At 36.0% G+C, this 118078-nt stretch overlaps 5 protein-coding genes, 4 non-coding genes and 2 pseudogenes across 11 annotated transcripts; 4 read left to right on the top strand and 7 right to left on the bottom strand.

Moving 5' to 3' along the window:
• Positions 1-21747: 21747 nt before the first annotated feature.
• Positions 21748-26438, top strand: LOC143549100 (small COPII coat GTPase SAR1A-like). The gene is made up of 3 exons (XM_077040094.1): positions 21748-21876; positions 21983-22114; positions 26060-26438. Exons 1-3 carry the CDS (start codon positions 21748-21750, stop codon positions 26378-26380), a joined length of 582 nt encoding a protein of 193 aa, XP_076896209.1. The 3' UTR covers positions 26381-26438.
• Positions 26439-35792: 9354 nt separating this feature from the next.
• LOC143549115 (uncharacterized) lies at positions 35793-40731 on the top strand. Its single transcript, XM_077040104.1, has 7 exons — positions 35793-35936; positions 36044-36115; positions 37401-37468; positions 38552-38699; positions 40221-40301; positions 40376-40471; positions 40652-40731. The coding sequence occupies exons 1-7, from the start codon at positions 35793-35795 to the stop codon at positions 40673-40675; spliced, it is 633 nt and encodes a 210-aa protein (XP_076896219.1). The 3' UTR covers positions 40676-40731.
• A 610-nt stretch (positions 40732-41341) lies between these two features.
• Positions 41342-49979, bottom strand: LOC143549127 (DNA mismatch repair protein MSH6-like). Of its 2 annotated transcripts, XM_077040115.1 has the most exons (21): positions 49238-49979; positions 48661-48757; positions 48326-48428; positions 48184-48237; positions 48022-48096; positions 47815-47883; positions 47625-47708; positions 47349-47537; positions 46384-46910; positions 46006-46135; positions 45830-45921; positions 45560-45738; positions 45273-45475; positions 45046-45147; positions 44800-44962; positions 44441-44730; positions 44240-44377; positions 44050-44129; positions 43512-43611; positions 43237-43366; positions 41342-41704 (listed from the first exon to the last, which is right to left on the bottom strand). In XM_077040115.1, the coding sequence occupies exons 1-21, from the start codon at positions 49977-49979 to the stop codon at positions 41511-41513; spliced, it is 3741 nt and encodes a 1246-aa protein (XP_076896230.1). In that variant the 3' UTR covers positions 41342-41510. The 2 variants fall into 2 exon arrangements, with proteins under 2 accessions (XP_076896230.1, XP_076896229.1); XM_077040114.1 differs by lacking the exons at positions 41342-41704; positions 43237-43366 and having other exon boundaries at positions 43549-44129; positions 48661-48763.
• Positions 49980-51860: 1881 nt separating this feature from the next.
• Positions 51861-60025, bottom strand: LOC143549126 (vacuolar protein sorting-associated protein 51 homolog). Its single transcript, XM_077040113.1, has 20 exons — positions 59789-60025; positions 57804-57943; positions 57625-57679; positions 57406-57513; positions 57153-57251; positions 56949-57026; positions 56764-56841; positions 54956-55105; positions 54692-54792; positions 54519-54586; positions 54085-54158; positions 53914-53980; positions 53689-53798; positions 53359-53589; positions 53166-53276; positions 53018-53089; positions 52859-52909; positions 52502-52723; positions 52221-52397; positions 51861-52039 (listed from the first exon to the last, which is right to left on the bottom strand). The coding sequence occupies exons 1-20, from the start codon at positions 59966-59968 to the stop codon at positions 51920-51922; spliced, it is 2292 nt and encodes a 763-aa protein (XP_076896228.1). The 5' UTR covers positions 59969-60025; the 3' UTR covers positions 51861-51919.
• A 12549-nt stretch (positions 60026-72574) lies between these two features.
• On the top strand, positions 72575-73045 carry LOC143549099 (bZIP transcription factor 53 pseudogene; annotated as a pseudogene).
• A 6058-nt stretch (positions 73046-79103) lies between these two features.
• LOC143549131 (small nucleolar RNA snoR97) lies at positions 79104-79213 on the bottom strand. Its single transcript, XR_013138089.1, has one exon. It is a non-coding gene; the product is annotated as a small nucleolar RNA snoR97 (small nucleolar RNA).
• A 56-nt stretch (positions 79214-79269) lies between these two features.
• Positions 79270-79386, bottom strand: LOC143549130 (small nucleolar RNA Z278). Its single transcript, XR_013138088.1, has one exon. It is a non-coding gene; the product is annotated as a small nucleolar RNA Z278 (small nucleolar RNA).
• A 56-nt stretch (positions 79387-79442) lies between these two features.
• Positions 79443-79559, bottom strand: LOC143549129 (small nucleolar RNA Z278). Its single transcript, XR_013138087.1, has one exon. It is a non-coding gene; the product is annotated as a small nucleolar RNA Z278 (small nucleolar RNA).
• Positions 79560-79599: 40 nt separating this feature from the next.
• LOC143549128 (small nucleolar RNA Z223) lies at positions 79600-79691 on the bottom strand. Its single transcript, XR_013138086.1, has one exon. It is a non-coding gene; the product is annotated as a small nucleolar RNA Z223 (small nucleolar RNA).
• Positions 79692-81087: 1396 nt separating this feature from the next.
• On the bottom strand, positions 81088-81610 carry LOC143549098 (calvin cycle protein CP12-1, chloroplastic-like). Its single transcript, XM_077040093.1, has one exon. It carries the CDS (start codon positions 81584-81586, stop codon positions 81212-81214), a length of 375 nt encoding a protein of 124 aa, XP_076896208.1. The 5' UTR covers positions 81587-81610; the 3' UTR covers positions 81088-81211.
• A 10680-nt stretch (positions 81611-92290) lies between these two features.
• On the top strand, positions 92291-105273 carry LOC143549125 (putative glutamyl endopeptidase, chloroplastic; annotated as a pseudogene). The gene is made up of 16 exons (XR_013138085.1): positions 92291-92588; positions 94627-94834; positions 94921-95031; positions 95168-95213; positions 95348-95451; positions 95836-96339; positions 96426-96554; positions 96620-96916; positions 96990-97448; positions 97567-97632; positions 97705-97765; positions 98594-98742; positions 98815-98951; position 99839; positions 104005-104326; positions 105105-105273. The product of XR_013138085.1 is annotated as a putative glutamyl endopeptidase, chloroplastic (transcript).
• The last annotated feature ends 12805 nt before the right edge of the window (positions 105274-118078 follow it).

Raw genomic sequence — 118078 nt, 5'->3', positions numbered from 1 at the left:
TCTTTAATACATTACTCAGTTTTCTTGTTTAAAAGTTTACACTTATATAGACTAAATTTGAGTGTCATTTGATGATGTATCAGACTCTTGTGCATGGAAAGCATTCATATATATAAGGCATTCTTATCCATTAAGAAATCTTCTCCATTAAGAAAACTTTGTCAAGAAGATACGAGCTGACATCATTTTCTTACCCTATAAGATTTCTATTATAATACAGATATTATGGATATACATGGCATCCAATTCAAATACTTACTCATTAAGGTTTTCTACAATCTTATATTTTCCATTTTAATATTATAATACAGATATTATGGATATGCATGACATCCAATTCAAAGACTTACTCGTTAAGGTTTCTACAATCTTATCCTCTCAATTTTAATATTATAATATAGATATTATGGATATGCATGACATTCAATTCAAAGACTTACTCGTTAAGTTTTTCTACAATCTTATCCTCTCCATTTTAATATTATAATACAGATATTATGGATATGCATAACATCCAATTCAAAGACTTACTCATTTAATAATATTTGAATACAAGTTTCAAATATTTTATTTTTATCCACTAAACAGGATGTTACATCTGTACTATCAATAGGATCAATTATAACAAGTCACACACTCATATTCCAGAAATATGGAAACAAAGAAATTTCACGACTTGAAACAATTTTGTCTTCTCCATATTACTATATCTCCAGAGTCAATAATTTTATATGAGGACCTACTGAACTCAATCACTTGCTGCCGTTACTCTTCAGTTTTCTATTGAGATCTATCCTATAGAGGTACTCAAATTGGATCGGTGATCGATTTCTAGGTTTCGTCGTAAACCTAATTGGTTACTTCCAATTACGTAAATCAATAGTTCAAACCGCACTCAAAGGTAGGGCATTTCCCATTTTTATAGGAACTTCTGTACCAGAAACAATGGTATCTCCAATTATAGCCCCCCTGGGATGTAAAATATATCTCTTCTCACCATCCCTATAGTGTATGAGACAAATGTATGCATTTCGATTCGGATCGTATTCTATGGTTACGATTCTACCATATAGGTCTTTTTCATTCCGTCGAAAATCTATTTTACGCTATAGACGCTTATGACCTCCCCCTTTATGCCCTGCAGTAATGATTCCTCTGGCATTACGACCTTTACCACAATGATGCTGTCCATAGATCAAATTATTTCGTGGATTGGATTTCACTTGACTATCTACGGTTCCATTGCGTGTGCTCAGGGTAGAAGTTTTGTATAAATGTATCGCCATGCTATTAAGTATTTTGATTTAAGTTCTTTTCTTTCTAAGAGGTGGAATAGAATAACCCGATTAAAGTGTAATGATCATACGTCTGTAATGCATTGTCTGTCCCATAATAGGTCCCATTCTTCTAGCCATTCCCCGAAGTCGATGACTATTCATCGCGATTACCTTGACACCAAAGAAGAGTTCGACCCAATGCTTTATTTCTGTCCTAGTTGATCCTGATTCGACACTAGAAGTATATTGATTTTTCCCCAATAACCGAATACTTTTGTCTGTAAATACTGCATACCTGATTCCATCCATAAATCGATTTGATTCCCTATGAGTTCTAGTCTCAATAAGACTACTAATTCTTACTGTTCATATAGTATGATATGAATATACCACATCAATTCGTTATGTATGGATGATGATATTTCATTGATACAGAGCTAATTCCAATAGACTTATTGGAGGGTCCCATTGGCGTGTATCCAGTAGGAATTGAACCTACGAATTCACCAATTATGAGTTGGGTGCTTTAACCATTCAGCCATGGAATATATAATAATTTAAAAGTTTTCGTGGATCTCCGGTGGTTATATATATATATATATTTTTGAAAAGTCGAATATATGAAAGAAAGAAAGGAACGCCTGAATAAAACACAAGAGGTCAAAAATATAATAGGGAATGAAAAAAACAAACACAAATTTGGGTAACTTAAAAAGAAACCTCACCTCAAACAATACAAATTAGTTACCATGATAGAAGACGAATTACCTGACAACAGGAAAAAAATATGGTTTTCTAAAATTCTACTAATGATATGTTGAAAACCAGTGGCGGAGCTACACCTAAGGTGTAGGTGTCGGCCGACCTCTATGAAAAAATAATTTTAAAGGTATATATATGTTAAAATCCCGGTCGACCCTATGAAATTTGGACACCGAACCTTTTCCGACCCCTGTGAATTTTTTCCTGAATTCGCCACTGTTGAAAACACTACATATGTCCGACAAAAGATCAAAAACATGGAAAAAGAAATGAAAGGAAACCAAAATTTGGTAGTGCTAGTCACCATCTTTTGACAATTATCTACCATCAATAATTAGCAAGTTAATTTGTATGTTATAATCTTATTTGTAGATTGTAACTAGTGAACTAAGTCATTAACATCATAATTTTTAATTAAAAGTAAGGCCTTTATCTTTTTTTTTTTCCTTTTAATGAATGGTAGCAATGGTGTAGAGGGCAAAATGGTGAATATAGATGAGCACATCTTTAAGGCAAGAAAAAAAGCAAGGCTTATCTTGCAAGGCACAGGAATCACACCCTTATTCATGTCTTTAGTAGATGGTAATATAGCAAGTATTCAATTCTTTACGCTTTGGCCTTTGCTTTCTATCTCCACATCATAATTCATATTCACCAACCCTTTCATTATTTAATTAGCCACCTCCTATTACATTCTAACAAGTAGACCATTTGTATATGCACATGTTAGTACACATCTTGGATTGGTTATGGACTTATGGTATATATGGTGTTATATGTTGTTATAATGCACATCTTGGATTTGTTATGATACACACACACACATATATATAGGGGAGATTTCAATTAAAAACCCCTTTGAGTTTTAAGAACTCGAAAGAACTCAGTGTAACAATTTTTTTTCGAATTTTTTTTACAAATGCATAATATATGTAAGTTACATACACGTAAAAAAATTACACAATTTTTTACGCACCGAGTCGACTTTTTACACATGTGTAACGGACGTAAAAGTTAGTGTAACCACTTACATATTTATTCTCTCTCCTATTTTGACTTTTTTGCTAGATTTAATCTCAAACACATATTCCAACCCATTTAATTAAATGTGTGGCCTAGAATTGAAGTTTTTAAAACTCAACATGGTTATCAAAATATCCCTCCCATATATATATATATATATATATATATATATATATATATATATGAGATATTAATGATAAATCATGGTTACATTACATGCTTAGTGGAACTTTTATAACATGCGTTCATAATTATTACTTTATTTACGGGTTTTAAACAAAATCACAAAGTAGATATCTTTTAGGATGTTGCATACCCCGTATAGCGAATGTGAGAAACAAATCAATTTTATATTCACCCATGTGTTTATTTTAATATGTTAATAAAAAAATTGATATTGTTTATTTTAAACTAGTCATTCTTGTTTTATTTAGATATATAAAATCGTTAGGGTAAATTTATAAGAATAATTATATTTATATTAAAAGTTTAATATAAAACAAAGAAGATGAGCTTGAGAAAAGGAAAGGAATCAATGAGAAAACAGGAAATAAAGAGGCTTCATACAATCTCGTGAGAGATGGCCCACATACCCATGCCACATCAGTAAATGCAACCCTGTCACCATGTCACTATCTTGCCATGTGGAACCATGCCCCCATCGAGAGACTTTTGCCCAATTATTTGTTTTAAAATTTTAATTTATTTGAACAATTATGATTTATGAATGTAGTTGTGGAGCATTTGTGCCCCACTTTGTATGCAGCTTGCTGATGATGACCTGGTGTGGTGACTTCAACTACATCCATTGAATCACAATTTTTGTGTTCTCATGACATAACCAAAGGGTTCCATTATTATACTTGATTTTTAATTTTGAATTTTTAAAAAGTAGACATTTGTTTGTCTAGAAGATAAACGTTACCCTCTAAAAATATAGAAGTATCTATAAACCGTAAATAGATCAACAATACGATGCGTGACAGACGTGGCCACGTCAGATGAAGGGCCCACTCCCGGAGTTCGGACCACTCCTTGCTTCCCCTCTCTTGTCCTTGCATGCAGTGGCGGAACTTGACCATTTAAATTGGGGGGGCCAAAATACATTCTAATAAATATGATAAATCATATATGTTTCTTTTAACCCCGGGGAAAAAGTGGGGGGGGGGGGGTACCTTCAACATTATGTCATAATTATCTTTTTTTTATCCAATCAATGTAAACACAAGAATGACTTAATGATGTAAACCTTAACTACTTCGTTGTTTTTTTGTTAGCCTACTGCCTTGTTAGTTTGCCTGATTTAATAAAATTTTGCGTTTCAGAAAAAAAAACATAAAATGATAAATAAATAGAAGTATAAAACTACTAATTAAAAAACAAAATCTCTTAATTTAGAAAAGATTCACCTATGGAAAAAGTTTGAAACTTTTGCAAGTGTAATAGCAATAAAACTAAAAGTTTAAAATAATAGATATTAGCCGCTAGCTGATTAGCCAGACTTTTATAATATATATGTACGTATAATTACTTAAATGCCCCTATCCATCTACCATCTTCTTCACTACCTTTACAAGTACTGTATGGCTTTCATTTTCATCTATGGCTGATGACCATAAAAAACATTGTTCGACTATCCTTTCTTCAGTTTAACTGCTCTAAGAGCATTCCCAGTGGCTTCTCTAAAATTTGTGAGGGAGTTCTCAATTTTTTAGAGATAGTTAAAAGTGATTGTAAGAGGAGGAGAGAGAAAATGTTATTGTTCATGGTTAAATTTAGAGAAACACACTGTTCACCTCTATAATTTTTTAATGTTTTTTAAAATGGTTGTGAGTGAATGACATAGAAAATGTAATGATAAAAATATTAAAAAAATATTATTTAATTGAAAATGAAAGAGAAAAGATGGTGTTTTTAGTGTAATTATAGAGATGGAGATAGAGAATGAACTGAGAATGCTCTAATACTCTATAATGTATGCTACCTAGCCCAAAAGCTGGAGGGGCCACGACCCCTCCCCGCCCCAACAAAGGTCCGCCCTTGCTTGCTTGCCCATCTACACATCATAAAAACCAGTGTCATCCTTCCCCTGTCTTATCCAGCGCCACCTAAGCGACGACCCTGCATTATAGAATCTCTAACAAAGTCTGGGACCCAAATCTATTTGATCTTGACCGTCCATACATATTAACAAAGCCATTTGATACACTAGAAATTAAGGTGGTGGAATTGATAAGGAGGTTGCAACATAGATGAATTAAATGTTTAAAACAAAACATATATAACAAAAGGATCATATACAACAAGGCTCAAGAGCTTATTGCTGGCAGAATATGAAGTGCATTATCATAGTGTTAGGACCACACAGGGAGGTCTAAAACCTTGTACCTAGCCGAAGCAGGTGCCATATTTTATGACAGCCAAAGCCTATTGTATGGACAATTGTGGAGCCTACACGGATAAAGACTGGAACCGCCCATTTTCTTGATTTGGATTGCCGTGTATTGTAACTATTAGGTCATGGTTACTATTTTGGATTGTACAAGACAAAAAAGTCTCTTCCATAGAAAATAATCATTATCTATGAGTGTGTGATGGCTAGCCATAGGATATCGTAAACAAATAGCTCATTTATCCTTTCTGCTATGCACTAAGGCTATGTGTTATGGTTTAATTAGCACGTGCTAGTTAAAGTATCACATCAATCCCATGTAGACGGTGAGGCTTTAACTAGCTCACCCATTAACCAGGGTGTCGTGGTTAACAAACTTTAATTAGTTAGTTATCAATAGTGGAACCTACACTACTTTATCGAGAGGTCATTATAAGATTATCTTCTCTAATGATTACAACTAAAGGGTCCAAACTATGTTTTCGTATAGAAAAATATCAGTTTTATGTATAAAAACGCCATCAAATCCCCCCCCCCCCCCCCGCTCTTTTGATTCAGGCGCTACTAGTTATAGATGGTGGAAGAAATATAGAAAAAAGAAGTTTTGATTGGTTGTTAGTTTGATGGTTCCAACTTTTCCATGTTGAACACTTGTTAGTGTGTTAACACATATACACCCCTTAATGCTACCCCCGTACTGTCGTGTTGCGGTGCAGCTGGCGTTAAAGGTACGCCACATCAGCCATGACGCAGCGCTGGGGTTATCCCCTCCACAACGAGCAGCCTAAGCCTAAGGGCAACCATAGGAAGCCATGCCAAAGTGGAAAATGCTCTGCCATGTCACTGCTATGCGGGTGAAAAACTCCCCGCAAAAATATATGCAATGATTACTCATGAAGACTAACTAAAGAAAAAACCACAAATTAATATTTTCATCCCACACCTTCAATACATTTGTGGCGTATTGATGTTCCACGCATAATTTGATTACGTGGAGGGCGGGGGGCGTGAGCCCTCTACGCAATTCTAAAGCATGAGTTCGGCACCTGATAGGTGAGTAAATAATTGGCTCCTTTAGTTCACGAACCCCCTTGGGTTTGATAAGTGAAGCTCGGCCCGAGCTCATTTATCAAACGAGCTTATATGCTCTAGCTCGTTTAAGCTTGGCTCAAATCGAACTTCTAACAAATCTATTTCAAATAGCTAACGAGTGATCTGGCTCGTTCACACCTCTAGATACTAGATATGCCAGTAATCCGTCATTTAAAAGGCACCAACCATCTATCTTATTTAAAACAAAACTATTACAGTTTAAAGTACATGGAATAACTTTCCCAGTAATTTTGGAAACATAAAGTTTGTTGTTCAGTTTTGTGGGTCATAATCTTTATACTTAGGGTATCTTTAGGCCATGGAAAGCTAAAGAACAGTTGGTGAGCACATGCAAAAGGAGTTAACTTATTATTTAGGTATTGGATCTTATAAATCATTAGCATCCTACTTGAAATGGGTGTCATTCCACATTCCATATTATTGACATATGAAAAACATTTTAAAAGTCATTTCAAACCTCATAACCCTATCTTTCTTATACACTAAACACATGTCATGTTTTGGCTTCTTTTTCACATGATTTAGCACCAATAATGTGCAATGTTTGGGTGTTTGAGACCCTGTTGCTTGATTTGGAATACCCATCTTAAAGGGTTGATTAAGTGCAAAGTGCATTTTGGAGGGAACAATTCTTTATGGGGTATATAACCATCATTAACACACATAAATACCATTTAATGATGTTTAAATAAGTTTATTTAATAATTAGTAAATAGTAGTATATTCTAGCATCATAGGATTCCATGGAGTTGACTCTAAATATGTTAGTTGCCCTTCATTATGAAATTAGTTATTTTATCATTATTAGAGGGCCACTCATACAACCATTTTTATTTTTATTTTTATTTTGTGGATCTTATATTATTATTATTATTATTATTATTATTATTATGTAATAATAGAGTAAGATGGGACACGCAAAATTTATATTATAAATATAAAAAATGGACAGAATTATGTTGTTTCTAGACACGTTTCGGTTGATCCTCACATCACCAAAAAAGGTAATCTAAAACATGATTTGTTTAGAATGAGTTGGATCAAATATAGGACCAAAAATAATTATTAACATAAGAGTTTATTATAGGAACCTTTGCATCTTTTAAAGTCTACATCCATGAAGATATTTTAAAATAATTAATATGGAGTTCAAGGAATTCTCATGTAAAAAAACAATGTTTCAAAAACCGGATAAGATAAATCAGGAACCATCATAAATATTAGTTTGGTTACGAGTTAATAGACTGGACAGTCAGACATAAATGAATCGGTTGACTTTAATTAAAACTTGAAAACAATGGTAAAATGGAGCAAAACGATCCATGTTTGCTTCTTTTTTAAGATGGGTCAGCCACTCGAACTTTATCAACCTAAATTTTGAAAAGAAAATAGTAGAATCTACAAAGTAAAATTTTTTTTTTCATGTATTGTATTTATGATAGCAAAACGAAATGTGTTTTTTACAAGATTGTGTATATTTTTTTCGTTTACGTTTAAAGTGGAAGTTCTTTTCGGGTGGAATTGGTAGTTTCAATATTTTTTTATTGATGCTGTGGTTGTAGCTTGAGTTAGAAGCTAGCCAATCAAAATATCAAAATATTGTAAGCATCCATTATCATGTAATGGAATCGGATGCAAACTCAAATACTTAAAATGTTAGTTAAGGTTCGATAGCATTATTATCGTTATAATGGAGAGAAGGGATTGATTTAATTGGATAAACATTCTTAAACCTTTTGTTCTTAAAGAAGATCTCTTCCGATAGGATATAAACGAGCAAGCTCGTTTAAAATTGAGGTTGACTCGTTTAATTTAATGGAGCTTGGACTCTACTTATTTCAAGCTATATTTATAGAACTTGAGTTCAACTTGTTTCAAGCTCTACCCGCTTGAACTCAAGTTACTAGCGGTTTCGATTATACCCGCTTTGACCGCTACCCCTTTCGTTCCCATATTGATGCTGATTCGCTTGATAACCTGCTTTTTGGGAATTACCTTGAAAATTCGGGTTTTGTTGCGTGTTCGGGTTTCCGTAACTGAAGTTGGGATGGTTTCGGAGGCCCGGGTGATAGGTGTTTGAATTTATATTATTATTGTACTTCTTCTCACCCTGAACAAAATTCACCTCCTCTTCTTCTTCCTCTTCGTCTTCCAACACGACCCCACAAGTAGCCACTACGTGGCCTATTCCACCACAACCTTGGCAAACTGGATACGCTTTTCCTGATTTGCCTTTTTCTTTCACTCCCACACCCATCAACTGATCCAATTTTCTCTCTAACCTGGCCATACGATCATCCGACTCACCACTATCCACGGCCTTCACAACCGCCCTTTTTAACATGCAATTCGACTGAGCTTGCTTTGTTGAATTCATTGCATGCCTCTCTAAGTGTTGCCAATCTTCATTCTCATCATTAGTCAAAAAGGACCAATTTGTGGTCGACTGAAGATCACGCACATCGTCACTTGACAACCCGTCATGAAACGCCTTAATCAACTCCCACAGCGCAATCCCGTGATGCGGACAAGTTCTCAACAACCTCTTGAACCTCGTAAATGCTTCATGAAAAGTCTCACCCGAACCTTGCTGAAAGTTTCTGATGGAGGTTCAGGCCTCGGATGTTCTCTGTGGTGTGTAGTACTCGTCCAAAAACTGTTGCGCCAGATCTTGCCACATGTAAATGCTCGCTGACGGTAGAGATAAGAACCACTGCTTCGCTAGATCTTTAAGATTGAACTGAAAAACCACTAGCTTGACTTCATCAGCAGTGAAACCTTGACTTGAGATAGTGGCACAAATTGCATTAAACTCGCTCAGATGCAAGTATGGTTCTTCTGATGCTTTCCCATGAAAAGTAGGCATCCCGGTCAAGTTACTTTGCCTTACTGAAAACGTTCTTCCTTCTCTCATCGGGATCACAATGGGAAGCGGGTTCGTGGCCACTTGTGGAATGAAGTGGCTTTGAACCCCCCGAACGGGCGGTGAAACAAGTGCCCTTGGAACCCCATCATCAAACTCATATTCGGGACACTACGGCTCGAGAATCTCTTGTTGTCTTTGGGCTCGGCGGTTTCTTGGTGGTTGAGCGGGCTCGGGTGTTTGGTTTCTGGGAGGTTGTTGTTGTTTTCTTTTATAATACCAATCCCCTTGCACGTCTTCCATCTCCTCTTCATCCTCGAACTCATCAAAATCGTCAAATCCCCTCCGCCGATCATACTCGAACTCGACTCTATTGTGCGGTGGTTCAGACCTGATTGAACGATCATCTCTCATTTGATATCTTCTTTGAGCTCTCGGGTTTCGGTTTTGGTGAATGGGTGGGTTGAATGGTGGTAGGTCATGGATTGTTGGGTTTTGTGGAATATTTTGTGGGATATTTGGTGGAATGGGTTGTTCTCGATTGTGCGGTGGGTTAAGGTCATCGGGTTGAAACATCGGGTTGAAACACCGGTTGTTTAAATGACACAAGAGCTCAAACCCTAAATGTTGATGAACACAACCAAACAAATAATGCATCAACTAATAATCTCAAACACAAGTTGTTTAAATAATCAGTCAATAATTAAGCAAGACCAAAGCAATAACTCAATCAAGCTCATAAACCTTAAGAATTAGAATCTGGTCAGAAGTTAAAATACACAAAAACCTAGCCTAGAATGAACAAAGAACTTAGCCAAGCATCGACATATCGATTATATCACTTATCTTAATGAATGCAAACCCGAGATGAACCGGAAGCCTTGGAATGGTGGAAGATCGTCCTAAGCAGCATCTTTTGCCTCTGGAGGTCGTAATTAGCTGAATGGGGAGGTTAAGGGGTTTAAATAGGGAAAACCTAAATTTTAGGCCGACTTAAGCATCTTCGCGTATCGCGAAGATGTCCCATCATGCTTCTTCTCGTATCGCGAAGGACAAAATAGTCACGACCGACATCCTGTACGCGAACGCGAAGTTGCCCTTCTTTGCATCTTTGCGTATCGCGAAGATGTAAAACTTCATATTTTTCATTTTTCTTTTCTTGAATGCCTCGTGATGCGTGCACGTCCAATCTTTCACTTGTCGATCTTCGTTCCAAGCCCGTAAATATCCTCGTTAAGCTCCATAACTTCCAATATCCTGAAAACACGTAAACAATGCTTGAAGTACCAATGTTCATTCGATTATTTACCTAAATATAACTAATTAATATATAATAATAACTAACTTTTACCCAACCATCACTGCCACAAGCCCACTACACAAACCAGAACTCAAACCGTAACCAAAACAATCGACAAGGCAATGGTCGGGGACGTGGCGGTCACAACAGCTATAACAAGTGTAACAAAACGGGAGGTAATCGAAATCAATTTAATTGGGCGTCTAATCAAAATATTGTTTATGGCACATGGAACAGGTGTGACATCGGTCATGTACTGTCCGAATGCCCTAATCGTGACCCTGCCACTTTCTGCTCAAAACAACAACCATCTGCCAACTATGCGGAACATAGCTCACGAACTTTTAACAATTGGCTCCCGGACACCGGCTCAAATAACCACATTGTAGTGGATCTCTCTAGCCTCGATAACTCTGAAGCCTACCATGGTGATGACAGTCTTCATGTTGGCAACGGTAAGGGTCTTGTAACATCTCGGATTTTTCGAAACCGTATTCGTTTGCGTATAACCCGACCTGGAAATATTTTGGATCATTAATATTAATCAAAACCAAGTAGCTATATGTGATTAAGTTTCCAAAGTTTACTTTAAAACCCTCATAGTTTATATCAAGTTCATTTCTTATTTATTTCATAAACAAAGTTCAATAATTAACCAATATACAAACTTGAAAGACCAATTATGTCAAAAACTAAAACATTCCCTCCATGGACCCAGGGCGCCGCGCGTTGGGCCACATTTCCACGGCCACGCAGCGCGGTGGCCTAGCTGGTCAAATCGTTTAACTTTGGTTCGTTTCCTAGTTTGTTTATGGTATAAAATCGTTTATTTTAAGCATAATCGAGAGAATTAAGGACCAAGTAATCATAATATAATGAAAATAAAATTCCTAAGTCGTTTATTACAGCACAAGATCAGATCTTTATGAATCTTTCGATGATTATTTCTTTAAATACATATTTACTTGCTTAAACGGGCCAAAAAGCCATAAATGGTTCGATTTAGCTTTTCTTATATTAAACAAACCTTAAACCTCTGCCATAAAACATTAGACAAACCCTAAAGAACATACTCCAGCCGTACTACCTTCTTCCCAGCTCGAATCCTCTCGGTTTTTGGTGTTTTGTTGAAGAACCGTTCATATCCGTTTGACTTTGCAAGTTCAAGAACCTTTGACTTCCGTTTCTCGTCAATCATTTCACTTTCCGTGTAAGTTGTAAACTGTAAAATCGTTCAAACATATTCCCTAGTCAATAACCTTCAATCAATTTCGGTGATTGAAGGGTGTTGACTGCTCAATTTCTTTAAAACCCGTTAAAGGGCAAAATAGTCAACAAGTTTGACTTTGCGTTTTCTCATGCTTCTAGTCGGATTCAACGTTCGGTCCAGAAGACTTTTATTCTTGAAACGTAATTTTAAGGCTACTGTCCAAAACCCGACTTCCGAATCGCTGTTCGGATTCTGGTCAGTACCAGCTCGCTTAAACGTTTAATTCAACATAACTAGAGTTCTACTCATCCGTTTGGATTGATTCCAACAGCATTAAGTTACTTTTTATTTATAGTTTCATATCACAAAGTTTCAGGTTCTAATCAATTATCTCGTTTGACGCGTATTGGACGACTCGCTTATCCGTTGACTCGTTTACTCTTAATTGTACTCACCTGCCTTTGATCTAAGGTGAGTTTGATCATTCCCCTTTTTATACACTATTTTCTAATGTTTTGGGGACATATGCGTACTTACTCATATTTTCTATTATATATATATATATACACAAAATCGCAAACATAATCATTGTGTGAATATCAGTTGAATGCTATTTGCTAATTGCTACATGTTTAATTGTTTATTTGACAACGTTTCGGAGAGATCCAACATATCCCCTTGTAGAGGGTTCTCATTAGTATGATCATACGACCGTCTTAATAACTGAGCCCGATTCGCTTGGCGAAGGTAAAACGACAATTAGTCATTATAATCAATGCCCGATTCGCTTGGCAACGATTCATTGGCACACGAGTACAACTTGGTTTTGGTTTGTTAAGGTTTGATTGATTATTACCACATAGATTGGTTTGCACATTTAACACTTATCATTTATTATATAACTATTTGTTGTGTCAAAATTGGTGATCAACTCACTCAACATGTTTGTTGACAAAACTCCATTTTCTACACATATGCAGGTTGCCTGAGTTGAAGAATGGATACTTAGAAAGACCTTAGGATTATAATAAAGATATACATGGATTTAGACTTGTTGTATTTATTTATTTGAATTGTTTGGTTGTATTTGATCATTGTGTGGATTATTTAAACAAAATAATTAATTAGATATTGTCATTTATATTTATGATAGTATCTTCGAGCTGTGAGCAATCAGATCACGCCCCGGTATTTCCGCCTTAGGTTGGGGTGTGACAGATTGGTATCAGAGCCGAAGGTTATAGGATATGTCGTTAGAATTTGTTTTAGACATATGTTAGGAACCCTATACATGCTTATCTGAACTGCCTTATGTGCTATTTAATAAATTGTTTACAGCTTGCTTAGATTAATTATTTAAATTGTATTTATCTTGTTTATTTGTTGCACACACACACGAATTCCGAGGTTATGCCTCAACGTTCAAAATATTTTTAAATCCTCTTAATTTTTGATAGATTATCTTTTATTGTGGGAAATTCCTTAAGAATTCCCGTGTTTTGTTCTGTTTTTTCACCTTGAAGCGTGGGGGTATGACGAATTCCGTACAACCATAACTTTAAGTGGGACCCGTAATCGGCTAAACGGTTGCGTGGTAAACATAACCATCTAAACGGTTATACTTCCAAATTGTGTTTTTTTTAAATTATTTTAAATACTTAGTTGGGTGAAAATCCATTAAAATTCATGGGCACTCCAACTATCCATTTCTTAAATTATTTTTCGATTTGATTTTTGGGTTGGAACGTATCGTCCGGGGTGGTTCCCGAGATACACCAACTACTTATATTTGATTCGTTGGTTCGATATTTAGTTGAGTCAGCTAAATGCCATGTAACGCTCATAGTCCGAACAACTCCATTGATTCGATAATTCGTTAATTAGTTGGGTCAGTTAAATGGCATGTAGACGCTCATGGGCTGACCAACTCAATTGTTTATTACTCGTTATTTGAATTGGGCCAAAAAATTGCCATGAAATGCTCGTGGGAGGTCAATTCACAAACTTTATGTTGTTTTATTTAGTTGGGCCATTCAAATTGCCATGGGAGGCCAACTCATTGAACATGTTTCATTATCTTATTTGGGATCTCGAGCTACCATGGGAAGCCCATGGAAAGCCCAGCTCATGGCTGAAGAATACTCGGCGTTGATGAGAAATCATACATGGTCATTGGTGCCTCGAGCTCCGGACTCTAATATTGTTGATTGTAAATGGGTTTTTTAAACTCAAACGAGACCAAACGGGAGCTATTACACGTCACAAAGCTCATTTAGTTGCTGACGTGTATATATAAATTTGGATAAAAGTTCCACACAAATCGGGTTTTAAAAATGGTTTTCACCAACAACCAAACCATACACGAAAGGCAAGTGTACCTATCGTTTGTAGCAAAGTATCGGTAAGAACCGAGTGTCAATCCATGGACATGGCTAACTTTTGATACTAAATCTTTTTAATTAATTTAACCAAACAAACAATCCAAGTAATTTTTCAAGTAACTAAACTAGCATTTAACAATAACAAAACAAGTAAAATACAACTAACAATCAATCCAAACAAGGCTACTTAGACTATGCATCCACTCAAACTAAGTGACAAAATAGCAATGATAATGACAAACATCATGTATTAAGCACCAACATCAAATTCCAATCAAGGCAACCTAATACTAGCAACAAAACAAAATGATGGGTTTTCAACAAGTTAATAACCATAGATTAGTAAGTTTGTCAAAACTACCTAATCTCATAATGAAAGGAAAGCTAGAATGAAAACAACAAACTAACCACCTAAAATCGTGTAAAATAGACAAGTTCAAGAACACTAGTTAAACACATGAAACTTTTAATTAGCAAAATATGAACCGAGAATTATGGCCTTAATCCCTAGCAAATATTAACCAACTCAAACAACCATATTATCACCATACAATTTTCCAATATCAAGTGATAGGTTTCATGCTTGTTAAAATTCATAACCAAGTTAATTTCCACTAGTCATTCCAAACTTAATGATATAAACAAAGTATGCATACACAAACTAAGTTCATAAACAAATGCTCAACACATAGTTTTCCAACATATTATGGTTAAACATCTATCAAACTAACAAGACTAGGAATTAAAACAAGCATTCAACCATCAAACTCTATTCAAGAACATGTCATAAACTTGAAGAACACCAACTTGTCAAAATCATGCATAGATAAATATCACATAAGCAAAAGCTTCAACATAATCTAAGTAACAAGAGTATTTAGCCCATAAGGCTTGATACAACAAACAAAATCAAAGTAGTTTTACAAAGCATTGTTAAGAACAAGAAATTGCAAACTAAGATGAATGATGAATGCTACTTGCAAGCGTGATCATACAAGACGGAAGCCTTGAATTCTCTCTAGCAAACACAATAATTTTCCAGCAATTTTAGAGAATTCTCCTAAGGCTCCACACTTGAAATGGGAGTAGTGGAGGTGTATTTAAGCTTTCTGGACGTTTGGCACGGGCCCATGCACGGGCATGCACGGTCGTGCATATAAGTGGAAAGTCAACACCCTGCTTTAGTCTGACCAAAAGGTCAGACTTCTCTATTCTGGCACGGTCACCGGCACGGGCCCGCACGGCCGTGCAGGTCATGCACGGGCATCCGCACGACCATGCACGGTCGTGCACTTTTGAATTTTTGCGGCACTGGCTTGCATCTCCGGGAAGCACGGTCGTGCAAGATTTTGCACGGTCGTGCGGGGTCGGCAGATTGCTGATTTTGTCCACGAAACACCCTCTTTTCTTGTTTTCTTTGTCGGGCGGGCGCCCGGACCTGCAAATTCACAAATAACTCAAATAAGAACCAATAAAAATGAATTTGCATGGAGTTCGGCTAAAATATGAGGAAAATTTGGTGTAATAAGATGTACACTTTGTGTTACATCAGTTGCAAAAGGTTTTCGACAACAACTGGGCATTGACTATCAGGAGACTTTTAGCCCGGTTGTCAAGTCTACCACCATTCGTGTGGTCCTTTCTTTAGCAGTTGAACAAAAATGGCACCCACGACAACTTGATGTTCAGATCGCATTTTTACATGGTGAATTAAACGAGACAGTGTATTTACAACAACTACCTGGCTTTGTTGACCCACAAAGACCTGATCTTGTTTGTCTATTACATAAGTCTCTGTATGGGTTAAAACAGGCCCTTCGCGCCTGGTTTCAGCGGTTGTCTACAGCTCTTCACGGGCTTGGTTTTCGAGGTTCTAGGACGGATCCTTCCATACTCATTCATTCATCCGGAGGCACTCTTTTGTATCTACTTGTCTACGTTGATGATATTATTTTGACAGGTAACAACCCCCAGGCGATTGATAAAATGGTACATAATCTTAGCAGGTCCTTTGCGGTTCAGGACATGGGTCGACTCTCCTATTTTTTAGGTATTGAGATTATTTACCAAGGCTCGGACATTATAATGTCTCAAAAGAAATATGTTCTGGAACTATTACAACGTGCAAACTTATCACATGCTCAACCAGTTGACTCACCTATTACAACAACTGCCAACTTGGCGTTGGGTGACAGCCTCTCGTGTGAGAACCCGGTAAAATATAGACAGATTGTTGGTGCTCTTCAGTACGTAACACTTTCTCGTCCTGATATCACTTATGTAGTCAACAAGGTCTGTCAATTCATACACTCGCCAACCAAAAATCAATGGTCGGTTGTTAAGCGCATTTTGCGCTATCTGAAAGGTACTGCCACACATGGCCTTCTCTTCAAACCACAGTCATCCTCGGTTCTTCATGCTTTCACAGATGCCACTTACAACACTTTGAGTGCCTTCTCTGATGCTGACTGGGCTGGATGTCCAGATGACCGTCGTTCCACCTGGGGACATGCTATATATCTTGGGTCGAACCTTGTATCTTGGGCTGCGTGGAAACAAAAGATTGTCTCACGGTCATCCACAGAATCTGAGTATAAAGCTCTAGCTGATACGGTTCTCGAACTAACATGGTTACAAGCACTCTTGCGTGAGCTACGTGTTCCAGTCAAATCAGCCCCAACACTGTGGTGCGATAATCTTGGCGCGACATACTTGTCAGCAAATCCTGTCTTCCATGCACGTACAAAAATATTGAAGTGGACTTTCATTTTGTTCGAGAACTGGTTGCTCAAGGAAAACTCTCAGTGTAGTTCATCTCTGCAGAGGATCAGATTGCAGATGTTTTTACAAAGCCTCTACCCTCTCAGCGATTTATCTACTTACGGTCCAAGCTAAGGATAAATCCCCGGCCTTAGCTTGCGGGGGAATATTAGACATAATTTATTATTATATTATATTAGAGGGTTTAGAGTGTAATATTGTATTCTATTATATACTCTTTTAATGTACAGATTACAATCACAATAATATACAATTCTGTTTTACAAGTTTAATTACATGCTAGACATGTAAAGTTACTTATAGGCAAACTCGATATGGGCACAAATAATATAAGTTGTGGAATCATTAGATTTTCCAATTAAATTGATCGGTTCAAAGTTTCACAAAAAGTTAGTACAAGCGATATTCGTGGCAAAGTTTTGGTTCACTTAAAAAGCACCAAATGATAATAGTTACAACACAACTACACCGGGATCATATAGTTTTGTATATTGAGGCGAATTTTTCCTATAATAAAAAATAGAGCGGAATTACAAGTTCTACATTGAAATTTCTAGTATATGTTCACTTTCTAATACAGTCCTATATGTTTTTCATCTAGTGGCTTTCTAGTTTTTCTTGAATAATATGCTATTCACAGTTAAAAAAAACTTAAGGCAAACAAATGATCTACTTAAAGGATGGATCAGTTATGTTAAATAAGTAATTAGAGACTAATTTTGAAATTTGAGAATAGACCCCTCGGATGGACAGTATCTTTTAAACCCTAATACAAGATTTTGATCCTATAATAATATCTTTCTAATACATGGACAAAATGATATTTCAAAAGATATGTCATGCAATATTTTGCTTATTTAGTAAATTTTGAGATTAATTTGATGAAGATATTAAGTGAATTAAAAATACTAATATTTGGAGGGTTGTAAAATATATTGTATTTGATTTGTGATGATAAATTAAAAATAAAAAAATATTCCCAATAAGCAGGGATATGATGGTAGGGAAGGGAGCATTGGGTTCTCTGTAGATTCTGTTATCTAAAAACAAACCCTCTGTCACTGCACTTCTGCCTCTATGTAGATAAGCTTCTCTTCTCCACAGCCAACACTTGCAATAAAATGATCTCCATTTAACCATTATCTAAAACAACAGATTTATTTTAAGTATTAAGAGAGTTTAATGATCACTAAACAGAATAAAAATATATTGTTTAGTGGAAGTCAAAACCAGCAAGTTTTAAGTAAATCACACGTTGAGTGGCTCCGTTCACATGAAAGATATTGGGGTATAAATATTGCGAATGCGTTAGATAAGATGTGTTTTTAGATAAGAAGTGTGAATGTACTGTCTTAAATATTGCCAATGCGTTATAAACATAGAGGCTACTTAAGAGGGCGTGAAATAAAGTGATGTCTTTGAGCTTCACTTTCTTTATGACCCCCAAATTCTAAAAAGTAACAAATTATATGGGTAATTTTAATTTCTTTTTAGATATGAAAAGAGCTTCAGTTTTATTATGCGTTTTCAGCACTCAAAAAGAATAAAACGACCCTCTACAGATATATTTGATGCAAATGATTCTATAACTCCACACTTGGACCTCGCCTTTTTGAGTCGAATCGAGTGGGATGATGATGACTAAGTGCAGGCAATCATGATCAATGACCTTCCCAGAAGTTTTCACTTGGACAACAAAAACAAATCCGTAAGAGCTTGTTAAACCGCCTCAAACCCATCACCTAAGGGCTAAATCAATTAGTGTTGATTATAGGAAGTAAGTTGCTAATAGTAAAGAAACCAATCAAGTTTAATATTATTCAATTGTTATGATTTCTATAACTAAAAGCATATGTGTGACTTTCGATGAAAAGAAAATATTAAATAAATGTTAGTTATTATTTAATTAATTTCATTAAGTTTTTAAGATCGTGAGCTTTATTTGTTAGGGCTATTCATCTACATTCTATGTATCGTTCCTGCAAAACTGTTTGAAATACAATATAAAATAAAATAAAATAAAAGCAGTAATATTGTAGATTAAAAAAGGTAGTGAATTTGATAATGTGGGCATGTGACGTGAGTTGTTGATAAACGGATATGAAGATGACTTTGGTATACTAAAACCCAAGGGCAGGCACGTGCTTTGTGGATGAGGGGTTCACGTGCCTCGACAGTGCTGTCCATGTGGCATTTTTTCTTTCGTCTCGTTGTTTTCCCATCTCTTATTATTATGCAGCAAACCCATCACTTTGGTTTTGGTTTTGGTTTGTATGCGGTTTTCGATATCTGTTCAAATGATTAATATCAACCCTGATTGTATATTTTATGCATATCAAGTTATAAACTACATATTAACTAGAGTATGTATCACTATATTCAGTTCAGTTATGAAGTTATGAGTTATAAAGACAAAATAATCATGTTTCAAGTTTTAGATTTTTCTTATAAGGTCGTTTTAGTTATAAACGGTTCGGTTTTATTAGTTATCGAAGAAAGAGTTAGATTAATTCAGTTCATCGGTGGTTATTGATGTGGGCCAATTTAATCTTACATTGGTTAATAAATTCGTTAAGATTTTATTAGAAGTTGTGAAAAAGCTTGTTTGATGTAAAAGTGTAGGTTTTTTGGTTTCTTAGATTCCGAGGCTTAGGGATGGCAATGGGTCGGGTTTGGGTCGGCTTTAGGTATTCCCAAACCCATACCTGGTTATAAAAGTCCATCCCAAACCCGTCGGGTTTTAATCGGGTAATTACCCGTCGGGTTTCGGGTTTCCCGTCGGGTTTCGGGTTTCCTATCGGGTTTTGACAAAATACTCGTCGGGTATACTCGGCTCAAAACACGTAGGGTTTCTACTGGGGTTTTGAAAAAATATAACTAATCGATTACAAAGATGGTTACCATAAAGGTAAAATATCTCAAATAATTGATATAAACAAGTTTCGACAAATAATATATTTGGAATATAGTATATATATATATAATATAATAAGCTATATCGGGTACATAGGGTATATAATCGGGTAAATAGGTCTATGTTATCGGGTATATTAAAAATCCCAAACCCGCGAAAAAATTCAAAACTATCCCAAACCCTAACGGGTCGGATATTACCCGTCCCATTTATGTCGGGTTTCGGGTTTTCCCATTGGGTTCGGGTTTCATTGCCATCCCTACCGAGGCTGTGGAGCTACTTAATACAGGTCATGAATAATAATGCTATGAAATCACGATCCACGAATGTTATTTTTAAACGACTTAGTATTGCTATTCAAAAATAGTTAGTAGCGGCTCAATGCAACTTGTTTGTGCTTCGATGTAAACAGTACTCTTTGGAATGGTTGTAAAAATCCCGAGTAGGTGCCAATTGGTTAATCCTAATCAATGCTGGTTAATTCTCGATTAATCGCCAGTCTTCACTGCATCGCCCGACTAGCGACTGGCAATTATGACAACACTGCTCTTTAGTTAATGAAATATAAAAAAATAAAATTAAATATCCGGTTTTTGTTACCGTTCAATATTAACTATAAACGGACCATAAACTCAATTATAAAGAAAAATCAAACGTTAACACTCGGTTTCTCACATAGTTTAGCGATGTCGGTTCAAGATCAAATATTCATGTTTAAGATACAACGTTTCAACCGATCTAGAGTTTTTAGCAATGTTTTAAAAATCAGTATTTTACTTATACCGGATTTAGTTCGAAAACGGTACAACTGGTTGGACCGGAATGCATCGGGAGGTTCAACTGGGTTGAATTATTTACCTTGTAATTCCATATAAATACAGTTTCAAGTTAAAAACAACCCAAAAGTACATTAATATGCATCATACATGAACTAAATATCACAAATGAACAATGGTCGAGTGAGATAGAAACTTTGTACTTTGTAAACGAAATCGTCAATTAGAAAATATGTAAATAAACTATCATTAGATTTGCATGATACAAAATTGGTTGTTTAATGACTTGTCGTTTATCCTGTTTACTCGTTTCAATTTTATCCGCCATATTAAAAGTCATTTTTAAATATACGGGCCGCAAAAAATATCAAAAATCTCTTGTATTTAAAACAGGCTTTTTTTTAAAGATGCGATACGATGTTCTAGCAAATCGCCCAAAAATCCCGACCTCTAAATACCGATTATTCTAAGAAAATCCGGTATAACCGGTTGGTACGTACCGGTTTTTAAAACATTGGTTTTTAGTGATACCAAACGATCACAACTCTACAAGTTAGTTAAAACCATAACCAACACGCTAAAAACCAAAAACGACCCACTCTGTTAATATGCCGGAGATGGACTCGATGGAAATCACCATCAAGGTTCCAGCCCAGATAAAGTAAAGTAAAGTAAAGTAGACCCCATTCAGCCCATATTCATTGACATTAAATCCATTGGGCCCTATTAACGACCCAATTAACAACTAGGGTTTTAACTTACTGTAACAAAGGGTCCAAACCAAACCAAATCCATTGCGGTTGCAGTTTTAGTTTTGAACCGGGAAATAAGGCGAAGCACGTGACGTGAACCAATCGAAATTTGTCCCATTAGCCAAAGCCAAAGCCAAAGCCAAAGCCAAAGCCAATCTGTTGTACCTAGGGTCAGAAATAATTAGGGCAGATAGATCCACAATATGTTTCTGTTCGACTGGTTCTACGGCATCCTTGCGTCACTCGGATTATGGCAGAAGGAAGCCAAGATCTTGTTCCTTGGCCTCGATAACGCCGGTAAAACTACCTTGCTTCACATGCTTAAAGACGAGGTCTGTTATTGTGTTTGATTGATTTTAAATTGATATGCTTATAGTATGAGTTTGACCTAATTTTGTGTGATTGGATCTGAATTGAATTTGAATATGATTTGTATAGAGATTAGTTCAGCATCAGCCGACGCAGCATCCGACGTCGGAGGAATTGAGTATAGGGAAGATTAAGTTCAAAGCGTTTGATTTAGGAGGTCATCAGATCGCTCGTAGAGTCTGGAAGGATTATTACGCTAAGGTATATTTCTTAATTATTTGCCTTTTGATCTTATTTAAATGTGATATGCTATCAATGGATGCTTATGTTAGATTTATTTGCATATAGATAGCTATGTGTGTGTCTGTTTTGTTGTGATTTTAAATCTATTTTTGCTCTGAAAGTTGTTCGGTTATAATTTTCGATACGTTTGTTGTATGATATAGTGTTGCTTTTGTTTTGTGACACTTTGTGTGTATATAGATCTAGGAGTAAAGAGTGAGTTTATATCGAACGTTACTGAATGATTTGGGCAGTGAATCAGCTAAGTATAATAGCACATATAAGTAGATAGCCTGAGGTATTTTTATTAATTCACTATTTTGTATGCGGTATCATTTTTTCAACTGCTTGTTGAATGTTGATATTGATTTGCATTTGCTCACAAGTTTGGTTGCTGTAGGAAATACATGTGAAATTAATACATGTCATTAGTCATTACATATGCTGATGTTGTTTAGTTCTTGGTGTTGGATAACTTTCTAGCTGTAGACTGACAACAAGACTAACTGATAAGTGAACTTTCTAGTGAATCAGCAAAGGCTTACTACACATCCAAGTAGTTAGTCTGAGATATTTTTTTAATTTACTATCTATATGTGGTATCATGTTTTCAGTTGCTTGTCAACATTGATTTGCATTTGCTCACTAGTAAGATTGCTGAAGGAAATACATGCCATTAGTCATTACAGTATTACATGTATTGGTGTTGTTTAGTTCATGGATTGACAACAAGAGTAACTGAATAGCCTAGAATATGCATTCGAGACAACTCTAAAACTTTCTTTAAGGTTTCAACCGGGTCTGTCATAAGTTGGTTTGCTGTGAATTAAGCCTGACAATTGAAAAGCTCTGGAAATAAATAACAAGGCTTGATATTAGCAGTTTTATCAATTATCAAAATTAATATTCTAATTTGGCGCTTTATTGATAAAAAACAAGCGGCATGGTAAGTACCAAGCTTAACTTGAAAACGATTTGAATATTCTAAAAACGGATTCAAGTTGAATATTCTAAAAACGGATTCAAGAATTCAAACGCAAAACCTTTTTGAATTTGAATATTCGAACTCATATCAATTTTTTCTCGGATTCAGTTTACACTAAATTAAGCTACATGATATTAATTTATAAAAGAAAGAAGCCAAAGTGAACTCGAATGACAAACCAAAGAAGCCAAATCCAATCCGAGATTGTTTTTTTCTTTTTGTAAACTATTCAACTGAAAAATGGTAGTTAGATATGAAAGCTACACTCATGAGTCATGAATGATACTATCATTAGTTGCTTATCAACTACCAGATCAGATGGTCAATTGATCATATAGTGATTACACTAATCCAAAATGTTAAATGTTTAATTCTTCAAATTTCAAATGACCAAATACAACCACCATACCCAGTAAATCCCACAAATAGCTAGCTATGGGTAAGGTCTAGGGAGGGTTGTATGTAGGCAAGCCATACCTCTTATCTCTGAGGATAGGGTGGCTGCTCCCACAGAGACCCTCAGCTTCAAAACTCACAACAGACAAATAAACAGAACTAAATATATCCAAGCAAAAGGCTACCAATGACAAAAGAAGTGATGAAAGAGTAGCATGGTAAAAATAGACAGAAATAACATCAGAAAACAATATATAGGCTTAAAAACAAGAAGCCGATCACATGTAAAGTCCACGTAAAGTGTAGGAGAATCTAAGCCTCTAAGTCATAGCTAACACATATATGTAACTTCCCTTAGAAGCCGTTAACCTCAACTCTAAGCCTCTAAGTCAAAAACAAGGCATTTGTTTGGGCCCAAAACCGATTTGAAAACTGAAAAAGCCATTCAGTTGCATCCATTAAAATGTGATTTTGTTTGCAATCTGGGTTCTTCAGGTTTTACTTGAGCTGTTTTGTTGGGTAATTCTTTTTGAATGCATAAAACCTTAGACATCATTGAGAAACTTCCACTCATTTTAACCCAACATCAAAATAATCAAGTTTTCATGTTCTTTGACAGTTATCTGTCATGTGCGCTAGTGAAACCTTTTGTACTGGCCACCCTTAGAAGCTGAATGACCAAGGCCTGACTTCATGTAGAAATTACTTCCAAAATAAGTCTTTATATTCATCAAGTAACTTTATTTGGAAGGATTGAGCGGTGGCATACTGTGTGGACATGACTATATGTGATGGATATCAAACGACAAGATGTTAGGTTTTAATTTGTGATTGTTAAATCGACACTGTTTGTATTGTCACATTTCCAATTTACAAACAAGTGACCGCACGATGTAAGATATGACAATCAGTATGCCCAAAGAACTTTACAGATGTCATGATATTAGAAAAGTAATGTAAATCTTACAGGGCATGATAGTATAGTATGGCAGTGTCCTTAAACATTAAACTATAGAATGTCATGATATGATTAAAATGATATTCATCATGCTTGCTCAGTTGTTCATACTGTTTTAATGTTCATTTGAAACCAACACATCTTTGTGAATTCATATTAGTATATAGTCTTAAAGAAAAAGACAATATAGAATAGACTTAGTAAATAGCTACACAATTTAAAACATTAATTTGGTCATCCTTTTGTTTTTTTAACTTGAATAATGTTCATACATTAAACAGTGTTTGGAGGTTTGGCAGTAGTGGTCGTATACAACACAAATGTTAAATAGCTTTACTGTTTGGATACATGTAGCATAAAATTTTAAAAAGAAGAAAATAGAAACATTATATATATATATATTTATGTGTGTGTGTGTGTATATATATTTGCAATTTTCATCACACTAAAGCTTACATATTTGAGTAATAAAACCTATTTGCCAAATGCAAGAGCTTTCCTCTTTAAGACTAACCTTCTCACCATTTCTGGAGCTAAGGAAGTCTTGGTGCAAAAGGGTCCCTTTTAATTGATTGCATGCTTTTGAGAATAATTTTAGGTGTTGCGTCAAGCAACTTGCTAATGTCGAAAAAATGTCAGCATACAACCACATTACTATCACAGAAGATAACCAGTTAAAGTATTAGGAAACTAAATCATGCGTGCGTAGTCTAGTGTTCTACAAAGCCTCACATGGGTAAATGTGAAATTTAGTCATGGCTATTTTACCTTTCTAATATATTTGTTGTGGTTATTATACTTTTCAAAGTTGTTCATTTTGTTCAGAATACGTTTCTAAAATGTTCAGTTTGGTAATTGTACTTTTCTTTGCTCATTTTGGTTAGTATATGTTCTTAAAATGTTCATTTTGTTTAGTATACACTTTTAAAATGTTCAGTTGGTAACTGTACTTTTATTTGTTCATCTAGGTTTCCTTACCATTTTAAACTGTTAAATTGGTTACTAAAACGGTTGCTTATGTTGTTTAGGTCAATGTATTTTCTAAGGTCTAAACACTCTCCAAAGAAATGCTTATTTTTCTGTGTTTTTAGATCTCCTTTTGGGTTTATTAGACAGAGTGCTTAAGATATAGTTAGTGGTTTAAGTCTGTGTCTGTTTTAGATCTGGTTTCGCCATTTAGGGTTTATTATTGTTTTTTATATGTGTAATAGCTTTGGAAGTTAGGTTTATAAATCTTGATTCGCAAATCAATAAGGTTTTGTTTCACGGCGGTGTTTGACGTTGGTGTTGTTGTCCACATTTGCACATTTTTAGTATTATGTAGTTCTCATTGTTGATTTGGTGATATTGGGTGGCGGCGGTTGGGTGTCTGTGATGAAAAAGGTTTGATGAGCATCAACATTTGAAAGGGACTTAGAAGACCGTTTATTGCTATTGAGCACCTGGGTTTAGTTTTTACCAAGTAATTAGACATAATACGTGGATATGCATGAATTTATATTAATAAAATTAATTAAACTTTAGATGATATACATGTTTATGGTTAATTTGTATATGATAATGACTTGAGATGCATGTATTCCAGGTGGATGCAGTGGTGTATCTAGTAGATGCGTATGACAAAGAACGGTTTGCAGAATCAAAGAAGGAACTAGATGCACTTCTTTCTGATGAGAATCTGTCTGCAGTTCCCTTTCTGATTTTGGGAAACAAGATTGACATACCTTATGCAGCCTCAGAAGATGAACTGCGCTACCACCTCGGATTGACAGGTGTCACCACTGGCAAAGGGAAGGTTAATCTTCAGGATTCAAGTGTCCGTCCTTTAGAGGTATTTATGTGCAGCATTGTACGCAAAATGGGTTATGGTGATGGTTTCAAATGGGTCTCTCAATACATCAAATAGTCCCTTGCGATGATCATATCTGGGAAATAAAAAAGGTAAGGAAGAAGAACATGCATGCTGTTTTCTTGAATTTGATTTTGGATTCATTTTGTAAGTGAGATTTTATGTTTGTGGAAGAAAGTAGTTTCTATTTGTTGATGTGTAAAAGGTTTTAAGCTGTAGACCAATATGCTAGTCTGTTTGACATGTTTTGATGCGTATGCTGTTTTTGTAGATGGTGAGAACTATTATGGTGAGTATGAGAACAATCTCTGAACTTATGAGTTATGTATGGCTCTGATTTCTTGGAAACTTATTGTTGATCAACTTGGTTAAGAATCATGGCTTAGGAGCTTGTTTTTAGTGTTTTGTTTTCTGCTGGCTGCGAATTTGTAGACCCACCATAGCGGGTACAAAAGCAAGTGAAAAAAGAATGTTGTTTGTTTGTTATGCTTTGCTTTGAGGTTGACCGGCTTTTCTATGAAGTCTTTTTTACTTTAATCAATCAAGTTTGGTGTATGAAAGTAGTTTCAACGATATGCTTATATAAAAGAGCTGACAATAATACCTCAAGTATTGTCAAATAAGATGTAAATTGTACTTCTCCTGAACTAAGAAGACTAAGAGATGCTTGGGATTTTTAGACGTGTTAATGCATGGTTTAAACTTTCATTTCAAACGCCCACCAAAGCATCCTCATTTCCTTAACCGTAGTTGAGCATTTGCTATTTTAAGTAAAAGTAAGAGAAAAGAAAATAAACATCAAGAAAAAAATTTATTTATCTAAATATAGATAGATTTAAATTGTTTTTAATAGAATATAGCCCTAGCTTTTAGCTAAATTCGAGCATCCGTATAGATTAATAGTAATTTCTTTATTCTCATCCTTATAATTTAATTAAAATATATATGATTAAATTTAATCCTCTTAAACATTTTACATCTCATTCTTTGTATCCATCTTCATTCACTTAAGGAGAATTTTCTTATTATCGGTATTGCTTACCTATCTTTCACTCAAAATATAGTCTGTGTAACACCAACATGAGTTGAATACAGAGTTCCTAAATGAAAAATTAAATTACGTGAAACTGTAAGTTTTTTTCTCAAATTATAGGAATGAGTTCAATAGGGATGGAATAAAGATAAGAATCCATTGATGTTATTAGTGCTCAAAGAATCCCAACGCATTTAAGGATGAAGATTGGCATGCCACCCAATACAACATGTAGCACACATTAGAAGAAGAATAATAATAAATCACATGTTGTGAGGATCAGGATGCTGATGTGGGAACATCAAGTTATTCATTACATAATAGACAAGATGTGAAGACAAAGTGATGTCCGGAACTGAAAATCTTAGTAGTCAGTTTAAAGCAACCCTCCCTCATAGGCCATGCAGAGGTCCAATTGTTCCAAAAATGGACGATAGTTGACCTTAACTTTTCCAAGCCGCCTTTGTGATGATGGGCCCAGGTCCACCTATCCCATTTGACCCTGATCTTAGCAGCCTAACCCGTTTATCATTAAAAGATTTAATAAATAGTGTGTTGAAATTGTTAGAAAGTTAATGAAAGAATAACCAAAAGTGTAGTTTAGTATTTGATATTTTAGGTCGGTTTTGTGGCTGATTTTAAGATAGGTTTCAGACTTTCAGGTGGTAATGAGAATCCCAATGGGTAGATTTTATCCACGTAACATTGTAGACGCCAATAACTTGTTCATGCATATTGACTTGTGAACCTGAAAGGTAATGAGTAGTGTGTACCAAATATGTGTTGAAACAAATATGACTACATGAAACACGACTTCATAATCAAATGTATATAGACTAAAATTACTAAAAATAACCTTTACACGCTATACAAGAATACTATGTCTTAAAAGGAAAGGTCGGCGTAAACCGTGTGGAGAAAAGTATATATATTTTTTAAGTTGCAATTCTTTCCTTACACTTTAAATTATGTGTTTTAAGCCATTTAATTTTCAATCATTTTTATTTTTCATTAATAACTTACATTCGTTAATCTTTGTGTTTAATTTTGTTTCTCAACATTTGAGCATAAATTTTACTGACAACATAGATGTATCCAAATTAGAGTATTTCTTTAGACATCATAAACTATATGAATGCCGGTAACGTGCTTGTATCGTAATGTACCGAGCTGATTCCAACCGAACAACATTTATACTGGTGGTATTATTGGAACGGTACCGATACTTGGTTTTATGGCTTTCGATCGATGTAAAACACATATCAATGCCTTTTTAGTCATATAACAATTTTACTTTTAAAGTTTTACTTTAGGTTGCTATAACAAACGGTGGTACAATAACAAGGCAAACCGATATCGACCAAATTCCCACCATACCACGCCGAGGAATTTCACTTGTTCATGTTAACATTCTATCTTTTTTTTTAATATGCATTTACAGGGAGGCAAACATTAATTTAGTAGTAAGGCCTAAGGGGTAAGATAAATCAACCTTCGACAAATAAAAGTCACCCTTCTTCTAGATGTAAGTTAAGAAGGAAATGACAAATGACAAACAATTTTATGACAGGTTAGCAATGTAAATAGGTGTAGACTATTGACAAAAGTCACATAAAGTGACCTTGAAAGTTATTTGTAAAACTCATTTATAAACAGTTCTAATTAAAAACAACCATAAAACGTTTTCTTGGCTCATGTAATCGTACATAGTACATTCCACTCATAAGTCGTTTAGATTATTGCATGTACCGATGATAAGGTTAAACTTAGGGAAAGGTAAAGTTGTGCTTTTAAGTTTAGAAGAAAGATTACCATCCAATTAGGTTAGGAAATGAACGGTACGTTTAATGAATAGTTTGTGAACCATTTGGCAGGAAGTTCATTTATATAATAAACGAACGAACATGAACACAATATCGTTCGTTCATTTAAATTTGATTACGTTCATTTGTTTACGTTCATTTATGTTCGTTAGTTTATTTTGTTTAAGTTTGTTAATTTACGTTCGTTAGTATATTCATTTAAACTTTTAGTCCCAACAAATTGTTTTTTCACATTACTTTTAACTAATTTTAGTTTGCTCGTGTTAATTCATCTATAGTCAGTTATGTTTGTTCGTTTACGTTCGTGGGCCATTCGTTCATACTATTAACAAACGAACTTAAACGAGCACGAACACAGTAATTTTCTTAACGAACGTACATAAACAAACATACCCCGTTCATTTAGCTGTCCTTGTTCTACCGTTTGTTCGGTTAATATCAAATGAACAAACATGAGCATGCTTTGTTAGATTCGTTTACAAACCTAAATCCAATTACATGAATGTTTGGAAAATTTACCCATAGCAAATCCTTTGATTTGGTGTCATGCATCTGTTTATGATAGTTCCAATTCTTTTAAATAATACAAAAGGATAATTGAATAATAATCCAAAGGAAGCATGCAGCGGTATGGCAATGGCTATGGCTATGGCTATGGTCATTGGTCCCATATCTCGGAATAACTTTTACTCGACTTTATTTATGTACCAATTCGTGATATTGATCCCGCAACTTCTGTTAACGGTTATCCTACCCAATTTCCATTTATATTTTTTATATAATTAAATTACTGATTTTAATTTTATTTTATTTTTTTAATAAAAATTACGGTGTTTGCTTTATAGGTCCAATTTTTATATTTTTTTTATTTTTATGGAGTCGGCCAGCCGGGAGCCTTGGTGGAATCAGTCTCTCTATCTTTTGATATAGAGGCCAAGGGAGGGCTAGGAGGGCGACGCACCTAGGCCCACTCTCTCAAGGGGCCCATAATTGTTAAGAAAATAAAATTTATATTTTATATATAGTTTTATTTTAATACAAAAGCCTACAAAATGGAAACAAAGCTTATGGATTCAATTCCCACAATTAGTATTCTTTTTTTAATAGAAAAAAACTTTCATTTCTTTCATATGAGTTATTTTAGTAACATGTTTATTATTATTTGTTTGTTTTGGGGTTTTGAACGACAATCCTATTGGTAAAATTGCCAAGTTATCTATTATATAATTAAGATGTCGATTTTATAAGCCCGCTTTTTTACTTGTCTCATGCCCCAAAATTTTACGGGGTTCTCGGATACGGCCCCGTTCCTAAAACTCTACCAATAACTTATCTATGGATGAATTTTACTAGATATGATTATGGTTATTTTATAGTAAGTTTATCGGTCTAATTGAAGAAAGAAATGTATCATGTATAATAGTTTGAAATGATAGATGATAAATATGCTATTGGCCGTCCAAATTTAATGGGACCTAATGATATTTTGACTAATGTTGGCCAAGTATACACACATTAATTAGGGGTGTTCGATGTTTGAACATCACCCCAAGTGTTTAAAAACGGTGCTTGTTGTTTGAACATCATCCAATTGTTTTAAAACGGATTAGCCTACGCAAACTGAATACTAATTTTATTTCTTTAGTTACTTTATATTTTTATATATAAAGTTGACTAATTTTTCTAATGAAAATTTACCTTAAATTTGACTAGTTTTATTTAATTTATATTTTTACATGTACTTTCTTTTAACGATTAGGCATGTCACCATTGAGATCCAAGGATAATGTTGAAGAACAATAACTTTGAATACAAAGAGATATATGACTATGAGATCTAGAATTAATAATTATCCTACATAGATTATTTGTTTATACTTACGAAAATTATAAGACTGGAAATACGTTTAAAAAGCTAGAAAGAACTCTCACATTTTGTTACATTTCATATAACTGTTACCATAAACCCTAATCCATATCATTCATTTCATAAGTTAATCAAACAAATAAAAACTAGCTGCTAAGACTCTTTAAGTTTATCTCCATGTACCAATCCTACTTCGCTTGCATCATCGAAATTAACATTCACTTAAGTAGAGGTACGAAATCTGCTTTAAAAGAGTAAAATAAATAATCATTCAAACATGTGTTTGCATTTTATGATAATCTATGTATACAAGTATATCGTTTGTTACTAAATGAATATCAATATATTACTATATATTGTTCATAACTTAGATCAAGATAAGATGAAACAAGGAAAGACATCAAATGAAACACTCAAACTACATTAACTAATAATTTTAAAAATATCCAAATATCCATATGTTTTTCCTTGAGAAAGAAACTAACGGTAACATGCTTAATATTGATAAGAAGCTAAGAAATTGCCATGTGTTTATACAAAGAGTTTGAATATGATTTTGGGTGTGTAGACGTGGCAGTAACGTAGGCGTTGCTGGCAAATTCGAAGCGCGTCGATTTTGTCAACTCACCACAGACTAGAGGTGCACAAATCGGTTTTTTTAAAAAAACTGGTTCGGTTAATAACCGGACCGGTTTTTCTTGGCCTGGAAAAAAACCGGTTTTTAAATAACCGGACCGGTTTATTAACCGGTTTTTTTGGTGCAAAACTCGGACCGGTCTAACCGGTTAGGACCGGTTTAGAAACCGGTTAGAACCGGTTAATAACCGGTTAACCGGTTTTTTTTTAAAATAACCGGTTAATAACCGGTTTTTTTCATAATAACCGGTTTTTCCATTAACCGGTTCGTTAACCGGTTTTGGATCTAGAACTTGTAACCGAAAGACGAACCGGCCGTTTGTAAACCGGTCAAACCGGTTTTTAAAAAACCGGTTTTCGTAAAAACCGGTTTCCGGTTTAAACCGGTAAACCGGTTCCCTAACCGGTTTTTTTGGCCATCTCTACCACAGACCATTACACCTTAACTCCAAGTGGACGCCCTTCACTAATTTATTGATATTATTTTTAACTATTAAATATTACTAAATCTTAAATATATTATTTTAAATAGTTCCATGCTCCATTTTAAATTCACACCCCCTCGGTATCCGCCTTTGTTTATTCCGTAAGTTTTTAACTTTTGATTTTATTGTTAGGTAAGATATATTTAGCATCTTTCTTTAGTGAAAATGGGAGTACAAATTGTATGTGCAAAAGAAGTATTAATATTGTATCACTTTATCAATAATGAGTTAATGAATATTAATAACAAGAGAGTCTATTGAATACGTTATATTGATCTTATCTGAATTCGGTATCAATCCCTTGTTGAGTCACTTCACCAACCAATACATGTCTATATCCTTTCTTTCCAAAACTAAAATATCTATTTGAGGGTAAAACTATTATGTTGAAAACTTATATGTCATTTAATAAATATTCAATTATTCATGTTATAAGTCATCTTTTGAAGATCACCATTTACTAGTTTTATATAATTTACTATAAAACGATTACAATAAAGTGGCAGGCAAACGGGGGCAACAAGCTGCGCCGCAACCCCCTTTTGAACAGCAAAGCCAATCCTGCTAAAAACGAAGCTTTGGGACCTAGAAGCTGAAGAGGTTCCGTGTACGACGCGCTGAACCCTACTCAAAAATTTCACAGCCTCTGGAGCCAAACATCTTTATTACAGCAAAACATAAAAATATACAAACTTTACAACTCATGTCATCAAAAAATGACACTACAAAATATCAATCTTATATCATCGTTGTCAAGAGAAGATAAGTCGTCATTGTCAGTTTCATGGTGATGATGTTAAAGAAGACATGACTATCAAGATGAAGTATTTTGTGAGGAAAAAAACGAGTTATTTGTTGAGAGAGAGAGAGATTTTACGAAACTTAAGGTTAATTTATGTTTTATGATATATTTGTAATTACTTCTTAGAATTAAATTAAAGTTAGATTGCCATGTGGTAATAGTTTATAATTCTTCCCCTTGCTCAATTTCTATGCACGTAGCGACGTGGGAAATGAATATCAAACCAATGTATACGAGGTATCACTTTTATAGTTCTACGTTTTTTACTTTTATATTAACTTTTAAGGTTTTTTCAATTGCATATTCAAATAAAAAAATCATAAGTTATGTCATGTTTTACAAATATGTTATATGTACGTAATCTTTTGTTTTTTATAATTTGTTCTTAATTGATAGTTTAACTGAATGTATGTTGTCTCTTAGGGGGTGTTTGGCCTAGCTTTTATTTTTAGGCTTATGCTTTTATTTTGAATCTGTTTATAGCTTATTTTCTATTGTTTGATAAGCTGTTTTTAAGTGTTTGGATTAGTTTATATTCTACAAGTTGATAATAAATTGTTAAATCCACCCTTTTTTAATTTGTTAGTAATAAGTTGCTTCAATAATTATTAATCCACCACCATTTGAGGGTAATTGAGTAATTTACACCCTTACACAAATAAGCTAAAAAATCATCTTCAAATAAGCTTATTCAAATTAGCTTATATAAGCTTATAAGTATAAGCTTAAAAAGCTAAACCAAACACCAAATTAAGCTTATTTTGTAAAAAAAAGCTAAAAAAACTATAAGCTTTGATAAAAAAAGCTAGGCCAAACACCCCCTTAGTGTATGTTCTGCATGTATATTTGTGAGATTAGGTCTGATGAGCTATATCTCTACACACATCAATATCAATAGTACACTTACATAATTTATAATACACTAAATACAAGTAGGTACAAGAAACTATATTGGTCACTAATTTTTTTTTAATTTTCTTTACATATTTTTACTTAATTGTAAAATTGTATTAGTTTACATCATCTAGTTTTTGTTTTTTAGTTATCCCCCACTTGTGGTCTAGTGGTAAGAGGCTTGGGTTTTCCAATGGAGACTAAATTCAAATCCCACTTGTGTCATATTTGGATGGATATTGACAATGATGGATTTGAGCTAGGCTTTGTGCAAAGGTTGTCAGTTCGAATCCTGAGTCCACCGGGGTTTTCGTCCCATCGTGTGTTAGGCCAGAGAGTTCTGCTCTTGTGGTGACACAACGGATGTCAAGTGGCAGTCGGCGGTATGGTTTCCCGGGAAAACGCCCAAGCCAAACTCTGAAGCCAGCGTGGGCCCGGTTAAGACAACATAATCTGGCCATAGTAGGGCATCGGGGCTCTCCAAATTTGGAGAGTGCGGCAGCCTAAATGTAAAAAAGTCGCCATTCTAAAAAAAATCTAGTTTTTAGTTTTAACAAACTAGAATTCAAGAATAATATAATTGGTCGGATAGAAGACGAGTGTCATTCATTTCAATTTCAATCTCGATTATAAAGTAATGTATCATATTTGGTCTATACATATCGGATACATATATTACTCGTCAAGTGTCCGTTACTTGTTCATGAGTATTAGATATACATATACCTTTTATGTTTTTATATGATTAAACATTATTCATTTGTTTTCCCCAATACCCAATCTTAACTCGCTTAAAGAACGATTTCAAGCATCAAATATTTTGCCACACTCCGAACAATTATGCAATTTTAATAAATTTAATGTTCTAAAAACTTCAACATGCTATAATGTACCCCCCTCACGTTGTTTTTACATAATGTCTCTTTTTCCTCTACTAAATCAACCACATTATCTTTCTGTTTTACGCACGATAGGGTGCATTTAACACATAAAGGAGACATTTGCTCACCTTTTATAAAATAATATATTATATTAATTTCTTCCATTCCGATATGGGTAAAAAGGTTCGGATAACCAAAGGAGTATCATATAATACGATACTCATCTCACATTCACAAACTTTTTTAAAAGTATTTTTTACCTGTATATGTTTCTATTTTTAAGTTTTGGTTTTATTCATCGTCACACATTAAATTGTCTATCCAAACATTTTTCTATATACAACTAATATAATAGAATATCCAACCACACATAAGGGGAAAAAGATGGAATGCGAGATGATTCAAGCGATTGCATTCGTTACTTGTTGGTTGATATGGTTAACGAGAAACACCATGTAATTCAATAATGAGGCATTCTCGAGAGCGAAATTAGTAGATGATATTAAGGCCATGTCATTTCGTTGGGCAAGTAATCGAAACAAGAGATTGGGCCTAGAGTGGTAACAGTGATGTCGTTTCAATTTCATGAACTTTCCTTTGTAGTTTTTTAGTTAGTTGTTTGATATTCGTCTCTTTTGTTTTCTTTGTACTTTGAGATCCTTGCTTCTTGTAACTGGTCATTTTATTTTCCAAAAAAAAAAAAAAGAACTAATGTTAGTTAATCATCATTATTATTATTATTACTAACCATTTTACCAGAACACCTAAACTACTTATAACGACTACTCACATATTTAGGTTCCACCCCCTAATTAAATCAAAATTAAAAATTAAAAAAAAAATATATATATATATATAATAATATAATAAATCCGAATATTAATTAGTTTCAGACGGGGCGATTAGTAATGTATCTAGAAGGGCATAATTGGAATTTTAACCAACTTTCCTTCCTTAAATCCCCAAAACTCACAACAAAACAGAGACACAATTACAAAGAAAGAAACACACAGCAAACAAAAATATATATCACAACACAACACAATACCATGACAACAGAAGTCAGATTAAACATCGACGATCAATATTTATATTCGGCATCTGAGACCATATGCTGCAGAATATGTCACGAAGCCGAGTTCGAAAGCTCTAAATCATTAGAAGCTCCTTGTTCATGTTCAGGAACCGTCAAAGTATGTTTGTTGCTTTCTCCTTTCTTAATCTTAAATTTATAATCATGAATTTATTCTTCTTCTTGTTCTTTAATTAATCGAAAACGTTTTCTTTAATCAATCATCAGTTTGCACACCGAGACTGCGTTCAGAGATGGTGTGATGAAAAAGGAAACACCGTTTGCGAAATCTGTCTTCAGGTTCGTTCGGTTAATCAATTACTTTTCGTTGTTTTTTCACATCAAACTGACAACAAACTGCGTCGCTCTGGATATTTTTTTTTCTTTTAACATTTGTTGATTGATCATTAATATATGAATTTGAACACGGTTTGTTGATTTTTTACGGCAAACTGCCAACAAACTGCGTCTGCTAGCAAATTTTTTTTTCTTTTAGCATTTGTTGATTAATCATTAATATTTGAATTTGAACACGGTTTGTTGTCGTTTAGGTTAACATTTGTGTCTGACATCTGTTGTATTAATCGTGACCAATTGGTGTTTAATTTGTCCTGTTTGCTGCCGTACTGGCTGAAATATGAGCCAATGCTATTTGTTAACCTTTTGAATTATTCAAGAAAAAAAAAAGTCTATTATTATGGACGAACATTGAATTGTGTTTGTACATGTGTTCGTTCCGGAGTCAGTTTTGGTTATCAAATTCGGAATTGTTTTTTTTTTTTTCTAATTTAAAACATTGTTTGCACGGAAAATTAAATTTCGTTTTTTTAAAATGGGTTTTTAATGTGTTTGTGATATGATAACTTTTTTATTTGGAAGTTAAAGTTTTATAATTTTTTTGATTAAAATAAAGAAAGGATAATAATTGCTTTGAAACATAAAAGGTACTTTAGTTTATGTGACCTTTTAGATCAAGAAATCAAATATGTATATTCATATTCTTTGTCAACTATTTAAGCCATGTAATACTACTCTTATCTTCTATTCTTTTCTTCCTTTCCAATCTAATAATTTGATTGCATTGTACACTATAGCGTGTAGGGATGAACATTTGGTATCGAGTACTGGTAATAGATTCGGTACCCACTATTTCAAAAGTACATTATCGGTATTTTCGGTACCAATACCACTATATAGAAATGAGTATTTAGTAACGAGTACCGTACCGTTCCAACAGACTCGGGATGGTATTCGGTACCCATTTTTCAGAAATTCAGTATCGGTGTTTTCAACACTTGTGCCAGTACCATCTCATCCCTATGTTAAACGATCGTGTAATGCATGTAAACTGATATCAAATGTGAAATGCGATATTTGTTTTCATATGTGAAATTAAATTAAACTGTTGCTACTAAAATCATGTTATATGCTTAAAATCAAAAGTAGAATGAATTATTAATTGTAATAAAATGTTGTTGCTTTGAAAACAATTTTGTTTTGGAAATGACAAACATGTACCAGAAAAATGAAAAAGAAAAAAGCCAAACACCAACTGAAAAGGACATGTACTTGTTTAACGTTGCAGAATTTTGAACCGGGATATTCAGCCCCGCCACCCAAAAAGCCTTCACAAGACACCCATGTCACTATTCGGTAATTACTCTTTCTCCCTTATTTTTACTCTGTTAAACTTAGGAATGAGCACCAAGTACAGGTACCGTACCAATATATTCGGTATGGTATTCGGTGCTAGTACCGATACCATATAGAGATGAGCGTTTTGTAATGAGTACTGGTACCGCACATATAGATTAGGCCCGGTATTCGGTACCTATATTTTCAAAATTCAATATTGGTAGTGGGTGAAGCTTGGACGAAAACGAGTGTGTGTGGTGGTGGGGGGGGAATCAAATTATATGAAAAGGACATATAAATTTACACCGCGTATACAAATTTACAGACGAAAAACGAGTTAATTTACACTTATTCGCAAAAAAACAGGGAGGATCGGGCCCACCCTTGGCCTTCACCATGCTTCGTCCCGGGTATCGGTACGGTACCGATCTTATCCTTAGTTAAACCCTAAATGATTCTATTGTATAAACAAATTGAAATATATATGCAAATCTATATCCGGGTTTGATGTATCACATTAGCTTTAAGTAGATTAGAAATTTAAAATAATGTTTATTTAATAGCATATACATATAAGTTAGTTGTGAAATGTGATTTTCTCTAATGCTTTTTCATGATAATAATAGATTAGAAATTTAAAATAATGTTTATTTAATAGTTTCGATTAGAAGCAAGTAATATTATTATGTGTGACGAAAATATAAATCCACAATAGCTGTTTACATTTTAATTGACAGCTCATAATTTCGTTCAAGTCTCAAATTTCTTATACGTTTGGCAAATTATGAGTTGGATACCTTAAACGACGTGTGATAACAAGTCTATGCTATCTTTATGAATCCATCTCCAAATAGAATATAAGTTATTTTTTAAAATTCACCGCAAATATTCTAATATTCCTTAATTGCAATCAACCAGACATGTTTGCCTTTTTCTTTTCTTTTTTCTTTTTTAATTTAGACCAAAAAAAGTTTTAAAAAAAATTATTATTCAAGGTGCAGCCCCCTTCTAGGAAGCAACATATCTAGGCTAGGGACAAGATAGTATTAATTAATTTTATTTGATTTTTGGTTAATTGAATTAATTAATTTTCAATTATAGGGACAGTTTAGAAGCTTCAAGAAGAGATGAAAATCTGGTAATAGTTGCCATTGTTGATGAAGAAGAAAGCTTGCTTGTAAGAGAATACACGGAGTGTTCATCGACTGCTAATGCAACCGCTTCTATGTGTAGAACTTTGGCTCTCATCGTAAGTTTTCACTTAAATTGGCTCTACTTTTGAGAAATAACTAACAACTTTAAGCTATCTTGAAACACACTCATATATAGAAAAATACTAGTTTCCGTTCAATACATGACCATTTTTAAGTAGAGACAGGTGAAAACCGTTCAATTAACTTATAGGTAGTGTTCGCCATGTATAAATGGGTAAGCATTTATAATTTACATTATGTCATATATCACACTTAAAACAATAAGTACAAATATATATATGTTATTCTCACAGTTTTTACTTAAAATTTGATTAATTTAATGTTTTTCTAGCTATATATAAATACAAAAGTTCTACGTGGTGCTTATAAAACTAATATTTATATTCTTTTAACTATTTTTTTTAACAATTATTGGACTAGGTTTTGTAGTTATCCGGACACAATATGTAAGATTGGATATTTCACTATAAATAAATACACGTCTCATACTCTACTTATATGTTTATATTGAGCAGAATATCATACAAAAAAGTTTATTATTTTCGTTTATAAGCAAATAGAATAAAATAAAATAAAATAAAATAAATGATGTTCAAAGTCAAAGTTTGCGTTCATCTTAAATATTTTTTTGTCTAAAGTAACATGCACGTTGAGTCACTTGAGGTTTTAGTCCTTAATTTCTTGAAAAGTCTAGAAGGGCCCTTTAATGTTCACGCGGTATCAAGATAGCCAACTTTAAACCATAATGTTAACTACAAAACACTAATGCTTGATTCCCACACCTTGATGTGACCACATTTGAACTTTGAACATAAAAATAATTTATGGAGTTTTGTGTATGGGTTCCAGTCGTGTCGAATTAGCACTTAGCAGGTTAACGGGTTGAAATGTGCACACAAATAAATTTGTGTCAACCCAAACACAATCCGTACGCATTTATCAAACTCTTAAAAAACAAAATTGATATAATTTAAAGTCTGTAGTATAAATGAGTAATATGAATATTCATTTTGAAAGTTATTAAAAATATTGAAAATGAATTTGAAATTGCAAGTGGATCTTTATAAAATTGGAAAACAAATATGACATAAATGAAAATATGATTAAAAAAGTTTTTTTAAATACTTAAACAGGTTAGCGGGTCAACCTTTTTTATACGGGCCAACCTAAAGTCCAAACCCGACATGCTTTTTAAACGGGCCAACCCGGCCCATTTTTTAATGGGTTGTGGCGTCGTGTTAGTAGACCCAAAATCTGTTTTCTTTTTTCGTTTCGGGTTTGTGTCGTGGCAACAATTGGCGCCTCTAGTTTTTCGTGAGATGTTTGAAACTCGATGGGGGCAAAATGAAACATTTACATTTGTTGTATTGAATACTAATAAATTGGTAACAACCCAACTAAACTAAAGACTGTGTATACCCGGGCTTGGAGGTTTGTTAAGTATTCCTAAATGAGGCAAAGTTATAATGTGACATTTAATTAGATGTACGCGCTCATAAAGTTACAATTATTATCTTATTTATTATAAACATCGAGTTGCATAACCAAACGTGCAGTTCACGGTACTTCTACTAGCCAGACATTTTGTTGAGGTGCTAATTGGCGAAACAGGAAATTACCCGTTTACCCTTTTAACGGTAAGTACTGTTAATCATTACACTGTTACTTTCTTATACCTTTGTGCATTTGATCTGATGTCATTTGTTTTCAGTTACTACTAATAAAGGCTTGTGGAATATTGCTTCCAATGTACATAATAATGCGGATGATCGACATGGTTCATCATAGCATCACACGTCCATATCAGGTTTGCCCCCATACTTCTTAATCAGTAGTTTTGGTTAAAGATAAGTCTATCGAAATAGATGGGTTAGTGAGTTGTTTAATGACGTTCTTATTGTGAAAATTCGTTTGAAAACGAATACTTATAGCTTGAGGCATTGTAAGTTTGTAACCTGAACTAAGATCTTGTATTGTTTGTATGCAGGATTCTGAACGCGGCAACATATAAACTTGACATACCTGACCAACAAGTGTCTAGATTGATTATTCAAGAGTTTTATTTTATTTTTTTATTCTACAGGCTCTTAAGTAAAAAGAAAAAAGATGATTGTACTTAGTTGATAACTGTATATTAATGATCTTCCTCTTTCTTTGTGGAAGATGAGAACCAGTGAATATTTTTTAAAAGAAAAAAGGATAAATTTTTTTATTAGTTGACTGGCTTTCACTGTTAGTTTTAGCTTTTGAATTATAGCTAAAGTAAACTAAAAGCATTCATCTTTACTGTTTAATTGAACAATGTACTTTAGAGTTTAAAATGAATGGTTTCTTAAAATAAAACAAAATATATTTTACAGGTGATAAGAACCAATTGAAGTTGGTTCATTTTAAATGATTTCAACTAATAATAACAAATCAAAGTTGGACCATTTTCAATTATTTAAAGTAACTAATAACCATCAGTTGAAGTTGGTCCATTTTCAATGAGTTCATTTTTCAAGTATCTACAAATCATGCTCATTACCGAACATAATCACCTAATAATTCAAATTGGTGACAACTTTGAGAGGTCACCTTTTGAACCATAACCTTTTGTCATTTGCAACACGTAGTAGACAACTAATATCGCCTAAAGCACCACAACTTTGAAAGAAGCTACCCGTACCTTTGCGAGTCTTTGAACCACCCGAAGTGTTGTGAACCAATTCTATGTAACCCAAAAATACACATTTTCATCATTCTGAAAAAATTCCCAACACTCATTACTATGATACAAAATTTGGGATTCAGACATTTCAATTAGTTAACTTAAAGAATTTAACACGTGGACAACGCAGGTAGTTCTACTTTTGCTCCAAAAGCGTCTTTGCCCTATGTTGTAGCTCATATATGCCTTCGGGTGAAGAATCCATAAGACAATTTCTTAAAGTCTGAAAGAAGACCATGGTGGGATTGAATTGGTTTCTTTTGTTACCATACACCGTCTCAAATTCTTCTGACTTGATTGCAGCCTTTTTAAGCACATCATCGGGAAGTCCTGAACCCACAGTTAGAAACCGTGTTATGTTATGTTAATTTTGACCCATTTATATACAACTAAGGTCAAATGCGTAGAAGCTAAATGATTAAACGAGTCAATGAGTTGAAATGATCTAATTATGTATGCAGAACTGCAAATGCATAAAACCTTCTAATTTGTTTTATTTAAAGAGTTGACTGCCAATGTAAATTTTGGCCCATTTATATACAACTAAGATCAAATACGTAGAAGCTAAAAGATTAAACTAGTCAATGAGTTGAAATGATCTGATTACGTATGCAGAACTGCAAATGCATAAAACTTTCTAATTTGTTTTATCTAAAAAGTTGACTGCCAATGTAATGAAGTAGTTTTGTAACTACCATGCTTAACATACTAATTAGCTAAAAACTTGAAAAATGAGAATGAAGTTATATATATATATATATATCATCATCATCATCATCATCATCGTACTCAGTATATCCCACCAATAGCAATGCTATGGTAGGGTCTGAGGAGGGTAAGATGTAGACAGCCTTACCTCTATCCCATAGGGATAGAGAGGCTGCTTCCGGTGAGACCCCCGGCTCGATAGTAGTTTTGAATCAAGCCTTGGACATAAGACACATAACACTCAATCATCGGGACACCGGCTGATTGGTGCATGTGCCCTTGTCTTTCGGCTATCAACGCCACCACATGATGCCTGATTAACCTTCCGCCACTTTTAACGTTATTTTCACGTGATTAGTAAAATAACGTCAAAATTAGTGCAATTTTACTTTTGCCCACCCAAGGGTTCACACATATATACATTATATGTGCGCACCGCAAGCAGGGCGTATATATATATATAGAACTCAAAAAAAATTAAGAACTTCTAGGAACTCATAAGAACCAAATATTTTTTTAATTTTTTCATATATTAACATTGTTTAGACTAGTTTTACCATATTTTATATATAAAGTTTTGATTATATATATAAATCACAAGTTTACATGTGTAAAATTTATGTAATAACAAATTTACATATATCCAAAAAAAATTAGATGTTTAAAAACTATTTTTCATAATTAGATATTAAAAGTTATAAAACTACACTCAAATAACATTAACATACAAATTTTTTTTTTAAAAACGTTACTTATTAAGAGTTCTTTCAAGTTCTTAAATAATTTAAGAGTTCTGTAGTGAAACTCATCCTATATATATATATGTATATATATATACATATATCAACTATAAGAAAAAAATGTAAAACAAGCTTCTGAAATGAATCTAAATTCATAAAACCTAATGATCATTCACCTAAAAGCATGTATGTATGGCTTTGGACATTCTCCTCATCTTCTCCTTTGATTTTTCCATGTGTCTTAATCTTATAGTAAGGCATACTTTTACAACACCTCAAATTTTATAAAATTAAAAGTCGGATCTGATTCGAGTCTCCAACAACCTCTCTAGACCCATTACCTAACCGCCCCACCACACTACTTAACATAGCTTATTTTACATGCACACAATTCAAAGTGAGAAAGGAACTTGCCTGCTAGTCGTGCAACATTGACACCATAGCTTTTAGGGCATGCACCACTTGTCAATTTGTACAGAAATGTAACCTCCTCTAGACCTCCCAACTCCATTCCAACTTTGCATGCCATGTGACACAATGAAACCTATTACACAAGGGGAATTAACATATATCGTTACAAGATTGTTTTACATTGGATTCACTAAAATCATAATAGCGAAACACCTGTCAAAACAAATTCTGATTATACAGATTGAAATCAAATATAGCATCATACACACTTTACATACCTTGGGAACTTGCTGATAGTCCAAAGCTAAGTGGTGATAGTGAGTAGAAAATAACCCCCTACACTGGACCTTGTTGACAAGATGTTCAAGAACCGACGCACCGCAACCAATGTGAGATTGTGAGAAATGGTAATTGGTAGAAGTGGCAATTTCAACCCTTTTACTTACAAATGGGTCGATATGGGTTATGTAATTTCTCTAAAAGATAAAATAGATTAAGCTAAAGTATTCAACTAAAAAAGGGGTCAAATGAGTTGATCGTGTTGGAAGTCATCCCAAGTGTATTTGAATGCACAGAAGATTAAAAACCTCCTAGAGCACTTTATTATAATAGGTTTACATTATTCTGCAATAACAAAGTTATTGTAATCTTATTTAGCATTTTATTTATTTGTAAAACTAAAATTTATGAAATCAAATTGTCTTGACCCATATTAAATTTACCCGTCTGACCCATTACCCAATCCACCAGATCCACCTTTTCTTCGCTTACAGTAATTGATGAAGATGAAAAGATAGTATAAGCATATGAACTTACGCTATGGCTTGTCCATCCGAAGTGGCTGTCCCCCGTCCAAGTTCATCTAATGCGACAAGTGAATTATGGGTTGCTGATGACTGCCATTTAAATATAAACCATGTTCATAAACAACGCCATCCACTTAAAATCACAATAGGACTACATGAAGAATAATACTATGATATAGAAATGAGAAAAATAAGCATACCAGCATAGATGCAGTTTCCAGAAGCTCAGTTAGAAATGTACTCTGGCCCGCCATAATATGGTCTTTTGCACCCATTCTGACAAAAATGCGGTCAACTGGAGACATCTTAAAGCTTTCTGCAGGTACATCTGCTCCCACCTGAAATATGAATCATCATTAAGAAGCACGACAAAACTATCTAGCATTACCGCATGAACTCACCTGAGCCAAAATGACAGCTAAGCAAACTTGGCGAAGAAGAGTTGACTTTCCACCCATGTTAGGACCAGTAAGTAAGATAAATCTGGCCTTATTAGAGCCACCAATAGAAACATCATTTGGGACAAAAGTGCCATCTCCTAAAGTATCATTTCTCAGTACAGGATGACCTAAGTTATTAGCAACAAGAAATGGTGATTCATTTTCAACTGACGGATCCACGATAAGAGGACGACACGTTGGTCCTTCATAGATGTCACTTGCAACTGCCATGGCGATCAGGACATCGAGTTCTGGAAAATACAAAACAAAAGGAGTAAAGAGTTGATCAAGTCAACAAAACCAAACAGAAATAGATTTACCAGCAGCTGTAGAAACTAACTGTCTCCAACTAACATGATGCTCACAGAAGCGCCCAATTAGCCTTTGCATGATGCTTTTTAACTTTGACTCTTTCTCGGATTCAGCTTCTGAGAGCTCCTTAATATATTTCTTAATAGCAGGAGTCCAATAACGAGAAACACCCTAGAAATTAACAATGAAAATGATCATATATATTTTTAACACAAATAAGAAGCTATAGAAGACCAACCAATGCATATATATACCTTTTTAGATGATTGCCGTTCATAATCAGAAGGCAGACTCCCAGACAAGCTTTCAGGTATCTCAAGAAGATATGAATCTTTTCCAACAGTAACATAATCGATCTACACAACATCATAAAAGCATAATTAGTATGTTAAGTTGGGAAAAAAAATTAAAAATCTATGATAGTATGTTAATATGAAGAAAAAACTATGTATTAAGTGCCCTTTTAAGCAAGTAATCTCACGGATGAATCTCCAATTAGTTGTCTTTGTTCCTTTAAGTGCTTCTTCAGACTAAACTCAATATCAGTAACGGCTCTGCACGCTGTGTCATACTCATCATCAACCCCATCCCGAGGTATTATACGCCCTGTACTTTTTGCTTCCATCCAATCAAAAGCGTTCTTGAAATGCTTAAGAGCCGCAATAACATCTGAATGACCTTTACCTGCATAAATTTAATAAATAATCAAGTTACATATAACAGAGTGTGAGAAACTGAGAATGATAAAGTAACTGATCACGACTGTACCAGGTTTTAGTAGGCAATGCAGCAGCTTAGAGTCGGTATCTTCAAGAATGGTTCTCAGTGAAGAGCATGCATTTATAATTACATCACAACCACTGAGAACTGTTATAAACTCTTGAAGTTGTTTCCTTGATGCATCCTCATAGAGAATAACTTTATTTGAATTCCTACCATTAGCTTCACTGTTTCATTTTGAATCAGTGAATATTAACATATTAATAACAGAATCAAAATATGCCTAGACATTGAATTTAGCATCACCCTGGTATGTACCTGCAAGAAAAGATGCATGCAAGCAACCGTTCCATGTCCGGTAATACTGACAAATCTTTACGAAATTCAAGAGCAAGAGGCAGATTAGCTCCCTGAAATAAACTATATTAGAAACAGCTAAAAATTAAAAATAAATAACTAAATCAAAGGTGATGCAATGAAAAGATTCAGAGAACCTTTACACCAGCTACAGCTTCTTGGCGTTCTTTGATCGAGTCTATGTCATATAAAGGTCTAGCAAGCCATGCTTTAAGCAATCTCTTCCCAAATGGTGTCACACAACAGTTTAGTTGGTCATATAGTGTCCTATATACATTAAAGCAGCAAATTAGAAGGATTATCCAGCTGGTAAATGTGAAAATAAAAGTTATTACGGTTTAACCCACCCACTTTTCGCCAGTTTTCTCTAGCTGTGGATGTAACATCAATTTTAAATAGAATGATTTATGAGGTTTAAAAAATAGACTTTAGTTACTTCCAACACATTTCACCCATTTACCCAAGCAAATGGGTCGAAATTGTCACCTCTATGTGAACAAGTTGATGTAGCTTACCCTTTAGAGTCCCCATTTACATTGTTCTCAAAAACTTCAAGATTCTCTAAAGCAGTGGCATCAAGAACCATATAAGGTTTTGTTGTGACATCAGCAACACCAGAACACGGAAGTAGCTCAAACGTTGCAAACCGAAGCAATGACTCGTCCAAAAAAGCCTTTTTCAGGTAAAATAAAGTCCCACCAAAGGCTGAGAGAGCAAAACTACCAATTTTTTTCTCAGTCATTAGCTCAGAGAGAACTTCTGGTAGGTAATCTTTGCTATCAGATGGCATGGGTTCATTTAAAGATGACGAAACTGATTGATTACTGATCCGCTGATAAATCGTCTTGATTTCTTGGATAGTTTTATCAGAATCCCAAAACTCTTCGACAGGTATTAATTCATTTATGATAGGATTTCTTGTTTGTCTCAAAAGTACTTTTTCGGTTTCAGGGCTGAGCAATTTTTTGGGTTTAATAATTTCCACAGGTCTTAATTGAGACAATAGACAGCTCAACGTACTGCATTCTGAATCGTCTCTAAACTGTAAAATTGAAGCATCAGTTTTTAAGTACTACATTTGATTTAAAATCTTTTGTAACGACTGCATAATATCACCATAAATACAAACAAATACAAAAGTGTCAACACAGTGCCACACAATCAGAGGTGGCAATTTCACCCCATTTACTTATAAAAGAGTGAATACTTTTTCAATCTTTTATGAATCCAACAGGTCAAATAATTGCCAAAAGAGAAATATACCGAATGGGTTGAAAGTTACCCAAAGTTCATTTTAAATGCATTCGGCATATCATTTTTGGCATGCTAATTATTTATAGCTAGAAGTAAATTTATGGACAAAAAGAGTTCTGTGTTGCCTGATCCACCAGTACCCAAAAATGACCCGTTTTGGAACATTACCCGACCTGCTCACCCACCCATTTTGCCACCTCTTCTCCAATTTTCATTTATTCTGCACCTGTCCAATGATAATCTTGCTTGTAGCAACATCAACTACACAAACACCATATATTCTCTCATCTTGTTGGTTTTCATCATAGCATTCTGCAACTGCAAACAGGTAAGAAGCATCAGGATTGGCTGACAGCATTTCTCCATCAGTCAATGTCCCTTTGGTGATTACTGCACATATTTCACGTTTAACAACCTAAAAGCACAGGTAAAAAATGTTTAAGAACATGAAATAATGATGTTTGTGACATCTTATTAAGAACAGGTACAAGTGTTTTGTGACCTTGTCTTTAGAACCTTCCTGTTTGCGACGCTTGTCAAGCTGGTCAGGTGTTTCTGTCTGCTCAACAACTAGAACACGATAGCCCTGATTCATCATAGTTCAAATTAATAATTACTAAAATAAAATCACAATTTCAAAAAAAAACATAAAGGGGTTCACTGTAAGAAATCAAGAACTTTAAGAAAATAACCTTGCGGGCCAACTTCTCTGCATGCACTTCAAAGTTCTTTTCTGGGAATCCACAATGTGGTTGGTCTCCCTGAAAAACAATAATGTATGTGAAAAAAACAAAAAATGATGAAAATATTTCACTAATCATAGAACCAAGTTTCCAATTCCATTAAAAAAACAGTAAGAAATAAACTGAAATAAGTCGCACTACAAACAGGGGGTTTACCTTCATATACTGCAAGTCGAGTTCTTTTGCCCCAACATGCGCATCCATTTCAAATAGCTCATAGAATTTTCCCATCTAATTTAATTAGTCACAAAAGTTAGCAAGCATGAAGCTTTATCATGCAATTGCTGACAATCATTCCATGTTAGACAGACCAATTACCTTAAAGAATAAAACCTTATCCATATGTTTTGCCTTGAACTCCCACCATTGCCTCTACATTTAACAAAAAGCATAACACTTAAATTGCTTGCATAATGTAGTCCCTTTTTTGTTATAAATCAAGGACCAAGACAAAACATACCTGGCCACCTGTTAAACTCCTCAAGAAGTCTGGAGGCAGGTACAGAGTTCTTGGATCATAATTTTCATCTCCAGGGAATCTCCTATTGGCATCCTTACGGTTCCTGCTCAATAAACTTCAGTGTATATATGTAACAATATAACTATATAAGAAAAACATGAAGCTAAATATGTTGACTTTTACACTCCTAACATGAAGTCACCAACTCACTCTAGTCTACATAATGTTTTGCACGATCAGCCAGGCTGTATTTGGCAACTTATTTTAACAAATTGAATAATTAATAACAACTTAAAATGGAGAAATTAGAACTTAAAGAGTGCTCGAGTGCTTACTTTCCAAGAAATCTGAATTTCTCTTCTTCTCGAGAAGCAAATCTATCAACTCGATCATCGACTAGAGCATTGTCAACGATAACAGACGCCTTCTCACCTGCAACTAAAGCGCGAACCCCTTATTACTTCCAACAAATATGATGATTCTAACACACTAATTAAAACAGCCTAAGAGCATGTTTGGGATTGAGTTTGAAAAATGCTTATTGGCTTCCTGGCTTTTTCAAAAAGCCATTTTGAAAAGCCATGATTTTGGGCTTTTGAAAAACTGCTTTTTAGCCCTTTCAAAAAGCTAAAATAAAAAAGATTTTTGTGATTGCCAAACACATTTTAACTTGTTGACTTTTTGAAAACACCAATAAGCCAATAAGCATTTCTCAAACTCAACCCCAAACATTCTCTAAAACATACATAATGCCAGATATAAACACTTAGAACTTGCACAAGGCATGTGTCATATATGGCATAAACAGAGCAAATGAATGAATTAATTTCCTTATTAAGCTTCTCATCAACAATAACAACAATATTCCTCATCAACATTAAAAGCAACATACCAACAATTACCCTCACTTACAATTAATATTGTTTTTAGAAATTAAATTCTTCGGCGATTCGTTCTTTATCTTCTTAACCAACTCCAGTTTCACCTCAACCCGTTTTCGCCTTTTAATATCCGCCTTCACTTCCTTAACCTCTTCCTCATCCACCAAACCTAAATCCTCCATTTCATCATCAACCACTTCCTTCTCAACATTCTTTCCCCAATCCTCATCATCCGAATCATCGTCTCCTCCACTTTCCACATCCTTATCCACAATCATACTATTAATATTATTATTATCATCGTCATCATCTTCAACGGAGAATCGCCTCAACCGCCTTAGCTTCTTAACCTCCTCCTTCAACAACTCAACCTTCTCTTTACTCAAATCCAACAACTCCTCTTCGGAATCATCATACTGAACCAAATGCTTACCGGTACTCTTATCGAACGATTTCACGCATCCTTCGTACCAGCTCTTGTCCAGCGGCCAGTAAACCCTAATCCTCCGGTTCACTACTTCATCTCCATATGTAGGAGTTGAAGTTGAAGGTGATTTGCCAATAACCAACGGCAGCTTCGGATTCGGATTCGGATTCTTAGTGGTTTTGGTTTGTAGAGGTGAAGGAGTTGTTGTGCTAGGTTTTGGTTTAATTTTAGGGTTAGGGTTTGACTGTGACGGAGATTGCGAGGGTGATTTGGAGAAGAAGGAGGTTATTTGGCGTTGTGGATTGACGAGTGGTGACCGGCCGTTGCTTGGACGACGTAAGGCCATTGAATTTGTAATTGTTATTTAACAGCAACAGGTTTTGAGAAATGAATACAGTGAGTGTGTGTTGTTGAGTGTGGGTTTAGAGCGTAAAAATAATAATAAGATGACTAAAAGGCGGGAATTAGTGAAGGAGAAGTTTGGCGGGAAGTGATCTCGAGCGGCGATTATGTATGCATTTCCAGCTAAACGCAGCAGGCGAAGACAGCTGCTGCTCCTCCCTTCGTATTCTATTTGATTATTATTATTATTTGTAACTTAAATTTTTTTATTATTTATTTTTGGCATTTTTCACTATACAAAAATTATTTTTCTTAGATTTTACTAATTTTTTCAATTTTTTAAAAAAAGAAAATTTTGCAATGTCAAACTATTCAAAACCACACTGAGAGCTGTGATGGGTTTGGTATCGACGGGAACACCACCACGTCCTATGTGATACAGAGAAATTCACACCAAACAACATGATTAACCCGAAGATCTTGAAAGTTTGCAACGTTTATTTGATTGTTCAACGCCCACCTTTTTTCTAATTAAATTAATAAATTCAAATCAAATACCCTATATATACACCGTGAAGAAATGATTGGCCATAACTTTTATAGATGTGTCGGATGGCATGCTGGTCTTAAATGAATTTTGGACAGTTGTTTTAGCAGCATTCCAACAAAACTTTACTCCGAGTCCTTCGCAAGGTACACCAGATCACTTCAAAGTGAATGGATTTGAAATTCAAGATTATCATATTCAACAAACTCTACAACTGCGCGCTTGACGAACAAACGAAGTATCATACAATTACCGAGACCTTTCACGAGTAATAAAATCTCTTACCAAATACTGGGATTTAGTCTTAGCAGCGTGAAGCTCTAAAAAATCATCCCATCATTCTAATGGTTTCGATTCAATGTGACGATTCCGAAGCTAGCGATTCCGTAGACGCATTTTTTTATTAATTTATTTTGTGTTTATGGTCCTTTTATTCATTTTCATTGTAGAGCTATAAATTTATGAATGAATTTTGATTTTAACAAAAATAATTTTATTTTAGGTTTTATTTTTTTTTTAATTTAAAAAATTTAATTTTAAGATGGACCGACAATTCTCTTTCTTTGGATGGCTTGAAAATAAATTGTGGAAATTCCAAGTTTAATAATTAAAATTATTATATTTATACAAGTCAAACTCGATATAAAAATTCGTTTAATAAATAAGCTACAAATTAGACAAGTGTAACTTATGAAGTTAAAAAGAAGTGTGTGGGTTTCCTTATTATGTAAAAAGAAATGTTAATAAGTCACATATTTATAACTTATGACTTCTCCATAAAAGTTAGGAGGTAAAAATAAAAAATCCCAAGCACCCTTAAACTTAGCTCAAATCGAGCTTTTATTAAGATAATCTTGAGTAGTCTGTTTATTGCTTATTATTTTAAGAAGTTGACTAGGAATCAAGTTTCATATATTTTTAATTTAGATAACTTAGTTTTGAAAAGTTTACACATCCAAAAAAAAATCATAAGATGAAACTATATTGAAACTTTGGTGATGAGTGACTAAAGGAAACACTAACGGAACTTCGTTACTATTAGATGAATTTCTGAGTGTTAGTAATCGATGTGTATGTCTGATTTTACTATGTTAAAAGATTTTTAACGGATTGTGGTGGTAAAACAAATGAAGTTGTTGGCACTTTATTCAGCATCTTTTCTCCATGTAGATTCTCTTTTTTAACGTCTATAGAATAAGAATTCACAAATATTTCTAAGGGTCTTTCCTCTGGTTAAAGAAAATTTATACGCAACACAATAATACAACAAATATGCAAACAGCCAACCATGCACTTCTTTTTTTTCTTTTAAAATCGGATCATAACATGATCCATGATGTGAGATGACCTGACCCATTTATGCGACTGTTAAATGGACAGCGGTTCAGCCCTGTTTACTAAGAAGCGGCCGGTCCTTGGTCCACGGTCTTAGCCAATTTCGCTTGTACAAGTCTGTCTAGGATTGCCGGTTCTAGAGGACTAGGATCAACACATCGTTCAGCAGCAGCAACTATCACCTGTTCAATGATTATTCTTGTAGCATAAATGCTTTTTTAATCATAATATAATTGGCATTACTTATTTATATCGACTAAAAAGAGCGGATAAGTGTTTTGAGGGTCAACCCAGCCCGTTTTTACCCATACTAAAAATGACCCGATACCCAACCCACCTGACCCGTAAAGATTATCTGATTACCTCATCAAGAAGGAATTCAACAGCAGCTTCATCATCCGTACTGTCTTTGAGTGTGATTCTCAGGTACTGCATATCCAACTGAATTTGCTGAAATCCACTCCGATTAAACGTATGCAACCTAACAAACTCTTGCATACTTTTGAGACAGCGTTTTACAATGGTCATCATAACAGATTCCTGCAACCGAAAGCTCTCTTATTAATAAACATATATGATATAACACCTACAATTACTATTTGTAACCTATTTAGAATAGAATGAAAAAGAAAAGAATCAGACACCTGTGTATGTTCAACTTTTGTGAAGATTTCCATTTTTTGTTTAAACAATTTTGCCAGATGGGTTTCCAGAAGCTGGCTGCGGGCCCTGTTGGTGTTTGAACGATTGTCTCTTAATGTAGTGTTGCGTGAAGAGCTTGTACTTCCATTGCTCTCAGTGCGAGAATGTCTACGGGTAAGTCCTTGAGGTAATATTTGTTTCACTTCACTTCCTACCGCTCCCAACTGTTGCGAAATAAAGAACTCAAACTTTCATCAGTTTCAATTAATTTTGACATGCTTATAAATAACATTACACCTTTTCAGATGTGCTATACATAAAAAATATTAATGACCAAGTGAAGATTTATGGCTCCATACCTCTTGAAGAAACAAATCAACGAACATATGAACTTCTCTCGGTTCTTTATGCTAAGAAATAAAAGATATTTGTCAGTAATAAATATAATAAATATCAAATCACAACCAAAGTAACTCAGTTCATGTGGAAGACAATGACTTGGGAGAAACAATGCAAACCTTGACCCAATTTGGTGTTGTTAGCCTCTTCCTCAGAAGAACAGAAATTCTTTGGGTTCTCATACTAACATACTGTAAAAAAAACTCCACTTAATATATAAAACACGATAACATACAATATATGAAATAATGAACACAAGACACATACACGCTGCAAGAACTTTTCTCCAGCTGATCTAAAGGTGTGACGGATTTCAGCAGGAACAAAAGCAGAACCACCATACTCATAACTACCACCCAACAATGAAGAGCCGATTTCCTGAAACATACCAAACAAAATTTTAACAGTAGCTGGAAAACAAATGCAAGGACAAAAAGTTCTTTATGGAATCGGTTCTTACCTCGATAATTCTTGAAATGGCATCTCGTTCAATGAACACAGATAGTTCGGTTATCACAAGCACAAGCCCAGAAGAAACCTTATCAGTTGGGACATTTTTTCCAGAAAGTAAAAGTAGCTGATCATTAAGTTGATTAAAGAAGGTCTGAAACCCTTCTTGTACCCAATTAATAATCATGTCTCTTAACTTCAATATTAATCCCAAGTCTTCATCAAGAAGATAACGAGTATCCTGTAAAATAAGTTTTATAAATGAGCTCAAGTAGAAAAAAGAAACCAATAAGAAACTAAAAAAAATAATAATAGCATTTAACTGATAACTTATTTATACCGATAAGACTTTTATACTGCCTTGAATCAAAGCATTTTTACTGGCTTCAAGGGCAGCTCGCAGAGGATACTCCTCTCCTGTGCCATCCTTTTGAATTTGCAGAAGAGTGTCTGACAAACAAAATTTGAATCAGAAAATCAGCATTTATCTCTACCCTACGAAATAGCATTCATGTAAATGCACATCTATAGGTTTGTTGTTTGCATTAGAAAAAGAGAGACGAACCAGATATTTCTTGAAGAAGATTTGAAAATAAACTAGTGACATATTGCTTCACAACAACACGAGCAGCCTGAAACCATGAACATTTAATTACGATAAGTAACTAAAAAGGTTAGATAAGACATAAGTTGGCATATGACGCTAAAGACACTTATTAGTGAAGAGAATGATAACCTCTAAAGCAAAATCTTGTAGACCAGCCTCTGGTAAGACTTCATCAATCAATAAGACATCAGTCCAAATAAACCCTGTAAAAAGGACCAAAGTGACGACATTAAATTAGTCAGACATGATAAATGGAACTTAAACCAGGAAGAGTAATTGTATATTGACTGTGTATTACAGTGTTGCATAGGGCCTCTATATATAGAGAAAATGTTACACTTGGGATATCGTGTAGATATGATAATCATATAACTAATTTAACATTCCCCGCAATCTAAGAACAGGAACAGCCTGTCGCTTAGAAGGTACAAAGATTAATTTTGGTCTTTTTCTTTGTTTCTTAACTGTTTTAGGGTGTGGAAATCGAGCAACAAAGTATGACCGAAAAGGTATATGGCTTGGTCTTTAATAAAGTGGATATCATTAGTTGAGATATTACTTACGAAGTCGGTTCGAAAGCTTTGCTGAAGAGATCTGTTCTTGTATTTGTTGTTTGGCAGCTTCAAAGTGCCTAAAAATGAAAACGCACGTTAGATTTTAACAGCAAAATCCGATCAGAAGTGGCTACTGGAACTAACTAGGAGATACATTCACATATCAAGATGCACATGCATACCTTGTGGTCAAATCATGCATAAGTTTGACCAGATGCTGCTCTGAATCAGGGAAAATTACATGATAAGCATGAACAGCTTCCACAAATTCACGCGTAGGAACCTAGTCAAGATTTTAGATAGCAGAATGATCAAGTGACAACTAAGAGCAATAATAGCAATCAAAGGAACAGCATAATATATGTAATATTAAAGAAAACACATATTGTGTGTTTAAACTGGAAACATAACTAAAAGCCATGAGAGATTATCATCTTGGAAATTACCTCAGGATGAGGAGGGATGGAATCAGATTCTATTCCTTCATTGATGGATTCACGAGGATTTGCAGAATCCGCACTTATGTCTTTAGAGAGATCAAGTTCCTCAAGAAACTGTTCTAACTTTTCAAGCAGCTTTGATTTCAAGTTTTCAACCTAACAAAGTGAAGAAACATAGCCACATAGGTAGTGAATATAAAAATCATTTCTCAGTATATTTTTAAAATAAAAATTTTGGATTTGGTTGCTCCTGCAACAGTACAAACCCAAAAGCAAACAGGCATAAGTTATTAAATATTTACAAAATTCATGTTTGTAGAACTTCAAAATATGTTTGAAATCATCCTAAAAAGTGATTTATAATTATTTGAAAAACATTCTTTCCTTTCCTGACAATGATATCTATAATATATATAAACGAAAACCCTAAAATCCTACGTGTCGCGATGTGGTCGCTCCCCCCTTTTATGGAAGCCACCAGATTGCTTGATTTTTAAATGGAGGTCTCTCATTGATTTAACCCAAATTGATGGGTATGGATCTTACCAAAACCAGATAGCTGTTAAACGGGTTATAAAATCTCATTAAATTAAAAATTAATCTTACCAATTATTTGATATGAAAATCCTATAAAATAGGGATATACTAAAATTTAATATCCAATTTAAAAAGAAAAAAGATATTATTTATAATTAATAAACAATTTTATAGTAAAAAACATAAGTTGGTCATGGGTCAACAAATCCAGATAACTTTTAAACAAGTTATAGCATATCATTTATTTATGAAACCTTTTCATTATCAAACCCTAAGTATATTATTAACTTTCCTACAATAAAGAAAATTAAAATCCAAAAAATAAATATTAAAAATGAAAAATGTAAAACAACCATTCTCTCAAGCCATCATATTGCTTTATTTGTAAATGAAGGCTTCTCACGCATTTAACCCGAATTCACAGGTAAAAGTCTCACCAAACCAAGATAGCTCTTAAACGGGTTATAAAATCTCATTATATTAAAAATTAATCTAATCAAATATTTGATATGAAAATCCTATAAAATAGAGATATACTAAAAATTAATATCCTATTTTATTTAAAAAATATATTATTTAAAATTAAGAAACAATTTTATAATAAAGAAAATAAACGGGTAATGGGTATCACCAAACCCAGATAACTTTTAAATCGGATTATAACATATCACTTATTTGTGAAACAATTTCATCATCAAACCTCAAGTATGTTAATTATTAACTTTCTTACAATAAATAAAATTAAAATCCAAATAAACATATATAAATATTAAAAATGAATAATGTAAAACAACCCCCGTAATACGGGGGATAAAATCTAGTATTAAATATACAAATAAGCATAATTTGTATCCTGTGAAATCATATATTTATTTCTTCTTTGGTTTTTTTCATTTTTATCAATAGATATCCAGCATGTATTACCAGCCCAAGGTATATGCGCTAGAAGTATAAAGAAAAACAAAGTGAAAATATCAAACCATTTTATAAACAATGACTGTTTTATGGAAAATAATAAATTAATAGGAATATATCATCTGGCTATGAAACTAGTTCAAGTATATACAAGAGGGCAAATGAAATGCAAAATTCTAGCCGTCTTACTTTCCATGTTTCCTTAACATGCATTGCATGTTTCAGCTTATAATTAAATGCACTTAGCACATCATGATGTATAAATTAGATTCATCTCCAAACCAAGTCCACACAATAAACGCTAATAAACATTGAAAGACAAATTCAATATTAAATGTGCTGTTAAAATCAGAGTCACAAACCGGAAAATCTAACTGCTTAAGAAGCATTACAGCCTCTGCTCTTGCTTGTATTGATTCAGAGTCGGAAGAAACCTTATCCTGAAAGAAAATTTCCGCAAAGTGAAATCTTTATGTATATATATTACACTTGAAAAGTTTTCATCAGTTTGCATTTCTATAACGATACTATTTATCAAAGAATGTACCTCGAGTTTGTTAATAATAACTGTCATTAGTTCTTCAGATGCTTTCTTACAGTCCTTGAATGAGGAGTCCCCGTATGCCTGATTAAATTCAAGATAAAAGGCAACATAAAATAAATGAATATTGGTAGAGCAGAAGTGAGGTCTCATGTGAAACAAACAGAACACAACAGGTTATTATAATAATTAAGCAACTAGTAAATTCACCTTAAATATCGGCATTGCTCCAGTGTAGAACCTCACTGCGTCACTATATGCTTCAGATTTTATACACTTTTGGAGTGTGGTAGGAAGATCATATATAAACTGTTTAACAAAGAAGACATGTATGTAAATTGACAAGGTCAAAAACCATAATTTGCATAACTTATAGGATTTTACATAAAAACAAAGTCGTATAGGTGACACGAAAAATGAATGATTATAAATTAATACATGATTTTTTTTATTATTTTGATACCTGAACTTTACGCAATAGATTACGAGTGCGATGCAATTTCTCTATATGTTCTCTCTTTTCAAAGAGCAAACTGTTAACCCCATCGCTTCTTGACTGTACTGACATTATCTGACAAAAGTAATAATGGGGAAAGGTAAATTTCGAAACTCCATTCAAATTTAAATTTCCCTTGATAACAAAGTCAACATGAATAAAAGATTTAATTTTTTGCCAGAATACCTTATCAAGAAGTTGCTCCATATTTACTTCCATACCAACAATATTATTCTTCATTCTGGCACAAAATATATATAAAGTTACAACACGCATCGTACATGACAATAGTTCCATGAAATGTTGTCAAGAGAAACTTCCATTAGCATCTCATAGAGGATATAGAATTACCAAAACAGTCTCACCTTTTGATAGTATCTGTAGCACTGATAAACTTGTTATAGTTTTCATATACTAACATTTGCAAGTCAGTGTCAAGATTCTTGATCTCAGCAGCCATTTCAACATGTCTCTGAAGGAGGCCCTCAAGACTTGACTTACGTACCTGATACATTAGGGGGAAGAAACATCATCAAACTTGCATCAGAAGATCAAATGTATGCCACATAAGAATGATTGTGTTTAACACAGTCTTCTTCCTCCATTTCAGCATGGCAGGCAACCAAATTTATTTATAAAAAAGCCAAAATTCTTCAGAACTTTATTGAATATCAAAGGTTTAGTATTTTTGAGACATAAGAGCTCACATTGGTAATGAGCATTTCTGATGACTTATATTGATCTTTTAAGCAACATAAACAATGATAGCACCTGTTTTCATGATATATATTCATAGGCTTAAGTTATCTGTATAAATCAAAATATAATATATATCTTATAGCATAAAATAAATAGAATGGATTGGGTATCTCATAACACCACAAGAATCCAACAGCACTTTATAAAATCATAATCATGTAAGGCTTTAGGCCAAAAAAAGTCACATTTTTTAGGTTGTAAATCAATGTGAGTAGCCCTAATTTCCCCACTTTCAGCTATCCTTTTTTTTTAAATTATTTTCTGTCATTCCTTCACTAGGGAGGGTACTAAATCACATGCTTAACAAATCAAGTAGAATCTTCGAACGTAAGAAAAATGGGACTGTCATCCATCTAAGGAGAAAACGTTAAAGTGAAACTTTGATATTCAAATCTATCATGAATTACCATGGGTACTGCTGCCCTGTTACTAGGCAGAGATGAAGAGCTATGTTTTCACAGTTTCCATGTATACTTTGATGTAAATGCATTCTCCTCTTGTTATGTGTGTGCAATTGTGCATGCACACATCAATGACATTTGTAAGGGGTTGTCTTTATTTCAAGGTTTATTGCATGCTATCTCCCTATGTTCCAATAATTTAATTTGTGACAAGTTGTATTATTAGACAAATAACCCTCACCATAGTCGCTATCTTCTCGTGGCAAATTACAAATCCTACTATATAAACCATTATAGTCGGGTATATTTTTGGATGTTGTATAAGCATCCAGCATTAGTAAAGGATCTTTGTTCATGCATAAATGATTCTCTAAATGAGAAATCACATGGTTCCACAACTCTTCTACAGTTCACACAACGGCACACTCATCGTCAACATATGTACATGATTCTCTAAATGAACAATCACATGGTTCTACAACTCTTATACAGTTCAGACACTCATCTCAGTGACTCAGTCGTCAACATATGTACATGATTCTCTAACTAACTACCGCTTTGCACTCTTGAGTTACGAGTGTTCCCAGCCAATCATATATATGCCAACAAGCGCACTCAACTTAACCGCAGGAACGATACTAAAGTGCCTTCACAAGATCAGTTTTAGGTTTAACTCAACGCCAATTGTCCTCAACGCTTAAAACTTATAATGTAGGATGTATTAATACTTTCTAAAAGAACTACTATAGCTAACTTCACTTTAAAACTCTTATATTAAATCACACAGCCCTTAGCAACAAACCATGGAATCCTATTAACAACTTTACCGGTCCAGGTCTGTTAAGGAAGCTAACAGCATTCACGCCTCAGCAGAAAACTCACCTATAGCACATTCCTAAGCACGTCTTCAATAGCTTAATGATCTGTATACATCTCATACCCTAACTAATCCATTAATTATAAAGCATTGTGATTTACTGACTTAATTTAACTCGTAAACCATTTAACTTCACATTATTGATAACTAGGCCTTAACTCTTAACTCAAATAACAAACTGTGGCTCTGGAACACAAATGTAATAACCTAACACACTAATTAACTAAATAATCATAAAACCTCGATTATCAATTGATGATGCAGAATAATAATTAACGGAATAATAAAATAATTAGGGATCTGATGTTACTACCAGTAGATTCATGTACTGATCGGCATCGAACGACGTCGTATTGATGGTATCAAGTGTGGCGAATCGTGAAGTAGTATTGGCGGGAGGAGAAATCTGAGAAGCGTCCTGTGAATAGAAACTGGATAGCAGATCTCGCGTTCGCTTAACCTTATCGTCCACTGATACGTCATCGGACGCCATTTTGAACTCGTAATGCGTGTGTGAGGTGGTTGAATTGTGGAATTGTTAATATCCGGTGACCGGGGATGATGAGCTGGCACGGAGGTTGAAGGTGTAAGTGATGTTGGAGAGAGAGTACGGGCAGGGTCCGGTCAGGTAGACGACTGGCCTTTGTTGAACCGTCTGATTGAACCAGTTTGAGGTTGAGACCCTGCTATGCAAAAATGCAAAATACACCCCAAAAGTTACTTCTTATTTTTTACAGTTGTAAATCAAATTCAAATCAGTAAAAAATAAAATTAAAGGAAGCTAAATTGTAATTAATGCTTTTAAGTTTTTGGTTTTAGGTTGTTGAGTCTATATAATAGAAATACAAAACAACTTTATAGAGTCTTGATATGGTCTAAAAAATACATATTATTATATAAATATTTTCTACATTTTTAAATACTTTTAAACTAAATTTTTAACATTATTCTTAGTTGGCTCATATGTGGGTTTTTAAGGTTCTGATAAATAATGAGCTAACATTGAATGCTTTTAATAAACTTGAGACTAGAGGTGCACACAGAAACCGGTTTCTAACCAAAAAACTAACCGGTTACTACCAGTCGGATCCTAACCGATCCTAACCGTTGGTTAGTAACCGGTTTATGTTATTGATCTCAAAACAAGTTACTAACCGGTTAACCGAACCAGTTAACCGAATAAACACATGGGTCATGAAAAATGGAATTAGTTGGGAGTCCACTAATCATATTTTAGGTCCAAGAAAATATACAAAGAGGCGGCCTTTTTGGTGAATGGACGTTCAACAAGAAAGGAAAAAAAAACTACACAAGTTTAAAAGGGGGAGCCGCGCAACAATCATAAAAAAGGACAGAAGACGAGGACATCATCAAGTGAGAATAAATATATAGATATATGTATTTATGTATGGCCATCATTATCATTTATATAATAATATATCAAAATTAACTGAATCATACCTTATTAATAATTAGCTAGGTAATTGTTGATTAACCATATTAACATCATAAGAAAGCCTAACCCTCACATTAATAAATTCGTGACCTCCATCCCTCTTTATAATTCGGTTTCCTCAAGAAACCTAATCCCAATCACTAATATACATCCTAAAGGGGAACTCGACAAAGCTAACTATCATGTCGTCTGGAGCATTCTCATCAGCCGTGGCTACTCTCTCTGCTGTAACAGGTATGTTTTAGTTATAGGTTTATCATAACATTCATGTTTTCTATTACATACGTGAAGAACGGATCAACACGTCATTATTGACGTTAGTGTCACAAGAGAAAGCCTTTGGTTCGAGCAGAGAGCGTTAGGGTTCAACACCTACTCATCCAAACATCCTTATTATTCGTTTGAATTTATTATCTTCATTATGAATTTATTGTTTGAACCAATTATTTTCTTTTGTTCTTGAGTATGGTTGTTGGTTAAACCCTTACACTGCTTAGGTTTATGATGAACCTTTGATTGACGTTTGATTTTATTTGGGATTTGCTTTTCGTTATGGTTTTATGAACCAGTAAAAAGTTTAATATTATTTATTTGATGCATATGTGTGCTTAGTTTTATTTAGTGAATTTTATTGTTTCACAGAGTATTTGGTGATTGTTTCATATGATAGGATTCTGTTATTTATTGTGTGTTCTTGACTAGTTTGTGATTGATTTATAATAAGATCATAGAAACAATATTATTAACCAAACAAATAAAAGCGTGCTGCTAACCTAAAAAATTGTAAGGTGATAGGTTATTTGATATGTCTTAGTTGATTAGATTGCTAGATTTAATTCTTTGTAAGGAGTCTGTCTATGTTTGATTGTTCAACTTTGTCTATTAATGTTGAATGAATTTATTAAACTGCCTTTGATTTCCGCGCTGTAAGATAGGATTTTATTATAAAGGAACTTGTTCATAATTAATTAGGTGACCGTAAGGAAACTTAATATTCAAAACTGGTGTGCGTTAAAACTTATTAGAAACTCATATGTGTCTTCTTGAGAAGGATCAGGGGTCTGGTTCGGGTTTTCTTTTAAGTGTCTATTTTATGATCTCAGTTTCATAACAAAATATTTTCCCGATTAATTAACAACTGAAACTTAGGGGATTCTAGCATAGGTAGTTTTTCATTATCATCTGATTTAAAAGCAATTAAATTATCTTTCATTTAAATTACTTGTTTTCTTATTTAGTTTATAAAGATAGTTTAAATTTAGTATTTTAAATAAAAACCCCCTTAAAACAAATATAAATAAATAGTCGTATCTGTAGTTATGTCTAATTTAGCTAGTTCACGTAATTTAAATAGTCCCGTGGGTTCGATATCCGGACTTACTTAGTTGTACTAGAGTCGACTGATTCACTTGCCGGTTAGTAGTTTTAGTTAAGTTAAGAGTCTAGAATTATTACTTAGTGTCTAGATTAGCGTAATTTTAGTTAGTAATTTTATAAATACTTTTAACATATCAAGCCTTATGTGTTTCAATATTGAAAATATTTATAACTATCACCCACCAAATGAAGAGTCGATATACATAAAAGTAACAAACAAAATTTAACAGTGGTTGGAAAATAAATGCAAGGACAAAAGGTATTTTAAAGAAAGTAATCGGTTTCTGCCTCGGTAATTCCTGAAACGGCGTCTCGCTCTATGAACACAAATACTTCGGTTATCACAAGTACAAGCCTTCTTGTACCCAACTAATAAACCTTATCAGCTGGGACCTTTTTTTTAGAAAGCAAAAGCAGCTGATCATTAAGTTGTTTAAAAAACGTTTAAAACTCTTCTTATACCCAACTAATAATCATGTCTCTTAACTTCAATATTAATCCCAAGCCTTCATCAAGATAATAACGGATATCCTATAAATAAATTTTATAAATGAACTCAGGCAGAAAAAAGAAACAACTAAACAAATAAGAAAGAAAAATTATTATTTAATAGATAACTTATTTATACCGATAAGACTTTTGTACTGTCAAGAATCAAATCGTTTTTACTGGCCTAACTGGCAGCCCACAAATGATACTTCTCTCCTATGTCATCCTTTTTGAATTTGCAGAAGAGTATCTCGCAGTTAAACAAAACTTGAATCAGAAAGTCAACATTTATCTCTACCCCCCACTCAATAGCATTGATGTAAATGCACATCTACAGTTTTCTTGTTTGCATTAGAAAAATAGAGACGGGCCAGGTAATTCTTGAAGAAGATTTGAAAATAAACTAGTGACATAATACTTGTAACACCCTACTTTTATAAATAAATAATAAAAGACTATTATTTAATTAATTGTATGTTATTATTTAATTATGTTGAACAATAATAAGTTGAGTTTGGCTTGAAAAATAAAATATGGATTAAGGGATGGTTATGAGACTTAAGGTACATGGGCTTAGAGGTATTTAAACACGTTTAAACCTCGCTAAAACCATAAAACCCTCATATTCACCATCCTTGCCTCCATACACACTAAAAACCACACAAGCACTCTCCTTCAAACCCGGATCTAAATCCGAGCTAAAGGAGACAAATTCGTGTTCAAGTATCATCAAACAATAAGAAACACCTCTAGATCACGTGTTGACTCAAATCTGAAGCAAATCGGATCCAGACAGGTATGGTTGTGATTAAAAGGCTAAGTGTTTGAGGTCGGTTTACCATGAAACTGAGTAGGATAGTAAATCGGACCATAAAGTGTAAGAAAAACATAAACTTTATAATAAACAAGTTAACGGGTGCTATTTGGGACGAACGGGTGACGTTCGGACCCTGTTAAAGCAAGAGGGTGAAGTTGTTATGACCCAGAACTCGTAGTAGTAAAACGGGCCTTTAAGGGATGAAAGAAACGAGTATAGCTGAAAGTCATGAAAACAAAACCAGTTTTGAATCTAATTCATGAGAATTCGATTTGATTGGAAGAAAATTTGATTCGATTTGTTTGAGAACTCGACTCGATTCGTTTGAGAACTCGATTCGATCCGTTTGAGAACTTATTGATAGGCATTTAAAAAGTCAATTTTTCTAGTGAGTTTCTAATAAAGACTTATTGATAGGCAGCGTAACCCCAATCAGGGGCTTTGCTCTTTGGACACTGCTAGAGGCTGCCACCCCTATGACCCCGCAACCAGGGGCGTTGCCCCTGAACCCCCGTTCGTTAGGGGTTTCGCTAACCTAAAAATATGACCTGCTTAGGAGTAGTTAAGTGATGTTTGTAATTTGTTACACGGTTAGCCGTGCCCAGCTGAAAAGAGGTGTAACCGTTAACTCCCAGAGAAATAGGATCCGGGTGAGTTTCTAGCCCCTTTTCTCTGCTATGTTTTTCGGAGTTGTGTGCATAATACTCTATGTGATAGGTTAATACACTTACTAAATATAGTAAGTGTATGATATGTGAATGTGTATGTATGTTGAAAAGATATAAGGATATAGTTATATATGTATGAATATATGAAATGTTTGTATGGTTGTATGGAAAGAATGGACCAGACACTAATAATATATTGAGATGGTAGGGACCAAACCCTAATAATATATGAGAGGACAGCGACCAGACCCTCATAATATCCGAGAGGATAAAGACCAGACCCTTATAATATCTGAGATGGTAGGGACTAAACCCTTATAACATATGTGAGGTTATATGTCGAAAGCCTCTTAAAAACGTAGAGGTAGTTATGTATGTAATATGGAAGTTAAAACAATAAAGTATGAAAGTATAACTATATGTATGTGTGCATGAAGGAAAGGTAAGCTGGTTAAGCATGTAGCATACATCTTCGGATGCGTACATGTAAGTATGTGAATGTAATGTATGTTGCCTGATTAATTAGAATTCATTCAGTGTGGCTGACTTTTAGTATGCACACAGGCAAATAGGTTAAAGCAGCTGGCTTGAAGGGGACACATGGCATGAACTGAAGACACTGGCAAATGAAGAGGGAATACTATGATGTTTTATTTATGATGTTTTGAGTATGTTTAAAGACAATACTTGAATATTATGTATGAATGATTAGTGTTTTTATATTCCGCAAAAAGTTTAAATTAACTTTGATATTTAAAACTGTGTTTATGAGTAAATCCAACACCCAATGCAGGGCATCGGGATCGTGGCCTTACAATACTTCAAAACAACACGAGCAGCCTGAAACCATGAATATTTAATCAGGATAGGTAAGTAACTAAAAAGGTTAAACAAGAGATAGTTGGTATATCCATGCTAAAGACGATTATTCGTGAACAGAATGATAACCTCTAAAGCAAAAATCTTATAGACCAACATTTAGTAAGACTGTATCAATCAATAAGACACCAGCCTAAACAAACCTTGTTAAAATGGGGGACCAAAATATAGACATTAAAATAGTTAGACACGATAAATGGGACTTAAACCAGGAAGATTAGAGGTTTCGTCTCATGTAATTCAGGTATTAGCCCGATACTCTAAAGGTAACATATACTGTCAAAGTTTTGGATAGATCTAACTTTACTCTCAAGTTTTGGACGATTTCACTAAACAGGGCACTCGCCAAAACATGTCGGGCTTGGGGGGTGTCCTTGTTAGAGAAACCACTAAGATCAAATCTTGAAAGGACATGCGTAAGTGATCAATCGAACACCCATAATCATAGTCAAACTCATCAATACCACAACCCCGAAGAATGTGGTCTTACACATTCCAAGGTTGTGTCGTCGATGCCACAAAAGCATATGTAGATACATCTTCAGCTAAACATAAACCCAAACCTATAAAACGTGTTGGAAGGATGCCAGCCCCATTGAAAGTCCCCAAAGAAACGACATTCATAAACCACAATACTATTGATAGCCCTCGAAGACAGTTATCAAAAATAGAAACTGCTTCTTCTACATATACAGGCTGACATGTTCTAAGGGTTATTTAATCTATTTAACAAGTAACAATATCTTTACACGTACTGGGGTTTCACCTGTATACATAGTTTACAAAGTACAATAATTTAGGGTTACATATTTACATAAGCCACACTGTACTAATAAACATTGAAAAATAACAATAGGCTTATTTAATCTATTATTATATATTACATTTGAGAAGCTTGGTGCCGCAAGACCGTAATTAGTCCACGTGGCGGCACCAGCTTCTGACACATCATCCTTCTTTTTTATTTCCGTTCCAAAATCGTAACGAATGTAAGAGAAGCAACCCAATTGTGATCGACTATCTGCCGTAATACTCGAGTTTTACCGATCGCTGTTTCTTTTTGTCCTACAACCGTAACAAACATCATTGGTCCACGTGGCAGCACCAGCTTGTGGCGCGCCATACAATATTTTGATTATTTTTTAGTTTAGCATTATAATGAACGTAACCGAAACTGACCCAATTCGCATCTACTCACCGCCGTAACACCCGGGGTACCGACCAATGTTTTCTTTTTAGTTCCTGTGTCGTAATAAATGTAACCAGAATCGACCCAATTTGCGTCTACTTGCCGCTGTAACACCCGAGTTTTACCAATCCAATAAACATCGTTTTAAATGAGTTATTCTTTGGTATAATAAGTTATGAGTATTATGGATATTTGCTAACTTAATCTTTGGGTTTATTGTCAATTTTGTAATGAAGTAAGACTACCCTCAATGCAAGATCCTGCATTTACAACATGCATCATAGTCATCAGTATCACATCAGCTTTTTATCCATTCTTCTCATGTGCACTCTCTCTCCTCTTTTTAACTCCAACCCATCATTTCCATATGCGTCCTCTCTCTCTTTCACATCACCATTTGATTTTCTGTTATGAGGCCCATTAAAACATACATTTGCATGCACTTGGTGAACCGTATGCTTCCTGCATGTATCCATCTCCAATGCAATTCTTTCCATATACACATTCCACTTCATCACATACATACCATTAAGTGCGCATGCATCTGAGTTAGGGGTTGTTTGTTATGCTTCTGAAGGGGATGATTCAGATGGCAAGTCTGATTCGGTCAGATGTTAGGGTGCTTGGCTCCTGAAATCACACATCTGAATGGTTCAACACAGCTCTTAATCATTCAGCTCCAAATTCTCAAGGAATGGTTCAGCAGACATATATACCCTCCTCCCTTTTCTTCACCATCGTTCTTCAACACCACCATAAATCTTCACCACCAATATTCACCACTGTTCTTCACCACCTTCGCACCATCGACCACCGCGCACAACCACCAAACACCAGAGACAACGATTCTTGATTCTTCATGTACTCAATCAAATGTTGCGATGAATCACAACAAGACTGAAATTAATCCATTCTACAACAATCCATTTCTATTGATGTAAGGGATATGGGTGGGTGAAATTGAATTTGGCTTTTAATCAAGATCCTATAAATATGAGTTTGCTCACCAGGTGTTCGATGAAATGCCTGAACCATTTAGAAGTGATAAAAAGCATACTGAATTTAGCCTTGAGATCTATACGTTGTAATTAGAAAGTCATTAGGGTTCAATATTTGTCTCAAAAATTATTTTTACTTTGGGTGATTTACAGGTTATTTAAGGCATGAAGCTAGCTTTTGCGATTTGTTGATCGAGCATTGGACTTTCAGGTATGACAAGGTTCAGTGTCTGTCTACAAAGTATTTTCAATTTCGGGCATGATTGTTGTTAATTTGGTTTGCATTAAGCAGTATGTTTTTGTTGTTGATGTGCTTATTAATTTTGGTTGTTGAATTGCTTATATTAGTATTAGTTGCATTTTGCAATTTACATAGATAAATGAGCGTGTCCCTATGAAATCAAATTAACACAAAATAAATCTACAAGAGAATGGATGATTTACATATCCAAACACTTTTGATGACACAGCTAGGTATTATATTTTGTGAATAATTCGGCTATAAAGAGACTGCAAGTATTGAAATTTAAAGTCAAAAGGCTAGAGTTTTAAAACAAAATTCAAATTATAGACTTTAGTTTCAGATTCATATTAAAGCAAAAGAGCATACATACCACATTGGGCTTTTCTACACCTTTTGAGTTGAACATGCATTTTGGGATATATTTGCTTTTATGCATTGTTGCTTGTGGTTAGTATCTTGTGCTTCAGCTACATATTTGTTTTTGGTTATCTATGAGATGTGCATTTGATAAATTTGTGTGTGCAAACTATTAATAAGTCACTTATCTTTGCATTAGGTTAAATGATATATGACAAGCTGCAATCGGGCTATCTGAATTATTGTTGAGTTACTTTAAAAAAGGAGCATAACAGAACGTGGTATGTATTTTTTTATATATCTAGAATAACTTTCGCATCGGCATGTTTATAGTTTGTAAGACTATAATATAAAATTTGGTTCAACCTCTATTTTTTCTTATTGTTCTTATTATACGTTGACATTTAAAAATACAGTTCAGGTTGAAAAACAAAGCAAAATTTGAAGTCAAAGCCGTAACCATCTCTTTGGAAACGAATCACAGCTGCAATTCAGGTTGACACACAAATCAAAAGGTGATAAACAAGGGCGTAATCACCTCTTTTGGAAGTGGGTCACAACTGCAAACAGGGGCGGACCTAGCCCTTTAGCAGGGGTAGCCTTCGCTACCCCTCAACTTTTCGTCGATAGTGTAAAAAATTATTTTTTTGGGCAGGTTTTCGTATTTCGTTACCCCTGAAAAATTATGACGTTACCCCTATTTGTTTAAAGCTCAACCAATTTAAAAGTTCAATCAAAGAAAAGCCCAACCAAAGTTTAAAGCCCGAACCATTTAAAACTCATTAACCATTTTCAAAAATAATACTCGTTGTTTGGAAATTGGAAATTAGACAGACATTAAACAGTGTTGCACCAGACACCGCACTCGACACCATTTTGAGGTTGAAGTTTTTAATATGGTTTTGGATATGCAAATTTAAGAACATGAAAATAGTTTGTTAGAAAATATGAATGGTTTAAATCCTTTCAATTCATTTTCTAAGTTTGATATATCTAAGATAGTGTCATTTTATGAGATGCATCCGAATGATTTTAGTAATGAAGAAAAATGGTGTATTTCGAGTGATGATCTTACGACCTTTTATCACACTTTAAAGGAAGATTATAAATTTGCAAAAATGGGTGTAATGTGTGACCTTGCTCGTGTAATGGTTGAAACGAGAAAGCACACAACTTTTTCTTTAGTTTATCGAATATTAAAGCTAGCGTTGGTTTTACCGGTTGGTTGCAACCGTTGAAAGATGTTTTTCTAAAATGAAACTTATCAAGACGGATTTGTGCAACCGAATGGGTGATGAGTATTTGAACAATGCTTTAATTTATGCGGTTGAAAGAGAAACATTTGATAAAGTAAAAGAAGAGGATGTAAGGTCTCGATTTCAAGCTTTCAAAAACCGAATAGGAGAAATTTGCATCCTATGTGTTTAAATGTATTTATTATCGTGTTTCTATACATCAAGAGCGGCTATGAGGCAGGGTAGGGTGGTCGACCGATCCCGGCCCGACACCCGATAGGCCTGAATTTTTTTTAATTATATATATATATATATATAAATGTGTATTTTAATGTTTAAACCCTATTACTCACTAATTTAAGGGCCAATTTTTTTTTCTCCTTTGGCCTAAAAAATTTTCACGATTCTCATACACGGCTTTGGTTTACATTGTGTGAAATACGATAAAAATTTTTTTTTTGAACGTTACCCCTGAAATTGATGTCTAGATCCGCCACTAACTGCAAAGCTTTAAGCAACTAAAAGATTAGAGCCAAAACATTGTCGCCTACTATACAAGCATGCTATGTCACATCTGTTCATGATTTATGTACATTGCATATTTTTTAACAAACATGGTTCCGAAACCTGTTTATGTAACTTATGATGCCCGCAAGTTATTATGATACTCGCAGCTTAAACGCTACTTAATACTTACTTTATTATCCAATAATGAATTTATAATCTCCTTGATGATGTGGATTGGTTAACTATGTCTTACATATATTTGTTGGTTACGTTGAAAGTTTGTTTTAAGATGTAGTTTGGTTGGTTATAATAAAAGTTTTGTCGTTCGCTACAACTATTAAGAGCTTTAACTAAACTGATATATTTCATTCAGCACGAAATAGTTTAGAGGGGTAAAATAGTCATTCTGCAGTCATTCAGTTGTTCAACCAAACAACACTTTTTGGTTCGGCACTTAATGGTTCAAAGTTTCTTAATCATTCAGACCTCTTACTGGTTCAGCACTTAATGGTTCAGCACTTGCCAAACAGCCCCTTAGTCTAACTGATACCAATCAGATTCGCATCGCTATCATAAGTTGTATTTGTTTTTTTTATTTAATACGTTAATTTTTTATATTATAAGTTATACTGGATGTCACTACTATTTTCTAAGTTGACAGATTAATGTTTTCAGTTTAGTGTGGGTATCATAACGAACTTCTACCAACCGAATGCACATTAATGTACCACCGCAATTATAACAAACTTTCAACAACTGAATGCACGTTAATGTACCGCCGCATCACGTCGGGTAGAAACCTAGTTTAACAATATTCGTAAGCATATTATGGCTACAAAATTAACTCACGGTTTAAAGAAAAATTATTATGTTAGAAGATACAACTTAAAATGTGTACATAACTTTAAAATTTAAAAGTTCATCACTTTATTGTCTCCCAATCAAAGTTAAACAAGTATGCAACCAATTCCATCCAGAAAATGGACGGCCATCATCAGCCATGAGATAATCAATCAATATCATGTGGCTTTGCTGTCACCAACCCATGACGTCATAAAACACACCCACCACTTTCTTTGGAATTACCAGCATTCTGGCCTTCTAGGTCCCTGTATTTGTGCTGCTCTTTAAAACAAAGCATACCACTTTCAACAATATCAATATCACCCCTTGAAGTTAGTAACACACATCATGATCTAGAGCTATGTGTTTTAATGGACAAAATGTTTACTTTATTTACATATAGAGACATGCTTAAGTGCATAGATTTCTCACACTCTTACATATTATTTGAGAGTGTCTTGACGACTAAGAAAAAATGTGAATTGTACTTCGCATTCGCAATGCTTCTCCTTGAAAGTTGAGATTTGATACATCTCTTTGATGAGCCCAAAAATTAAATAAAACTCGTGATTCGTGATTATAAGTGGGACACAATGATCGGTCACCGGGGATTCAAGGATGCCACATGATGCTAGCAAAACTAGCATGTGATACATGCCACCGAAACGATTTATTGATATACATAGCTGCCGCTCAAGTTGTTATTGTTTTTTCGTATATGATCTACGCTTTAGATAAATCTATTCTTAAAGAGAGAAAAAAATCTACTTACGTCTATTACTTTCAATGCTGCAAAAAGTCGCTAGGCGGACCCTAGGCGGCCGACTGGGGAGTTAGGAGTAGTCGGAGTACTCGGGGAGTATTCGGACATGGTAATTATAATGAAAATTAATTTTTGGACATTATATATTTGTCAAAATAAGCATAATTCACGTCAAAAGGGTACTCTAAATGACTCAGCAACTTTTGAATGACTTTTAATTGACTTTTAGAGAACCCTAGCCCGCCTAGCCCGACTTTTTGTCCGAATTTTTAGCGACTTTTTACCGACTTTTAGAAATTCCTAGCCCGACTTTGACCGCCTAGCCCAACTAGTCTGACTTTTGACCGACTTTGACCGCCTTCGACTAATCCAGGCCGACTTGGAAAAAGTCTCCAAGATGTGGGTCCAAGAACCGACTAGTCGGCCTTGAAATCCGATTTTTACAACAATGATTACTTCAAATCGAAGAGGAATCAACTTGAAGGTCTTAATGCCTTATAACACATCTTTGTCAAAAATAAAAGAAACATATATCCAACCATCCTAATTTTTCTCTTCACTATTCAACAAAGTCATAACGTAGACAACCTATTCAACTAAATACAAACACTACCAACAATTCTAGGGTCTCATTTGTAGCTAAAGTTTATATAAAAGGACCAGTTTATAAAAAGTATCCCAGATCCGGTTTTCTCGCCCACGGTATTAAAATATCAACGAAATTTCCACGAACCCACCCATTTTCCATCTATAAATACACGTTCACAATTCATTGCAAACCTTCTTTCCTTTGGCCATTTTGTCCACAGGTATGTTAACCTTTTGCCTTGTTTTCATCGTCATTTTTATTATTTTATTTTTTCTTATTTGTCATAACAATTATGAATAATTTATAACAAATCGATCGATTTTCATCGTTCTGATTATAATAATTCTGTTTCTGAATCCTTGCAGATCATTTGAATCTCGTCTCCTTGCTTCTTGTAGCTTGATTTTGCACTTTCGGTCAAAACCTAGGGTTTCGTTGACGCTTTAATAGCATACAATACATCGATTATTTGGATGAGTCATTCTTGTTCATGACGTTTGCTGTATTGATGCGTCGTATCCGAATCCTCCACTCGTTCTCCGTTGTCTTCCTCTACTGGTTTCACGAGCTTTCATGAATTCATTCTAAATTATCTCCTCTTTATTTTATAATTATTTATTCAATTTTGAACCCTAGAAAGCCTTAGATTTTGTGTTAAGACTTAATAGTTTATAAATCCCTAAATTTACTTCAAACTTTAATCAACAATGACGTCATTAAAGCAACAACAAAAACACCTTGCGAATTTGGGGTCCGATGGAGACCTAAGGTACGCAAACCTCGATGAACGGAAACGGAAGAGGATGATATCAAACCGGGAATCCGCTCGTAGGTCCCGTGCGAAGAAGCAGCAGCGATTGGATGAATTGCTCGGTGAAATTAACCAATTGCAGAATGAAAACAATACTATAATGAAGAAGGTTGATGCGGCAACACAAATGTTCGTTGGTGCCGAGTCTCAGAACAATGTTCTGAGAGCTCAGCTGACCGAATTGACGGACAGGTTGCATTCGTTGAACTCGGTTTTGCATATTGCTCAGGAAGTTAGTGGTTTGACTATGGAGATTCCGGAAATTCCTGATATGCTGCTTGAGCCGTGGAAGCTGCCTTGCTCTGTGCAGCCGATTACTACGTCGTTTAATATGAATATGTTCTAGCATTTGTCGATTTGTTTCTTGTCTTGTGGTGTTTGTTTGGTTTTTAAGTGTGTTGATTAGGTATGTTTGTTACGTGGCATATAATGTGGTTTATGTACACTTTTGTGGGTGCAAGTATTATGTAATGTGTTTGGGGATTTAGAGCCCTTTAATATGATATGGAATTATATCTTGTTGAGTTTTTATAATTCTGTGTATATGTTGATAAAAGTGAGTATAAGAGCAGGAATACAAATGTTGATATCTAAATGAATACAAGTTGTTTCATGACCTGTAGAGGTGCTCACAAAAACCTGTTAACCAAACTGAACTAGTGGAAAGCTGATTATCCGGTCAAGAAATCTGATTAAATCTGGTAAAGAAACCCGATGATGACATGGTTCAATTTTAATTGTTGTAAATAAACAAGATCAAATGATTTGATAAGATCACATGACAAGTAGAACTCAGTGGCGAAGCTTGGATGAGTTTGTCGGGGGTAGACTCAAAACGTATTAAAAATTTCATAAACGCGGTGGCGGGCCCAAATTTTAAGACGAAAACGCGTAAATTTACACTACGTATAAAATTTTCGAGCGAAAACAGGTAAATTTACACCTCTACACAAAAAAATAGATGGCCCGGGCCCTAACTAAACTTTGCTCCTGATAGAACTTAAACCTCAACTTATTAGAAGCCCAACACAAATAATCGATGACAAGTCGTATCACTAATACTCGATGAGTAACTGGTGTATTGTATTAGAAAGAACAAGGTCAAAAACTATGTGATATCTCACCACATAGATCCTTGAACCACTTCCGGCTTACCAAGATTACAAGACGGGCTAACGACTTTTACATAAGACGGTGTTTGATTTAATTACTGGATTACGTTATTGATATTAGCTTAAATCCCTACATTCAAAGTTGACATGGATTCCAACAACCTAAACATATTCCTTCTCCAATAACTCGTTTTAGGTTGTTAAAAATATACACGAGACTTCTTTTAATCGAGTAATTTATATGATATGCATGAAATAATAACAAAGCTTTGTGAAGAAATTTGGGATTTTAGTCATATAATTATAAGTAAGACTTAAAACAATTATAACTTTAAACAAAAATTTGGTTAAGGCTTGTTTATTTAAATGATTGTTTGGATATTTTTATAATTACCAACAAATAAACTCTATTATTAAAGTAACTTTTTTAAAGGACAACTTTAAGATAGGTAAAGCATTTGATGACACATGACAACATCGACGAAGATACACATAAATTAGGTTGCACGACAATGGGAGACTAGAAGATTGCACAAGAATCGACATGACAACATGGACCAATATTTTTCTTTTCTTTTTTTTTTATTTGAAAGGCTAATATTATAAAATTAAAAAAAATAAACCACTTACAAGACACAAGTGGACCAAGTACAAAACAAAATGAAACGAAAAGATAATACTTGTCCGACATAAAAAAAAAAGAAAATATAATAACAATCAAATTGGAAATTCACGAAGTTGAAATGACATGTCTCCCACTCTAGACTTAGCCTCTTACTCCATTGCTTAATCCATAGAAAGGGAGCCGACTTGATGTCATTCAATGTCTTGGATACTACAAATGGGATACTATTGAAAATGAAATCATTTCTCGCAAGCCAAATCATCCAACACGTTACTACTGCAATAGCTTGAACCACTTGACATAACTCCTTATTCTTTATAATTTCATTCGGATAATTAAGTAATTCCTTCACCGATTCGAAATTGGAGCATTATCTAGGTAATTTTATCCAATCATGAATAATCCATTTATCTATTTAGTGACCTTACAATCCATAAATAAACGATGTGAAGATTTTGTTCCACCTTGAGTCCTTGACAAAATACACACTGCAAATCATACCCTTAATGAAAACGCCTAATCAAGCAATTACATTTACAAATATAACTAAAAGTATACCAAGAATTACTCGGGGTTCATTATGTATAATGGCATACATTTAAACTTTTAATGTGTCATGGAGTCATATTTTGAGGCTCCATGCGATCCCTCAGTTGCCCAAGAACCAGCCACTTCATCTCAGGGTCATTGGTGTCATCCTGTCGTTAACTCATCATAATAGAATTGAAGATTTTTTTTTTGTTGCTAAGAATCAAGATGATTCTATAACCAGCATTGGAGAATTCTGACACCACCACTACCAGACAACATGTTGTCGAGGTTGCTTCGCTTAAGGACGACATTGACCATTTAAACAAAACATTGAAAGCTTCATGTTGGGTTGAAGCATTTCGCTAAAAAACCAAACAATAGCCAAGAGTAGGGATGAGCTCGGTACCGTATCGGTACCGATACCGAAAATACCGATCCCGAAAATCACAAATTCTTGATACCGGTATTGAAGGTTAAAATTCGGGAAATACCGATACCGTACCGATCCCAAAACTCAAAACTTTTGTACCGATTCAGTACCATCGGTACCAAATTGGTACCAATTTCATAACCAGTGTTGTTTCAGTACCGAATTTGCTCATCCATAGCTAGACGTGCACAAAAAAACCGGTTCCGGAACCTAACTGGTGGAACCGAACCGGAACCGGTTCCAGTTCCAACCCGGTTGGAACAATACCCGGTTTGGGTATTTTTGTACCCGAAAATCGTACCCGGTTCTCCTATTTGTATGTCAGTACCAGTTCCAACCCGGTTCCTACCCGGTTCTTAATTGGAACCGGTTCGGTTCGTACCCGGAAAAACCGGTTCCGACGGGTTTTTTTTGAAGGGTCAAACAAAAGTCAAACTAGCCGTTGGAACCGGTTCCAACGGTAATATAGCCGTTGGAACCGGTTTTTTAGACACCAATTAGCCGTTGGAACCGGTTCCAACGGTAATATAGCCGTTGGAACCGGTTTTTGAGACAATAGATCCGTTGGAACCGGTTCCAACGGTAATATAGCCGTTGGAACCGGTTTTTGATGCCCAAACCTATATATAACTTGTTTCCATTAAAAACTAACTATTACAAACCTATATATAACTTGTTTCCTATATTTAAAAACTAACTATTATAAACATTATTAAAACATAAACGATACTAAACATAACAACTAAAACATAAAAAACAAAGTCCGTCGTTTTAATCCGGGAATACTTATTTTTGGGTTGTAGAGCCGGACGACTCTCCCACTTCCGTTTTTTTAGCTTCCAATCTTCTTTTCTCTCGACAATACTTATTCGTATGTTTTTGTAATGTCGAGTTGGACCCTGCTTTAAGAAACTTCGAGCAATATTTGCAACGTGCCAACTCATGTGAGTCGGTCATGAGACACAAATCGTAATGAACCCAAACATCGGGGCATCTTGTTGTTTTGATCACCATAACAACGTCATCATTGGTTGCCATTTGTTGTCGGTTTAAGGTTAATTGTGGTTTGGAGTGTGTTTTATAGTTTTGGAAGTGGTTTAACAAGTAAACAAACAAACCTTGCTATTTATAGTAAGAAAATAACCTATTTATAGTTAAAAAACCGGTTCCAACGGTCAAAAACGGCTATATAGCCGTTGGAACCGGTTCCTAACGGCTCTAATATTTAAATTTCAAAAAAAACCGGTGGAACCGGTTTTTACGTAAAAACCGGTTCCGGTTCATACCCTACCCGGTTCTTAAATGTTCGCATATCTGGGCATCAGTTCGGGTCAGGAACCGAACCGGTTCTTGATTGGAACCGGTGCCATTTTACAACCCGGTGTGAAAAAACCGGTTTGGAACCGGTTCGGGTTTTCCATTTGAACCCGATTTGTGCACCTCTATCCATAGCCTAGAGCTAACACATGCAACGAGACCATAAGTAACACAATGAATGTTAGACCACTGTGGGCTAGCATTTTGGCCCAAAACGTCAGGGAACAACCCCTCCCCCTCCGGGTCCCCTCTTCCCAAAACGTTTGGCTAGTGTTATGTTTGTTTCCGGCCTGTGGTTCAAAAAGAGCCGTTCAACGGCTATGTTTTTTTAAAAAAAAAATAAATCATATTTTTTTATATATAAACTCCACCCATCTTAATTTTTTAAAACAACAAATCCTTCTCTATCTCTTCACAAAAATGTATCAAACTACCCAACCAAGATGCATCCATTGATCCCTTCAATGTTCAGTCTGGGCCAATTCTCATCCCAACAAACAGACTCAAACAATCAACAATCGAACACCACCCAGCCGATGAAGCGGACACCTCAATACCCGTACCCGGTCGGTATTAATTTCAAAACAAACATGATGACATACATGCACATGTTAAGTACCGATATTCATAACCCGAGCATGATGGCCATTGTTCATAAGAAAACACACAAAGAAACCTGTTGGTAACCTTGGACCAGAAAGCAAACCATAATGTGGACAACCTATTATTTTAAATTTGTAGTAATATTTTTTTTAACTTTTTTATGTAGCGAACGACATTTTTTGAAAATTTTTTTTTAACTCTTTTGGGAACCTACGGTGTGGGAAAAAGATTTTATAATGACAAAATGGAGATGTTTTTTTCATTTATTGAAGGGATGAAATAAATGAAAGTCAATCAACAATAATAATACTTTGCTTATGTAATTTCCTAATGATATAACCAAATAAGAAAATAAAATAGTAATAATCCATTTTATTTCTTCGTCTATTCTTTTCTCTTTTCTCTGAGGTTTGCAAATGCATAACTAATTTTGTTACAAACTTAATCCTGTCCAAAGGTACCGATCTTGTAAACCAAAATGGTTCATACCAACTAAAGCCATTAAACTTCTTAAAATGTGTAAAACAACTCCACGTCGACCTTATTACTCGCCCAAATTGCCTTCACATTGTCCAAACACATAAACCTTTAACATAACATAACACTCATTCCCATTAACAACCGCTTTCACTTCAAAGAAAAAATCCGCCTATTTTTATTTGAAAGTTATGTTATAATCAAAACCATTGTAGTTCGCTAATGAGAAGGTACACTAGTGCAATATGTTGTGACACCAAGAATAAATTAAAATACGCATTTACATATTTACCCTTCCTAAACCTTTGAAATTTGAAATTACACTTAACTGTAAAATTACATATGTCAAAACAATTGGATTACTTCATCATCCGCCATATCTCAAAACAATTGGATTACTTCATCATCCGCCAACTAAACCACAAAAACTATATCAAACTACACAATTTAAAATAAATAAATGGGTTAATATAACCCTAATCCACCTCCCTCCTTTCCATGTATACTCCATTTAAGGTCATCAACTCCATTCCAACTAAAAGTCTCTTCCAATCTTTTAATTAAAAGGCATATGACCATTTTAAAGAGAGAAAACGGTATTTGGCCCACAAATCGTCAAGATTTTTTAAACGGACCAAAAAAATATAAACAGGGGCGACACGTTGGGATAAGATCCGTAATCTAACATGACTGGTCAAAATTTTGAAAATGTTAAAGAAGCCAGCCAAGTTTGTGAATAACATTGATGGGCATGGCAAAAAATTTAAGAATCTTAAAGGAGCCAACCATAATTTCCCAGAATATGTTTTTTTAACTTAGCCTACTCCATCAGCATTATTCACAAATTTAACCAGCTCCCAAAACATTTTCAAAATTGTGGTCGACCTTGTCAGATTAAAAATCTTATACCAATGTGTCGTCTCCATCAATATTTTTTTGTCCATTTTGAGAACCATGAATAAGCTTCAAATCATTCTCTCTTTTCAAAAAGGTCATATTGGTTTAATCAAAACTAAACCAACCCACCAATAAAAAATGAGTTGTTAATAGACACGGGTGTTAAACTAGTGCAATACAAGATTATGTACAGACACAAGAAGAATGCAATTTGGGTATGTAAGAAGATGCGGGTATGTAGTTCAGCCATTTTAGACATACTTAACTGAAAATTTTAACTACGTTTCTGGTCAAGTTTGGAGATCAAACATGCAATGTCTACAGACAACGAATATAGTTAAATCTCATTAAAATCAATGGCTCAAAGCCTGCACATGCAAATAAATAAAAATAAGAAAGAGAAGTAACTAAAAAAATTGTAGTGCTGTTATTTAACTCCATTCTCGTTAATACTACAAGAGATAAAGCTGATAGATAACACATTAATCTCTGAGTTTTTTCAGACCCCAAACCGGTTACATATATTTACGGCAGAGAGTATAGTTTAAACTCATCAAAACAAAATAAATAAAAAAACAAAGCCTCAGTAAAATCCAATAATATCATGAGAAATACAGCTTCAACCGAGAGGTTCTCCCTGTAAAACAGGGTCTCGGATCCACCGTACCTCAAACATTTGGATTATTTCATCACCAGCATATTAAAAATTAAAAACTAAAATAATTTAATTTAATTTTAAAAAAATAAATGTACATCTCAGTTAAATCCAGTAATATCATGTGAAATACAGTTTCAGCCAAGTGGTTCTCCTTGTAAACAAGGTCTTGGATCCACTGTATCTCAAAACAATTGGATTATTTCATCATTGATAGATTGAAAAATAATAATAATGATGCTAATATTTGATAATGAAAAGCTCAGAGTAAATAACAGCTCTATCAATCATGAATTATCTGAAGCAGAACTGGCTTAAAGCTGTGTATTTAGTCATCACCGCGAAATAGTAATAGAAATTGCACAAGACGTAACAGATCTGAAGCTTTGGATGCAAACCGTAATTAATTGATACCTTCACGGATTCACATATCGTACAGTTGTTGAGGCTTGAGGGGGCTTGGGTGTATTGGTTGCTATGCTAGGGTAGATGATGTGGTGTTATATAGGCAAAAATAACGTTGGTTGTTTTAGGGTTCGAGGATTGTATGTATGGCTCGTGGCTATCTGGGCCGGCCCATTGGGCAACGATGACAGGACGACACGGTTTGCACTTTGTGAATTCGTATAGTGCTATAATGTAATGTAACGTAATGTAATTTTAGGAACGAATTTACTCATTTTGATTTACTTAAGTTAGATATATCAACTCTAATTTGAAAGCGAGAAGTTTTTTTATTAAAATTATGACACAAAAGTTGTAAGTGTGAAAATTCAAGCCAGCATCAAAATACCATAGGCTAACTTCATGAATACCTGCAACAACAAAAAATAAAGAGAAAATATGAGAAAAAAAACATCAAAAGCAACAAAAACAGTAAAAATTGAAGAGTTCAACCTATGCCTTTAAACGAAGTTAACGCTCATGAAGTATTCGGTAAGTTCGCCCATATTTGTTTATTTAATAAACAAAACATACAGTGTATTTTCTCTCACATACCAAACATACCTTTTAAATATAATATAAATGGTACGTTTGTAACCCGTTTTGAGACTAGGCTTGGTTGACCTTCAACCTGAGACGCCTACCTTAAAATTATCGCACGCATAATTAGCTTTCGCCAAATGAGATAGCCCTTAAATATCCTAAATAATAAACTTATTCCTTTAAAAATATTAATGTATCAAACTTACGACTTGTGTGCAAATGTGTGTTCTTGGTGATTCAAGAGAAACAATAGGGACATCGACATTTTAAGAAGAGTGCATCGAATTTGGATGGGTCTAAACTATGATATACAATAGGCTATACATGTTGTATGAAGGATAGAGCTTATCTAAGATCAATTTTGAGTTTTATTTTCATAATAAATAGTATTGAGCTTGAGATATTGCATTCCAACGATGTTAATCAACATTTGATTTAAGTCCAAATCAAGATATTAACGGGTCACTTAATTGATGGATTTCCAAGTACAAGAACATTTATTTATTTATTTCCTTGTTAGTGATAGATAAGGAAGTGAAGTGATGTGATTTTTCATTTTTGTGCTAGTATACATGATATTTTTCTTGGAAATTATCACCTTTTACTCACAAAGTGACATTAACCACTACAAATCTACAATGATCTTTACATAAAAAAAAACATATAAATATCATGATTTTGTTTTGTTTTTATATTTATGATTAAATTCTACGGTGATTCCAATGGTAACTTTAACAAAATTAAACACATAGCCAATTGAACAAAATATGTTTTCTGGTATATAACATTCAAACATGTAACATTATAACATGTAATTTTCACCATACACAACATGTCTAGACCAAATGTTACAATTCACTTATCCAAACATAAACACAAATCAATCCTCATATGTCCGGCACTCATCAGTCTCGGGGTTGTCCTTGCAATAAGTCTCCAAGGGGTCCGCGTCTTTAGCCTTGTCCCGCGCATGGCTAGACGCGGCACTCAACTCCTCCACCTCATCCCAAGCCGCCACGCATTCGCCACTAACCGGGTCATCTGCACACGTCTCCTTAGCGTTTTCGATGCTAGTGGCTATCTTTTCGGACAAACTATCAGGGGCCGCTCTCACTGGCCTCAAGTACATCCTACTAGAGGCCATGGTTGTGGGCAACTTGACCCATGATGGCCTTAGGCTGGTGGTGATTTTTGGTGAGTCTGCAAAGACTTTGGGAATTGAGAGGCTAACACTTACACCAGCTATTGAGGCCATTGTTAATGGGATTGTTCTGAAGAAATGGTTATTGTGAATGATGGTAAGATGGGGTATGGAGGATATATAATTGGAATACGTTGTGAATTTTGAACACTTGTTTCTTATCGTCTTGTGACCAATTATGTTGTTCCACGTCCACACCAACCTATAGATATTATTTTGTTAAAGCTAATAATATCTTTTCATAAAAACGAGTAATAATAATAATATCTTTCCATGAGTCATATGACCATTGAAATTCTTACCAGTGCCCTAAAATATAGAGGTGGACTGTGAATTTAGTATAGAATAAACTAGATATAAACAAGCTGTGTTGCCGTGGTGCAGCGACGGAGTTCGTTCGGATACAAAAAGAATAACATATTTAAAGCAACGTTTATTCGGCAGGTAAAACCAGGTGTTACGGTGACGAATCGACGCGAATTCGGTCGATGTTGAATAAGTTCGCTACCGTATCGAAAATAAACCCAGATAATAATTTTATAAAATTGTCATATTAAAAGAAAATAATAATAATAATAATAATAATAAATGATATAAAACATAAAAAAAACAAAAGAAATATTAAGAATGAATTCCAATCTCCAACTAAGCAAAGAAAAAATGGTAGCAAAAAACCAAAATCTTTACTTTTTTTAGATAAAAGCCCAAATAATAAATACAACCGGGACTTGAACTTGGGTTAATTAGTAAATCAAGAATTAGAAAATATTCTATTAACCATCAAACCAGCTCAACAATTTAAGTAAATCTTAAAAGTAATTAACTAAATGCTCAAACTATAACCTTAAAAAACTTTTGTGACACTAAAGTTTTCAATTATAATGATTTATAATATGCTTATTTTTGCGTCTACAAAATTTACAAATTATTTATTGTTAGAAGAGAGAGAGGGGGGGGGGGGGATCTTATTCATATATATTTCTTGTTACTTTACATGTACAATATATATAGTGATATAGAAAATAAAATCAACTCTATATTGAATATGATACTAATTGGGGGTATAATGTCTATATTAAGTGTGTTTAATTGAGGGATTCATAATGCTCTCTCTCAAACATTTAACCGTTCATTATGCGCATTAACAATACACTTAAAGATGACGCGAAGTTAGTACTTCATCACCAAGAAAATAAACTAATACCGCTGGATCACTTATATTGCCTTGTTAAAAACTTTACTAAGAAAAACCAGCAAGACAAAAACTTAGTTAATGGAAAACAAGTGCAGCGTGTTTAATGCTCACCCTCAATATATTCACGTACTTCAATATGTAGAATTTGATCTTTTATTAAGAGAGTTTGACTTGATCTTCTATTATGAGTACTTGACTTGTTCTTACGCCCTGCTTGCGGTGCGCGCATATAATGTATATATGTGTGAACCTTCGGGTGGGCAAAAGTAAAATTGCACTAATTTTGACGTTATTTTACTAATCTCGTGAAAATAATGTTAAAAGTGACGGAAGGTTAATCAGGCATCATGTGGTGGCGTTGATAGCCGAAAGACAATGGCACATTCACCATGATTTGATAATGTTGTGACTTGCTAAACAGTAGAAAATATTTTGCCGTCGTATATGAACACATAATTTAACTATGATCGTATTTAAGATGATCTAATATATACCCATCATAAGACTACCCAACTAGATGAGACTTATCATTATTATTTAATGAAGACATAAGTCTCGTGATGTGCAAATATATTGGAATATAAGTTGTTATTCCGTTTCAGTGTCCACTATTGGGTTTGAACTCATATTCCGCTTGCACATGTACTGTGACATTCGTCAATTTCGGGTCTTGTTTGTATTCGTTTTTGTATTTGTTTATTATGTAAACCGACCCGATTTGTAAACCGAAGCTTATGTTATAATCAAAATGATGGATTTATGTTACAATATTGTTTCACACTTGTTGGGTCTTGAAAACATCCTATTTTTATTTTTATTTATTTATTTATTTATTTTTTTGTTGTTTTGTGTTTTTGTCTTGATCCATTTTGCATGAAAACTCTTGTGTCTCACACACATATTTGACCACCAACATTACCCTATATATACACCACCTTTCCTCTTCATTTTCCCTTGCTACAACTCCAAAAAAAAAAACTCTCTCAAACATCAAAGATTCAATGTTATCTTCTTAAGTGTTCTTGAAGGATTTTGGTCTTTCATCTTAATTAGTTTATGTAGCCTTATTAATACTTGTTTATGGTTGTGCAACATATATATAATATACACCCCTTGTTTACCTTTGGTAGTTACTTCTCCGATTCCGGTCGGTGAGGTTTCGGACCCCATAAGGCAAGGCTTCATGGAGGATTTCGTGTCCTTGATATATATACATCTATATAACTTGTTCATACATATTAATCTTGCTTATTTTAGTTTGTTGGTCATGTTTACAAGTTCCATGGTTATGGGTTTTTAAGAGTCTATGCTTCGGTTTAACCGTAAATAGCTCTAAACCGTAAACCGAACTTTGTTACTAGTTTTGTTTGTTTAAACATACTTAGCGTTAGATCTAAGTTTCTAAAATCATTTTTACAAATTCTATGGTTATGGGTTTGTAGAATCTTACCTCGGTCTTAACCCGAAACACGATCCAAACCGAAAACTGAACATTTGTTTAAAGATTTTATTGTTAACTTTTGGTATTTTTTTTATTTGTACATTATTATACAAGTTATTTAGTGTTTGGACATGTGGAAACCATCTATGAACTTGTTGTGAGATGGAAACCGAACCAAACCGATTCTTGCTAGCTTAAGATACACAAGTGTGTTTTTTTTAGCCATCAAGACTTGTATATTTCTTTAAAAATAGTTACAAATTGATTTTTAAATATTTTCTTAAGTACTTGGAAATGTTGGATCCAACTTGATCTCATAACAAAGTTTGGACCGACAAAACCGAACACTCGCTTAACGTGCGTTGTTAGTTCTAAAACAATGGAACTACATACTTGGTTAAGTCTTATTAAATTTTATTGAGTTATCTCATAACATTCAATATTTTGGAAAGTTGACTTTGGGTTTGACCAATTATCAAGACCCGAACCGACAACCCGAACACTCGATAAAAAAAACCCGTTTTAGTATCTTTATTCCAAAGGGATTTGCATTCTTGCATTTTACCCACCTTATTACTTAACATAGGTTGAGTAAATATTAAGGTTAGATACTTTAACCCGGTTTCGAGCAAACTTACATTTTTAAAGGGTTATTATTATAAATTCTTAAATAGTCACATTTTAAACCTTGAACTTTAATTATTTACATTTCTCAACATTTATTTTGTTTAAAGACCTTCAAGACAACCTTTCTAAATTCAAGACTTCTTTTCTTTTTAGGCATTGTGCGTTAAACTCGTCGTTCCGACAAATCTCCAAATTATCATCTTTCAAGTTTACTACTTGAAGGTGAGTACTTCATACCCCATTTTCCATCTTTTATTTTGGGGGTGACATTTCATACTTATTCAACAAAATGCTTTATATTTAAATCTTAAACCACAAACGTAGTTGTATACCTTACCTAAATAATTGCTCGATTTGTTGTTCTATGCTTATATGCCTATGTGTTTATCGCTTTTGGTTGGTGGAACTATAAAATCCTAGACTATTTGGCATCCCCTTATAGCAAGGTGTCGTTAACGTAATGCAATTAACGATAACTATAAAATCCTAGACTATTTGGCATCCCCTTATAGCTAGGTGTCGCTAATGTGTTTAGCGATATCTATTTATCCAAATTATCACTTTTATTTATCGTTTCGTATGCAAGTCTTGTGGCTATCTTTATTATATACTAATATGATTAAACTTATGAATTGCTCACCGACCTTTATGTTGACAAACTTTATTTTATGAAATGTTGCAGGTTTGCATCTTGATTGATTTATGATTGTGAAGAAAACGACATCAAAGACCTTAGGATATTAGTAAAAATGAACAATATCAATTTGCCATATTTTGTGATATCTTGTTTATGGTTATTTTATGGATAATTGTTATGTAACATTTTCGATGTTGTGAAATGAAATGAGTTTATTAAATACTGTCACTTTAATTAGTGTCATGTGCTTATGGACAATCGTTACACCTCGGCATGTTCCGCCGCCTTTGGTCGGGGTGTGACATGTACAAACAATGCAATATCATTTTAGATATACAGTACACCGTTTAAGTAATGTCTTGACCAAGTACTTCTTTGTGCTTTCTATGGGACAACGAGGAGCATTGCGTTTGTTTAGCGATTTTATAATCACGAGTGTGCTTAACGAATAAACTTTGCACATATTAAAATACATTACCATCTTCTTTATAGTTTGATTGATGGGAAAATATACTCGAACTCCATGTCAAGGTATAATTTTGTTATGCCAATGTCTTTCAAAATCTCTATCTAGAAGTTCGACAATTACTCTCATCACCATAAACTGCGATCGTAGTGAACTTTTAGAGTGACAATTTTGATATATAAATCGATACTCGAACTGCTGATTGAGAAATAAATTAGTCACCTCCAAGTTTTTCATTTCAAAATTCTTTATTTAGTAGTTCGATAGTTTCTCTCAATGATCTTTTAAATCAACACTATAAAATGCGATTGTATTAACTTTTAAAAACGGAACTTTGGTAAATAGACGTCTAATTTTTATCAAACTTATACCTCTCTTTTAACAATATACAATGAGTCGATTGTAAAATGCGATCAGGTTTCTTGAGATTTATATTAAAACATCTCGAGGTAATGCTTTTAATGCCTCTAGCATTTTAGCCAGGATTATACGTGAATGTCATTTCAAGTATCCCGTATAATTAAGCATTGGCGACGTTCATAAGTTTTATCTGAAGTTTTTATGAGAATGAGCTGACTTAAGTTTGGAGTTTTTAGCGATCCGATATCAAATAAGTGAATAACTAATGAGCGGGTTGTCTGGTTTTGCACCCTTACTTTAAATCTTTAATACATCATTAAGTTGTTGTGGTTCTATAACATGTTATAATTATTGATTTTTTGTTAGTATTATGTTTTAAGTATTAAAAAAATGGAGTTTGCTTATATCAATTTTTAATACATCATTAAGTTGTTGTGGCTCTATAACATGTTATAACTATTGATTTTTTGTTAGTGTTATGTTTTAGTATTATGTTTTAAGCATTAAAAAAATGGAGTTTGCTTATATCAATTTTTAATACATCATTAAGTTGTTGTGGCTCTATAACATGTTATAACTATTGATTTTTTGTTAGTATTATGTTTTAAGGATTAAAAGAATGGAGTTTGCTTATATCAATTTGGAAAGAAATAATAGGGCCAACTCCGAGGATTTTAAATATTTTGACCGAGTTAAAAGAAAAAGGCCCATAGGGGTCAAGGAACAAGAGATTGTGTGCTTGAATTACCCAGCGCTGCTTGCAATCATAGGTGAATGCGATCACATTTTGCCATCGGATTACCCAGATAGCCGGCTTTATTCATTTGTCGTTTAAAAAAATGTATACAACAAGTGAATAATATAAATATCATAATTGATGTAAAATTGCCTATAATATTGTCACACCCCAACTTAGGACATAGAAGTATGACCATTAGTTGATACATGCTTTGTAAATATATCAGAATTTAAGGTTGCAAAGCGAAAATCTTGATTAAAATATTATTATATTTTAAAATTCGGGAATTAAACACAAGGTAGTTGTTACAAAGCGTTTGAAATTATAAAACCATAATTTACATCATTTTAATAACAAAAACTTCATCTAAGCCATCAGATCGTCTAATGGCTATCCATCATCTCTGAACACCTATTATTGATTACCTGTAAGACAGTTTATAAAATACGTCAACAGCACATGCTGGTGAACACGTTAACATAAAATATTTTATACACTTAATTATCCCCTCGGGTATCTTATGACCCGGCCCATCGTGGCTTAGGAAATAACTAAGTTCTGAAAATCTGAATTACTATCACAAACTCCAGCTCAACTCGAAGCCACTCAGCAAACACCGCAACGTTCTAGTACTTAGCACAACACATGCTGGTGAACATTTTGACACAAAAATATTTTATACACTTAATTATCCCCTTGTGTATCTTATGACCTGGCCCATCGTAGCTTAGAAAATAACTAAGTTCTGAAAATCTGAATTTACTATCACAAACTCCAGCTAAACTCGAAGCCACTCAGCAAACACCGCAGCGTTATAGTACTTAGCAACTATCAATATACTGTAACACCCACAAAATTTTGATCCGAATTTGACAAGTTTATAAAGATAAAGGACTAAAAATAATTATGAGATAAGTAATGAGAAGAAATGAGAGAAAGAAAAGAAAGCATTATATGTTAAAGGAATAACTAAGGAAACTCCATCCCACATGGAAAGTGGGAAAGAATTGAAAGCACTTTATAAGGAAGGAGTTATCCATGGTAATGTTCTTGTATGGCTAACCACTATCACTACTTCTAGCGGAGGGTGCGAAGCATCCGACGCACACGCGCACAGACTCGGACACGGACTCAGGCGTAATGTAGCGTTTTGATGGCGCACTTGGCACGCTCGCATCGCCGCATAAGGGCCGCTTTAGTATTTTTGAACTGTGTAAGATAGACCAAGAAGTGACAAGATACTAAAGTTCAAGGACTAAAAGTAAAAATTCTGATTTCTAGACCCCTCGCGCTACGCGACGGGTATACAGATTAGATCATCGCGCTACACGATGCAGTTCCCCATGAGTTTAGAAAAAATGGGCGTCGCGCTACGCGATAGTCTAGAAGGAAGGGGGTATCGCGCTACGCGATGACCCGGTTAAGTAACCGGATCAACCACGTGTCAACACGTGGCAACCTTTGGTGGATTGCGGCGTCGCGCTACGCGATGGCCAGGAGGAAAACCCCATCGCGCTACGCGATGGTGGTCAAAACTTTGCCTATAAAAGGGGGCTACGGGTTTGAAGCATTCTCATCCCATTTCCACACTCACTTTCACACACACAACCTTGGGAGGTGTGCCCGACTCGTGTGAGGTTCCGTGGTCCCGATTTCTCGTAATTTGTGCATGAATTGAAGTTCTGACGCTCTGTCGAGTGATTAAGCGAGTTCGAAACAAGGTTCTGACGGTTTAAGTATAAGTGCTACTCGTACAAGGCTTAGGCAACTAAAAATACCCGCATAAGGTAGGGGTTCTGCTTAAGCTATTATTTTATTATTATTTTATATGGCTTAGACCTTAGTCAGAAATATAGTCTATACCTTGATCAGATAAGTAATTGTAATAAGTTTTCATAAGATAAGATTATGGATAAAATATTATTCTTTATTATTGTGTAAATATATTTCGTATGAAAGAAGAATTAGATATATATACGTTTCTTCATGATGAAGATTCGTTACATATGTATTTTCTAAAAGAAAGGAACATCAAGGTTAAGGTTATGCAAATAGACTAAAGGTCTAAAGCTAGATTTGTAGATCTAGTTATTTATGAAATATTATTCTCGTACTATAGGTCCGAGATAAAGAGAAGGCATTTGTTAGTGAGATACATTGAAATATCAAAAGGTGAATACGTTCAATCTTTTTATAGTGTGAAATGTTTTATGACGTGAATACGTCTATGTACTGTATATTTTGAAAAGATATTTACTCTTTAAAACTATGAACTGTTATCCATATGTAAAAGACATGAGGGTTGGTTCAATCCTCTAAAACGTTTTGATACAAGGTAGTACTAAACACTCAGGCTAAATACACATGTGTCTGGATCCTTACATATATGTATTGTAGTGGGCACACTACAGACATACTGACCATGAGGCAAGTGACTGTCTCTAGGGCGAGTGAAGTTCGATTATGTGGTTTGTGCGTATGTTAGTTCCGATGAGATGGGATTGAGACCCACTGAGTCGTTGAACACTATTGGTGTTGTGTCATTAGGAATTGTGAAAATGCTTTATTGAGTCAGCGTATTCACTAGCGTATAGCTGACGTATTTTGAAACTGTTTCAGGAAACCAGGAGTAAGGACTAGTGATGGATATGTCAGTGGAGATAGAAGAACACTAGGCATAGTTTACAGCTGGTGGCTCAGCTAATTTTGTATTGAGGCATATATATATTAAACTTGTTTTAAACAAGTAATTTTGTAAAACAAACAAGGGTATTTAATTCCCTATATTATGAAAGTAAATATATTAAAATAACATTTTCCGCTGCAAACTTTGATAAATTGACAAAAGTGGTACCAACTGTGAGTCACACTCCTAGGCCCGAAGGCGGGGTGTGACATACACACAAGATTATCCCCACTCGAACATTACTTAGGTCTGGCCCAACGTGACGGAGGAATAACCAGGTGTAGTGTGGTGTGCCCACCGTCTACCCACATATGAAATGATCCAGACAAACGTATATGTTAGCTTGAGGGCCAACGATTACTTTTGTTTATAAAATTTTAGAAATACTTAATCTCATGTAAACATTTGTAAGACTCGATTAAACAATAATAAAGTTTGAGCGTATTCACGCTTGTAAATAGTTTAGATGTATTCACCTTTGTTTTTTATTAGCGTGTCTCACTGAGTTATACTTGCTTGTTACCTCAGACCTATAGTACGAGAATAACCTTTTATAAATAACTAGATCAACGATCTAGCTTTAGATCTTTAGTCTATTTGCATAACCTTACCTTGATGGCCATTTCTTTATAAAATATAAGGACCTCTGGTCCCTCTTTATATATCATTCATGTACTACGTTTCTTCTTCATGAAGAAACGTTATATCAGGTTTTTTTCTAAAAAATAAACATTATAAAAACTTAGCATTATAAAGAAATAATAATTTAACTATACCATTGTCTTATAAAAACTATATTCTACTTATTATTTGATCAAAGTATGAGCTATACCCCTAACTAGAGTCTAAGCCATATATAATAAAATAATCGGACAGAACCCCTACCTTGTATGAATACTTTTCTAAGAAATGCCTAGATTTGACGCAGGCAACACTCCTATTTATTGTCGGGTAATTGAGGGAATAAACCGACAGAACTTCTACTATTTACACATACTTCGAGAAAAACGAACACGTCGGATCGTCAAGTCGTGACACGAACTTCGAGGTAATATGTGTGTGATGTGAGGTTGATGAATGGGGTTCGTGTAGCACTTCTAACTTGGCAAAAATTATGTTCCTTCGCGTAGCGCGAAGAACTTCTAACTTGGCCGTTCCCGTAGCTCGAAGGACAAGTTAATCGCCTTTGAATATTTTATTTTTTCGCGTATTGCAAAGGGTTTTCGGTTGGCCGTTTGCGTAGCACGAAGCCACCCACTAGGTATGGTGTGTCGACACCTAGACCTGTCACGTGTCGTCATGTTGTGACACGTGGCATGTCTCGTGTTGCCACGTGTAGTTGGACACGTGTCACACTGTATTCGTGACTACTTCGCGTAGCGCGAAGGAGTAACGGGTGGGTTCTTCGCGTTGTGGATCCTTCACGTATCATGAAATGCTTGGAGAATTTGCGTAGTTCGAAGGATACAAACTTCTAGAATTTCCATTTTAAATTCCTTGACTTTTGAATTGTAACTTTTGGCTCAAATTTTTTAGGGATGTTACAAATATTAAATCGATAAGTTAATAATATAAAAATAAAAATTAATGAAGAGTAACTTTGTAGGCAGTGGGCTAGTGGACCCCCGACCCCGGGTAGGTTGCCTTGCTAATTTTCAAGAGTGAAGAGAAATATTATTAACAAAATATTATGTTTTGGTTTTGTAAACCAAGTGACCGTCTTCTTCTTCATTTTATTAAACCTGTAGAGCTCTTCATGGCCGGCTAGAAAAAAGCACCACTGATAGAAGCTGCTTAGTGCCTTTGAAAAGCATGCCCCGTACGGGAGTCCGGCTCGCCCATGCTCGGGGCTGGCTATGAGAAATAGTATATTTTTTTATTTGAGATATATTTATATGCAAAGTTTAATACAAAATCAAGAACAGTAGAAAGATTTGTATATCGTTTATTTTAACAACGATAAATCTGGAGGTTATATAACTGTAAAATTGCTTCACTTTTATCACCCACTTTACCGGATGAGTACAATGTATAAATACTTAAACAATTGTCAGAGTTCTAGGTACTGGGACATCTACACAAACACAAGTGACAAACTAGATGCCAATAGCGTGCCGTACAATCTGTCTACACAAACACTAGCGACAAACTAGATGTTAATAGCGTGCCATACAACAGACCATACAATTGGTACATGGCGTATGGCATTATGAAAATGGCTATATGCGATGTATGGCTAGGAGAAAACAACCTTTCGTATGACGGGCAAATCATACATTTTGTACAACTGACAGAGAATTTATATATACGGATACGATCTGTATTATCATTTTTCATCATTCAAAAAACTCATACGACATAAATTCTGGTCTCACATAAAAACTACGAAGTTGCGTACCAGTATTCCAATTGCATGACGCCATGACACCTACATAAAACTGTTTTTGCTCACCAAAACGATATTTGTTTTTCATCATACGTAAATACATCAAACTTTTCACGACTCCATTTTTAGAAGTCGCATAGTATTTGATCGAATTGGACTTATTACTATTTACTTATTAAACCCACCAATCATAATAATATTGGATCCATCCATCGATCGTGATGAGATTACACAAAGTCTTGTATCACCGAAGATTCTCTCTTCTCTCTCACTTCACCTCCTTTTCTTCCTCTTCTCCATATTATTATTATTATTATTATTATTATTATTCGCCTCCTTGTCTTCTTTCAAAACGCTGTCGTATTTCATCATTAAGAACACATAACCCTAACCGTTTTCTTCAGTCGATGTCTACCTCAAGGTTACACACTCTCGTTCCTGTTGCTTCAGTCGCCACTGAAGACGCGGCAGCTGCTGCTGTTGATGGATCATTAGCTGCTGCTGCATCTGAAGATGAAGGTAACTTTCATTTGATTTCTCAGTAGCTTCTGTATTCGTATGAATTGAATTGAATTGAATGCTGTTAAGAGTTTAATTAAGAGTACTTGTTGTACAATTGAATTGACTATTGACTGACTGATTATGCAGTTTGTTGATTAGCTTTGTTGAAAGGTGTGATCAGAGTTAAGATGATAAACAGTATGAATAAGCAACTTCTGAGCTGCCTATTTGAAACTCAAATAAGCAGTTGCTTCTATCCAAACACTCAGAGCTGCTTATTTCTGTATCAAAACAGTCTGTCTGTGCATGGTTCGGTTATTAGTCTCAACCAAATTAACCAATCGGTTTTTCGTTAGCTGGTTAGGTTTAGGTTTATTCGGTTAATTTCATTTGATAATCGAAAGCAAATTTGGGCTAAAATTTTGAGATAGAAATACATAAAATGGATGCATAGATACATGAAATGAAGGTACAGATACATCCAACGGAGATATAAATACATGAAGAGGTGGTATAAAACATGAAATAGAGGTATAATTCCGTATAAAGCTAGAAATATATGAAAATATGAATGGGTCATTTTGGTTAATTTCAGTTAGTTAACCAAGGGTATAAAAAATAACCGGTAACCGATTTTTGGTTAATTCGGTTATCAGTTAATTTTGGTTCGGTGCCGTTGGTTTTTGGTTATGTTATTGCTCACCCGAAAACACTACTTAACAAGCAATCCCGAATTTAATTGGATAAGAATAATAATCTCTTATCTAAAGTGACAAGTAGATTCTCTTAAAGTTCCACACATTGTGTAGGCAGTTGGTTATAGTTTTTAGACCAAATTGTAGACCATGTGTCACACACAATCTGAACTTTACATTGGCAACTGATTGTTGATTTCATCGTTGACTTAATTTTAACTTGAATATGTTGGTTTATGTATGCTTGAACTGTATTGAGAGTAGACTATCTTGAGTTTTAATATATTCAGTCCTTTTCTCCTTTTAATTTTATATGTTATTCAACTCACGAGCTGTTTAATCAATTTCATATAAAGAAATGTTTTCTGTTGCGTAATAAATCGAAACAGGTACCAGTAGTCACACGTCCAAGCCCCCAAGGCAGGGTGTGGCAGTTTACCTGCCAACAGTGATACACGTTAGCAGTCACCAACACAATAGTGTTTTACAACCTTGTTAACCATACTCGTGGAGTCGTGGTGATACATGTTAACAGCCACAACCCATCGGTGTTCTATAGCTATTATTTATGATAGCATCCCTAAGACATTTGACCCACATGTCTATCACATTAATGCGCAGATAACCCATACATCATAAATGTGAAACACAAAATAATGTATGTGCTTTCAGATTTGTGTTTATGTAACACACTCACGTTGCCACGAGTGTTCCAACAGAATCGCTCCTTTGATTTAGCTACACCTGAAGAGGATAGCAACTTTGATTTCTCATAGCTTCTGTATATGAATTGATTGTTGTTGGACTTCAATTAACAACACCAATTGTACACTTGACTTGATTATTGAAAGATTCTGCAAATTGTTGATCGGTTTTGTTGAAAGATGTAATTAGAGTAAAAAAGGAGTCAAAATTTCTCTATCTGAATATTCAGAGCAAGATAAACAGTTTGAATAAGCAACTTCTAACACCGCTTATATCACTCTCAATTTAGCATTTTAGTTCAATCCAAACACTTAAAACTGCTTATTTCTGTTTAAACACAATAAGAAAATAAACAATTTTAATAAGCAATCCCAAACACCCCTTAAATAGAGAGATGTTGACATTATATAATCCATATTTGCTTGCATCCATAGTCAAAAATAAATTCTGTCAAAGTTTCATGCCTTGTTGGATGTAGTTTCTAGACCAAATCGCACACATTCCGAACTTTACATTGGCAATTGATTGTTGAGCTCATCATTGTCTTATTTTTAACATGAATATATTGGTTTATGTATGCTTGAATTATATTCACAGTAGACTATTTTGAGTTCTCAATACACTAACAGTCTCTTATTTAAATGTGGTGTGATCAGAGTTAAGCAGTGGATATCGTCTTCCCCCATCAGAAATTAGAGATATTGTTGATGCACCACCACTTCCAGCTTTATCATTTTCTCCTAAAAGGGATAAAATTCTGTTCCTAAAACGAAGATCTTTACCTCCAATATCAGAATTGGCAAAACCAGAGGACAAGCTCGCTGGCATTCGTATTGATGGCAAATCTAACACCCGGAGTAGGATGTGAGTCTCATGTATAACCATACTTTGATTCTCTAAATGTGGTTTGATGTAAATTCAATTGAATAAAAATTCTTGTTTGATTACAGGTCATTTTATACTGGTATTGGGATCCATGATTTAAAGGATGATGGTGCATTGGGCCCAGAAAAATTGATACATGGCTTTCCAGAAGGTTCTAAGATCAATTTTGTCACCTGGTAATTCCACCATCTTTGATATTTTCTTTTAGGGCAAACTGCATAATCTTGCAAAGAATCAATTGGGTATCTTTTTGTTAGGATCTAAGATAAGTTTTTTTTCCCTAGTTAATGTAGTTTCTTTATTCTTAACAAGGTCAAAAGATGGCAAGCATTTGGCCTTCAGCATTCGGCAAGACCAGGTAATAATCAAAACATGACTAATTTTGTTAAAGAAAAGATGTTCTAGTGTAATGATCATCATTTACTTGTCTACAACTTTTTGAACAAAATTTGCTTAATAAATCCTAACCATCTAAAGAATTGAGTGAAACAGGAGGATGATTGTAAGCTTAGAGTATGGGTTGCTGATGTGGAAACAGGACAAGCTAAGCCCTTGTTTCAGTCACCAGATGTGTTTCTTAATGCAGTTTTTGACAAGTATGGACCATTTTTTTTAGCCGAGGTGGCAAAATTGGCGGGCCGGGTAACGGGCCAACTCGCACACACCTTTTTAGTTTGTTTCTTTGAAATATTAAATAACTAACTTGCTAATACATCATAACTACAATAATTATCTGACTCTTAATCTCATGGTTTGGGAGTTTTTATGTACTTGAATACACTTCAAATCACTTTCAACCTGTTTGACCCATATTCTTTTCAGTAAAATTTTAAACATTTTGACGCTGGAAGATAGAACATAACCAAAATCAACCACTTGTATTTAAACGGGTTGAACTTGCCACTTATAATTTTCATGTATGAAATTAAACAATTTAGAAACAAACAACTTTTGCTAAGAATACTTTTCTTGAGTTTCAGTTACGTATGGGTGAATAATTCAACTCTCTTAGTTTGTACAATCCCAGCATCTAGAGGAAGCCCACCAAAGAAATCATTAGTCCCCTCGGGTCCTAAAATTCAATCAAACGAACAGAAAAACATTGTTCAAGCCCGGACCTACCAAGATTTACTCAAAGATGAATATGATGAAGACTTATTTGAATATTATGCCACATCACAGCTTGTTTTGGTGTCTTTAGACGGGACCGAGAAGTTATTTGGAGCACCATCTATGTACACATCACTAAATCCATCTCCTGATCACAAATATATTTTACTTAGTCAAATTCATAGACCGTTTTCTTTTAACGTGCCTAGTGGCAGATTTCCCGAAAAAATTAATTTGTGGTTGGCTGATGGAAAGTTCTTGAAGACACTTTGTGATTTGCCTGTTGCTGAGGATATTCCAATTGCATTTAATAGTGTTAGAAAAGGCATGCGGTCTTTAAATTGGAGGACCGATAAGCCTTCAGATCTCTGCTGGTATGTATACTTTTTTTTAATAATAACATTAAATAATAATATTGTTTAAGTAAGGTTGTTTTTATAACTAAGCATATTGATTAAAGGGTGGAGACACAAGACGGTGGTGATGCTAAAGTAGAAGTTTCTCCTCGTGACATAGTCTACACACAGGCCGCTGATGCCCCTGACGATGAAAAGCCAAATGTGTTTTTTAAACTTGATCTTCGTTATGGGTAGGTATTTATTTAAATCACACACAAACACACAGTAACTGTATAACATTTTGAACTTTTTGCAGAGGAGTTAGCTGGTGTGATGATTCACTTGCACTAGTATATGAATCTTGGTACAAAACACGACGTGTTAGGACGTGGTTGGTTGCCCCTGGGTCCCACCAGGACCCGCGTTTACTGTTTGATAGATCATCTGAAGATGTGTACTCTGACCCTGGTTCTCCTATGTTGAGGAGAACGCCAGCTGGCACTTATGTTATTGCTAAATTTAAGAAGGAAGATAAAGAAGGAACATATTTGTTACTTAATGGAAGAGGTGCTACCCCTGAAGGAAACATACCTTTTCTGGATCTCTTTGACATGTAAGTTAGTTACATTGAAATTATAAACCCTAAATCATCTATTCTTTTTTTAATATGGCTCAATTTGTTTCAGAGACACGGGAGATAAAGAAAGAATATGGCACAGCAACAAGGAGAAATATTATGAGAGTGTTGTCGCTTTAATGTCTGACCAAACTGAAGGAGACTTGAAGGTGAATGAGTTAAGAGTGTTGACTTCGAAAGAGTCAAAGTCTGAAAACACCCAGTATTATTTGCAACAATGGCCCGATAAGAAATCATGTCAAATCACAAACTTTCCACATCCATACCCTCAATTGGCATCATTACAGAAGGAAATGATACGATACCAAAGACGAGATGGGGTTCAACTAACTGCAACTTTGTATCTGCCACCTGGCTATGACCTGTCACGAGATGGCCCGTTACCATGTTTGGTTTGGTCTTATCCTGGAGAGTTTAAAAATAAGGAAGCAGCGGGTCAAGTTCGTGGGTCCCCTAATGAGTTTCCTGGCATTGGTCCCACATCACCACTGCTTTGGTTGGCAAGGAAGTATGGCTAAAATCTAAAATTTTGTTTTTCAAAACGATATATCTTAAGTTTTGTTACTTGGTTTTCTACTTTTCCATTATTATTGGAGTACTTTTCATGATTCCGATAACTTTTGCAGATTTGCTATATTATCTGGGCCAACAATTCCTATCATTGGTGAGGGCAAGGAAGAAGCAAATGACAGGTAACCTTTTGTAGTTTTTGTGACTGTTTCTTGCTGATTAATGACCATTTTTTTTAATTTATTGGTGAGCAGTTATGTTGAGCAACTTGTTGGGAGTGCTGAAGCTGCAGTGGAGGAAGTTATCCGACGTGGGGTAAAATTTTTTTCCTGACCTGTTTGGTTTGAGTGGCTTGATTTGGGCGATGGCTGATCTAAACTGATAATATAAAACAACTAGGGGTGTAAACAAGCTGAGCAGAGCCCGGGCTTGACTAGTCGTTACAAGAGCTTGAGCCTAGTTCGTTTCGAGCTCTATTTCTACAGCTCGAGCGTGGCGCGTGAGTTGTTTTTAAGTTCGAGCTGGGCTCATGCTCGGCTCGTTTATTATTTTTTATTAATCTATATACATTTTTATATTATTTTCTAGATATTTAATTCTAAACTTTATATATAACATAATACATATTATTTAGTTATTTTTATCAAAAGTTTTATATAATAGTTATTATATAAATATATATTTAATAGATTGAATAAAAGTTTAGAATAATAGGCCTGTTTAGGCTCCCGAACCAGCTTGAACTTGATTAGTGAAGCTTTGGCTTGGGCTCGTTTATTAAACAAGCTTATTTTGGGCTCAAGTTCTCGTTTAAGCACAACTTGATTCGAACTTATAGCGAGCTGATCCCGAGTAGCTCACGAGCAGCTTGGCTCAAGCAACTAGTTAGGAAATGGCTGATTGGTTTAAACAGGTCAAAAGTTGTTGAAAGTGTATATTTGATGCGCACAGCCTGATAAATCGTGTTAAGATTAACTATTACTGGCATAATAAGGTTTTCGTAAATCATTTTTCACGCGCTAGACAACCCATTTCGTCCCAAACAAAAAGTACCCATTTTGTCCCATTACCAATGAACCGCCAATCTTGCCACCTGTAATTTGGGATCTATTTAATTGGTGATATTTCTTACAAATACTGAAGGTGGCTCATCCAGACAAAATTGCTATTGGGGACATTCTTATGGGGCGTTCATGACTGCAAATCTTTTGGCACATGCGCCTCATCTTTTCTGTTGCGGGATTGCTCGTTCAGGAGCTTATAATAGAACACTTACCCCTTTTGGGTTTCAGGTAACATTTTGTTTTTGTTTTATTAATGTTTGTCCATGGATGATGTATTTAAGGATCTATTTTGTTCATTAGAACGAGGACAGAACGCTGTGGGAAGCTACTGATACTTACATCAAAATGAGTCCTTTTATGTCTGCCAATAACATTAAGAAACCCATTTTACTTATTCATGGAGAAGAAGACAATAATTCAGGAACGTTAACAATGCAGTATTGATCGATATCACTTGTATAACATGGGCCAATCCCTAGACACTAATAGCCGGCCCTAATGATGTCTTGTATAGATCTATATATAGGACCATATTGTATCTCAATTGAACATACAATCAATATACAATCATTTACCAAGTTTATCTTGGTATCAGAGCCTAACCCTAATCAGCCGCCACCTTCCAGCAATTACAATTGCCTGCAACCTAACCCTAGCCGTGACACTGTTCATCGTCACTGTTCATCGACACTGTTCATCGTCACTGTTCATCAGCCGCCGATTTCTTCTTTTTCCAAGCCTTGATCCCTTCTTTTCGGCTACACAATGGCCCTCCTCGCAGCCTTCTCTACTACCGAGAAAACCTCACACAACTCTCACAAGTTTGCCTTCACTTTGTCTCCTACAAACTATGGACATTGGAAGGCTATGATCAAGCCGTTTCTTGTTACCAATGGACTCTTCGGTTATATTGATGGGAGTATTCCCTGCCCTCCATCCACAATTTCATCATCACAGGGAACATCAGACAAGGATGTTGCTGCTGTTGTTCCCATCCCTAATCCCAACCACACAGCTTGGTTATCTAATGATGCCCACATCCTCATGATACTCACCTCAACCATCTCAGAAGCTTCTTTTCAGCATGTTCAAGGTGATACTTCCCGTGATGTGTGGCTTACTCTTGAACGTGCTTATGCCCCCCATACTTCTTCAAGAGAATTCACACTGAAAACGCAGCTACTGAAAATTCAAATGAAAGGGGATGAAACCTCTGCTGCATATCTCGCTCGGGCACAAGAATACGCAAATGCCCTTGCGAATATTGGACATCCAATGCCTGACAAAGATGTTGTTATGTTAGTTGTTGCAGGTCTTCGTGAAGAGTATAATGGAGTCAAACAAGGCCTCCTGGCCAGAGACTTTCGGGCTGTGTTCTCTGAGCTTCCCAGTCTCCTTGCTGACCATGAGTTTCTAATCAGGAAACCAACCTCTGAAGTTGCCCCTGTACAAGCCTTCACGGCTGCCACTGCAGCAAGTTCTGCCTCGGCTCCTCCTGACACTGTTCAGGCCATTCAGCAGATGGTTGCCCGTCTCGGTTTTCAACTTCAACCAGCCCCGGGTTCCTCACAAACCTCCACACCTCAAGCCTTTTATACAAACAGGGCTGGACAGTCACATTACTCACGCGGCCGTGGTACCCGTGGTGGCCGTGGTGGTCGAAACATCAACAACTACAATCGCAGCCAGGGAACTCGAAACTCAGGTCAGTTTAGTTGGGCATCTAATCAAAATACTGTGTATGGAACTTGTAACAGGTGCGGGATAGGACATGTCCCATCTCAATGCCCAAACAGAGACCCATCTACCATCCGGTCACGACAACCGTCTGCTAACTATGCAGACCATCGCTCACAAGCTTACACCAACTGGCTTCCAGACACAGGTTCCAATGGCCATGGAGCATTAGATATGTCAGGGTTTGACTCCGCTGAGCCTTACTTTGGTGATGATAACCTACAAGTTGGTAACGGTACGGCCCTCCCTATTCTACATATTGGTTCAAAAAAATTTTCCTCTCCTAACAAAACCTTTTACCTGAACAACATTCTTCATGTTCCCGCCCTCAAGAAAAACCTTCTTTCTGTACAAAAATTCTGTGAAGATAATCATGTCTATTTTGAATTTCATGCTACTTTTTTTTCTGTGAAGGACAAGTCTACACACATTACCCTCCTCACGGGTCCAAGTGACGGTGGACTCTACTCTCTTAAACTTCCAATAAACCAGCCAATTCCAAAAGTTGCTTTTTCCACAACTCGTGCTTCAACAACCACCTGGCATCAACGATTGGGACATCCACATTCTCAATTATTCAAGACAATGCTTTCTAAATATCATTTACCTGTTTCTGCTAAGACTTTTGATTTTCATTGTAATCCATGTTCAGTTGGAAAATCTTCCAAACTACATTTATTATCTTCTGATTATAAAAGTACGTGTGTTTTGGATTTAGTATTTTGTGATGTTTGGGGGCCAGCCCATGTACCTTCCTTTGATGGCCACAATTATTTTCTATTATGTGTTGATCATTTCTCCAAATTCATGTGGTTGTTTCCCTTGAAACGCAAATCTGATGTCTTTGCAGTTTTTAAACAATTTGTGACTATGGCTGAACGACAATTTTCTACTAAACTTAAAACTGTACAGTCTGATTGGGGAGGAGAATTCCGAAATCTCTCTTCTTTCTTTGCCACAATAGGCATTACTCATCGTCTCTCTTGTCCCCATACTAGCGAACAGAACGGTATTGTTGAGCGACGTCACCGGCACGTTGTTGAAACTGGTCTAACATTAATGTCACAGGCCTCCGTCCCTCAACGTTTTTGGCATTTTGCCTTTGAAACAGCCGTCTACTTGATAAATCGCATGCCTTCTCGCACAAACTCCACAATATCTCCTTTCGAGCACTTGTTCAAACACCCACCTGATTTCTCCTTCCTTCGTGTCTTTGGCTGCCAATGCTTTCCATATCTTCGTCCTTATAATCCACATAAAATGGATTTCCGCTCTTCACCGTGTGTTTTCCTTGGATATAACACTTCTCATCATGGTTATCGTTGTTTTGACCCCGTCTCCGAACGCATTTACATTGCCCGTCATGTTCGGTTCCATGAAAACACCTTCCCTTTTCTACTTAATTCTACCGACCAGTCACCCCCTACACCTATCAATCCCTATGTTTCCTCTTATCCAACCGGTCCCTTTCCTATGCCAACTGATACACCAGCAGACCATACCACTTCACAACCGGCACGCACCATTCCACCAGAACCAGTCCACACCGACCCACCCGAATCTGCCACCACTATCTCACCAGAACCGGCCCATACCATACCATCACCTTCAGCCCAAATTCCAACCTCTCACACAACCAATGATACATCCTCACAACCAGACCAAACCACCACTACTCAGCCCACTAATACCTATTCTCGTCGTACAGCCCCACAAACCACTCCAATCTCTGCCTTCGACCGTTACTCTACCCCATCTCAACAACCACAATCATCACAACAGACCAGCACCACATATCCTTCTGCCACTCCCACCGTACCTACTCCACCCACTCCACCTCGCCAACGACCAGCTAACCTAAGACCTAACCCCAAACAAAACCAATTCTTTAATCCCACCTCATACCATACCTCCACTAGTCCACCTAACATCGAACCCACCTCCTTTGCCGTTGCCAATAAAGAGGCTCACTGGCGTAAGGCTATGGCGGATGAATACTCCGCACTTCTCCGTAATGGTACATGGTCTTTGGTTCCCCGTGTTCCAAACACTAATGTGGTTGATTGCAAATGGGTTTATAAAGTAAAACGCGATCAACATGGGGCAGTTAAGCGATACAAGGCGCGTCTAGTTGCAAAAGGTTTCCATCAGCAAGCTGGCATTGACTACACTGAAACCTTTAGCCCAGTGGTGAAACCCACCACCATCAGAGTTGTTCTTTCCTTAGCCGTTACAAACCGGTGGACTCTCCGACAACTTGATGTTCAAAATGCATTTTTACATGGGGATCTAAAAGAAACAGTCTATCTGAAACAACCACAAGGATTCATCGACCCCGGTAAACCGAATCACGTGTGTCTATTACATAAATCCTTGTATGGTCTCAAACAGGCACCTCGAGCATGGTTCGAACGTCTCTCTTCTGCCTTGATTGCTCTCGGTTTCAAGGGATCTAAAACCGATCCGTCTTTATTTATATATTCACAAAATGGGACGATACTATATATGCTGGTATATGTTGATGACATTATTTTGACAGGCAATAACACCCAGGCCATTGATCACATTGTGCACCGTCTTAGTCAATCATTTGCTATACAAGATATGGGTCCTCTATCTTATTTTTTGGGCATTGAAGTGGTCCGATCAGGGTCTGATATCATCCTTTCTCAAAGGAAATACATTACTGAATTGTTGGAACGTGCAAAATTATCACAATCCAAACCGGTGCCGTCACCTTGCACCACCAATGCTTCTCTTCATCTTGGTGACAGTTCTCCGTTTGATGATCCTGTTAAGTATAGACAAATGGTTGGGGCATTACAGTATGTCACCCTATCACGACCTGACATCACCTTTGCGGTTAACAAAGTTTGTCAGTTCATGCATTCCCCCACTGAAAATCATTGGTCCGCTGTTAAACGTATCTTACGCTATCTACAAGGGACAGCAGATCATGGTCTTTTACTCTCTAGCAGATCTTCTCCTGTTCTACATGCCTATACAGACGCTCAAAATTTAACTGCATTTTCTGATGCCGACTGGGCTGGGTGTCCGGATGACCGTCGATCCACGGGGGGATATGCAATATATCTTGGGTCAAATCTAATCTCATGGTCAGCTAGAAAACAAAAAACTGTATCTCGGTCATCCACGGAATCTGAATACAAGGCCTTGGCTGACACGGTTGCTGAATTAACTTGGCTTGAAACATTGTTGAGAGAACTACGTGTCCCAATGCAGATTGCTCCAATCCTATGGTGTGATAATCTAGGAGCCACATACCTATCTGCCAATCCAGTCTTCCATGCCAGAACAAAGCATGTGGAAGTAGACTTTCATTTTGTTCGAGAGAAGGTTGCTCAAAGGAAGTTATTTGTTCAGTTTATTTCCACACATGATCAGATTGCTGACATTTTCACAAAGCCACTACCATCAGAACGTTTTCTCTTTTTGAAGTCCAAGCTAAGAATTGGTCCCCGGCCTTAGCTTGAGGGGGAGTATTGATCGATATCACTTGTATAACATGGGCCAATCCCTAGACACTAATAGCCGGCCCTAATGATGTCTTGTATAGATCTATATATAGGACCATATTGTATCTCAATTGAACATACAATCAATATACAATCATTTACCAAGTTTATCTTGCAGGTGAGATTTAGCACCTTATTTCAAAATACGTTTATTTTCAAGTTATGTTTTCTTTGTGACATGTGATATTGGCTTATTATTATTATGATGCTGATGCAGTCGGATCGTTTCTACAATGCTTTGAAAGGGCACGGGGCCCTCACTCGCCTAGTCATCCTACCATTTGAGAGCCATGGCTCAGTCAAGAGAGAGCATAATGCATGTCCTTTGGGAGACTGACAGGTGGCTAAAGAAGTTTTGTGTTTCAAAACCTTCAGAAGATATTGCATCAAAAAATGATGAAACCATAGGAACCGAAGGCTCTGAGGATAAAGCTGTTGCATCTGGTGGTGGTGCGGTTGCCGAGCTGGAAGATATTGGACTTAACAGTCTTCATTTTAACACAAGATCATCACTTTGGTACTTTCTGATTTTACCTATCGTGCAATTATGTTCAAGATCAATATGTTGACCTACTAGACGTTGCAATATTGACCCATTGAGCTAAAATTGGGTTGATTCGGGACACATGTCATCTACTTCCAATCAAATCAATAAAAAGTTAGACTTGGCTAAAAGTGAAATAAATGGGTTAAAAATTGCCCAAAGTGTATTCAAATGGTTGCCAATGTCTAAAGTGGATTCTCAAAAAATGTTAGATTAACATTTTAAAATTATAATTTTTAAATCATGTTCTATTTAGTCATTGTACTCTATTGGGTCAACTTTTGTATGATCAGCCTTTTTTATTTAAAAGGTGACCATAATACCGATAAAATGATGACACTTAGAATGACCTAGGTGGAAAGATAAAGCGTATTAAGGTCATTTTATATTAAAAATGACCAAAATGAAACACTTATTGTAACCTTAATAACTAAAATGACAAAATAAAATCTTCAAAGTGCACCCAAAAAATTGACATGAAAAGAAGTACGAGGACTATATTGGAACAAAACTATACTCATGTTATTTGTTGACTTTAACCCTTTTAAAAGTTATTAGTTACCCAACTCGTTTATTTTTTCGATAAAAGTTATTAGTAACCCAACTCGTGTATTTTTTCGATAAAAGTTATTCGTTACCCAACTCGTGTTAGTTTTCGCCTTTATATATATACAAATGCACATGGCTGTATGTCCTCTTGTTTTAGCCGGGTATTTTGCTATCTATCTTTTTTTAATACTATCGTTTTTCAGATCTACTATTTGAGCAACGAGTTTTATTTGAAGAAACTTGTTGCCAGAAGTTCGGGCGCGCCACCTGAGCTCCTGAGAAAACATGATTGGATGATGCTATGCAATTTAAAGATGAAGGGAAGGCTTGAAATAAAAACAAAACCAATATGGCAATCAGATATACATTCTGTGTAATAATTGAAATTGTCAATATGTGAAATTCTTATATGGAGAAAAAATGGAATTCATCTTGGTGGTACTTTTTATCTTTGAATTTTAAACTTCTTTGGATTCCAAAGTCCAAACAATAATTTTTTTTTGTCAAATACCAAAATGCAAGAATAAATTGTTTTCCAATTGCTTTGGACTGTTTAATTTCACAAACTTTTAATTTGTTACCATATGCATTTACTTGCTATAACTGAAAAAAAGGCTATAACTGCTTGAAAGTGATGTAGCAATGGTTTTTCCGTTTATAACACGTCAAATTGCATAGAAACTAACGAAATAATTTTTTGTTAATTAATTTTGATGTAAATAATATTTTTATTATTTCTTATACATCAGACTTTATATTATTTTTAAAAACCTTGTAGTATGGTATTAAGTTAAGTTTTAAAACTATATGTGAAAATAAAATAAAATAAATGTTTGGAAAACTAAACTTTAAAATCTATATCTATATCTATATCTATACTCTCTAATAAAAAGCTACAAGTTTTGCTATTTACCACCTTCATATTAAACCTCACCATTTTTAATAAATCTATAATAATAAAATAATATTTATCATTCTTAAAATTTATACTTTAAAATTTGTTGCTTTAATATTTACTTCGTATTGTTTTTCAAATATTTGATATTTATAATAATCTTTTACTTTAAAACTGTTTTAAAAACTATTGTACAACAACTGTGTATTAATAGTGTTTAATAGGTTTATTGTTTCTTGTATATCGATATTTTATTAAATATTGTATTTTCAAGAACTACCCGTATGATAGACGGGTCTCAAACTAGTTAAATATAATCTTTGAGAAACTACAAAAGCTATGTATGCAAAACCCAATCTTCGTTATAGACGGGTTCACAAAACACTAGAAGTCAAATGAGAGGATAGAGTGATTTTAATATCATTTTGGAGTTTAGACCCTCTTTCGTTACTTCCTATGCTCGTTTTAATTAAACAAAAAGAATTAATAAAGTTTCGTATCTTTTTATGTGTTTAATAGGTATACGTGAAAGCTTTAAGAATCTAACAAAACTAAATTTTATTACACTTTTACTATAACAATAAATTATTGTAGTGGAGTTGATTTTTAACATAACTTTAATCCTTTCTTTTTGACCTTTTAATTATTCCATAAGATATATTTATATTTTGAATTCGAAAATAACATGTATCGAATCAGTAACATACATGTCAGCAATGAGGCTCCGGTCTAGCCGTCCAAATTGAACTTGACTGAATACTTTTCTTTTGTTTTTTTTTTCTATGTTAAGTAAGACTATAAGAGTGGGTTTCTATGTTTTAAAAAAAATTAAATTAAATATGTCTTAAATTATCGTATACATGCACATTTAATCCGCTCATGTGATATCAGCTCACTTGATAGAGGTTTATCTTTTAATAAAAGATTCGGAGTTTTAACCCAAGCAAGATACAGATTATATATAAGAGTTTTAGAAATGAGATTACTACATAGAATAATAACAAAGTTTCAGATTTGATTAGAACACCTGGTAACTTACAAGGAGTGCACGCGTTTACCTCTAACTTAAGAGGATTGCATAATAAATAGAGATAACTTGCTATCCATATCAAATATTTAGTATTGAAACATTAAATAAAGGTTAAGTGATCGAAATAGAACAAAACTCTACACCGATGACCTGATTAGAACAAAGCTAAAAGTTGATTATATGGAGCAATCCCTTTAGAAATATTCTAACATTGTCATTTTTTTTTGAAACAACCAAATTCTATGTGCTGTATAAGATTTGAACCAATTATCTTTTATTTCACACTTTAATCACACTATTCCACACACCACATTTGAAATGATATTGTAACTTTGTAATTAAAAATAGGTATATAATATTTAATCCAACAACTAAATGTTGCGTTAATAATCCAAATTATAATTTATGTCATTTGTAGAAAGAATGTCTTTTTTATTTGAAACATGAAAAACACATCTGAAATTATATTAAATATTTTTTAACTTAACGATTATTAACGGGCAAGCGATATTTAACACAAGGTCACATACTATTCACACTAGACTAGCCTACTTAATTAAGAAAAATCATTTGAACGGGAGTTTTTAGGTTCAAAACTCATCAAAAATAATTAAGTTTATTTGTATACAATAATATAATATAATATTTTATGGAGAAAATGAATATGGAGAAAATGAGGCTCCGGTCTAGCCGTCCAAATTGAACTTGACTGAATACTTTTCTTTTGTTTTTTTTTCTATGTTAAGTAAGACTATAAGAGTGGGTTTCTATGTTTTAAAAAAAATTAAATTAAATATGTCTTAAATTATCGTATACATGCACATTTAATCCGCTCATGTGATATCAGCTCACTTGATAGAGGTTTATCTTTTAATAAAAGATTCGGAGTTTTAACCCAAGCAAGATACAGATTATATATAAGAGTTTTAGAAATGAGATTACTACTGAAGAGGTAGGTCCCAGGAGAGCCCAGTTGGACCCGCAAGACTCACCTTGAAGAGGGACGTCTGCGCAGAAACCAACTGGATCCGCATGACCAACCATGCTCAGAGACGTGACGTCCTTACGCGCAGTACGCAAGCTGTTCCCGCAGGAAATGCCTCCCAATGGTGAAGGACTCCGCCTGTTCCCGCAGCTTCGGATACAAGCCATCAGGGAAGGCCACCCGCGCAGCAAGGCTACACGCACAAGGCACTTAGCTCTCAATCACAGTGTCACCTGAAGGAATGAGCAAAGCCGGGGACAATCCCGCACAAGGGCGGGAGGGGGAATACTCCCGCCCAAATAAGCCAGTCCGTACGATACGGGAAGATCTTCTGTACTGTACCTGACGAGGTATGGGCAAAAGATCTGACTAAAGATACGACAGCTTATTGACACAGTATGGCGAGCAGCATGCTCCTGTACTGTATGTCACTATTAGCCGCTGCCTACTCACCAACTCCTGTCATACCACGTGCATAGCCGGCAGTTGGTGGAAAAGGAATAGTATACAGCAGGCCTGGTCACTATCAGCCGCTGCCTACCCATCAACTACCAGCAGGGCACGTGCGTAGGCCACTGTTGGTTGAACAGGAATACTATTCAGCAGGCCACACCTCCTTGGAAACCTACATTCGGCTATAAATACCACAAATGGTATGACCATCATATCTTATCACATTATCATCATATTATACCTGATATCTGCTCTAGCAATCTCTTAATATACATTTATATTTAAAGAGCAATCTAGTCTGATTCTCACGCCGGAGGGTGGTCACAAGGAGGAACCCCCCCTTCTCAGTGACAAGCTCACGGTGTCTGTTTTGCAGGTTATCAGAAGAACCATCTTCTCTGGGTCTAACCCCTCGTGGGAAACATCTATCTAACCCCCAGGTTACCCGTAATCTGCCCGGGGTCCGGTTAGTGTTTCTTCATTGGCGCCATCCGTGGGTAAAAGCTAGAACTTCATTTTTCTCCAGTTTTTTCAAACTTCTGGAAAGATGGTTAAAGAAACTCCGGTAACCACAACCCCAGCTACTGGGGGGAATACCGGCTACACAGTTTTTACAAACACTACCCCGGTTACCCAAGCCGGGGCAAGTGAAGTAAATTTTACGAACACTACCCCAGTTACCCAAGCTGGGGCAAGTGCAGTAAATAATCGCTCACTGGGATTCACCGATACCCAGTTAGAGGAGCGAACAAGACTCCCCCGCCAAACACTCGATGAAGTTAAGGCATGGGCGGAGGCACGTCAAAAGGAATTCCAAGCTGAGTTGGACGAACGCCTGCGTTCCGTCCAACAGGCTGACGAATTCGAAGAATACTGGGACGATGACTCGGAGGAATCCGACACCGACGCGAACCCTCGCCATAGGGCAAAAGGGAAGCGTAAGGAAAAGGACTCCCAACCGAGAAGGCATTTTGGACAAGCCTTCAAACCAAAAAATACAGGTGGAAGTCCACGTGACTTCTCCAAAACATTCAGACCAAACGTTGCAAATGCGGGAACGTCCAAATTTGCAAAGGACATTGCGGAAGCAATCGCCCCAAAAAGTGCCAAACAAATGTCCAGCATAGGCACATATGATGGTATATCTGACCCAGATGATCATTTGAACAGATTCATAGCGGGGGCAACCGTCAGTAGTTGGACGGAACCTACGTGGTGTTACATGTTCCAAATGACGCTTGTTGGGGCTGCTAGAGCGTGGTTCGATCGTCTACCGGTCAACCACATCTACGACTGGGCAGACTTCCAACAGAAGTTTAGCCAACACTTCAGCCAACAAAGAAAGTATACCGAGGAGCAATGGACAATCCTCAAATGCATTCGAGAGGAAGATGAATCTTTGCTAGACTTCATCACTCGCTTCAACTCGAAGAAGCTAAGTCTGGGTAACATTAGCGAAGATCTCGTTCGCGCTGCTTTTATTCAGGGCGCGAACGACCCAGAGCTCATCCGCACCTTAACGGGTAAAGATGGCATGCCATCCACATGGGATGCCATCATGACAGCAGCTAAACGCTTTGCAGAAACGGAGAAGCAACTGGGTAGAGATCTCCCACAGAGCACAAACCTCTACAGCCAGAAAACAAGGGAAGACAACGTCCTTACCGCCCGATTGAACAAAAAGCGAAAGCTAGGCATTTGGCAGTCAAGGGTAAACTTTGACACCTCATCCGGCTTGCAACATCGGTTAGGCGGAAGGGATAACGTACGATCGAACCAGAACTCCAGATGGACGCCGCTCACCAAAAGCGTCACCGAGATATTCGCCACCGAGGAGCTCCCATGGCCAAAGCCTCAAATAATCCGACATCGTCACAATGCTGATCGGAGTAAATACTGTGACTTTCACAGGACAAAAGGCCACAACACCGAAGAATGCATAGACGTAAAGGACATGGTCGAAGCATTTGTCAGAGATGGGACGCTCGCGCACCTCGTGGCGCAATGAACGCTGAGCAGGCTGATGCGTGTAGAACCCCAGCTGGGGAAAACACGAATAAAAATTCCAGCTTCAATGTGGAGACTACATGCTGCGTAAAGAACGAGATCCCGAACCAGGTGCGTATCGGCTCGATAGCACTCCCATCCCAACATGGAAGGGAGCTCAATTACACAGTTTGCATGTAAATCAATTCCAAATTTGTAAAGAAAAGGCCAAGAGCCACTTCTAATGGAAATGATTCTCCTTAGAACATCGACGCTGATGATTTTACATTTATACTTTATGAACTATCAACACTGATGCCGGTTTTCACCGCATACATAAGTGTGAGTCGTTTCATGGGGAAGGCGGCAAAACCCGCATAAACCCAAAAAACGACAAACCTTCACGCAGGTCAGTTGAAGGGGAAAAGTTCAGTCATCCCACTAAATGAAAGTGCCGGTCTATCCGCATGAATCATGAGAGGAAACTGAACACTAACCCATTAACAACCGCGCGTCGAACGGTCAATTTATTCAACACGGATATGCCGGTTTTCACCACATAATTACGTGGAAAGTCGTTGCGTGGGGAAGGCGGCAAAACCCGCATAAACCCAAAAAACGGCAAACCTTCACGCAGGTCAGTCGAAGGGGAAAAGTTCAGTCATCCCATTAAATGAAAGTGCCGGTCTATCCGCATGAATCATGAGAGGAAACTGAACACTAACCTATTGATAACCGCGCGTCGAACGGTTAACATATTCAAGAAAATTTCTAACAAAAGGATGAGGAAAACCTACACGCAGGTCAGATGTACGTAAAGTTTAGCCATCCTACTAAGTGCAAGTGACGGTCCTACCCGCACAATCACGAAAGAGGAAGCAAAACTTCAACCTATTATCTACCACGTTCAAAGGTTAACTTATCCTAAACACTTAGAAATTTCAAAAAAGTATGAGGAAAACCTACACGCAGGTCAGATGTACGTAAAGTTTAGCCATCCTACTAAGTGCAAGTGACGGTCCTACCCGCACAATCACGAAAGAGGAAGCAAAACTTCAACCTATTATCTACCACGTTCAAAGGTTAACTTATTCTAAACACTTGAAAAATTGCTAATTTAAACTAAAGTATGCAAGTCATATAACGTTTATAAAGCAAGGAATCCAAAGAAAATATCGGTCTTACCCGCACAAAGATTTATATTTCACAATGATTCATTACAAGAATGGCCGGGTAACTACCCGCCTACAAGAAAATAAATCTATACAAGCTAAATCTATCCTAGCAGTGGGAAGGGATCTTTAGGATCAGGCTTCAGGGCCACTTCCACTTGGACCAGCACCATCAGTAGAGCGTGGCAGTTCAAGGAAAGCTTTAAGGATAGGTAGCCCATCATCAGCAGCAGCAACTTGGTTCACCTTCTCCACCACCGGATGCGGGAAGGCGGCATACTGATTCATTGCTTGGTCATAAACAGCTTCAGTAACAACATTATACAAAGGGAAGTTGGAAGGCGGGATGCCTTTCTCAACGAACCCTAGACCAAGCAGGAAGCCGACCTTTTCCCCATCCTCGTGAGAAGCGTTGAGGGCTGCGCTCATAGCATCGTCATAAGACGTCTCAGCAAAGACCCGATGCACAACCTACAAAAAAAATATATATACACAAGTATCAGAACCTTTTCTATTTACAAAGAAAAGCGTAAAGACATGAAAAGCTTACCTGAGACAACGCTTCTCGAAGAAGCCATTCCTTGGCAACCAGAGCTTCTTGGAGGGCAGCTTGAGCTTCGTTACGGGCGCGTTCGGCTTCACTCTTGTTGAGGTTGGCAAGCAACACATCTTTAGCCGCAGCCTCTTCAACGCCCTTTAGCTTACGCTCGGTATGGTCAAGCACCCCCCTCTGGTCCAAGATTTCTTGGAGCTTTTTGGCGTCTTCCATCGCCAAGGCATCATGAGCCTGCTGGAGAGCCTCTAATTTGGCTTTAAGCTCTTCATTCTCCAGGCGTAGAGGCTCAGCAACAGCTTCAGCCTTGGTGGCCCTTTCAGTTGCGTTCCTGGCAGTCTCCTTAGCCAGCCGAAGCTGTTCATTAACAGCTTGGGCAGCCTTGGAGCGAGCCTCGAGACGGGCCTGAACCTCAACTTCAAGGGCCTTGAACGCCTTCTCCTTCTCCGCCGCCGCGGCGGAAAGCCTCCTATTCTCCTCCCGGACAGCCCGCGCCTGAGCTACTTCCTGAAGGCGAGCTGCTTTTAACTTGTCGTTTTCACGACAAAGCAGCTCGACGCGCGGCTGCATCCGGGCCAGGAGAACCCGAAGCTCATTGGTTAGCCTACCCTCCTGGTAGCTAGCCATGGCTTCCCCCAACGCACCACTAGGAGCAGCGTGACGAGCCCACTCCACGCACTCCACAGGGGTGCGAAGGGTTGTTCCTCGGCGAATGTTCCATCGTGAAACATACACTTCATTGGAATCCGACACTGCAAAAAACAAAAAGCAGTTAGGAAAAGATGATAAAAAAATATATAAAATAGGCCAAAAGAACCCTACGCACCTGTAGGGTCAATAACAGGCCGATAGCCGCCGAACCCATCACCTGAACCCAAGGGAAATCCATCCAAGAGGTCGGGCAGATGGGAAGGTGGCAGAGGTTGGCGATACGCCCCATGCATACCTGAAGGATCGGCCGTCGTTGCCGATGACGGAGGAGGCATGGTAAAGGCCGCCGCGGCCGCCGCGGTCGCCGCTGCGGATTCCGCAACAATAGTAACCGCCGGCTCGGTGAAAGATGCCGTAAAAATGGCACTCACAGCCGGCGGTGACGTCATCTCAGCTGGAACAGTCGGCTCAAAGGAGTGAGCAACTGAACCAACGGAAGCAGGCGCAGGCGCCTGGGTCGTCGCCTCAGGTAGGCTGACCAAGCCTACCGTCATTGGCGGAAGGGTACTCCTCTGCGCTCCACCCTGGAATGCGTCAACATCCACGCCTGCACAAAGAAGACAAGTGTTAACGATATTAAACTATGAAGCTAAAGATAAAGGAAGTTTCTTGAGCCTAAAGGTACGGAGAGGCGGGGACGAACCCGATGGAGCCGGCCTCTTTGCGCCGCTCACCGTCGTCTTCTTGGGCTCTCCGGAGGTGACAGTCGCAGCCTCCGGAGCGGTGGTCTTATCACCACCGGGATTCCCCGCCACCTCTTCGCTCTCGGTCTCCGAATCAGACCGAGGCGCCGGATCGGCAGTGGAGGCCACCTTCTCCTTCCCCTTCCCGCCGGCAGCCTTCTTCTTCCGCACCAACGGAGGACCATCTGCGGATTCCTCATCAGAACATACGATTAGAGGAATTCCAGCAGAGGTTTCAACATTGAGGGGTCGAGGGTCGAATAGCGCCTTACCTGGCCGCCTGGCGCTAAGGATCTCGTGGCCTAGCGGATAGACCTCCACGAACCGATCCGCCGTTTGTTCTTGGATGGGCAACTCGTTCTCGTCTAGAGCGCGAGTGCCCATCCGAGCGGGACCGTCAGCCTCCCGCGGGTACATGAGCGACTGCAAGTCGTTCCCCTCTGAAATAAACAGGAAAGAAGTTAGAAGAAATTCTAAATCAACAAAAGGAAACAAAGCATATCGTAAGGAACAGAGTTCGAACCGTATTCAAGGACGATCGGGATCTTTCGCGCATCTGCATCCTTCCACACCTGGCTCATCCTCAGCATCACCATCCCGGACTCCGCAAACCGGTAAACCGGAGATTGGACTCGGGATATCTTCGAAAACCATTCCGCCTCCTGGTAGTTGGAGGCGTGAAGGCTGGGAAGTGCTTGCCCGTTTTTGAACTTCATGGCAAGGGGGATGGCGCGAGCGGATATGTAGAAGAACTCCCGCTTCCACGAGCGAAGACTGCGCTCGGTCTCGCAAATCTTCAAACCCTTTATCCGGGTTATCAACGTATACCACCCCTGGATGCACCTCCAAGAGTAGAAGGTCATCAGGCGGTCAACATAGGGCTCAATGCCCAGAATCCGGCACACCCACTCGAAGTGCCGAACCTTGGCAATCGCCATCGGATGCACCTCGGTCAGGTGCACACCGTGCCTCTCAAGGACACGGTAAACAAACTTTGTCAATGGGAACCTAAGATTCCCATAAACAAAGGATGCAGCATATACCCCGATCTTGCCTCTGGGGGCATCGTACACCGTCTGATGGGGTTCAGGAAACTCAGGCTCGAGAGACTCGAGCATGAACTTCCTGACGACGTACTGGTACAGATCGACAGGCAGAGCACACTGGCACTCGCCAGCAGTACTCTTGTCATCGGCTGTAGATTCAAGATCACGAGACGACATCTTGCAAAAGAAAGAAGAAAGCGATTTCAAGAGAATGCTTGCCTGAAAAGGTGAGTATTCGCCGGAAATCGCTTAGAAGATGAAGAGAAGAGTGAAAGTGTGGATTACAAAGAACCCTCTCCCCCTTTATATACTAATCGCAATTAATGCGATGCATTTAATGCGGAAGAGAGAGAAATCGAAGGTGCAATGAAACTATGACACGTGGCAAAAAGCAAGCTGGCAACAGCTGTTGACATGACGCGTACAATTAATTTCGCAGCCACGCGCCCGAAAAATCGCGCCCACGCGCCTGAAAAAGCGTCTGGAATGACCATGTACTGTCACGTCACCATAACTTCCTGCACGTCCTGACACAGTCAGAAGAAACCGTCGCACGACGTTTCAGAGGTTTGGACTGTTCTTATCCTTCCACCAACTCTTCGAATTTCAAAATTCAAAATTCAAAAAGATTCAAAAGTAAGCGGGAAAATACCCCTTACCTTGGCAACCAAGTAACCGTAAGACGGCTGCGGGTACAGTGTTAAGGCAAAACCCTTCACATACCTAGCACCCGCAAGGAATTGAAGCCAAGAATACCTTGGCAACCAAGTAACCGTAAGACGGCTGCGGGTACAGTGTTAAGGCAAAACCCTTCACATACCTAGCACCCGCAGGGAATTGAAGCCAAGAATACCTTGGCAACCAAGTAACCGTAAGACGGCTGCGGGTACAGTGTTAAGGCAAAACCCTTCACATACCTAGCACCCGCAGGGAATTGAAGCCAAGAATACCTCGGCAACCAAGTAACTATAAGACGGGTGCGGGTACAGTGTTAAGGCAAAACCCTTCACATACCTAGCACCCGCAGGGAATGGACGCCAGGAATACCTTGGAAGTAAAGTAACTGTAAGACGAGCGCGGGTACAGTGTTAAGGCAAAACCCTTCACATACCTAGCGCTCCGCAGAGAATTGAAACCAAGAAGGATCTTCTGGGCAATGCTTGCGGAAACGGAAATAACATCCCCGCATAGCGGGAACGTCGAGAACTACGTTGTTTGAAGCTCCAGGATGAAATTGGTGGTTTTAACATAATTGATCACTATGTTCAAAACTACCAAAACCTCATGGAGAATCCACACAAGTGGGACTCAACGCTCCCGACTTGCGAGGAGGTTACAGACCTACCCGCATCATACCCAAAGATCAAGCAGGAAACTCGGGAATTTCTGCAAGTGACAAGGACTTCCGCGGGAAGAATCCCCATTGAAAACCTTAAAAAACCCTTTTCAAAACCCTTTGCTTAAGTCCAAAAGTTCACCTCACTTTATTAAACACTCATGAGAAGAACATTGGACTGGGAGGACTTGAAGAGGTAGGTCCCAGCAGAGCCCAGTTGGACCCGCAATACTCACCTTGAAGAGGGACGTCTGCGCAGAAACCAACTGGATCCGCATGACCAACCATGCTCAGAGACGTGACGTCCTTACGCGCAGTACGCAAGCTGTTCCCGCAGGAAATGCCTCCCAATGGTGAAGGACTCCGCCTGTTCCCGCAGCTTCGGATACAAGCCATCAGGGAAGGCCACCCGCGCAGCAAGGCTACACGCACAAGGCACTTAGCTCTCAATCACAGTGTCACCTGAAGGAATGAGCAAAGCCGGGGACAGTCCCGCACAAGGGCGGGAGGGGGAATACTCCCGCCCAAATAAGCCAGTCCGTACGATACGGGAAGATCTTCTGTACTGTACCTGACGAGGTATGGGCAAAAGATCTGACTAAAGATACGACAGCTTATTGACACAGTATGGCGAGCAGCATGCTCCTGTACTGTATGTCACTATTAGCCGCTGCCTACTCACCAACTCCTGTCATACCACGTGCATAGCCGGCAGTTGGTGGAAAAGGAATAGTATACAGCAGGGCTGGTCACTATCAGCCGCTGCCTACCCATCAACTACCAGCAGGGCACGTGCGTAGGCCACTGTTGGTTGAACAGGAATACTATTCAGCAGGCCACACCTCCTTGGAAACCTACCTTCGGCTATAAATACCACAAATGGTATGACCATCATATCTTATCACATTATCATCATATTATACCTGATATCTGCTCTAGCAATCTCTTAATATACATTTATATTTAAAGAGCAATCTAGTCTGATTCTCACGCCGGAGGGTGGTCACAAGGAGGAACCCCCCCTTCTCAGTGACAAGCTCACGGTGTCTGTTTTGCAGGTTATCAGAAGAACCATCTTCTCTGGGTCTAACCCCTCGTGGGAAACATCTATCTAACCCCCAGGTTACCCGTAATCTGCCCGGGGTCCGGTTAGTGTTTCTTCATTGGCGCCATCCGTGGGTAAAAGCTAGAACTTCATTTTTCTCCAGTTTTTTCAAACTTCTGGAAAGATGGTTAAAGAAACTCCGGTAACCACAACCCCAGCTACTGGGGGGAATACCGGCTACACAGTTTTTACAAACACTACCCCGGTTACCCAAGCCGGGGCAAGTGAAGTAAATTTTACGAACACTACCCCAGTTACCCAAGCTGGGGCAAGTGCAGTAAATAATCGCTCACTGGGATTCACCGATACCCAGTTAGAGGAGCGAACAAGACTCCCCCGCCAAACACTCGATGAAGTTAAGGCATGGGCGGAGGCACGTCAAAAGGAATTCCAAGCTGAGTTGGACGAACGCCTGCGTTCCGTCCAACAGGCTGACGAATTCGAAGAATACTGGGACGATGACTCGGAGGAATCCGACACCGACGCGAACCCTCGCCATAGGGCAAAAGGGAAGCGTAAGGAAACGGACTCCCAACCGAGAATGCATTTTGGACAAGCCTTCAAACCAAAAAATACAGGTGGAAGTCCACGTGACTTCTCCAAAACATTCAGACCAAACGTTGCAAATGCGGGAACGTCCAAATTTGCAAAGGACATTGCGGAGGCAATCGCCCCAAAAAATCATTTGAACGGGAGTTTTTAGGTTCAAAACTCATCAAAAATAATTAAGTTTATTGGTATACAATAATATAATATAATATTTTATGGAGAAAATGAATATGGAGAAAATGAGGCTCCGGTCTAGCCGTCCAAATTGAACTTGACTGAATACTTTTCTTTTGTTTTTTTTTCTATGTTAAGTAAGACTATAAGAGTGGGTTTCTATGTTTTAAAAAAAATTAAATTAAATATGTCTTAAATTATCGTATACATGCACATTTAATCCGCTCATGTGATATCAGCTCACTTGATAGAGGTTTATCTTTTAATAAAAGATTCGGAGTTTTAACCCAAGCAAGATACAGATTATATATAAGAGTTTTAGAAATGAGATTACTACATAGAATAATAACAAAGTTTCAGATTTGATTAGAACACCTGGTAACTTACAAGGAGTGCACGCGTTTACCTCTAACTTAAGAGGATTGTATAATAAATAGAGATAACTTGCTATCCATATCAAATATTTAGTATTGAAACATTAAATAAAGGTTAAGTGATCGAAATAGAACAAAACTCTACA

The sequence above is a fragment of the Bidens hawaiensis genome, unplaced genomic scaffold, assembly GCF_021521415.1.
Source record: "Bidens hawaiensis isolate Kalapana, Puna unplaced genomic scaffold, B.hawaiensis_p1.1 tig00015443_1, whole genome shotgun sequence".
NCBI classification, from domain to species: Eukaryota; Viridiplantae; Streptophyta; class Magnoliopsida; order Asterales; family Asteraceae; genus Bidens; species Bidens hawaiensis.
Note: the sequence above shows the minus strand (reverse complement) of the source record. Positions and strands in the feature narration are given on the sequence as shown.

Bases quoted from the DNA above. Each gene is read 5' to 3' on its own strand.
- LOC143549100 (XM_077040094.1), top strand. From the start codon at position 21,748: ATGTTTCTGTTCGACTGGTTCTACGGCATCCTTGCGTCACTCGGATTA. The intron at 21,877-21,982 runs GTCTGTTATTGT...TGATTTGTATAG, and splicing joins TTCACATGCTTAAAGACGAG to AGATTAGTTCAGCATCAGCC. The intron at 22,115-26,059 runs GTATATTTCTTA...CATGTATTCCAG, and splicing joins GGAAGGATTATTACGCTAAG to GTGGATGCAGTGGTGTATCT.
- LOC143549127 (XM_077040115.1), bottom strand. From the start codon at position 49,979: ATGGCCTTACGTCGTCCAAGCAACGGCCGGTCACCACTCGTCAATCCA. The intron at 47,884-48,021 runs GTAAACCCCCTG...ATTGTTTTTCAG, and splicing joins TCGACTTGCAGTATATGAAG to GGAGACCAACCACATTGTGG. The intron at 43,612-44,049 runs GTAAGTTCATAT...CATTGGTTGCGG, and splicing joins TCGGATGGACAAGCCATAGC to TGCGTCGGTTCTTGAACATC.
- LOC143549115 (XM_077040104.1), top strand. From the start codon at position 35,793: ATGACAACAGAAGTCAGATTAAACATCGACGATCAATATTTATATTCG. The intron at 40,302-40,375 runs GTAAGTACTGTT...ATTTGTTTTCAG, and splicing joins ACCCGTTTACCCTTTTAACG to TTACTACTAATAAAGGCTTG. The intron at 40,472-40,651 runs GTTTGCCCCCAT...GTTTGTATGCAG, and splicing joins GCATCACACGTCCATATCAG to GATTCTGAACGCGGCAACAT.
- LOC143549098 (XM_077040093.1), bottom strand. From the start codon at position 81,586: ATGGCCTCAATAGCTGGTGTAAGTGTTAGCCTCTCAATTCCCAAAGTC.
- LOC143549126 (XM_077040113.1), bottom strand. From the start codon at position 59,968: ATGGCGTCCGATGACGTATCAGTGGACGATAAGGTTAAGCGAACGCGA. The intron at 53,590-53,688 runs GTATAAATAAGT...CTTATTTTACAG, and splicing joins GCAGTATAAAAGTCTTATCG to GATACTCGTTATCTTCTTGA. The intron at 52,040-52,220 runs GTAATCAGATAA...ATCATTGAACAG, and splicing joins TTGAATTCCTTCTTGATGAG to GTGATAGTTGCTGCTGCTGA.